The sequence below is a fragment of the Ochotona princeps genome, chromosome 1 (genome assembly GCF_030435755.1).
Source record: "Ochotona princeps isolate mOchPri1 chromosome 1, mOchPri1.hap1, whole genome shotgun sequence".
NCBI lineage: Eukaryota > Metazoa > Chordata > Mammalia > Lagomorpha > Ochotonidae > Ochotona > Ochotona princeps.
The window spans coordinates 110,226,905-110,345,140 of NC_080832.1; the positions used below are offsets into that span (position 1 = coordinate 110,226,905).

Sequence of the window (118,236 nt, forward strand, 5' to 3'; positions counted from 1 at the left end):
TAGATTTAAGCAAAAAATGTAAAATCATAAAACTGTTTGAAGAAAACAAGAGAAATATTCTTGACTTTGGGTCAGGTAAACTTCGTAAATATGACACCAAAATTGTGATCTATAAAAAATGGTGAACTGGACTACATAGAAACTGAAAACCATTTCTCGGTAAAAGATACCATCAAAAAATTACAGGCTACACACTGGAAGAAAATAACCAAATTGTTATTCCACAATGAACTTGAACCTAGGGTATAATAAGAACACTCACGATTCAACAGAAAGAAAACCACTGGAATTTTTTTAAGTTATTGATTTTATTTTCATTTGTTTATTTATTTATTTTAATTTTTTAAAATGCTGATGATATTTACATAGTTGAGTAGAGCACAAAAGGTCAAGGGCTAGAGGAAAGTAAGTAAGACCATTGTTTCCAAATTCTCCTTTTTCCTTCCTGTATCTGGGAGAAGGGGAGAGACAAAGAGAGAAGCAACACCCATACTCCCAACCAAGCCATGTTCCCCAATGTGTGACATGCTCCCAGGGCACTGCTCAAGTGGTTTTGAGAGTTCAACAGTTATGAATTGCTGCCCATTTCACCACTCCAAGTATGATGAAATCGCTCCAGAATCCACTGGCTGACATAGTCCACCTTAGAGTCTCCGTTTGCCCAGATTTTCACTGCCAACACTTGGCTGGGCTACTTGATCAATTTGTTCTGTCCTCTGTTGTGGTACCAGGTGTCCTTTGCAGGTTCCAATGTACTACCATATCCTCCATATGCACCTGGATATGCTGTCCACTGCGCCATCTGAATTACTGAGGGGGCTCAGCTTTGACACATGCACTCCACGATCAGACCATGAAACCTTCACTTTTCTTCATGGTTGGGCTTCTGAGAGCAGCAGTTAGTTGGAGAGATCCCCAAAGAAACTTTGTCTGAAGTGATCCCAGACTAGATTCTTGTGTGTGCATGCCTGTACAGGGTCCAGCACAGTCTCCCGCCCCAATCTGCTTATGCACATGCTGTTGGTTGCAATTGCTGGGTCAGTTCTACCTGCAGCCCCATCTTCTACCCATCTTCTATGGGTGTTGAAGTCCATCCCAATCCTGCCCACCACACACCTGGTCATGTAACCAGTGGGAGCTGCAGCCTAGTTGGGGTGACTCCCCATAATCTTTACCAGGCCAGCCCCCTGCCAGGATGTACAGCAGAATGGTCCAGTCTGTCCCACAGCCCATTCAACTCTGATACATGTCAATGGGCACTGAAGCCTGGTTCAATCCATCCAGCCCCACCATCCAGCCCACACACATGCTGCTGGGTGCCTGTCTAGCCATACCTCCCCCAGTCCTGGATTTCAGGCTTTGCAGTGGGAGTGGTAACCAAAGAGGGAGGTGTCCACTATTTCCCTCCTGGGCCCAATCTCATTCCTGGATCCTGCACTCTCCAGGTGGTTCTGCAGTTTAACTTGACAGAATTAGCCCCCAGTGCCAGCATCTGCTAGTTGATGCTGTGGCAAAGCCCAACCAACCCTCACCCACTGTTGAATTATGCTTGCAGCAGTAGGAATAGTCAGCCCAGCCTGGCTTTTCCCTGATCTAGTTCATATGAGGTCCACAGGTGTTGTAGCCATGCCTGGTCTGGTCTGCCCCAGTACCAACTCAAGCTCTCCAGTGGGAGTGGCTGTACAGCAGGGGAGCCCTCCACATTCCCCCTACCAGCTTTGCCCCCTCCTCCCCTGGTTCTCTTGTGTGCTGTTCCCCAGGTTCCTGCATCAGAACCTCTCTCAATGTCAGATCTTGTGCACTGGTGGGTCCATTGGCCAGCCCTACTTAGTTCACCTCCGGTTCTGGCAGGAATAGTGGCCTTTCCTGACTGGCCTTCAACCCATTCTGGTTCTTACTGTTGCATGTTTCAGCCCAGCCAAGGTTGGTCCACACCCAGAAACAGCTCACACATGGCTCAGTAGGGGCAGAGACCTAGCCCAGCTCGTCCTACACCTACCCTGGTCCTCACGAGCACCAGTGGGTGATGAAGTCTATCCCAGTCCGGTGCATTCAGCCCCAGTCCACACTTGTGCTGAGGGACTCTGCAGCCATATCCAGACCAGAACGCAGCTCCCACTCCAGCACCCGCACGCACCAGTGGGAATCCCAACTCAGCTAGGGTATCCCTTTAGTTCTCCAATCAGGCCTACTCCTAGCCATAGATTGTGCACGTGCCAGTGGTTGCTCTGACCTAGCTTGGCATAGACCCTCACCTGTCTTGGCCTTTACCTTAGATGCTGTAACCTGACCTGACCCAGCCTACCCCCATCCTGATTCTCCCTGATGGGTGATGGAACCTGGCCCTGCTCAGTCTATTCCCATCCCTGGCTCATGCAAACCAGTAGGTCTAAGAACCTAGCTCAGCATGACCTGTGCTCCAGCCTGATTTCTGTTCTTGCTGATGAGCTAAGGTTTGCTTGGCCCTGCCTGGTCCGCCCCCTTACATAACCAATCCACACGTTAGCCAACAGTTGGAGCTACTTTGCCCAGCTTGCCCAACCCCCAGGCCTGGACCATGTGATCCTCAGTGAGATTTATGACCCATTAGGGGAGTTTCCCAAGTTCCCCTACTTGACCCACTTCCAGACCCAGATCTCATAGATGCCAGCAGATGTTAGGCTAGTGCCCAGCATAGCCTGCCACTTCATCTTGGCCTTGTATGAGCTGGTGAACATTGCAGCCCTGGTTCTAATCCCGGCAACTCTGCTTCCCATCCTGCTCCCTGCTTGGGAAAGCAGTCAAGGATGGCCCACAGCCTTGGGACTCTGCACCCATGTGGGAGACCCAGAAGAGGCTTCTGGCTCCTGGCTTCGGATCAGCTCAGCTTCAACCATTGCAGCCACTTGGGGAATGAATCAGTGGACAGAGGATCTTCCACTCTGTCTCTCCTCATCTCTCTGTATATCTGCCTTTCCAATGAAAATTTAAAAATAAATCTTTTTAAGAAATAGTGTGTATCTCAAGAAAATGTCTTATTTTGGGAAGGGATCTTACTCTTTGTCTGGCAGAGCCTCTGAAAGTCACACTCTGTTTGACACAGGCCTTGCAGAGGATGAGAGAGATTACAGAGACACAGTAACATAATGAACAGTTTTATTGTTTCTCCTAGTAGTGCCTGGCAGTTGGGTTGCAAGTAGTCGACCTTCCCATTATCATGAGTAGCATGCAGCTACAAAGTTTCCCGTGACAGCCCAAGCTAAAAGGCAGGTTTTCTGGCATGTATCACCTCCTTTATCACTCAGTGTCCAATTCAGAGCTTGGGTGTTCCCAAGATGGAAGATCCCAAGATGCTATGAGGACACAAACTACTTTTGGAAAACTTCTTGAAGTGTTGCAGAAATTTACAGATTTCTCTTTTCAAAGACTCTTAGAGCAACCCTGGAAGGAAAGAGTATCCAGTCTTGAGAAGACGAGAATTCCCGACAGTTTTCCTTTTGTTACACCATGCCAATGTTAGCCTAGTTGATTGGATAGTCTTTTGTACCCACGCCAATGTTAACCTTGTTGATTGGGTAATTTTTCACAGCAATGTGAGCTTAAAACCCCCCAACTGTGGCCATTGGGATAGCTCCCCTCCTCCACTTGCAGTTGTATGAGAATCCACTGGCCAGGGGTGGGTGAACAAAGACTCCTGAGCTTCTAAGAGTCTGCCTCCAAGTCATTTTTGGGATAGAATTGATTATCTCACAGTAAGATCAAGAATTCATCTTCAGCTAAGTCAACATCTTAACATCTTTGATTCTGTGTTAATAAGAAAGAAATAGAGTTCTAGGTTCCTGCCTTCAACTCAGTCCAGCCTCAGCTATTGCAGACATCTGTGGAATGAACCAGTGGAGGGAACATGTCTGTCTTTCTGTCTTTCCCTCTTTCTCTGGAACTCTGCCTTTCAAATACATTAATAAATAAGAGACCATCTGTTTTTATAGAGCCGAAAAAAGAGAAAGAAATAGATTACAAAACCATGGTTCAACTTAGAAGCTATGAAGACAGAAACAGCTTTTGGAAGACTCCTTGAAGTGTTGCAGAAATTTACAGATTTCTCTTTCCAAAGAAAATAACAGAATTGTGTATTATAGTTCCATCTATAAAAAAATGCATCCTCCAGCTTCTTCCCTATTGACACCTTAGGTAAGAATAGTATTGACTCTTTCAATAGCACCCATAATATTGACTTCATAACATTGCACTGAAAGGTTAAAACCACTCACATGGCTTTGAGTATCTGCCATGCGAGCTGACACATCAATGAAATTCCTGTTCTTGTAGCATCTCAAGGGTGGATTTCCTTCCATTCTTGTTTAATTTCAGTTAAAGAAAAACTTCTGTCGTTAGTTTGAAGGGTGCTTCAAGACACATCCACAATGAACGTGGGTATCACAGAGCCGCAATTCATGTTGTTTTCCTATCGTGTTGAAAAAAAAAGTTAAGTGCATTTAACTCACAGGCCTGTCTCTGATTAAGTTGATGACATCTGTGGCTTTTCAAAAAATTTCTTTTCTGGAATTGTTAGGCAAAATCTTTAATGTCCACACATGCCTGCGGAAAAACAAAAAATAATGATGATGCCAATATGAAGTGTTTGCCTTCTCATTAAAGCAGTATCTCTGGATGTATTACCCAGTATTGCAGAAGCCCCATCTGTGCAGGGGATGAAGGTTTTCTCTCCGAAGTTCGTTTGGCAAACAAAACAAAACAAAACAAAAAACCCTTTTCCAGTCTCCAAAATGTCTGCAGCCTTTATAGTTTAAAAAGGGACCCACAAAATAAGAATTCTTCGATGGCAGCAGTACACACGCTAGAAACAAAGAGGGAGCTGGCTGTCTTGAGAGATGTCCCTCAACAAACACAGCTAACTTAGGCACCCTTTCAGGCTGGGCAGCTGGGGTACACTTTAAGTTTTCTTAATATAAGACTGAAATTCACATTCACGTTACAAACATGCACGCACACACGCACACACACCATGCTGGGTTTTACATCCCACAGTATTCAGTAATGTGAAATTATATAATACTTGATTTCTACCATCTGTCCTTATCTTTGACATTTCCTTTTAAACTGGCTTTGCAGAAATTCAACCTTCTTTTTAAAAAAGATTTGTTTATTTGAAATGAAAAATTGCAGGCAGAGAAGGAGAGGCAAAAAGACAGACAGACAGAGAAAGAGAGAGAGAGAGAGAGAGAGAGAGAGAGATATTTTTCCAACCACTGGTTCACTCCTCAGATTGTCAAACCAGCCAAAACTGGCAATGGTGCAAAGCCAGGATCCAGGAGCTTCTTCTGTGTCTTCCATATGGGTACAGGAGCCCAAGCACATGGGCCATCTTCTTTCTTTTTCTTCTTTTTTTTTTTAAAGCTTTTTTCCCTTGGAAAGGCAGATCAGATTTATGCAGAGAAGGAAAGAAAGATCTTTCATCTACTGGTTCACTCCCAAGTGGCCACAATGGCCAGAGCTGAGTTAATGCAAAGCGAGGAGCCAGGAGTCTCTTTTGGGTCTCCCACACGGGTGCTGGGTCCCAAAGTTTTGTGCCATTCCCTACTGCTTTCCCAGACCACAAACAGGAAACTGGATTGGGAAGCAGAGCAGTTGGGACATAAATCGATGCCCATATGGAATGCCAGCGCTTGCAAGATAAGGATTTAGCCATTGAAGCATTATGCCAGAGCCTTGAGCCATCTTCTGTTACATTCCCAAGTACATTAGGAAGAAGCTTGACTGGAGACAGAACAGCCAGGACTCAAATGGTACCCATATGGGATGTTGGCACTGCAGGTGGAGTCTTAGCTTGCTACCCCATGGAATAGGTCCCCAATGTCACCAGTGAAGCTTGGTGAGCTCTTTCCTTAACTCAGTATAGAAATAAAAAGCCAGGATAAGTGCAAGTGTAACAGATTCTTTATTTAAAGCAAAGCAGTAGGAAAGCACTGCCTCATGAAGGAATAGGGAAGTGGAGTGGCCGACTGGACATTGGCTTTATGGGGAATGGCTTGGGCTTTTTAAAGTTTTTTTCCTTTTTTTAAAGATTTATTATTATTTTATTTTTATTGCAAAGTCAGATTTACAGAGAGTAGGAGAGACAAACAGGAAGATCTCCCATCCGTTGATTCACTCCCCAAGCGGCCACAACAGATGGAGCTGAGCCAATCTGAAGCCAGGAGCCAGGAGCCTCATCCAGGTCTCCCACGTGGGTGCAGGGTCCCAAGACTTTGGGCCATCCTCGACTGCTTTCCCAGGCCACAAGCAGGGAGCAGGATGGGAAGCGGGGCTTCCAGGATTAGAACTGGCACCCATATGGGATCCTGGCACTTGTAAGGCGAGGACTTTAGCTGAGCTCCAGGCCCTTTTTCCTTTCTTTGAACATAGGGAGGGGCATCATAGGACCCAAGTGTCTGGGCTGATAAAGAGTATTCAAGTGACTATCTAATCCTATTCTGGGAGCATGGCCTAAATCCTCCTCCCACCTAGAGCTGGGCAGAGAAGCAGAAGGCAAACCCCCTTAGCCTTGGTTGTCATGGCAACTCCAAGGTATCGCTTTGCTCAGCCAGCCCTCCTAGTACATGCAAACAGTGAACTGTGAGATAGGGTCCAAGAACTGGGCACCCCCTCTGCTCCTTCAAGGCCCTTGACCTGGTCTCAACCAACTTATTTGTATGCACGTATTTAAAATTTTTATTTGAGAGGCATAAAGACAGAATGAAGAATATTCCCAATAGCTGTTTCACCCTCCAAATGCCTACAGGCTGGGCTGAAGCTGGAGCCCAGAGCCAGGCACTCAGTCTAGGTCTGCCATGTGCAGAGCAGGAACCCAACCAGCTCAGCAATCACCACTGCCTCCCCAGGTCGGCGTTAACAGGACGTGGGAAGTTGGCAGCCAAAGCCAAGAATAGACCACAGTTAGCTCAATGTGGGACGTAGGTGTTCTAACCAATGTCTCTACCAATAATCTCCTGCCAAGACATAAAACTGTAATAATAATATAAGGAATTCCCATATACTCACACAGTTAATCTCGCAATTGCTAATAGTTTGCCATAATTACTTTGTATTATTGTCTCTCTGTATGCGAAAATCTCTTTATATATCTGTGCCGTTGTTTCTATTGTCATTTCACATGCAGACACACATTCATCTGTCTATATGAATACACAGTGTGTTTCTGAGCAATTTGAAAGTAAATTACAGGTATGATATTTCTTTGTTCTTAAATATAGAGGGGGCTTCAAAATATTAGTGGAAAGTAGAATTAAAAGATAATATATTTTTAAAGATTTTATTTATTTTTATTGCAAAGCCAGATTTACAGAGAGGAGGAGAGACAGAGAGGAAGGTTTTCTGTCTGGTGGTTCACTCCTCAAGTGACCGCAATGGCCGGTGCGCGCCGATCCAAAGCCGGGAGCCAGGAGCTCTTCTGGGTCTTCCGCATGGGTGCAGGGTCCCAAGGCTTTGGGCCATCTTCGAATGCTTTCCCAGGCCACAAGCAGGGAGCTGGATTGGAAGTAGGACTGCTGGGATTAGAACCAGCGCATATATGGGATCCCGGTGCGTTCAAGGCGAGGACTTTAGCTGCTATGCCACCATGCCGGGTCCAAAAGATATTTTTTTAAAAAGATTTATTTATTTGTATTGGAAAGGCAGATTTACAGAAAGAAGGAGATACAGAAAGATCTTCCATCTACTGGTTCACTCCCCAATTAGCTGCAACAGATGGAGCTGAGCCAATCCAAAGCCAGGAGCTTCTTCTGGGTCTCCCATGTGGGTGCAGGGTCCCAAAACTTTGGGCCATCCTCGACTGCTTTCCCAGGCCACAAGCAGAGAGCTGGATGGGAAGTGGAGCAGCTGGAATTAGAACCGGCATCCATATGAGATCCCAGCGTGTTCAAGGTGAGGACTTTAGCCGTTATGCTATTGCACCAGGCCCAAAGATAAATTTGTTTATTTATTTTTCCCTTTATTTTTTACAATCTTTACATAGTTAATAGGGAACAAAGGGTCAAGGGCTACAGGAAAGTGTGTAAGACTATTGTTTCCACATCATTGCTTTTTTTTTTTTTCTGTATCTGAGGTAAAGGGGGAGATAAAGGAAGAAGTTCCACCCAGCCTCCCACCCATTCCTGGTCTCCAGTGTGGGGCATGCTCCGAGGATCCTGCTCAAGTGGTTTGGATAATTCAACAGTTAAGAATCACTGCCAATCTTGCCATTCCAAGCATAATGAAATCGCTGCAGAATCCATTGGCTGACGTAGCCCACCTTAGAGTCTCCGTTTGCCCAGATTTTCACTGCCAACACACGGCTGGGGTAGTTGATTGATTTGTTCTGTCCTCCGTCCTCTGTTGTGGTACCAGGTGTCCTCTGCAGGTTCTGATGGACTGCCATCTCCTCCATGTGCACCTGGGTATGCTGTCCACTGCTCCGTCTGAGCCTCTGAGAAGACTCAGCTTTGACACTTGCATTCCATGGCAGATCATGGAACCCTTCTCTTCATGATTAGGGTTTTGAGTCCGGCAGTTCAGTTGGGGAGATCCCCAAAGAAACTTTGTCTGAGGTGATCCCAGACCAGATTCTTGCGTGTACTTGCCAGTACAGGGTCCGGTACAGTCTGCCACCCCAGTCAGCTGGCGCTTGCAATTGCTGGGCTGGTTCTGTTTCCGGTCCTGTCTTCCACACGAACCAATGGGTGTTGCAGTCCAGCCCAGTCCTGCCCACCACACACTCTCATAAACCAGTGGGAGCTGCAGCCTAGTTGGAGCGACCCACAATAACCCCCACCAGGCCCGCCCCTGCCCTGGTTCCTATGCTTGCCAGTATGTACAGCAGACTAGTCCAGTCTGTCCCCAATCCCACTCGGCTCTTCTACATGTCAATGGGTGTTGAAGCCTAGTTCAACCCAACCGGGTCCACTATCCAGCCCATGTACATGCTGGTGAGTGCCCAAAGATAAATTTATTTTGGCACACACAAAAAATGTGAAATCCATGCATATAAGAAGCATTCAAAGGGTTTATGGTTGGCCCAATGCAATGGCTCAGAGGCTAAATTCTCACCTTGCAGGTGCCAGGATTCCATGTAAGCACCAGTTCATGTCCTGGCTGCTCCTTTCCCCATCCAGAACCCTGCTAATGGTCTGGGAAAGCAGTAGAGAAAAGATGGCCCAAGGTCTTGGGACCCTGTACCCGCATTGGAGACCCAAAAGAGACTCCTGGTTCCTGGCCTCAGATCAGCTCAGTTCTGGCAGTTGTGACCTCCTTAGGGAATGAATCAGTGAACAGAAGATCTTTTTCTCTGTCTCTGCTTCACTCTGTCAATCTGTCTTTCAGATAAAAATAAGTAAAATCTTTTTTTAAAAAGGTTTATGGAAAGGGCCCAGCGTGGTGGCATAGCGGCTAAAGTCCTCGCCTTGAACATGCCCGGGATCACATATAGGCGCTGGTTCTAATCCCAGCTACTACACTTCCCATCCAGCTCCCTGCTTGTGGCCTGGGAAAACAGTCGAGGATGGCCCAAAGCCTTCGGACCCTGCATCCACGTGGGAGATCCAGAAGAAGCTCCTGGCTCCTAGCTTTGGATCAGCGCAGCACTGGCTGTTGCGGTCACTTGGGCAGTGAATCATCGGATGGAAGATCTTCCTCTCTGTTTCTCCTCCTCTCTGTAAATCTGGCTTTGCAATAAAAATCTTTTCAAAAAAGGTTTATGGAAAACACATATTATGAATAACCACACATGATTTCAAAATTATTTTGTAGCAACATAAATGTATCTTTCAATTCCATCTTCCATGAAGTTTTTTTAAAAAATTTATTTATTTTTATTCGTAAAGTCAGATTTAGAGAGAGAAGATACAGAGAGGAAGATCTTCCATCTTATGATTCACTCCCTAAATGGCCGCAATGGCCCAAGCTGAGCTGATCTGAAACCAGGAGCCGGGAGCTCTTCCAGGTCTCCCATGTGGGTGCAGGGTCCCAAAACTTTGGGCTGTCCGCGACTGCTTTCCCAGGCCACAAGCAGGGAGCTGGATGGGAAGCAGGGCTGCCAGGATTAGAACTCGTGCCCATATGGGATCCTGGCGCAAGGCGAGGGCTTCATTCACTAGGCTACCGCACTGGGCCCCATGTCCCATGAATTTTAGAAATACCCTTGTATTTGAGTGTTTGTATCTTAAAAACAAGGATAATCACTTAACCTGAGTATAAGTACCAAAATCAGGATGTTTGCACCTATAGGTTCTTCCCTAGAGATCTTATTTATAGCTCACTAGTTGTCCCATAAGAGTCTTCTTAATAAATAATAACTTTGGTGCAGGAACCAAGCCAAGGTCATATTTCAAATTATGTATAACATTCCTTTAGTTCCCCCATCTGGAGCAGTTTCTGGGTCTTCATCTCTTTTAGCCTTGATATCATTTAAAGAGTTAGTTGTGGACAACAATCTGTTACATTTATCTAATGTTTTCCCACAGTTAAGCCAGAGTGCCCCACTTTGGGCAACAATACCACAGAAAGGACACGGGGACCCTCCTATCAGGAGGACCATGACTTCAGCTTGCACCATTATGAGGGTATGAACTTGGAGCATCCATCAAGTTTCTGCACTGTGAAGTTACATTTTGCCCTTTGCAAGGCAGGGTTTTGAAACTATGTGGATGTTCTGTTCTCATTAAGCTGCTGCCAGCTAGCCCCAGCCTTCACCCTTGGCTCTTGCCTCAACCACACTTCACTGTGGTGTGGGCTAAAAACAGCTTTCCCACACACCATCCCTTCTTCCAATGTAGGTTAGAGGGGGTTCTTTTTTTTTGTAAGACTTATTAATTATCTATTTAAAAACCACAGCAACGGGGCAGGTGGGTGAACAGAGAGATCTTCCATCTGCTGGTTCACTTCCCCAGATGGCTACAACAGCCAGGCTGAGAACAGGAGCCAGGCACTCCATCTGGATCTCCCACATGGGCAGCAGGAGTCCATCCACTGCCTTCCCAGGTACACTAGCATGGAATTGGCTCCTAAGAACAGTAGCAGGGACTCCAACCGGTACTCTGATATGTGATCCCAGCATTGCAGGTGGCATCTTAGTGTGCTGTTCCACAACATTGGTCCCAGGCTGGCATTTGATTGTAGGGAAGAATGTGGGCTTCTCACTTATATCTGCCTGTTTGCACATATGAGCATGTATTTATAGTATTCTTAGGTTGTTACCTATTACTATCATGACTGGCGATTATTTGAGTATTTCACATGACATTTTGGAATTCTGCTTTTGCAAGGTTTTTACACAATGGCTTTCAGGAATGTAGTTTGTACATTAATTAAAATATTTGAGGAACACGTAAAACCATTTTAAAACAAAGAAAGTTTTACACTTGGTCAGAAGCTTTGTCCCCTTTCATGAGTTTCAACGGACACTCATGTGGCTATAATGATGGCATGGCAGCAGGAGTTCAAGGTTTGCAGCCTTCCAGGAATTGGCCGCTTGTGCCTAGGATGAGCTGCTTCTGGGCCATCCTAGAAACAGTGCTTTTTGCATTGTCTTCTGCCACTGACGGTCCTTTCAGGCAGGTAGGTCAGACGGTCCTTGGGGGATAGGTACGTGGTGCAGCGGTTACACCACTGTTCAGGACGCCTGTGTACATATCTGAATGCCTGGATTCAAGGGCCAGCTCTGCTTCTGATTCAGGCTCCTGTAAATGCGCCCCCAGGAGATAGTAGATGATGCTGGATTGAACTTTTAGCTTCTAGCTTCAGCCTGGCACAGCCTTGGCTGTGGTGGATATTAGGATATTAGGTGGAACTAATGAGTAGGAGATCTCTATTGACCTATGTGCTCAATTTATCTGTCTTTGCCTTTTAAATAAATTATTAAAAATGTTTAGGAGCTGGTGCTGTGGCCTAGCAAGCTAAACCTCTCCCTGCAGTGCCAGTACCCCAGTTTGGCCAGTACTCTATATTGGTTTGAGTCCTATCTGCTCTGCTTCTGGTCCAGCTTCTTGCTTTCAGCCTGGGAAAGCAGTGAAGGAAGGCCAAAGTCCTTGGGCTAGGCCCGGGTATCCATGTGGGAAACCTTAGAAGCTCCTGGTTTCTGGCTTTGGATCAGCTGCAGCCTTTTCAGCCATTTGGGAAATGAAATAGCATATGGGGGATCTCTTTGTCTCTCCCTCTCTCTGTAAAACTGTCTTTCAAATAAAAATAAATCTTAAAAATGTTTAAAGTTTATGGAAAATGTACATTATTTTAGATTCCACTTGCCATGAGCTTTTGGAAATACCCTTGTCTTACATCATGTAATAATAGAGTGGTATAATGACAGATTATATATTCTTAGTGTTTTAAGTAGTTAAGAAATAAGAAAATGCAGTATTAATTCACAGATTTGTTTGTTTTCCTTATTTCTTCCTGTTGATTTCTTCCTGTGATTCTTGCTATCATTTTCCTTCAGTATAAATTATCTCTTTGGGTATATTGTAAGGCAGCTCTAACAATTTTCTTGGTCTTATCTAAGAATTTTTTTAATCTAAGAAATTTTTAGTCTATCTTCATTTTTTAAGCTTTACAAAGTGGGGTGGGTGGGAGACTGGCTGGGGCTTCTCCCTTAATATCCGCCTTTACCCCAATACATGAAGGAAACAATGTAGAAATAATAGTCTTATCCACTTTCCTGTAGCCCTTGAACCTTTTTAACTATGTAATGATTATCAAAACTATAATAAAAATGGGGAAAAAAAGATTTATAAAGTGGGGCCTGTGTTGTGGAATAGCAGGTAAAGCTGCCCCCAAGACACCAGCATCCATAGAGGCACTGGTTCGAGTCCCAGCTGTTCCACTTCCAATTCAGCTCCCTGCCTAGCAAAAGCAGGAGCAGATGACCCAAGTGTTTGGGCCTCTGCTGCCCATGTAGGAGACTTGGATGAAATTCCTGGCTTCAGGCTTTACTCTGGCCCAGCTCTGACTCTTGTGGCCACTCTGGGGAATGAGCTAACAGATGGAAGACCTCTCTGTCTTTCCCTCTCTCTGCGACCCATTCAAATAAATGAATTTAAAAAGATTTATGAAGTAAATGATTTTTTTTTCATTTATTTGAAAAGGCAGAGAGCCAGGGGGTGCAGTAAGGGATTTAGGTGGGCAGAGGCCTTTGATAAGCTGGCTCATTCTCCAGATGCCAACAGCCAGGACTAGGTCAGGCTGAAGCCGGGAGCTCAGGACTCACCCAGGTCTCTCACCCTGTGGCAGGGATCCAGCTACCTGAGCCATCACTGCTGTGTTTTGGATTAGACCTTAACGGGAAGCTGGAATGGAGAAAGCAGCAGGCTCTGGTGTCCTGGCACTCTAATATAGGATGTGACATCCCAAGTGACCCTGTAACAGCTGTGCCAAGCACTTACACCTTACCTTCCTTTCTGAGTGCTGCTTTGACTGCCTATAGAACTTTCCTTCAGGGCCGGGCACGATAGCGTAGCAGTTAAAGTCCTCACCTTGGGTGTACCGGGATCCCATATGGGTGCCGGTTCTGGTCCCGGCGGCCCCACTTCCCATCCAGCTCCCTGCTTGTGGCCTTTGGGACCCTAAACCCGCATGGGAGATCTGGAATAAACTTCGATTGGCTCAGCTCCAGCTGTTGTGGATGTTTGGGGAGTGAACCATCAGATGGATCTTCCTCTCTGTCTCTCCTCCTCTCTGTATATCTGCCTTTCCAATAAAAATAAACTTTAAAAAAAAAACTTTCACGTTCAAGCCTCCACTATCTTTGATAAGATATCAGCCCTCAATCCTATTTGCTCTTGCTGCTTTAAGACTATCTCTTGGACCAGATGTGGTAGGTTAGTGGCTAAAGTCTTCGCATTGCATGCACCAGGATCCCATATGGGTGCCAGTTTGTGTCCCAGATGGTCCATTTCCCATCCAGCTCGCTGCTTGTGGCCTGGGAAAGTAGTGGAGGATGGTCCAAAGCCTTGGACCCTGCATCCATGTAGAGGAAGCTCCTGGCTCCTGGTTTTGGATTGGCTCGTCTCTGACCATTGTGGCCATTTAGAGAGTGAACCAGAAGATGAAAGATCTTTCTCTCTCTCTTTCTCTCTGTAAATCTGCCTTTCCAGGGAAAATAAATCTTTAACAACAGAAACAAAAATATTGTCTCTCTATCTTTCAACAATGAGACTAGGATGTGTCTACTTGAAGTTTTTCAAATTTTTTGATATATAAATTCATCTTTTAATCATATTTGGAGGGATTTGAATCATTATTTCCTTTAAAAATGTCTGCCTCTGAAACCAGTGCCTTGGCACATCAGATAAAGCTGTGGCCTGCCATGCTGGCATCCCGTATGAGTACCAGTTGTAGGCCTGGCTGTAAGGATGGCACAAATGTTTGGGACCCTGTACCTGTGTGGGAGACCTAGAAGAAGCTTCTGGCTTCTGGCTTTGGATAGCCCAACTGCAGCCATTGTAGCCATTTGGTGACTTCTTCCAGGTCTCCCATGTGTGTACAGGGGCTCAAGGACCTGGGTCATCCTCCACTTTTTCCCAGACCAGAAGCAGGGAGATGGACGGAAAGGGGAGCATCCAGGACATGAGTCAGTACCTATATGGGATGCCAGCACCTGTGGGTAGCCTACTGAGCCACAGAGCTGGCACCCAACTTTGGAGTTTGTAGAAGTTTTGTATTTATTATTTATTTTCGTTTTATTGATTATGGAGAGAGTTCTAGTTAACTCCCCAAAACTTCCACAACAGCCAGGGCTGGGTCCATTAGAAACCTAGATCTCCATCCAGGTCTCCCACACGAGTGGCAGAGACCCGAGTACCGGGGTGAGCTGCCATCTGCTGCCTCCCTGCATGTGTATCATCAGCAAGGAAGATTGGAATGAGAACAGCCGGGACTGGAACGAAACGCTCTGACCTGGGACGTGGGTGTTTCAAGTAATCACGCAAGGTGCTGCGGCCAATGCCAACCCCAACTGTGGAGTTTAAAGTCTGCATGAATTTAAGGAGATAAGTCTTGTTCAGTCAACTTTTTTTTTTTTTTTGGTGGCAAATCACATGTAACATAAGCTACAACATTTTCATCATTTTTAAATGTAACAGTTCAGTGACCTTAAGTACATTTGCATTTTGTGCACCTGTGGCCACCCTCCATCTTCAACTTTTCAATCTGCTCAAATGGAAGATGTGCTTATTAAACAGTAATTATTAAACTGCAGCTTCTCATCCTACTCATCTCGAAGCCACCCCCCCCCCTTTTCTGTCTCTATGTATTTGCCCATTCTAGATACTTTATGTAAGCAGAATGATAGAATATTTGCCTTTTAGTGACTGGCTCTTTTTATTTAGCATAATGTTAACTTGTAGCATACTGGAATTTCCTTCCTTTTCAAAGTTATCTATTTGCTAGATAGGGATGGAGAGAGGGAGAGAACGAGTGAGCAAGTGAGTGAGCGAGAAAGCCATTTCCCATTCACTGGTTCCTTTTCCAAATGCTTTCAGCCAGGTCTAAGCTGGACTGAAGCCAGGACCAAGGACCTCAGTTTAGGGCTCCCCTGCAGGTGGCAGAGTTCCAGCGACTTGAGGAACCACCATACTGCCTTCCACAGCAACTATATCATTTTCCATTATTATTATTATTAGTTTTTACTTAAGGTTAGGCACATTCAGGGTGGTATATCCATAGACTAATTTTTTACTTAAAAGACAAATTTACAGAGAAAAGGGGAGAGAAAAGAAAGAGAGAGAGAGAGAGAATCTTTTATCCTCTGGTTCATTCTCCAAACGATCACAATGGCCAGAGCTGAGCTGATCCCAACCCACCAGCCAGCAGCCAGGAGCTTCTTCTCCAAGACTTGAACCGGCTCAATGACTTGAGCCATCCTCTGCTGCCTTCCCAGATCATAAACAGGGAACTGGATGGGAAGTGGGGAGGTCTAGGGCCCGGCATGCTAGCCTAGTGGCTAAAGTCCTCACCTTGCACATGCCAGGATCCCATATGGGTGCTAGTTCATACCCCGATAGCTCCACTTGCCTTCCAGCTCCCTGCATGTGGCCTGGATGGATGTGGAGAAGAGCCCAAAGCCTTGGGACCCTGCACTTGCATGGCAAACCAGGAAAAAAAGGCTTCTGGCTCCTGGTTTCAAATTGGCTCAGCTCTGGCTGTTGTAACCATTCGGGGAGTGAACCAGCAGATGGAAGATCTTTCTCTCTCTGTTTCTCCTTCTCTCTGTATATCTGCCTTTCCAAGAAAAATAAATAAATAAATAAATAAATAAATAAATAAATAAATAAATAAATAAATGGAGAAGTCTAGACTAGAACTATCACCCATATAGAAAGATCACGTTAAAGGCAGAGGATCAGCCTACAGAGTTACTGTGCCACCCCAATCCCACTTTCCATTTTAATCAGCTACTTACAAGTTTCCAGTTTCTCCAATATTCGCCATTTTCTGTTGTTTTATTATCATCACTTTAGTTGAAAGGCAGGGAGGGGCAGAGTCACACAGAGAAACATCTTTCATCCACTGATTGCATCCCTAAGGACCCTCAACAGACAGGGCTAGGCTAGGCTGAAGTCAGGAGCCTGGAATTTAAGCTGGGTGTTCACATGGGTAAGGAACCCCAGAATTAGATCCATAATCTGTTGCTCTCAGCAGGAAGCTTGATTGGAAGTGGATACAGGAGTCAAACCAGGCACTCCAGCTTGGAATGTGGGCATCCCAGGTAGCATCTTAATAACTTGCACCCACTGGTTCACTCGCTAAATGGCCACAACAGCTGTAGCTGAACCAATCCAAAGCCAGGAGCCTGGAGTTTCTTCCAGATCTCTCACACAGGTACAGCATCCCAGGGTTTTGGGCTGTCCTCAACTGCTTTCCCAGACCACAAACAGGGAGCTGGATAGGAAGTGGAGCAGCCAGGATATGAACTTAAATGGGATGCCAGCTCTTGAAGGCAGAAGATTAGTCAACTGAGCCATTGTGTAGGGCCCAATAATAGCAATCTTGGAGACTGTGAAGGAGTAACTCACCGCTGTTTTAAATTTGCATTTCTCTAAAAATTAGTGACATTGAGAAACTTTTTCAAATGTGTAGTAACAATCTGCGTATCTTATTTGGAGAAATGTCTGTGAAAGCCCTCTACTCATTTTAAATATTAGATTGTTTGCTTCATTCTTGTTGAGCTGCAAGCATTCTCTACATATTCTGGATATTAGTCTTTACCAGATATGACTTGAAAATGCTTTATTTCTCTTCCATGGGTTACCTTGTTACACTCTTATTTTTTGTTTTTAAGATTTGTTCTTTTTATTGGAAAGTCATACTTACAGAAAGAAGGAGAAACAGAAAGATTTTCTACCTGCTGGTTTACTCCCCAAGTGGCCACAATGGCCGAAGCTGAGCTGATCCAAAGCCAGGAGCTTCTTCTGGGTCTCCCATGTGAGTGCAGGGTCCCAAGGTTTAGGACCGTCCTCGAACTGGCACCCATATGGGATCCCAGTGTGTGTAAGATGAGGACTTTAGCCATTAGGCTACCATGCTGGGCCCTGTTAACACTCTTTAAAAAAAAAAAAAAAAAAGACTTACCATCTGAAAGGCAGAATTACAGAGAGAACAGAGAGAGGGAGAGAAAGAAAGAACTTCCGTCTGCTGGTTTGATCTCCAAATGGTCCCAATAGCCGTGGCTGGGGCAGGCTGAAGCCAAGAGCCAAGAGCTTCAGCCTAGTCTCCCACATGTGTGGAAGAGATCCAAGCACTTGGGGCCATCTTCTGCTGCCTTCCCAGATACACTGGTAGATTGCCAGACCAAAAGTGGAGCAGCCAGGACCCAAACTGGAATTCTGATATGGGATGCCAGAGTTGCCTGTGGCAGCTTCGGATGCTGCACCCAAAGCTGGTCCCTGTGATTGCCACCTTTATTGGTGTCTGTGCTGGATCTGAGTACTGTCCATTGTTCCAAGGCTGTGTCCCATTGGCCGAAGCAGAGAGGTTGCTGGTCCTCATAGGCTGAAGGGGAAGCAGCAACCACGACTGAAACGTTACAAATGCCTTCTCTTCTTACTGCAGGTCAGCAGTTCTTTCAGCCTAAGCGCTTCTCAGATCGTCTTACCGCTCTGGGTGGTTTCCAGCACTTTGAAATGGCTGTTATTGTTGATTTTTGCTTTGATAACTATTGCTTTGGTCAATAGTTTTCTTTGGGAGGGGATGGGAAGGCTATGCTGATCCTAGTAGATCATCCTCAAAAGTTTTGCCTCTGGGATATTTTTGAATGTGAAGTGCTTTTTCAAGGAAAAATAATTCACAAATACTAGCTGTGCAACATACCATGATGTGTTTACTTCTTTACTTCAAATCACACATCAAGTGCAAAAGGAGAGTTGAAAGGGAAACATTTAAGAAAGAATGTCTGCTTTTGGCAGAACTTGTAAGTCTACACATGACCTGCATCCTGTGCTAGCAATGAGAAGTGATTTTAGCTAGCACCCTACAGCAGTGACTTCAACCACAAGAGATGTCTGAACTTTCCTAGTCCACACTTCAAGAATATATGGCTAGCCAGTTTCAAAAGGACAAGCCGTCTTACGGACAGTTCTCATTTAAACTGTCTTTTCACAAGGCTCCAGCAATGGAAACAGCTCACCTCCTTTCTTTGTCTGATCCACAATCAATTTTTAATAGAAATTCCTGGGGAACCAGTGTCCTGGCTCAAAAGGCTATTCCTCTATCCTGTGGTGCCAGGATTCCATATAGGCACAAGTTTGTGTCTCAGCTCTCTATGGCCTAGAAAAGCAGTGGAGGGACCCTGCACTCACATGGGAGACCCAAAAGAGGCCCCTGGTTCCCAGCTTCAGATTGGCTCAGTTCTGGCTGTTGTGGCCATTTAGGAAATGAACCAGCAGATGGAAGATCTCTGTCTCTACCTCTCTCTCTGTAAATCTTTACCTTTTCAATAAAAATAAATAAACATTTTTTAAAAATCTGGAAAGCAGCAAAAACATATGGATTACAAGGTAGAAAACACATTTTCACTGCTCAATGATTCCAAGTGGCCTGAGGGTTATGCCCTATCCATATAAGCAGATGGAAGATGGGACTCCTGCATGACCCAGCAGCAGTTCTAATCTTACTGAAAGTCCACAGCTAGACAAGCAGAAATAATGCTTTCAAATATTCACAACACTTTAATAAGCTAAGCCTCCAAAAGGTTATGAGAATACATACATTACGCAGAAACTGTACATAGGCTTTCAAATTTTTTTGTGCCAAAATGAACTTATCTTTTTGAAAGTGGAACTAGTAATTCTTCATAAGATGTGTATTTTTTTTTTTTATTTGAAAGGCAGAGAGACAGATGGAGAGAGATCTACTGGTTCACTCTCCAAATGCCCAGAAAAGTCATAATTAGACCAGACCAAAGCTAAGAGCTCTGAATGCCATCTGAGTTTCCTGTGTGAATGGCAGGGTTCCATGTACTTGGGCCACTGTTTGATGCCTCCAAGGGTGTACATTAGGATGAAGTTGGATAAGAAGTAGAATACACAGGACTTGAAGCCAGCCACTAAGCAACAAGTTAATCACAGTGTCACACACCAGCCCCAAACATACTATGAATTCCATTTTTCATGTAATAGAAGCACCCTTGTATAATACAAAAATAGCTTCTTATTTCTATTGGTAATGAAATTGCTAATATTATGGGAGTTTATTGCCTCCTGTGTTAGTTACCTTCTGATAGAGCACCAATTGGCCAAAACTTAGTAGCTTAAAACAACACTGATTACCTCATAGGTTACTGAGAGTCAGAACTATGGAGCAGCCTAGCTGAGTGCTGCTGGATCAGGGGCTGTCACGAAGTTGAGATTGAATTGGCGACCAGAACTATTGCCATCTAAGGAACAGCTGGGCTTCTGCCCATCGGGGGGACGGCCTGGTGCATGTGTCTGCATCTTAACACACTGGAGCCACCGTGGACAAGGACATGTGAGGTCACTTCAAAGAAATTAAACCTGTGGGCCAGCCCTTTAACACAATGGGCTAAGCATCCTGTATGGCCACCGGTTCAAGCCCTGGCTGAGCCATTTCTTATCCAGCTTTCTGCTAATGTGTCTGGGAAAGCAGCGACGGTGGCACGAGTGGGAGGCCCTTGCACCCTCGTGGGAGGCCTGGATAGAGCTGCTGGCTTCTGCCTGATTCAGCCGCTTTCCAGAAAAATTTCCCCCAAGTTTTGGGGTGCTCTTTCCATCACTGCCTGCCTCTCTGTAACCTCTGCATTGTCCACCAGTTTGTGAAGGGAAGAGCTGCTAAACCCTTTAGTGGTAGAACATCATAGAAGAGAACACCAGTAGAAGCAGAGAGAGATAAAGGATGGTACCTCCAATCAGCAGCTCAACCTGGTGCTCACTACTCAACACAAATCCTTCAGGTGTCGCCCAAATGCTAACACCCCATTGGTTCAGACTGGAAGGAATACAGCTATAAGTGCAGTATATGGCTGTGCTTACCTGCATTCACAGATAAGAATGTGTCAACACACACACACACACACACACACACACGAATTCTTTGACCCTGCAAGTGCCTCCTCCCAGTCCTGGGTTATTACCTACCCCTTGCCTTCATTTTCTACCTTAACCATCCTTAAATCCAAGCTGCATCATTTCTATCCCTCCACATGCCCAGGGCCTTCTCTTATCAGTGTCTCAGCTCGGGCTCCATCCAGTTCCTGTAGGCCCCGGTCTCCCAAGGGTTAACTCCACTGCTTAGCTTGTTTCTAAGAGGTAACACAGTGGGAAATCTTGGCCTAATGCATTTAGCCCCTGGCTTGACTGCAAGTTCGCTCTTCCTTACTTGCCTTTTGTTAAGATGCCCTCAGGGGGGCTAAGGAGTTGCTTGAACATTGGGATAATACTGGGAGGGGCTCAGCAGACTATAAGATGCAGGTGGACCCCAAATAAAGTTGGCATTCTGTGTACAAGAGTGACCCACTGCATGTTGTCTTGTGTTGTCTTATGTGTTGTCTGTCTGTAACCCTAGCCCCTCTGCTCGGCTCGGGGTACGCGGCGACGCGGGCGTTGCCAACAAGTTCCATTTTCTCCAGACACGGGATCTGAACCCTACCAGGGAAAACCACACAGCGGTGCCTCCTGTTACCATAAGACATCCATGGTGTGCCCCTGCATGGCCCCCAGGCCTTTCAGCTCCCTAGTGTGCTCTCCCATAGCCGTTTCAGACTGTCCCTCCTTCTTCCAACCTCCGACCCAACACCTTTCTCTCTTTACACTCACTGGATCACTTTCCAGTTTCACAGAATCAATAGAAACCACCAACAGAGAAAGGTCTCCTGGTTGCTAAGGCCATGGATAACTTCAGAGTAGCTTTGGTTACAACCAACCTCTCTACTTGTTGAGACACTGCCTTGCTGTGTTAGCCGAAGTTCTCTAGGAAAAGACACACAACAGGATGTATTTATGTAGGTGGGTGTTTATGACATGGGACTAACTCAAAACTATAGAAGCTGAGAAATCCCAGCACCTGCACTCAGCCATCTGAGTGCCAGGGTGTAGCTGGCACTACACCCTGGGGGGCAAAGGGTGTAGCTTTCTTCCAAAGGCCTAAGGTTGGAACCTCAGCAAGAGTTGGTGCTTCTGTCTACGTCTGCAGGACAAAACCCGAATGTACCAGCTCAAGGCAGCCAGGCAGGAGGGACTCGCTTCGTTTTTTGCTTCCATTCAGGCCTGCACAACTAGAGGGGGTACACTCACATGAGGGATTGCAGTCTTGTTTTATTCTGCTTGTTCCTTCAAATATTACTCTTTTTTTAAAAGATTTATTTTTATTACAAAGTCAGATATACAGAGAGGAGGAGAGAGACAGAGGAAGATCTTCCGTCCGATGATTCACTCCCCAAGTGAGCGCAACAGCTGGTGCTGTGCCGATCTGGAGCCAGGAGCCAGGAACTTTCTCTAGGTCTCCCACACGGGTGCAGGGTCCCAAGGCTTTGGACTATCCTCAACTGCTTTCCCAGGCCACAAGCAGGGAGCTAGATGGGAAGTGGAGCTGCCGCGATTAGAACCAGGGCGACCATATTGGATTCTGGTGCCTTCAAGGTGAGGACTTTTAGCCGCTAGGCCACGGCACTGGGCCCCAAATGTTACTCTTAACACAAAACACCCTCAAGGACCTAGAATAACGTTTAACCAAATGTCTGGGCACTAGGTGACCAAGTTGTCATCTAAAAATGAACCGCTGCACTCACCCTGGCAGACACATTGCTGTGTGTATATATATATATAATTTATAATTTTTTTTTCTTTTTGTTCAAAAGTCATATATGTAGAGAGGAGGAGAGACAGAGAGGAAGATCTTCCATTCAATGATTCACTCCCCAAACAGCCGCAATGGTCGGAGCTGCACCAATCCGAAGCCAGCAGCCCAGAGCTTCTTTTGGGACTCCTACACGGGTGCAGGGTCCCAAGCCTTGGACTGTCCTTGACTGTTCTCCCAGGCCACAAGCAGGGAGCTGGATGGAAAGTGGAGCTGCCAGGATTAGAACTGGTACCCATATGGGATCCTGGTGTGTATAAGGTGGAGACTTTAGCTGCAAGGCTACCACGCTGGGTCCAGCTGTTTGTATTTTTTACCCCTTGCCTTGTAGGCTACTCCACTTGGAGCTGGTTGTACTGAAAGATTTAGTCTTGTTCCTTTTTCCCACCCTCCCTGAGAAATTTGACCCTCTCTCATGGTTCTCTCTCTCCATCCACAGGACCCATGTTTTTATCACCAGCCCAGCTCTTGACTCTGAATCTTCAACTGTCTGTTGAGAAGGCATACAATCGATATGATTGACAGTCCACTCTTCAACATAGAGCAGTAGGAGCTTTGTGTCCTGATGTAGACAGCAGTTTCACAGGATCACATCATGGGGTCACTTACAAATGCCAGCCAAACAACAGGCTGGGCCAGGCTACAGTATCCACTGGCAAATGCCGAGATGAGGTGGGCCATGCCAGACTGGGCCTCAGTGCTCAATCAGTACATGTGAGACCTGGGGGTGGGTAGGGCGCAAACACAGTAGGGGTGCTGCATGGGGCTCCCCTGCTGGACCACTACTCCCACTGGTGAGTGTGAGAGCTGGAATTAGGGGCAGACCAGGCTGGGCAGGGCTACAACACCTGCTGGCCTGCATGTGAGCTGTATTTGGGGAAAAGCCAAGCTGGGTTGACTGTTTCTACTGGAGCATGCATAAGACAGAGTAGGTGTGGTTTGGTTGGCCTTTGCCGTGGCATCATCTGGCAGATGCTGGCACAAGGGGCTAATTCTGTTCAGCTAAACTGCAGAACTACCTGGAGAGTACAAGATCCGGGCATGGAAGTGGGCCCATCAGGGAAACAGTGGGCACCTGCCTTTTTGGTTGCCACTCTAACTGGTGAGCACAAGAACCAGGACTAGGGGTTGGCATGGCTAGATAGAGTGGCACCTGCCGGCACCAGTGTGGACTGGATAGTGGGGCTGGTTGGGTTGAACCAGGCTTCAATGCCCATTGACATGTATGAGAGCTGAATGGGATGTGGGAAAGACTGGACCAGTCAGTCTGCTCTACATATTGGCAACCATGGGTACTAGGCCAGCAGGGGGCTGGCCTGGTGGGGATTATTGTGGGCCGCCCCAACTAGGCTGTAGCTCCCATTGGTTGATGTAGCCAAGTGTGTGGTGGGCAGGATCGGGCTGGGCTGCAGCACTGAATGGTGTGTGTTGAAGACAAGGATGGAGGCAGAACTGACCCAGCAACTACAACCACCAGTGTGTGTGCAGGCTGACTGGGATGACGGGCTCTGCCTGATCCTGTATTGGCAAGCACACACAAGAATCAGGTCTGGGATCACCTCAGATGAGGTTTCTTTGGGGATCTCCCAACTGAACCACTGGACTCAGAGCTCCAACCATGGAGCGAACAGTAGGTTCCATGGCTTGACTGTGCAGTGCATGAATCAGAGCTGGGCCTCCTCAGTGGCTTAGATGGAACAGTGACAGCAAAGCAAGTTGCACATGGAGGATACAACAGTACATTAAAGCCTGCAGAAGTTCACAACAGAGGAAGCAGGACAGAACAAATTGATCAACTACCCTAGCAAAGTGTTGGCAGTGAAAATTTGGGCAAATGGAATCTTTAAGGTGGACTATTTCAGCCAGTGGATTCTGGAGAGATTTCATTGTGCTTGGAGTGGCGAGATCAGCAGCAATTCTTAACTGATGAACTCTCAAAATCACTTGAGTAGTGCCCTTGGAGCATGCCCCAACTTTGGGGACCCTGAGATAGCTGGGAGGCTAGGTGGGGCTTCTCCCTTTTCCCCCAGATACAGGAAGGAAAAAAAGAGAATGTGGAAACAATGATTTCATCCACTTTCCTTTAGCCTTTGACCCTTTGCACCCTAACCAACTATGTAAACATCATCAAAAGATAAAACTTAAATAAAAATTTTAAAAATTTCCAAAAATATAACAAAACCAAACCAAATGCCAGCCATAATGTATACCTCAGTACACCTCACACGTGGACAGCTCTCCTCTCCCCACAGGGATGTTCTCCAGTGAGTGAACATTTTATCTCAATGGCCAGTTCGGCAGAAGCTGGGATGGATGTGGGTATACCAAATGGCACCCAAAACGTGGCAGTTCACCACTGGGCAATGTGAATGAGGAAATTTTCAAATTCATCTGAAGTGGCTCCCTTGAATGATGTCTGGGCTCTGCTGTGGAAGATGCTTGTGCCAAAGATGACCAGACAAAGAACCTGTGTGGCCATCAGAAGGGAGTACACAAATTCTTGGCTACCCCATGCTGCTTTCTCTGTGGGCATCTCAGCAGTCCTGACTTGCCCAGCATCTGTACCCCAGGTGGCTTTGTCTCTCAGGTATTTCAATGAGCACCATCACCAAGATAACCATACAAAACAGAACCCATGGTAACCCTTAAATTTCACCCACCTCCAGTCAGAAACCTTGTTCAGTACCCCTGTTCAACATGGTGAAATCCTCCATTGCCACTGCTCATGCTTTAATTCCAGGTATCAAACCTCTTGCCTGCATTACTGAAAATACCTATGAGGTCTTCCTGGATCCTTTTCTCCTCCCTGCCCTCCAATCAAAGGAACCTTCCCCCAAAACAATGGAAAATGACACACACCCCCAGTGACTTCCAGCTGTTCTCAGGATAAGGTCCTAACTCCCTTGGAGGCCTTCTTCAGCTTCATTTTCTCCACTTCTGCCAATGTGTACGGTTGTGCATAAGTTACCTTGTTGCTTTGATTTGCTTAACTACAAGATGGAGGTAATAACAGAGTTGTTAGGAGAGTGCTGTCCTCCTCCAGGGTTTTAGAACATGCCAGGACAATGTTTACCAAATTTGATTGTGCTATTAGTAGCTGACCTTCTTACTTCTCCAGAACTCACAAGCCAGCCACATAGCAAGCCTTTCACTCCATCAGAGAAGCTAGGCTCTGGCTCACTTCCATGCTTTTCCACTTCTCCCCACCTCCAGACTCTTTCCCCTCCCCAGGCTACCCTTTTCCTACTCTTATTCCGCTGACCCTGAGCATGCTTCAGTCTGGTTGAGATGTCATGGACTCCAGGAAATCTTCTGTGTCCCTTAGTCTAGCCTAGGTGCCTTCACATGAGGCTGTGGCTCCCAGTATCTCTGCTACTTACGCACTGATTAATTAGGGTGCTTTGCCTATCCTTTCCAGTGTTGTAATCCTGGCTCCACGCACAGTCCCTGGCCCACAGGAGGTGTTCAGTGCATACAGATGGAACACATGGATGAACCTTGAGAACTACTCTTCTAGGAGTTCAGAATCAGCCAACAGTGTGGCATAGTGGGTAAAGCTGCTGCCTTTAGGACTGATATCCTATACGGATACAGATTCAAGTTCTGGATGCTTCACTTCCGATCCAGCTCCCTGCTAATGCATCTGAGAAAGGAGCAGAGGATGGCTCAAGAGTTTGGGCCCCTTTCTCCCACATGGGAGACACAAATGAAGCTCCTGCTCCTGGGTGTTGCAGCCTTTTTCATGAATGAACCCTCTTCTCTGTCACTTGGCTTTCAAATAAATAAATCTTAAAAAAAAAAAAAAAGCCAAGTTCTCCTGAGAATAGGTTGGATAACTCCAGCAAGGGAGAGAAGGTGAGCCTTCTGCCCCCTCACACTCGGTATCTGCAGGGGAGGGAAGGGAGACTCCACTTTCCAATCTCTGCATTTCAGGATTTGCAGCATTTTGCAGTGGAGGAGAGCCACCAAGGACAGCTGATGAGAGTTGCAAGCTTGGAGACAAATGGCATGACCAAACACATTCTTACTTCACAAGATTAGCCCTCAGGCTCTACTGCTTTTCATTTACATTTTATTTATTTATTAAAGGTTTATTTATTTTCATGCAAAAGGCAGAGATTTTAAAGATACAAACACTCAAATACAAGGGTATTTCTAAAATTCATGGGACATGGGCCTCAGTGCGGTAGCCTAGTGAATGAAGCCCTCGCTTTGCGCCAGGATCCCATATGGGCGTCGGTTCTAATCCCGGCAGCTCCACTTCCCATCCAGCTCCCTGCTTGTGGCCTGGGAAAGCAGTCGAGGATGGTCCAAGGCCTTCGGACCTTGCACCTGCGTGGAATACGGGAAAGGAGCTCCTGGTTTCAGATAGGCTCAACTGTAACTACTTTCTCTCTGTCTCTCCTTATTTCTGTAAATCTGACCTACCTTTCCAATAAAAATGTTTTAGAAAGCAAATTAAAGAAAATGTGGACATTCAATAAGTATTGTATTTTTTGGAAACATGGAGGGCTGCTGTGTGACACAGAAGTTACACCCGGTTGAAGTATTCCCAGAACTTGAATGAAGTAGAGCAGGGATGGTGCATCTGGAAACTGGATATGAGGTTGGGACCGGTTAGAACTTTTGTACAGTGACAACAGAGGCGCTTCTTGGGGATGAGATGAGCTCCGGAGCCTTTGTGGCACCTTGCATTAAATGTTCTAGAAGCAATGGTAGCAACCAAGTGCTTCTTAGGCACCTAATGTGGGCCCAGCCCTTTCCTAGAGTTCATATGGCTTTCAAGATGTATTGACTTGAAGGTCAGAGTTACCGATGAGAGAGTGATTTGTTTGTGTGCGCATGTACGTGAGACACAGACAGGTCTTCCATTAGCTGGTTGACTACCTAAATGAACACAATGGCCAGAAAAGGGCCAGGCTGAAGCCAGGAGCCAGGAGCATCATCTGGGTCTCCCATATAAGGGCGAGGCTCAAGTACTTGGGCAATTCTCTGTTTCTTTCCCAGACACATTAGCAGGATTAGAATTGGAAGCGGAGCATCCAGGACTCAATCAGCATTCATAGGTGATGCTGGCATTGCAAGTGGCAGCTTTACTCACAATGCCACAGTGTCAGTTCCTTACGGTTTTCTGAAGAACCACCTGAACAAGATAAGTCATTATTTTTCATCCACACAAGGCCCTGTTTTCTTTCTAGGAACACTTACACTCACTGCACTCCTTCTACCTGAGTTCCATTTACAGAAAAAGCAGAAAATTTGACCATGCAGGAACTTTCTTTCTGTTGTTTTTTTTTTTTTAAAGATTAATTTTTTTTATTGTAAAGGCAGATTTACAAGGAGAAGGAGAGATAGAAAGATCTTCCATCTTCTGGTTCACTCCCTAAATGGCCACAATGGTCAGAGCTGAGCCGATCCAAAACTAGGAGCCAGGAGCTTCTTCCATGTGGATGCAGGGTCCCAAGGCTTTGGACCATCCTCTACTACTTTCCGAGGCCACAAGCAGGGAGCTGGATGGGAAGCAGAGCTGCTGGGATACATATTTGCATCCATATGGGATCTCGGTGTGTGATGGGGAGAATTAACCAACTGAGCCACTGTGCTGGGCCCAGGAATTTTCTTTCATGGAATGAAGCTAACTAGTGTTGAAAGAAACAAACTCTGGACCTGCTCCACCCAAATGACATCCTTCTGTCCAAATCCTGCCAGTGCTAACAAGACTGCATCTCTAGATTCTCCTGATCTTGGGCTTTTGTTCGATCAGAACCACACTGTAAGTTAGCCATTTGTTCCCTCAATGTCTATGTCCAACAGAGCTAACTGCAGCCATTATCAGAGGCCTGGGGGATGAGTGTCAAACATACCTGAGTTATCCTTAGCTACAGCTGTGGAAATAAGGTATAAAAAGCACATGGGCTGTGGGGAAAGCCACCCATCCTAGGCCTTCCTGCAGCTGTGCAGCCTGCCTGGATCGGCATTCACAGAGGATGTAGTGACAGCAGGGGTGAGAAAGCAGTAGCTTCCAGGGTGGGCACTGCGGTTCAACAGGTTCAGCTGCTGCTGCTGGGGATACCTGCAACCCTTGCCGGAGTGCTGAGGTTGTAGTCCTGCCTGTTTTCAGGTCAGCCTCCTGCTAATGTGCATCCTGAGAGCCACACCATGTGGGAGATTCTGATGTAATCCTGACTCCGGGCTTTGGACTGGCCCAGATCCAGCTGTTGCAAGCATTTGGGAAGAGAACTAGCAAACAGATCTCTGTCACTCTTTCAGATAAATGTGAATAACGACATTAAACACAAAAGAAAATGGCTTTCCATCAGAAAAACAGACAACAAGCATGCAGCTATTCAGCTCCTACAGGACAGTGTCCTGGCCTTGCACAGTGACTGCCAGGAGACTTCTGGTAGCATGCCTGAGGGTGGAGAGTCCATGCTAGGTTCATAGAACCAGATGGTTATGGGGCACCTGACATTCACTGCAAAGCACTTTACATAGTTGGCTGTACTTATCAGCTCCATAAAACCAGGATGTGAACCCAAGCCTCCTTTCCCATCTCAAGGTCTTGTTGCAGCAAGATGCCTTTTTAATTAGAGCCAGCCTGCACAGCAGTGGGCCTCCGCTTTACTGCAGTTTGGTGCTGCAAGGCAGAAAAGTTACCATGTATTTTTCTAAGCAAGCAAAATGTAGATATTTAATATCAGGTATTTCTCCAGGGAAAGAACTTTGTCTAGCTCAGAGGAATAACACAAGCCTGGGTTAATTTTTTTGGTTTGAATTCTTCAAAAACAGAACATCCAGGCTTTTCTAAGTATTGTCACAATAACTATGAAATATGAAATTAGTTAGGTCTTACTTGGCAATAATTTTGGGATGAAGAAGCCAAGATTCAGAGGTTGAATAACTTGTTTAAGGTGACACAAATGACAGAGCTAAAATTCAAACCCAAAATAGTCTTTTTTTTTTCCCTTTAAAGCTATTTATTTACTTGAAAGGCAGGATTACAAAGGAGAGGTCTTCCATCTGCTGGTTCACTCCCCAGATGGCCACAATGGCTGAAGCTGTACTGATCCAGAGTCAGGAGCTTGTTCCTGGTCTCCTGCAAGGGTGCAGAGGCCCAAGGCCTTAGATTTGGGTCATTAAGCCTTCCCAGGCCTTAGCAGGGAACTGGACCATAAGTGGAGCAGCTAGACTCAACTAGCACCCACATGGGATGTTGGCACCTCAGGAAGAGGAGTAACTTGCTATAACCCCGTGCAGCAGAAGTCACGTTCTTAAAGGAGGGATTCTGAGTCCCTGTGTGTCCAGGGGCTGTGGCCGGAAAAGCGTGTGGTCTGTGAGGCCAGCCTGTGATGGTCTGCGGAGGGTTCTTCCGTCAGGAGGTTTCTTCCCGAAGGCTCCTTCTTCTGTGGTGGGTGTTTGGCCTAGTGGTTAAGTTACCAACCACATTGGAGTCTTTAGCTCAATTCTCAGCTCCAGCTTCTGACCTGAGCTTTCCACCAGTGCAAGTTGTGGGAGGCAGTGGTGACGGCTCAAGCAGCTGGGTTCCTGTTATCTCCATGGGAGACCTGGATGGAGTTCTCAGCTCTCAGGTTCAATAGCCCTGTGCTACGGGCATCTGGAGAGCGAACCAGCAGATGGAAGCTCTCTAGTTTCTTTCTCTTTGCCTCTTCTATACACACACACACACAAACACACACACACACACACACACAAAATTCAAAAAAGAATTATGATATGTAAACTTAAAAAGACAGGATTTATAGAAATTAATATATGTTCATACATTTATATAAACAAAACACATGTAGGAAACATGAAATTATTTCATCAAGACTCTTATACAGTGATTTCCTTCTGTTATTTTTTCCCATAGTTTTATGACAGTTATAATACACGCTCTTTAAAAAGATTTTTTTTTTTTTTAATTGAAAAGGCACTTACAGAGAGAAAGAGAGACAGAGAGAAAGATCTTCCACCTTCTGGTTCACCCCTCAAATGGCTGTAATTGTCACACCTTAGCGGATCCAAAGCCAGAAACCAGGATCTCCTTCCGGGCTCCTATGTGGGTGCAGGGTCCCAAGGCTTTGGGCCGTCCTCAACTGTTTTCCCAGGCCACAAGCAGGGAGCTGGATGGGACGTGGAGAAGCCAGGACACAAACTGGTGCCCATATGGGATCCTGATGCTCAATGCGGGAGGATTAGCTGACTGAGCAATCATGCTGGGCCCAAGAAATATTTTAAAAATATTATTTATGGGATTAACTTTACTTCTCCATTTTTTAAAAAAGATTTATTTATTTTATTACAAAGTCAGATATACAGAGAGGAGGAGAGACAGAGAGAAAGATCTTCCGTCCGATGATTCACTCCCCAAGTGAGCCGCAACAGGCTGGTGCTGTGCCGATCTGATGCTGGGAACCAGGAACTTCTTCTGGGTCTCCCACGTGGGTGCAGGGTCCCAGTGCATTGGGCCGTCCTCGACTGCTTTCCCAGGCCACAAGCAGGGAGCTGGATGGGAAGCGGGGCTGCCGGGATTAGAACTGGTGCCCATATGGGATCCCGGGGCATTCAGGCGAGGATTTTTGCTGCTAGGCCACGCCGCCGGGCCCACTTCTCCATTTTTTTAAAAAAAGGTTTATTTACTTATTTTTTATTTGAAACAGTTACAGAGAAAGGAGAGACAGTGAGAGAGAGATCTCTCCACCAGCTGGTTCACTCCTCAAATGGTCGTAACATCTGGAGTTGGGCCAATCTGAAGCCAGGAGTGAGAAGCTTCTTCTGGGTCTCACATGTGGGTACAGGGGCCCAAACAGTTGAGCCATCCTCCATTGTTTTCCCAGGCCATAATCAGGGAGCTGGATGGGAAGTGGAGCAACCAGGACACAAACTGGTACCCATATGGGATGACAGCACTGCAGATGGAGGCTTAGCCTACTATGTCATGGCCCAGATCCTTTACTGCCTCCTTGATTCTACCAGTGTTGGAGTTAGGAAGTTACAGAGAGAAAGAAGGAAACAAATACCACAGACTTCAGTGGCAAATCATTCACTGATTTTTAACCAGGAAGACAGTCTTACCATCTCTCAAAAGCTGGCAAGTGTAAAGTTTCCAATGGTATTTGCAAACATATAGGGGAGGGGTGGATGTGTGATACACTGCTGAATTCACCACTTGGGATGCCTGCATCCCATATCAGAGTATGTGGGTTCAAGTCTCCACTCGTTCTGATCCAACTTTCTGCGAGGCAGTAGGTGATGGCTTAAGTACCTGGGTCCTTGCCATGCACATGGGAGTTCTGGGTTCCTGGCTCAGTGCTGGCCAACGGAGGCAATCTGGGAAGATGGATGATCTGTCCTGGTTTGTGTGTTCATGTGTCTCTCTCTGCTATGTTTTCAAGTAAATGTAAATAAATACAACTTTAAGAACAAAATACACAAGGCAGAAAACTACAAAAATACATGGCTCTCTAGATAGGCAAGAAATACAAAAGAATGCACTCTAGATAGTCAAAAAGAAGAGGGGAAAATCACTGAATGCATAGTCTCCTAACATTACCCTATTAGAGGGCTTCTGTTTTTGGACGACCCTCATTTCCCATCATTCTATCACAGGTATTCAAGCATACCACAGGCTGTCCTAAACTTCAATCTCCACAATAGCAGAACTAGTTTTCTGTTCAAATCAGAGATGGATGAAACAGAGGAAACTTTTACTTGAAATATACACCTATAAACATACACATAAATAATCAATCCTCATAAAATCATTGCCTATGTGTTCATGACATGGGAAAACATATCTGGAAATGTTTTTAAGAGTGCCAACTGAGGGGAACACCAAAATACCAAATAAGGGAAGCAGTGACCCACCTTTGGAATAAAGAGGAACCCCAACAGTCAGGGTTTAACAGTGCCTTTCTGCTGTGGCTGTGGTCTCGGGCCTGGCTTCTTGGGCTGACATTCACTTGAAGTCTATCATCTGATACAGTCACTTTCTGGGTTGTTAATCTACGAGCTGCCAGTGTTTACTTGTGAGACTGTCTGGGAGCTGGAAGGGAAGGAAGGCAAATACACAAGAGCCCAACTGAGCAACTGCCAAGTTTTACATTTTATTTCCAGGAAATGACATCTTGCTTTTACAAACAGGTGAGCTAGCCTTTCAAAATACAGGCCCTCTTTAGAGGTGGCCACGAGTACACTTAACCTGTCTAACACAATTATCAACAGAAATGCTTCAGAGATACCAAAACAGTGAGAACAAAAACAACAAATTAAAAAACAATAATAACAAAACTCCAGTAATCCATTCAACATGTGTGAAGCCAAATCAATTAAATACCCTAGAACAGAGTTGCCCCGAGTCCCACTGGTGCTGGCCAGCATGGCAAGAGTGACTGATGGTGCCCGTGCCAGTCTGTGTCCCAGGTGACTTCTCAGATGATCTCTCGTGCAGCCTGAGTCATGTCCAGAGGAAACCCGCTGGACCACACCGAGCTCCCACCGCTTGGCAGTCTTCCGCACACCTTTACAGCAAGCTCCTCAGCACAGCCGCTTTGCTTTGGAGGGAGAGAGAAAAGAGAAATAACGCAGGAGGCCTGTACTTTTCACCCGTGGGCTCCCTGTTGCCATCCTTGGCGCAGCAGCCAGAGTGAACTGGAACGCCAAGCTAGAGCCTGTCACTCTCTGCTCAGGCCCACACACCATTCTGTCAGAGCTGAAGTCAGAGCCCCACACCACCGCCCTGTCGTGGCTGTTCACTCCCATATTGCCACTGGGGCCTCTCTGTGTTCCCTGCCCTGCTCTCTCTCCAAAAGGCAGCACGACTGTTCCCTGCAGAGCTTTTCTCCAGCAGTGCCTTCTCAGAGATGTCTCCCTGGACTGCTCCATCAAGAATTGCCTAGGCTTTCCCACCACTCCTTCCACTTTTTCTTGCTTTACTTTTCCCCATAGCACAAATCACATTTAACTTATTAGATCTTCACTTCTCTGAATTTCCAGCATCTAGAATGTGCCTGGTAAGAAGCCGGCCCCCAGTAACTCACTGCTGAAGGGCCCAGGAACACTCATGGGCCGGAGTGGGGGTGGGGCTGGGCGGTGGGGTTCTTTCTCTGCCCAGAGGAGGTGAGGATAAGAGGCATTAGGACTTCTGATGTATCTTCTGCTGCCTTGGCCTTGGAAAAGCAAGGACCCTGGCCTACAAGGGGATGTGGTATGGCCATAATCAAGCCACCAAATCTGAGAATGACATCTGGAGTGCTCTAGAGAGGAACTCAGGGGATTATAGAGGCTATCTGTCCCCAACTCCTGGGTAGCCTTTGAGGTCAGACCTTGGGGTTGGACGTACCATCAGCTTTAAGAGACAGGATGAAGCAGGGTTCCTTCCTCTTTGGTAATAGCCTTATCTAACTGCTTAGCTGAAATGCAGAAGCCACAGAACTTTTGATTCCCCTAAGGCAAGCTTTCTCGTCCACCTGCTCACATCATCTTTGCTTTTTAATTACTATTCTAGTCCAGCTTGGTTCTCCCTCCCCCTCCCGGAACACCAGGCCTGATTCGCTATCCCTGCTTTCCCCTGCTCTGCTTCTTGCAGTCAACACCTGAAGATGCTCAAGGCTCTCAGGCTTTTTTTTTATATTCATTTATTCATTAATTACATTGTATTACATGACACAATTTCATAGGTACTGCGATTCCCCCCACCCCCTTCACCCCAAACCCTTCCCCCATGGTGAATTCCTTCACCTTGATGCATAACCACAGCTCAAGTTCTGTTGAGATTCCCTAATTAAAAGTTCACACCATATAGAGTCCAGCATCCCACTTGTCCAGTTCAAGTTCAATGGCCTCTTAGGGAGGCCCTCTCAGGTTTGAAGGCAGAGCCAGCAGAGCATCACCTTGATCAATTAGAAGCTCCAACATATCATCAGCAACAGTCCAGGTATGATGAGACTGGTGCAGAGTCCACTGATTGACATAGTCCATCTTAGAGTTTCCCCTTGTCCAGTTTTCCACTGGAAGCATATTAGCTGAGGTGGTTGATTGATCTACTCCATTTCCATCTTTTCTTGGTTAATGCTTTGATTCCTCCATTTTGTTCAGGGGAATCCCCTAAAAAAACTTTTGAGGTGTTCCCAGTCCAGGCTCCTACATGTACTGCTAGTAAGCCCAGTGCCCGCCACCGTCCATCACTCCTATCAGGTGGTGGTTTTACCCCCTGGGTTGGTTCTATTCTGAGCCCCGACCTCCATTGGAACCAATGAGTATCGCATCTCTCCCCGGCTCTGCCCAACACACTCTCATCCTTCGCCTAAACCAGTGGGAGGTGTGCTGGTCGGGTGTTGCATTCCCCACTGGCACAGGCCATTTCACCTTGGCATTTTGTGTTTTGTACTGTTTTTTTTTTTTTTTTTTTTTTATCGCGACCAAACCCGGCCAGGCCCCCACACAGTTTCAGCGCTTGGGCCTGCCAGTGGATGACGTGAACCGACTCAGACTGCTCTGCCCCAACCCGAGCCAAGTGTATGCCAGTGGGTCACATTCCAAAGCCTCTTCTGGGTTGTTTACCTCCATGCTTCCTGCGTTTATTTGTAGGGTCAGTGTCCTGTCAGAGGAACTGTTCAGATTCCTCCCTCCGACTCCTTCCTGGTGTCGGGCTTCACGCATACCAGCAGGTCCTTCGGCCAGCTCCGCTCTTCAATCCATTCTGGTTCCTGCTGTTGAGAGTTTCAGCCCAGCCACGGCTCATCCATACCCACGTATATCTCATACAAGGCTCAGTTGGGGTTGAGGCCTAGCCGAGCCGTCCCACATCTATCCTGGTCCTCCGGAGCACCAAACTGTGCTGCGGTCTAATCAGGCATGGTGCATCAAGTCCGAATCGATATTTGTGCCAAGGGATTACAACTGTGACCCGACCAGAACTCAGCCCCCTTTCAGTTCCTGCGCCCCTTAGTGGTAGGCTCCACGCAGCCAAGGCCTCCCCCACGCTCCCCAACCAGGCCTGTTGCCAGCCAGTGTTAAGTATGCCAGAGGTTGCTCTGGGTCAGCCCAGCGCGCCCCATAGACTGTCATGCCTCCTGCATAGACTCCACCAGCCCTTCTAAACCGTCCAATGGGGTCAGAGTTTCCAGGGGACATGCAGGCCTCACACATTCTAGCCCCGAGTATGGTTCTTGAATGCCAGTCAATGTCATAGTCCTGCCTTCTGTGACCCCTCTGCTGATCCCTCATCCTATCAGGTAATGGGGTATCCTGCTAGACAAGCCCAGAATTTTGCCTTTTGAGTGAACTGATGTTGGCAATCGGCACTATAAAGAGACTACAGGTTCTTCAGAGGAAGATTAAATGCCATTGAAAATCTTAAGGACTAATACACATTCTCAGAGTACTGTGGGTTCAGCATGGAGCGTCTCATGCAGCATATCAAAGAAACCAAATTCCAGAACTTCCTGGCCCGGGCTCTCAGGCTTTTAAAAAGCAAGCGGCTAAAGTCCTTGCCTTGAATACACCGGGATCCCATAGGGGCGCCGGTTCTAATCCCAGCAGCTCTACTTCCCATCCAGCTCCCTGACTGTGGCCTGGGAAAGCAGTCAAGGATGGCCCAAAGCTCCCGGGACCCTGCACCCGTGTGGCTCCTGGCTTCGGATCAGCGCAGCACCAGTCGTTGAGGTCACTTGGGGAGTGAATCATCGGACAGAAGATCTTCCTCTCTGTCTCTCCTCCTCTCTGTATATCTGACTTTGCAATAAAAATAAACAAATCTTTAAGAAAAAAAAAAGCAACACACAAAGCTCGTTTAACCCAGCTCTCTCACATAACTGCAGCCTTCTTTTTTTTTTTTTTTTTTTAAAGATTTATTCATTTTATTACAGCCAGATATACACAGAGGAGAGACAGAGAGGAAGATCCTCCGTCCGATGATTCACCCCCCAAGTGAACCGCAACGGGCCGATGCGCGCCGATCCGATGCCGGGAACCAGGAACCTCTTCCGGGTCTCCCACGTGGGTGCAGTGTCCCAATGCATTGGGCCGTCCTCCACTGCTTTCCCAGGCCACAAGCAGGGAGCTGGATGGGAAGTGGAGCTGCCAGGATCAGAACCGGCGCCCATATGGGATCCCGGGGCTTTCAAGGCGAGGACTTTAGCCGCTAGACCACGCTGCCGGGCCCAACTGCAGCCTTCTTTATGGTGCTGTAAGAATACCATACTTATAGCCACATTTCTTGAAGTTGTTATTTGTTCTTTCTCCCTCACCTCATGCTCATTCCCCAATGCACTATACACTGACTGCTGGGGACCCCATCAGTCCCCAGAACTTGTACTAGATAGTTGCCAATGTCCTTCCCATCCACCTGCCCCATACCAGAGCAATTCTTCATCTTTAACTAACTTCTCAGTAGCATTTCAACTGCTGACTTCCCACTCCATAACTGTCACAAACATGCATTTACTGAAGACCCAGCATGTGCCAAACACTCCTCTGGAACCCTGAGAAGGTTCCATGAAGGAAGCTATAGTCCCTGCATTGTGCCTCTAACACCCCCCCCAAACCCCCTGGTGTCTCAGGGCAGTCTCCCCAGGGCCTCTGTCTAGCAGCTTTTCTTTGCTGCACCTCATTGTAAGGCCTGCACACGCTGCATCTCCACAGAAAGTTTCATGAGGACAGGACTGCTCAGGCCTGATTGCTATTATTCCAGAATCTGGTGCTCAGTGGGTGCAAGAAACAACCAGAAGACAACAGGCACAGGAGAGATTTTTTTTTTTTTAAGTGTGTACGGCTGGTTCTGGTTGAAATCTGAAGTGACAAGGGTGGAACAGGTACCAATTTTCCAGGGTATGGAAAAAACAAACAAACAAAAAACCAGAAAAGCCCCGGGTTGAAAGCAGCTACTTTTAAAGGACTGCCAAGACTATGCTAGGATGTTGGCTTTCTCTCTCTTCTGAGCTCAACCCAAAGAAACAGCTAAGGAAAGCACAAAGAGGGAGTGTTAACACTCTTGCCACTCTTCTACCTCCTGATACCTAATGAGAAGAGAAATGAGGCAGAGGAACAGCTGAGAGAAGACTGCCCCCTCTTCTACCGGCTCCCCTTCTGGGGATTCCAAACAATCTTGTTCCTTCAGAAATACCTCATGTCCAAAGTCCACAGAGCCATAGCCACTTGTGTGACAGGACTTCCAACACATGTGCTCCCCATCTGACAGCTCAGGACTCCAACATCCTGACCCCCTTCTCCTCTCCTCTGCCTCTCAGACTTCACAAGAGATCAGCGGCTGATCTGTCAGGCACTGTTCCTCCCACTGGGACAGTGTTTTCCTGACCAGCAGCAGGAGGGCCTGGGAGTGTGGTTGCTCCTGGTGAAATCAGGGTGCAGCCCCAGCTGTGGGAGGAGCCACCCACTGCCACAGGCAGGCGGCCTCCCTCTGAATGCATGCTAACAGCAAGCTCTGTCAGCCCTGCCACAGCATCAGGACTCTGTTAGAGGCTTGCCAGTCACAGTTCCCAGACCCTAAATGTGGTTCCTTTAAAATAATTCCCATGCACTGGGGGATTAAATTAGCTTTCAATGATGTCCTGAAACAGGCCAGGCAGGTTGGTGTTGGAGCTAAGACTGGTCCCCAACCGCCACATTGCAGCACAGTGGAGCTGCCGACAGCTCTGGCACATCCTTCCCTAAATCAGGCCTCAGAACCTCTGTCTGTCTCTGGAGTAAACCTCACAGCTGTTTGGGCTGAGATAACTGCAGAAACCAACATGGGGTGCCAGAACTGCTCTCAGTCAATGTGTGCCACAGCAAGGCAGATTCAGTTTACCATACGGCTCCCTCGTGCTGCCAGAAAACCGGAGAGGCACCATCTGCTGCCTCAGGAGAGGAAGGGGCGTGGGGGTGCTTCTGGTATTATTTACTCTGCAGCATACACTCTGTGGAAGAGGAGTCAGGGGTGACCTTAGGACACGGGACCCGTCTTTCCCTTCACAGGCTCCACTGAATCACCCATCATACCTGGGAGCCAGTGGAGGCAGGGACATGCCCCTCCCCACATAGACCCAGTGCCACATACTTCACAGGCAGTAACCTGATCTTGTTCAACCCTGGATTCCCAAATCACCGCTCCTACAGACAGGCAAGAGGAAAGGACAGAGTTTGCCAGGCCCCAGGAGGTACCTTTCTAACTAAGCCTTGCCAGTCCTCCTGATGTGAGTCTGCAGCAGGGGCACATGCTTTGGATGGGCCAAAAGGGGGCAGGGGCAGGGCACAGTTGCTCACATCTGTCCTTTGCCTGAGCCGTTTCTTGTGCTAGAGAACTTCTCAGGCACAGTTCAAACATCATATCGTCTGTGAAGCTCTCTCTTCTACCTCCTGCCCCGGGTAAACAGAGCGACCCCTCCTCTGAAGCTTCATAGTATCCCGTTGTGGAACTACTACACTGCTTTCCTTTCTGTCTCCTGCACTAGACGGTGCACGCTGTGAGGGCTAAGAAGACATCTTATTTATCTTGTTAGCCCAGTGTCTGTTGAATCTTCCCTACAACCGTTTATGGAGAGATAGGAGGGAAAAAGAAAAGACAATGTGGTGCTGCCAGAATCGAGCAGCTCTGGGAGGTAGAAATCTGTACGAGCTCAAAACTGAACATGAAATTTTACAGCACACGTTGGTCAGAAAAACTAGAAACACTCCAGTTCCAAAGAACCCACTGAAGATCTCCCATCTTCCCCACAACCCTGGGGCAGAATGTTGTTCTTGGCATAACAGGCATGGGCACACTTCCTCTCCAGCACTGACAGTACCCGGCTCTGTGACAAGCCTGCTGCTTCCATTCTGCCTGACTGACCAAGGCCAGTTTTATACCACAGCTGCCTACAAATCAGCATCAGATTCCTGGCTCTACTCAAAGTGGCTGACATCTGTTCAAGGGCTGGGGTGGGGAGAAGAAGGCAGACATAAGATGCTGTTCTGAGCAGCGTGTGGTCTTTAGGCCTCCTGGCATCTCTGGATTTAAAGGTGTAAGCAAAGACATGTGAACATGGGTTCCCACAGGCCAGGCGGTGGGAAGCATCTGTAAGGGCACGGGTTCCTGGTTCTTCTCTGATGGGCCCATTATGGGTAGCCAGCGGACACTACAGCACTTTGGCTCTGAAGCTGTCCCACAGGGCAGTGCTTCACCAGATTGTTAAAGGGACTGAACGTGACAATCACAACCACTCCACTTCTGAACACTCCTATCCCTGGCTGATAATCAGTTTTTTTTAACTCATCAGCTTCCTGGTGCACACTTTTTTTTTTAATTTTATGGTAAAATTCTGTAGAGTTTGGGATTCCCCTCCCCCGCCGACTGATTTTCCCCATATTGCCAGGACACATTCTTTTGCCACAAGATATCGAGTCTTAAGCAGAGAAGTTCTCCACAGCCTTTAGGTCAGCAGGCTCCATATATGGTGAGATCATTTAAGTGAACAGATACCACAAAAACACTAGTCATTAGTGAAATTGACCCATCCTCTCCCCATCTCTTTATCCAAACCCTGGCTGGCTGACTTTAGCAAATACATCAGGACCCTCAAGGACAACACAGAAAGGTAATGTTTATATCTCTTTAGCTTAACATTGTGCCCCATTTATCTAATTGAGTTGTGACTCTTATAGATAAAACCTGCATATCTGTTTCCTTTGGGCATTCTTCAGGCTGTGCATCAATGATTTGTGTACATGCTATTTATAATTCATTGTCTACCCAATTCAAGGACAGCAAATAAACTGTCTAGAACAACAGCACCCTCTGCTGATCAGTAAGCGATCTGACTGTGGGCTTTCTAATCACATCATTTTTTTTTAATTGCCACAACCCAGGCAAACACATGCAAGCTCCCTTTCTACCTGTTCAAATTGTAGCTAATTCCATCCCAATTCTTTCTTACACATCAATGACTTTCCATTCCTTTAGCCTTTCATTTCTTCCACCACTTTCTTTAAATCATCTGACTCCCTCTCTTCCCCAACCAAAACAAACAAACAAACAAAAAAAAAAACCCCAAACTTTTAAAGTACTGAAGTATAGAAATTCTCACGCCGACTTACCTTTTCGTTCCCTAATGAGGGCAATTCGTCGTTCTTTCACTTCTGAGCTCAGATTATCCACCATCTTACTAATGCAGTTGTCCAGAACCAGGGAGTGGGTTTTGGACTCAATGTCCTTCCGGCAAATGGGACATTCTATTTTCCGCTTCATCCATTCCTTGATACAATAGGAGCAGAAGCTGTGCGCACAATTCAAGGTGACGGCCTATGGTGGGAATGGGAACAAACGTTAGAACTTTCATGCTTCCTTTCTTAGCAATTACTTTCTCAAAGCTAGGACAGGAGCTATTTCCCAAGACCAACTGGAAAAATAACCGCAATACCATTTGGAGGGCTCAGAAAGAGTATCAGAATCATGCTTGCGTTAGGATATTAGATGACGCACTTTGTCCTTTCTCAAAGTTAAGGATACAGACTCAGGCCCCAGGTGGGCTGATTTGGCCCACTTCATTTCTCCTTGTCGACCACACCAGCAATGTGGGTTAACCATCCTGACACTGACAAAAGTCCCTGGGTCCATGCAGAATGAGTATATGTGTGAATGTGCAAATATGTCACTAATTTTCTTATAAAAACTAACCTAGCTACTGCTTACTAATCAGCTAGAATCCCAATTTTTAATATACCAAAGACTCAGCTTATCAGATGGTAGGAGGCATCATCTTTCAAAGGAATAAAATTTTCTGAGGCTTAAAAGTCCTCCTTTCTGCTCTTAAGACAGCAGTGAAAAACAACATCTAAGTTACACATTTTTCAAAAGCCAAGCTGAGGTCACAAAACTGGAAAAGTAGGAGATACTGTTTACCATACGGATTAAATTCATAAAACAGGACTAAAAACTGATGTTAAAAAACTGACGTTAAGCAGGAGCCAACTAACCATCAAAAGACAGAGGACAGAACAAGTCAATCAACCACCTCAGCTATATATTGGCAATGAAAATACTGGGCAGAGACTCTATGATGGACTATGTCAATCAGTGGATTCTCCAGCAACCTCATTGTGCTTGGAGTGGTGAGAGTGGCAGCAGTTCAGAACTGTTGAACTATCAAAACCACTGGAGCAGGACCCTCGGAGCATGCCCCGCATCGGGCACCTGGGGTGGGTGGGAGACTGGGTGGGGCTTCTCCCTTAAAATCCCCTTTTACATCAGAAATATTAAGGAAGCAATGCGGAACTAATTGTTTTGCCCATCTTCCTGTAGTGCTTGAACTTTTTTACCCTAATTATGTCAAGATTGTAAAAAAAATTAATTAATTAATTAAAAAAAAAGAGGGAGCCAATGGAATAGGTCAGGCAGTGCTCTGTGAGCAAAACACAGGTCAAGGTGTTTGTCTCTCTGCTGTCCATACAGATGTTCTGAGGTGATTAACTTGTCACTCACTCCAACATCCCTTGCCTTGTCGTTCTCTACCAGAGACCACAAGTCCCGTCAAGATAACACTGAGTTTCTCTAAAGTAGCAAATCATCTGACTAGAAACTGTGGGAGAAATTACAACCTGAAGCTAAAGTGAACCCTGAGAAAATAAACAGGTTTGCCCAGAGAAGATTTTTTTCAGGAAGCCAACGGACTGAGCCTAACACTGCCTGAGAAGAGCAGTGTGTGCACATCTGCCCTTGTAAAGGAGTCAGAAAAGCACTGTCACGGGACAACCTGAGTTTAACGCTTGCGGTCTAATATGAACTGGTCATTAATGGTAGGAACCATGAAAAATAAAGGAGCTGGTGCAAAAGCAAGACAGGACAATAGGTGAGATCCTGTAAGAGAGATGTTTCATTTGAGACCTTTGATTTTTGAATTCCTAAAGTGACCACACATCCATGACATTTATCATTCTGCTTAAATGCTGCCTGACAGGAACAACTGTTTCATTGAGCATTGAGGCCTCCACCGTCCTACATCTAAGTTCAATACCTAATTCTGGCTCCTGACTTCAGCTTCCTGCTAACCCAGACCCTAGCAGGCAGTGATGATGACTCAAGTGACTGAGTTCCTGCAGGAGTGGGGAGATATGGATTACGTTCTGAGGCCCCAGCTGCAGCCTCGGCCACTGTGGGCATTTGGAGAGAGAGCCAGTGTGTGGGAGCTCTCCCTCTCTCTGTTTACCAGTTAAATCGAATTTAGAACTGTCTGCTTTCTCTCAATTTTACATCCATGCAGAGTCAATAGAAGTATTTCTGGGCTGTTTTAGTTTGATACTTAGGCTATGTGATCTGGTTCCCCACATTCCAGCAAAAGAAATAAAGGCTTTTTTGCAGCTAAAAATGTTAACCGTGCCAAACAAATATTTAGGAACAAATGAAATGAGGAAAAGAACAGTGACGAGGAAGAAGGCCACAAAAGCCACTGAGGAGTGCGTACTCCAGAGGTCACTTTGAAACCAAACAGCTGTAAGTTCTTAGAAGAAAAGAAGCTTCTTCATTGGGTCTCTGTACAGCAGAAGCAGTGTGCATGGTGCTCTTCTGTGCTGGGGGGAGACAAGAGATGCACCACTGGTCATGATTACCTCAATGAAGTATTCTGAGCAAATAATACATTGGAGTTCATTTTCCAGCACATCATTCATCTGATTAAGAACTTCCTCCTTCTGTGCTCGCACCTTCTCCTTCTCTTCCTGTAAAAACACACAGAACCCCATCTGTCATCTGAGAGGACCAAGAGGAGTACAAAACAAGACAGGGACCTGGGTTCATTGTCTGCAACAGGATCCAGAAGGAACCTAAATTAAAAATTCATTCTGGCACAGCAATTCAAGAGTAAAACACTTTTCCTAAGAGTTATCATTTATTAAGAACTGTTTTCTAATATAAAGCAATAACTTTTCTTCCTTCTTTTATTTTAAAATTTATTTTTTATTTGAAAAGCAGAGTTACAGCAAGGAGACAGGGAGAGACATTTTACGCTTTCTGATTCACTCCCCAAAAGGCTACAACGGCCGGAGCTGGGCTGGTCCAGAGCCAGAAGCCTCCTCCAAGTATCCCACATGGGCGCAGAGGTTCAAGGCTTTTTGCCATCCTCCATTGTCTTTCCAAGCCATAAGCAGGGAGCTGGAAGGGAAGTGGAGCAGCTGGGACACAGACCTGTGGCCAAATGGAACGCTGATACCTATGTGGAAGCCCAGCCTGCTATGCCACAGCACCAAACCCAAATTCCTTTCTTCTTTTCTCCCACTTGCTATGGTCTGAATCTTGTGTGATACCTTGCCCTCCATCACTCATCTGCTGAAAACGAATTCCCACGTGATGGCAGTAAGAGGTGGGTCCTTTGAGAAGTGACTAGGTGATGAGGGTTCAGCCCTCATGAGTGGGATCAGAACCCTATTCAAGAGGTCCAAGGGAACATGTGTACCTCCTCTACCATGTGAGGACATAGCAAGAAGGTGTAGTCTCTGAGTCAGAAAGCAGGCCCTCTCCAGACACTGAACCTACCACAACTTGATTGTGGACTTCCCTGCCTGCAAAACTGAAAAAACAGGACAGTGAAGAGGGTTGGGATTCATTTTTACTTAAAGCCAATGTTCCTAAAAACTCATCCATCAAGGGGTTAAAAAAGTTTTGGTAATTTCTCTGGGGCTGGGGAAGATCCTAAGTGAATTAATCAGAGGACAAGGATAGCAGATAAAAAGTCCCCTACTCCTCTGTGTACTCAGCTCTACCTGAACAGGAAGTGGAGTGGGACTCAGGCAGTAATTTTAGGTCAGGGGCTGCAACTGATAGCTTGCAGACTGAGTTTCATGTAGTAAAAGCTACAGTGCAAAAACAAATTAATTAATTAAAAAAACAAAACAAAACAAAAAAACGAACTTGTGGCTAATGCTTGAAAATTGAGGTCTTCAAATAAACATTTTGGTTTCTTTCTGCTGGGGAAAAATCAGAGGATTGGACAGCCCAAGGCTTGCATTTCTGGATACAATGGTTGGCTGAAAAGAGAAGTGTTGCTTCCTGAGGTCGGGTGGGGCAAGCACTCCCAAGCCCCCGGTCCTGGGTCCACTAGTCCCCACCACTCCCCTCTGTGCCTTCACACTTGTGCTACTTCATGCTGTTACCCATCAGGCCTGGGCAGAAGTCAAGAATTCTCCTGATTTGACATGGGAAGATACAACACCAATGCATCAAGATGAACTCTTCTGCTGCACTCTCATATACCACTCCTTAGTATGTTATCAGTGACTCGCTCTGAAACAGCACCTACCATGGAGAAAGGTCTGGAATGCAAGAGGCTCATCCTTTAGTCTGGCAGTTTCTTTCAGAACAAGGGAAGGCAACAGACATGGTCTTAAAAGGGCAGAACCTTCTCCAGGCTTGAATAATTTTACAGATTATTTCCTCCAGGGGCAATGGGGCACCCATAATCTCTTTCTTCATTCACCACAGCAACCCTTGCACTACTGACAATGCCGAGTTGCATGTACTAACCAAATTCTAAACCTCCATCTTCTTTCCAGTACCTTGGTCTGCTCCAGTTCTCGGTTCTTGGCTTGAATGATCGCTTCGAAGTCCTTCTTGCTGCGGTTGAGCTCCTCCGTCAGAGCCCGGTGCTGCAGAAACATGGCAGATTCACACTCGGGACGAACCACACTGCACCTTCCCTTTCAACCGGTGCCCCCATCCCCAACACTCTAGTCATTTTTGTTGGTTCAAGAATCAAAGCTTTTGGCATTCAACAAAAAACTTGTGGGGGGGGAAGCACCGAATTAATGAAATAGAAATTTCAAAATAAGAGCCTTCATTATTCACTCAGGATATCCCGTCTATACCTGTTGCTGTTTTCCCAGAAAGGAGTGTAAGGAGGTAGGTCATCAAACCCGTCAGTTTCTCTAGAAGTTACCCAACCTCAGTGGTCAATCAAGAGCAGCTGAAGGAATTTGGAAACAATCTGACTTTGGAAGGTTAGAACTGTGGCCCAGGAATGTACATTCTTTTAAAGATTTATCCTACGTGATTCTGAAAACTTGTTGCTCAAGAATTAGTAAGCAATTACGAGGCAACCCTGTACTGGAAGTGGCTTTCAAGGAACAACCATGGGGAAATGGGATTCAGGCAGCTTAGACAATCATTTCCATCACATTTTTTTAAAAGCTGTTTGACCTATTTCTTCTGCAAAGCACATTCTATATGCTCATAAGGTGATGCTGCCCAAACCCTGCCAGTATCTTAGGATCCCAGCAGATCCAGGAGCTAATAGCTCATTCACTGTGACCAAAAGCCTACCGTGAATGTCAAGAAATTCCATGTCGACAAAACATACTTTATGACCTATGGGTCTCACTTCATTTAAAATTTACTTTAAAGGCACATGCTAAAAAGGTAAGTATTTTTATTATCAGGAAACAAATTTTAACATTTGTGACATCCTGAAGAAAGCAGTAATGTCAGAAGGCCTGGGTCTTCATCATGACTGCTAATTAGTTACCTGTGGCTTAACTCTTTCATTTATAAAACGCGAAAACAGATATCCCCCTACCTTGACATTGATCACATAATAGCAGCGATGAGAAGCATTCAGAAAAGTTCTTAAAGCTCTCTGAATATTCAAGTTTTTATAACAGCCTGGTAAACAGAATAACTTCAAGGGACCAGCAAGTGAGTGACTACAAGGCCAAGTACGCTGTATGCTCCTACAGCGAGGTGCTGTAGCTGCAGGATGCCCAATAACTCATTAGGGATCAGCAAAGAGCAGCGCCTTACTCTTTTCCAGTCATTTTCGAAACAGTACCTGAATACTAATTTAGTAAGGCTCATGAGGAAACATATCTACTTCCCACTGCAGAAAATAATCTCAAAAAATGAAATCCTAAAAAGACTGAATTAATTTTCACTTAATTTTTCCCAGAGCTATTTGTGCACCCCTTAAGGAAATTAAGGCAAGCACCTTGTCATGCACACAAAACTGTGGCTATGAGTCCGTATGGCTGTGAGATGGGTGCGCAATGGAGGAATATAAGAAGTTCCCTGAACACATTCTAACGTGACTTGCTTCCTTTCCAGAGGAAAATGTGAACCATCCACTAACCTGACTAGACTTGCATCAGGTCACTCCCTGTGATACATGAAAGACAGAAAACAACAGGCTCTGAAGATGCAAGAAAACACGTAGAAAACAATCACATGAAAGCAGGAGTCAAGTTAAATGAAACAAATTACAGGCAATTTTGCAGGAAAATTTTATTCTTGTGAGCTCTGCTTCTGTGTTAAATCAATGTTTTACTATTAAACAGCACACTGTCAACCTGACCTAAATGCTGAATGGAAATATTTCTGAATGGTTTCTGGATGCCTACAGCTCAGAGCTAATGGAGGCGGTTCCTGGCACCAGCAGCTGCCTCCAAGTTTGCATTCCCCTCACCTTTCTAGAAGTAGAGCCACTTCTCCCGAGAACCTCCTAATTGCTGTGGGCTCTGTTCCATCTTCAACCAGAGCAACTTCCGCTCAGATGAAGACGTTAAGTTTTCATGCTGAGGGCTGGCATGTCTGTGAAGCTCAAAATCTCCAGCCTGATGGTGTGAGCAGCTGCCACCTGCTCTGTTTGCAGACTGGAGATGCCACAGAGGTGTGGGCTGAGCAGCGGTGGCCACGTGATGCCTGGCTGCTCCCCACTCGCAGCCCACTACGATCTCAGGACAGTGGCAAGAATTAAGTTACCTCCTGCAGAGCCTGGACCAGCTGTTGCTTCAGGTCCTCTTCTCCTTGTTCCTTCTCCAAACCCTGCAAAGCCAAAACAAAATATAAGGTTGCTCTGCAGGGAGGAGAAAAGGGGAACAAAGTCCATAACAGGCAGAGCAGACTAGCTTGTGTGAGCGTCTAGAAACGACAGGCAGTAGAGCGTAGGTGGAAAGCTCCTGTTTCACTTCAAGCTGTTGGCAGCAAAGGATCTGAGTAGAGTTATCTGCCCAAATACTGCACCCCTCCAGACTGTCAGCTTCAATCTACCATTTGGGTGGTTCTGGAAAAATCAGGAGCTAACAGTCTGGACCTCCCTTACTGGCTGTAGCCGGCTGAGATCCCTAAAGCATGAACACTGAGAGGAAGCCACCATGTTGTTACTCATGAAATCCACATTTCTGCTGCTAATCCTGGCCACCCTATCACCACTTCCTTCTCAGTTTCTACCTGCCTGTGGCCTCTGAATGGCTTCTCTTTCTCCTTGCCTGAGCTTTCACAGCAATTTCCTCCACTGGCCCAATTCAATATATTGACTAAAAACTGTTCTACAATTATATTACGCATATGATACATCTCATCTCCTCAACAAGATTAATTGCTTAATGGCAAAAACCACTTATGAAGCATTTTTATACCCACCAGAACTCACAAGGTTAGTGCCAAACATCTCCTCGTGTTCAAAATCAAAATCTGCATGACGCAGCAAGCTTAAATCAGTTTCTGAACATAGGATAGGGGTAGAACAAATCCCTAGGGCTCAGTGGGCTCAGGAAAATGCGGTTGATACTGCTCATCATGAGTGACTTACACAGGACCTTATCCCTACAGCAATCCTCTAAATCAGGGCCCGGTACAGTAGCCTAGCAGCTAAAGTCCTCGCCTTGAACACACTGGCCTAGCAGCTAAAGTCCTTGCCTTGAACACACTGGAATCCCAAATGGACGCCAGTTCTAATCCCAGCAGCCCAATTTCTCTTCTACCTCCCTGCTTGCGACCTGGGAAAGCAGTCAAGAACGGCCCAAAAGCCTTGAAATCCTGCACCTGCGTGAGAGACCCAGAAGAGCTCCTGGCTCCTGGCTTCAGATCGGCACAGCTCTGGCTGTTGCGGACACTTGGGGAGTGAACCATCGGATGGGAAATCTTGGTGTCTCTGGTCTCTCCTCCTCTCTGTATAACTGACTTTGCAACTTAAATATTTACACATATCCCCTAAAAAAAAAGCCTCTAAATCAATCTTTTTTCCCTTTCTTAAGCATTTTGGTACAGAGAAAAAATTTTCAGTTGCTCCTAGGAACATGCCCAGAGCAGTCACAATCATTAACAAACTCTTATGCTTCAACATATAATTCTTCAAATAAAGTTCTGCCCTGGCATAGTATGAAATACTACACATGCAGGAATAAACTGCCCTCTATTAATTGCAACAACTAGTCTAGGTTGGATAAATGAAGCAAAGAGACACACATAAACAACCATTGTAAACATTAAAAGACCCATTTAATCCATGGCCTTTGCCATGTTCAAGTGGCTAGCAGAAATTACAGCAAAAATCTGTCAACTGTTCAGAAATAAGCCAACACTACTCCTGGTCATTTCTTGCCCTGAGCAAATCACATAGAAAATAAAGGCTTATTCACTTCAGTTGTGACTGGTCCTTCTTAGTCCTAAGTCAACAACGGGGAATTCTTGACATTTAGTATTACCTGAACAACTGCTGGGAATAAAACGTGTAGTTCCTGCCAGATGGGAACTGACATTTGGAGCAGTGGCGGGATCAGTTCTTTCTTAAAGCTTTGTATAAGAGCTTCTCATCCAAGCAAACGACCCAAGGATGGGAGCACGTTTGGTGTCCCCTTGACACAGCTAAGACGGTCATGATTTTGTCTTCCTACTAAAGGCATGATGGAAGGTGGCTTATCACTCAAACCAACAACAGAATCATGGCGTATCCAACCTTTCTCTTACCAGTTGCTTCAGATACAAACAAAAAAACATTTTCTGCCCTTCCAGCCTCTCATCTCCTAGGTTAGTTACAAAGCTAACTAATGCTCATAGCTAACAAACTGCCAGGCACAAGGGCAGAATAACCAGATGACCTGCACCAGCCTTGAGGTTAAGTGACATGGCCACAGAGAAGGAATAAGTAACTCATGTGCAGATGCTGGTCTAATTGGAGGACCCTTGTTTTGTGATCCTGACCTTTTCTCTCACTTCTCTCCGAATCTAACTTGGTCCTGAAATGTCTCAGCTCTGTATCCTGAGATCCATTTTGGATTAGAAGGCTCTGTAAGTCACAGGCTCACCTTCCCTGTCCTGACGCCCCAATCCTGGCTGATGAGAAATCAGGCATGTTTAAATCTTATACTCAATCCTAGTCTAAACAGCTTTCTGTTCTCATTCCATTTCCTGCCCTAGGTTCTCAGCATTTCGTCCTTGACCCAAGAACAGAGAGGTCTGGGCAGAGGCTCATAAAGCCTGCCATAAAGTCCCTGCCCTCCAAGGAACACACTGGTCCTTCCCACCCATTTGAGTACCTGGAGATGCTGTTCCTCTTCTTGGAATGTCTTCTCCAGTTCTTCCAGTCTCGCCTGCTGCTGAGTTTGTTCTTCATACAGCTGGGAATGTAAAGTCTGCAGTTCCTCCTCCATTTTTGCAATTTTGTTCAAGTTCCCCTTTGGGGTCTGTCTCTTCACTTTCAGAACAGCCATCTGCTTTTCCTGCAACACGTCTTTCAGCTTCAGAATCCTGGACATGGTCACCTTGAACAGCTCTAAACTGCACTGCGATGTTGAAGGCGTTGAGCCTGGCAGCTTCTTAGGAGGAAGCGCTACGGACTTAGGGGGGTTGGAGCAGACGGCAGCCCCCAAGATTTCCTCCCGGGCCTCCAGAGAGGTCAGCTTGGGATCCAAACACTCAGAGGGCTGACAGGGCACTTCACCGTTCTCTTGTGACTTCACAGGGTGGCCAGGTTCATAAGACAACATACCTACTTTAGATGTCCAGTTTGAGGGACCTTCGGCTTCAGAAACCTCTAATTCACCCAAACTCAACTTCCGTTTAGTTCTCAAGTTATTTTTTTCCATCTGCTTACTCTTCAGAAGACAAGGAGCTATCCGCTCCCAATCTTCTTCTGTAACTTCATACTCATATTCCGCATTCACCTTATTTTCCAGAGGTACCCCAAGTTGAATATGGTCTCCTGGACAGATGGAATAAAACTTTAAGGGCTCCAGACGCATTTTGTTCAGCCAAACACCATTCAGGCTCTGGGAAAAGAGAAAGGGACGAGGTAAGCTACATGGGTTTCCTTCTCTTAATAGAATTTCTCTTGTGCCGTTGCAAAACCTGTTTTTTTCAGAAGGAAAATCCTTGAGAACAAATAGAAAACAAAGGTTCATAAACTACTGTCTTTAGAAATAGAATTCTTCAAAGAGCTCTTTGCCTTTTTACCTACATTTCATATTCAGGCCTCCATAGAGAACTAGCCAACAGGCGGGAATCACCTTACCACCGGGACGTGAATTACTCAACCTGATGCAATCACATCAAAGGCAACAAACTCTTGACAAGCACCGGAGGCAATGGCCCAAGATTGGAGAAAACGGTTTTTGAGGGAAGTTCTATCTAATGGTGAGGTCCATGAGGCTTGGGTAGGAAAGTCACTCAGGCACTACTTGTAGATGCGGTCTTTGGATATACTTCCCACAGTGCTTAATCCCAAGAAAAGGAGTGCCAACGTCAAACTGCAGGTAGGATCTGACCCAACTAATATCAGTAGAGGGCCAAGAGCATTGAAGCACTGCAGTTAAGATTTGGAGCTCTTGGGACCAGCACAGTGCCATGACTTGCTGATCCTCTGACTGTGGTGCCAGTACTCCATTTGGGCATTGGTTCTAGTCCTGGAAGCTCCACTTCCTATCCAGCTCCTGCTAATGACCTGGGAAAGCAGCAGAGGATGATCCAGAGGCCTTGGGACCTGGTATCCACAGGGGAGACCCAGAAGAAGCTCCTGGCTCCTGACTTTGGATTGGCTCAGCTCCAGTCATTGCTGCCATTTGGGAAGTGAACTAGCGAATGGCAGATCTCTCGCTCTCTCTGTTTCTCCCTCTCTTATGCTTTCGACTAAAAATAAAAATCAGTAAGAAATCTTAAAAAAAAAAAAAAAGGATCTGGAGCTCTGGATTCAGATAGATTTTCAGATAGACCTGAGTTCACAGTCTAACTGCACCATCTTTGCAAGGTCTTCAGTACTTTATTTAAGCCTTCTGTTAAACAGGTATAGTGTAGGAACTACCTCATACTGTTCCTATTAAGAGTGAATAAGGTAACACATGTAAAACAGACTCATAGACAACAAATGCTTAATAAACATTTTCTTTTGTGGAAGTCATAGTGCATGGGTAAAGAAAAAGGACCCTAGAATCAGACTGTAACCTGGCCCTACTATTTAACAGTTGTATGATTTGGGGCAAACTTCCTTCTTTAATTAAAAAATTAATTCCATATTTTTATTGCTTTGAAAATCAGAGAGACACAGAAACTTCCATTCACTGGTTTATTCCCCAAATGCCAGCAACAGTGCTGGGCCAGGACAAAGCCAGGGGCCTAGAACTCGGTCCAGGTCTCCCATGTCAGGGGGTGGGGAACAGGTTCCAATAAATGAGCCATCATCTGCTGCCTCCCAGATTCCCCTTAGCAGGAAGATACAATTAAAAGCAGAGCTGGAGCTCAAGCCCAGGCACTCCGATATGGAATACAGGTATCCTAAGTGACATCTTAATCCATTGTGCCAAATTTCATCTCCCAGGCAATTTTTTGATCTCTCCAGTGATTTTTTTAAAAAGATTTATTTATTTATATTGGAAAGGCAGATATACAGAGGAAGAGAGACAAAGAGTAAGATCTTCTGTACGATGGCTCACTCCCCAAGCAGCTGCAACGGCTGGAGCTGAGCCAGTCTGAAGCCAGGAGCCAGGAGCTCTTTCGTGGGCTCAGGGTCCCAAGGCTTTGGGACGTCCTCGACTGCTTTCCCAGGCCACTACCAGGGAGCTGGATGGGAAGCAGGGCCGCTAGGATAAGAACCAGCGACACGGCGCATGAGAGGCAAGGACCTTAACCACTACGCTATCGCACCAGACCCTCCACTGATTTTTAAAGAGTCTTTCCCTCACGACATTTGTATGAATTTAGTAACACACAGAACACGTTCACAAAAGTACATGGCACATGGCATCACATAAATGTTCACTATTATGTTTTGGCTCTACTGAATGACCATCAGCACTTCAATCTCATGCTTAGCAGCTTACGAGGTAAGCCGACTGAGTGCAGCAGTAGACGACAGGCGCACAACATTTAGCAGCTGAATGTGGGAGAGGACAACACAAGGACATGGATAAGTAAATGTGCGATTGCATGGCACAGCCTATAAATGCAAAGGAGCATCATGTGGAGCTGGGGCAGCTCAGGAGCTAAGTGGAAACGACAGGTCCGAAAACAGACTTGAAACAAGTGCACACTTGAGAGTTAAAGATACCAGTAAGCATTTTAACTCAAATTAAGGATTTGTCTTTAGGAGACAGGCCTGAGATAAAGCTCATTCTAAACCAGTATGAATATGTGGGTTTACATTACTTACTTTCATCCAGAAAATAAAATAAATAAATAAATAAAAATAAATCTTTGTTAACCCAATATGAGGCACAGAGGACAAAGCAGAGAGGAACCAACAGCAGTGATCACGTTAGTTGATTCCTGAAACAACACATGGGGAATAAAGAGGGATGAAGCCAGAATAATCTGCTTGAGAACAATTTTAGAGAATAGTCAATTTTAAATTATAGATAAGAAAAAATTCTCTGGAGAGGACAGCATTGTAGTACAGCATGTTAAGCTGTCACTGTAATGACATATGGGTGTTACTGGTTCCAAGTCCTGGCTGCTCCACTTCCAAGCCGGCTCCCTGCTAATAGCCTGGGAAAGCATCAGAAGACACCCCAAGTACTTAGGCTCCCGAACCCATGTGGGGGACCTGGATAAAGCTCCTGGTCCCTGACTTAGCCCCAGCCATTGTGGCCATTTGAGGAGTAGACCAGTGGATGGAACCTCGCTCTCTCTCTCCTCTGTAACTCTTTCAAAGAAACAAATCTTCAAAAAAAAATTATCAGGGAAAGAGGTCATGTCACGTAATGCCCAGTTATAGAATTTAAAGAAAAGTCTTAAAGGCAAAGACAAAGTAAAGTAAGGTTATGGAAGAAGCACTGGACTGTAGAAAACAAGCATTTTGTAGAAACTGGGCAGCAAGGCTTCAATCCCAACAACTAGACCCTTGGCAATAACCCATCTCCCACAAAGTTCTTTCGCTGTAGAAAATAAGCTTCCAGAATTTCCCCATCACATTTTACCCTTGGATCCCTCCAAGTTTACTGACTCATCACTTCTCAGTGACACCTAGTGGTATAACTTGGACTATATAGCCCTCAGTCAGGTGTGTTCACAAGGTTACTTACTATAGCAAAGAATGAAAATCCTACAGCTGCCCAAGAACAATAGTGCAGGATACACTCTGAAATACAACTGTTTAAGCAAATGGTACCCTGCTCAAGGCATTCCTGAGAATAGTGGTGTTTTCAAAGTCTTGTGACTGAACAATGTCAGTAGCAGCAAAATGATACCCAAAGAAAACTGCTGGGTGTCTCCTGGATAGCAATGAGAAAAAAGCCAGAAATTACTTCACTTGATGCAAAATTTATTTATTTATTTGAAAGTCAGAGTTAGAGAAAAGGAGAGACATAAAGAGAGATCTATTTTCTGAATCACTCCCTAAACAGCTACAATAGCCAGGCACGTGCCAGGCCAAAGCCAGAAACCTGGGTCGTCTACCAAGTTTCTCATGTAGGTGCAGGGGCCCAAGTGCTTTGGCCATCTTCCACTGACTTCCCAGGCGTGTTGACAGGAAGCTAAATCAGAAATGGAGCAGCATGGTCGCAAGCTACAGCCCAACGGGTATGCCAACATTACAGGTAGGGACTTAACCTGATATATCACAACAATGACCACTGTCCAGCTGTTTTTAAACAGCTGTAGAGAATGGGCGCCCAAAGCCAAAAGCAATGTTTTCTTGGCATTTTCTAGATGACTTATGTAGCTCAGTGATCCTCAGTTCTGACAGTACAGAAAAATAGCCTGGGATGGTTTAAAGCAAATGGCAGTGCTGAGGTCTCAATCTAGACTAAGGTAGCTGGTCTCAAATTGAGACAAGGTATCAACATTTTCATTTTTAAATTTTTGACAGTTTTTTTTTCCATTTTTTATTTTATTTTGACAATCTTCACATAGTTAATTTGGGTAAAAAGGTTCAAGGGCTATAGGAAAGTGGGTAAGACTATTATTTCCATACTGTTTCCTTCATGTATCTGAAATAAATGGGGATATTGAGAGAGAAGCCCCACCCAGTTTCCCACCCACCCCAGGTCCCGGATGTGGGGCATGCTCTGAGATTGTAGCTCAAGTGGTTTTGATAGTTGACCAGTTATGAATTGCTGCCAGTCTCACCACTGCAAACACAATGAGGTCGTTGAAGAATCCACTGATTGACATAGTCCATCATAGAGTCTCCATCTGCCCAGTATTTCGCTGCCAACATATAGCTGAGGTGGTTGATTGACTTGTTCTGTCCTCTGTCTTTTCTTGGTTAGGGTTCTGAGTCCGGCAGTTCGATTGGGGAGATCCCCAAGAAACTTTGTCTGAGGTGTTGCCTGACCAGATTCTTGTATGTACCCGGCACAGTCCATCACCACGATCAGCTGATGGTTGCAATTGCTGGGTTGGTTCTGTTTTCAGTCCCGACTTCTGCTGGAACCAATGGGTGTTGCAGTCCAGCCTGGTTCTGCCCAGCACATGCTCGGCCCTCACATAAACCAGTGGGAGCTGCAGCCTAGTTGGAGTGACCCACAATAACCCCCACCAGGCATGCCCCCTATCCTGGTTTGCCAGTATGTGTAGCAGACTAGTCCCGTCTGTAATTTTTGACAGGTTTTTAAAAAATGTCTAATGGGCGAGTGTTGTGGTGTAGTGCTTTAAGCCACCATCTGGAATGCCAGCAAACCACATCAGAGCCTCTCTGCTTCCAATCCAACTCTTTGCCCATGCACCTGGGAAAGTAACAGAAGCTGACTCAACAGCTTGGGTTTCTGCACTTATGCAGGAGGCCAGGTTCAGCCCTGGTCATTTGATCATTTAGGGAATTAAACAGTAGACAGATTTCTTCTCTGTCTCTTCTGGTCATTCTGCTTCTGAAAAAAATCAAATAAATCTGTTGAAAACATATTATTTTAACCAATGTCAAAGACAGTGAGAGAGAGAGAAGCTTCCAAGCTTCCTTGCACTAGTTCACTCTCCAGATGCCTGCAACAGCCAGGGCTGGGCCAGGCCAAAGCCACAAAGCAGGAACTCCATTTACATAGCCCACATGGGTGATAGGGGTCCAAGCACCAGAGCTATCATCTGCCATCTCACTGGCTCCCAGGATGCGTAAGTAGGAAGTTGGATGGGAAGGGGAGAAATAAAGACCTTGAACTGGTACTCCAATGGCAGTTTAGGACTGGGGCTTAACTCACTCGGCCACAGCACCTATCAAGTATCAGCATTTTAAAAGTCCCATTTATCTGGCCCAGCGCGATAGCATAATGGCTAAGATCCTTGCCTTGAACGCCCCGGGATCCCATATGGGTGCCGGTTTTGGTCCCAGCAGCTCCGCTTCCCATCCAGCTTCTTGCTTGTTGCCTGGGAAGGCAGTCAAGGACAGCCCAAAGCCTTCAGACCCTGCACCCGTGTGGGATACCCGGAAAGAAGTTGCTTGCTCCTGGCTTCGGATCGGCCGTTGCAGCCACTTGGGAAGTGAAATCATCGGACGAAAGGTCTTCCTCTCTGTCTCTCCTCTTTTTTGTACATCTGCCTTTCCAATAAAAATAAATAAATCTTTTAAAAAGTCCCATTTATCTACAAACACATACAGCTATGATTATAACATAAATAGAATCATATCGCATGAATACCCACTAGGGTCTGGCTTCACTGACTTAGTGTAAGGCCTCTATGTAGTTGCATTCTCCATAGCTTGATTTTTTCAATGCTGAGTAGTATTGGCATTATGAATGGAACAGTTTACTCCATAGTGGTGCTTTTCTTTTCTAGTTAATGGAGACTATAAATGAAACCACTATAAACACTCAAGCACAAGTTTTTGTTAGAACCTAAATTATTATTAACCTAAAGTAATATACAAATAGAATCATTCAGTAAGTGTATGTTCAAGAAACCAAACTATTTTTCAAAACACAGGTCCATTCTGAATTCCTATATAAATGTTTAGGGGTCTGTGTCAGAGGCTAGCATTGTGGCGTATGAAGTAAAGCCACCCACTGCCAATCCAGCTCCCTGCTAATGTGCCCGGGATAGCAGCAGAAGTGGCCAAGTCCTTGGACTCCTATGCCCATGTGGGAGACCTAGGAGTAGCTCCTGGCTCCTGACTGCAGATCAGCCCAGCTTCAGCCTTGTAGCCATTTACAGAGTGAACCAGAAGACAGAAGACCTCTCTCTGCGTTTTTGCCAACGCTCCCCCTCTCCCCAATTCTACCATTAAAGTAAAAAACAAATCTTATTTCTGAGAGATAAACAGACCAGTACAGTGGTATATCAGGCTAATCCTCCACCTGAGACACCAGTATAGGTCCCAGCTGCTACACTTGCTATCCAGCTCCCTGCTTGTGGCCTAGGGAATCAGTTGAGGATAACCCAAAGCCTTAGAATCCGGTATGCACATGGGAAACCCAGAAGAAGCTCCAGGCTCCTGGCTTCGGATTGGCTCAGCTCTGGCCGTTGTGGCCACTTGGGAAGTGAACCATCAGAGGGAGGATCTTTCTCTCTCTTTTTCTCTCTATAAATATGACTTTCCAATAAAAATGATAAATAAATCTTTAAAAAAAGAGAGAGAGCAAGATGGGCCCAGTGTGGTAAGCCTAGTGGCTAAAAGTCCTTGCTTTGAATGCACCAGGATCCCATATGGGCACCAGTTCTAATCCCGGATGTCCAGTTTCCCATTCAGTTCCCTGATTGTGGCCTGGGAAAGTAGTCAAGGATGGCCCAAAGCCTTGGGATCCTGCATCCTGGAAGAGGTTCCTGGCTCCTGGCTTTGGACAGGCTCAGCTCTGGTCGTTGTGGTCACTTGTGGAGTGAATTATCCTCACTGTATACATGGCTTTCCAATAAAAATAAATAAATCTAACAACAAAAAGAACAAAAAAAAAAAAGAGAGAGAGAGAGGGAAACAGAAATAATTTAAAAAGGGGAGGGGCATGTTGTCAACATTTCAGCAATCCATGCCTCCTTCTAGTCAATAACGGAGCTGGATGAGAGGCGGAGCAGCCAAGACACAAAGTGATGGCCATACAGAATGGTGGTGCTTGCAGGTAGAGGACCAGCCTGTTGAGCCATCATGCCAGGCCCCCTGCCATTGACTCTCAATGGTGACCTATGATGGATAAAAGTTCTTAACTTCATTGTATCATCACCAGTATACCAGGTAAGGACAAAAAGGGAAACAGTATTGAGAACCATAATTCTAACTGCTGGAAGGGCAGAAGCTAGCTAAACTGTTCCACAGAGAAGGTTTGTTCACATGTCACACACACACACTTCAAACGCCAAAGCCTGAAAGATCAAGGTAGGAATCCCCGAGTAGCAGGTGATCAGCAATTGCAGCAGGAGTGGGGAGAACGGGAAAGGCTCACGCACACAGGACATGTCTAAGGCACCACGGATCACAATGACAGCTGTCCTGATAGAGCGGGATGCTGATACACAGCCGGGACCACCTGAGGAACTGCAACCCACACAGACAACCAGCCTCAGGTGCTTCTATCTCCCTCCCAGGCTTTACGTTTTTAAATCTAATTTCAAACCCAAACTGCACTTGTTACCATTTATTATTATTAATATTATTATTATTATCTATACTTCAGTTCTCAGTTTCTGGCAATTCCTGTGTATGACAGATTTTTATCTCTTACTACAAAAGAATGTAGCTCTGAGATTCAAACTGTTAGAAATATCTACTTCTTGAAAGAGACTTGGCAAAAGACTTCAAATATTTGCACTTAAGCTACTTCCTAATTGCTGGCTTCTACATACTACTTTACCCCCCTTTATATGTTCACCATTGGACCAGTGGTTTCCACACTAAAGAAAGTTAGTTTGTATTTTTTTAATTTAAAAGGCAAAATTATATACAGAGAAGGAGAAACAGAAATCTTCATCTGCTAGGCCACTCCCCAAATGGCTGCAACAGCTGGAGCTGAACTGATCCAAAGCCAGAAGGCAACAGCCAGGAGCTTCTTCCAGTTCTCCCACGTGGATTCAGGGCCCAAGGACTTGGGTCATCCTCTGCTACTTTCCCAGGAATAAGCAGTAAGTTGGATCAGAAGTGGAGCAGCCGGGACATGAACTGGCACCCATATGGGATGCCAGCAACACAGTCAGGTAGAAGCCCAGTCCACTACGCTATGGTGCCAGCCTGTTTCCACATTTTTAAAGCACAAAAAAACTCTTTATTCAAATGAAATATCCCTTAGAATAAACAATATGAAAAGTGCAGCCCAGGGCCCCAGCGCCATGGCCTAGCGGCTAAAGTCCTTCCCTTGAATGCACTAGGATCCCATATGGGTGCCAGTTCTAAACCCAGCGGCCCCGTTTCCCATTCAGCTCTCTGCTTGTGGTCTGGGAAAGCAGCTGAGGACAGCCCAAAGCCTTGGAACCCTGCACCTGCGTGGGAGACCTGGAGGAAGTTCCTGGCTCCTGGCTTCTGATTGACGCAGCACCGGTCGCTGTGCTCACTTGGGGAGTGATCTTCCTCTTTGTCTCTCCTCCTCTCTGTATATCTAACTTTGCAAAAAAAAAAATAAATCTTTTTTAAATAATCTTGCATAGTTGATTAGAGTACAAAGGGCTACAGGAAAGTGGGTAAGACCATTGTTTCCACACTATTATCATCATTTTTTCCCCTGTCTGGGGAAAAACAAAGGAAGAAGCCCCACCCAGCCTCCCACCCACCCCAGGTCCCCGATGTGAGGTATGCTCCGAGGGTCCTGCTCAAGCAGTTTTGATAGTTCAACTGTTCTGAATTGCTTCCAATCTCGCTGTTCCAAGCACGATGAACTCTATTCAGAATCCACTGGCTGACATAGTCTCCTCATGGTTGGGGTTCTGAGATCAGCAGTTCAGTTGGAGAGATCTCCAAAGAAAATTCATCTGAGGTGATCCCAGACCTGATTCTTGTGTGCATGCCAGTATGGTGTCCAGAACAGTCCACCACCCCAATCAGCTTATGCACATGCTGGTCATTGCAACTGCTGGGTCAGTTCTATTTCCAGCTCTGTCTTCCACGAGAACCAATGGTTGTTGCAGTCCAGCCTGATCCTGTCCACTTCATATTCAGCCATCATGCAAACCAGTGGGAGCTGCAGCCTAGTCAGGGTGACTCCCCATAACCCCCATCAGACCTGCCCCCTACCCTGGTTCCCATGCTGCTTGCCACTATGTACTGCAGATTTGTTCAGTCTGTCCTACATCCCATTTAGCTCTCATACATGTCAATGGGCATTGAAGCCTAGTTCAACCCATCCAGCCCGACTATCCAGCTCACACATGCTGTTGGTTGCCTTTCTGACTAGTCACCCCTGCCCCAGTCCTGGTTTTCATACTCTCCAGTGGGAGTGGTAACCCAAGAGGGAGGTGTCCACTATTTCCCTACTAGGCCACTCCCACTCCCAGATTATGCCCTCTCTAGGTGGTTCTGGAGTTTAACTTGACAGATCTAGCCCCCAGTGCCAGCCTCTGCCAGCTCATGCTGTGGCAAAGCCCAACCCAACCTTCATCCACTCTAATTTTTGCTTGTACCAGTTGGAACAGTCAGCCCAGCCTGGCTTTTCCCTGATCTAGCTCACATGAGGCTCACAGGTGTTGTATCCCTGCCTGGTCTGGTCTGTCCCCATCCCAGCTCAAGCTCTCCAGTGGGAGTGGTTGTCCAGCAGGGAAAAAAAATAAATAAACCTTAAAAAAAAAAGAAAAGAGCAGCCCAGCTGTTGGATGTATTGCACGGAGGCAAGTGTTACACTAGGAGAAAAGTAGTTAACAGCTGGCAGGCATTCTGGGTTTGGTTAATGCCAAATCTGTGTTAACTACACCAGTGTGTCAGCATAGTTGCCCACTGCTATTTATCTATTTATGTTTTAAAGACATGTGGGAGGCAGAGGACAGCACATTGGCAGATGGGAACCCATGCCCCAGTGTGCACGGGGCCTGGGGAAGGCGGGCAAGGCCCCAGGGTGGCATGACACATCTTCAGAGGACCAGGCATGGGATGTGCACACTCACAGGTATTGGGGGCTGTGGATTGCTCAGAGAAGGGGATGTGGGGATGTGTGGGAGAGAGGACTATTGAAGGAGAATGTGACAGGTGAGGAGTGACTTCTGGGGGACTCTTACCAACCTGGCTACTGTACTTGCAGGTAAATGAGGGATCTGGGATTGGGTGGTTTAGAGGAGGGAAACCAGAGGGGCCAAACCAATTCCCCGACCCACATGGAGATCTGAGCTGGGCTTGTTGCTATCAATCACTGGCTACCAGCACACATGAAATCCATGGCTGGGAGGCCTGCCTGGCAGGGCTTGACCATAGTACCTGCCAGTGAATAGGCAAGGGGTGGGCCACATCATGCTGGGCCATGACACTAACCAGCATGTGAGAGAATCGGGTCTGGGAGCAGATTCTGTGGGGGATTTGTGGGTTCACTCATGTGGGACTGCCATACCAGCTGGTTTGCTCAAGGGCTGGGATGTTGGTGGGTCAGGCTAGGTATGGAACTCGCCAACACTCATGGGTGCTGGTGTTGGGAACAGACCAGGTTCACAGACTTGGCGCCACAACATCCACCAGCACACACAAATGCTGACACTGGAACAGACTGTGCCAGGTAAGGTTCTAACACCCGCTGGCACACATGTTATCTGGGTCTGGGCCTGGGCCTGGTGGGGGAACCTGGAAATTCCCCTGGTGGGCCACAGCTCCTGCTGAGCATGTAAATTGACTTGGTGTTGGTCAGACCAGGCAGGGTTGTTTCACTTGTTGGCAGGTGCGTGGGTTGGCTCTGGGGGGTAAAGGGGGCAAACCAGGCAGAGCCAGGCCAAACTACAGCATGCGCAGGAGTCAGGTGAGTTGTGGGCCATGTTGGGCTAGCCTAGGCTATTACACCTACTGGTCTGCACGAAAGCTGGGCATAGGGGCAGGCTGGGCAGGGCTAGACTGCAACACCTACCAGCAACAGTTGGGACTCGGGGTAGGCCAGGCTGGGCCGGGTCAGGCCAAGCCAGGCTGCAGCATCCAATGGCAAAGGCCAAGCTGGGTGATGGGTTATGCTGGGCTGGGCTGGAGCAACCACAGGCATACACAGGATCTGTGGCTGGGAGCAGGCCTAGTTGGGGAGCTAAGTGGACACCCCAGCTGGGCTGTGGTTCCCAGTAGTGAGCTTGAAAGCCAAATGGGGGTGGCGATCTTGGCTGGGATATGACTGCAGTGTCCCTTGGCACAGGTGTGGACTGGGTCTGGGTATGCCAGATTGGGCTAGACTCCAGCATCCCTTGGTACTTGCAAGAGCCACAGTGGGTACAGGACAGGCTGGGTTCGCTGAACCACATGACAGCTCAGTCTGGGGGTGGGCCAGACAGGACTGGGCTGTAGCACATAACAGTAAGAGCCAGAGGGATGTGGGCTGGCTAGGCAAGGACAGAAGGTTGATCAAGTCAACTGGGCCAAGAAAACACTGGTGTGTGTGAGATCTACCACTGGGAGATGATATCGTAGAGCTTGGGGACTCCTCTGTCAGAACACATAGACCCTGCAGGTGAGCGCAAGAAGACTTGGAGCAGCCCAGATCAGGCCAGGTTACAGTACCTGATGAATACATGTGGGTCAGGTATGTGAGTAAGCCAGGTCATAACATTCACTGGCAGATGTGAGAACCAGGATAGAGTGCAGGATAAACCAAGAGTCACAAAACCAGCTGAATTCATATTAGGGCAGGAACTGGGAGGCAGTCCAGGCTGGGGTAGGCTGTAGCATCTGCCCAGGAATGCTGAGGTGAGGCCAGACATGCTAGACTGGGCCACAGCATCTACTAGCACCTGAAGACACAGCAGGGTGGTGGGGTGAGCCTAGAAGGAGAGCTGTGAGGACTCCCCTGCTGGGGGAAATCAACAGCATCTCAGAACTATCAAAACCACTTGAACAGTACCGTCAGAGCATGCTCCACATCAGGAACCCTGGGTTGACACTGGGTAGCCACATCCCATCTCCAGGCACTCCAGGCCCTCTCCCCTGCTCTCCCCTCTTTCCCCAGGTACAGCAAGAAAAAAAGAGATTTGGAAACACATGTCTAAACAACTCTGCCCTGTTCCTCAACCCTCCCCACCCTAACTGGTAGTCCAAATGGGCATGCATTCTTCTTAACTGTGTGAACATCATCAAAACTCAAATAAATTTATTATTTAAAAAGAGAGCAGGCACGGTGTACATGTAGGTCAAGCAGGTTACGTAGCCCCTTATGATAGCCATATGCTATACTGGAGCAACAGCTGGACCACGAGTTACTCACCTGCTCTCCAACTTACTGCTTACCCATCATGAGAGGCAGAGATGACAGATCAACTGTCTTGACCCCTGTCACCCATGTGGAAGCCCCAGACAGAGTCCAGAACTACTGGCTTCAGCCTGGCCCACCCCTAGTTACTATAGCCATTTGGGGAGTGAACCAGCAGATGGATAATAACTCACACACTCACTCTCTCTGTTTTTCTGCCTTCCAAATAGATGCAGATAACCATAAGCCTCTGCCTGCAAAATCGGCATCCCATATGGGGCTCAAGTTTAAGTCCAGGCTGCTTTACTTCCAATCCAAGCAGCAGAGGATGGCCAAGGATTGGGTCTCCGCACCCACATGGGGGAGCTGGAAGAAGCTCCTGGCTCCTGGCTTCAAATGGGCCCAGCTCCAGCTGTTGTGGCCACTTGGGAAATGAACCAGCGATGGAAGATCTCTCTGTCTCTCCTTTTTCCCACAGTAGCTTGGTCTACTTTCTGGAAAAGGACCTACTGTCCCAATTCCCATGTTCCCTTCAAAGCAGCAATCTGTAATTCAAATTTCAGCACCACAGAGCACTAGTTGCCCCTGGGAAAGAGAATAGGATAGGAGAGCAGAAGATAAACCTTTGCGTTTTCTTTCCTTTTTTTTTTCTCTTTAAATAATTATTTATTTTTATTGGAAAGGCAGATTTATAGAGGAGAGACAGAGAGAGGATCTTCTATCTGTTGGTTCACTACCCAAACGACCACAGCAGTGGGAGCTAAGCCGATCTGAAGCCAGAAGCCAGGAGCTTCTTCCAGATCTCCCACATGGATACAGGGGACCAAGGCTTTGGGCTACCCTCTGCTGCTTTCCCAGGCCAGAAGCAAGGAGCTGAATCAGCCAGGATACAAACTGACACCCACAGGAGATTAGCCTGTTGAGCCTCTGCACAAGTCCCCAAACTTTGAATTTTCTATCATGAGTTATGAATTATCTACATAAGAAAAGTAATTTGAAAAAAAGATAAATCTCAAAAAAGTCATTTTTCTGTGAATTCCTATACCTTATTGTCCATAATTGTCCACTGGCCCTCAGAATTCTGCTTCAAAACACAATGGTTACGAGAAATCATCAGAGGGCAGGTTTTTGACACCAGCTGGTACGTGACACCCAATCCTCGTCCTATAGTCACCTGGAAAGACAACAATGAAAAGACACAATCACATTAAGCTGCAAAGTTAAGTCCTCCACAAGCTATCAATCAGTAGAGTACATGGGTCCTGACTTAGGAAACTGGATTCCTAAGGAACCTAAAGGGTTCATCAGCCACAGAACCACCTCACACAGAAAGGAGAGAAGTTACAAGAAGAAACTGAAACCACAGGATCCCAGGGCCGGCATGACCTGGTAAGGGCATCTGGTTCAATCACAGATTAAATAGAGGGATTATTTCCATACAACCCAATCAACTAACTGAAAATACAGCCAAGAACCACAGCATTCAGATGAGTTCCCTGATTTTCCAATGGCTCTTTCTCCCCTACAAATCCCATTCATTAGCCCTGGCTCTGCCGGAGACTATCACAAAATTCCAAACTCCCTTCTACATCACAGTTATGAAATTATCTACTAAGTCTTCTCTCTTGCTGCTTCAGGTTCCGAGTAACTTTAACCTATCTCCCAGTGCATATGTGTGAGTCTCTCTGTCATTCTAATTTTCTGTGAAAGGACTCCTATTTATATATATATATATTTTTTTTTTTCCTGGATTCCACATTAAGAAAAAGAAGCTTAATTTGTATTACTTAGTCAAGAGCTAGCATCACTTTCCCAGTTCTTGACATTATCGCTGTAGCATATAAATGGCATTAGCTTTCAAAGCACATCCAGTGCACTGGCAGGGGAGCCTCCAACTCAGAATGATTAGATGTCTCCCTTCCCCAAGAACTGTTACACTAAGTCATGTCTCGCCCAGTCTGTACTTGAGTGGTTGGAAAAATTTGGATTCAAGTGCAGGACTTTATATTGATTCCTATTAAATATCATCTTGTTAGTTCAGCCTATCACACCAGCTTGTCAAGACTTTCCTGATTTTTAATCTGCCATCAGATCAGACATACTCAACATTCCTTGCAGCTTTAAGCTATTCACAAAATTGATATGCTTTCTGTACCTTCATTGAAGACAGACAAATACGTTGATATGGGATGCAGCCAGACAAAGCTCTCAGGAAAGCTTCTACTACACAGTATGGGTATAGCTTCAAGCAGCCATAATTCAATCCCAGCTTTTGCACTAAGTCCACGGTCTCTGTCTCACTCAAAGGGACAAGGCTGAAAAGAATCCTGGTTCCCCCAGTTTGGGTTGAAGGCCAGTCACGAAAAGCCACTGTTCACAGGAGGTGAACTGAGTAGGGTTGGCTCATGGACCCCCGGTATGCTCAATCTGGCATTGGGAGAGGTTCTGATGGAGGAGCCTGGGCAACTCCTCTGGCAGGACACAGACCCTGCAGGTAAGCACAAGAAGCATGATAGGAAACAGCCCAAAACAGGCCATGGTAAGTTTCCCACTGGCATACATTTGGCACTGGTTGGGGGCAGACCAGGCTGAATCAGTTCACTGATTCAAATCTGGCAAATCTGAGCACTAGAACAGAGTGTGGGTCGGGCCAGGTTTGGTCGCAACAAAAACCAGTGCACAATATGGAATGCCAAGGTGAGGTTGCCTGTACTGGATGTGACCGCAGCACCCAACCAGCACGCGTGAGAACCAGGAAGGGAGGGGGCAGAGCCGGCAGGGGGAATATGTCCCTTGCTGGACAGCTACTCCCACTGGAGAGCATGAGCTGGGATGGGGGCAGACCAGACTAAGCAGAGCTACAACACCTGTGAGCCTCATGTGGACTAGATCAGGGAAAAGCCAGGCTGGGCGAATTATTCCTACTAGAGCAAACAAAATTACAGTGGGTGAGGGTTGTTTGGGTTTAGCCGCAGCATCAGCTGGCAGAGGCTGGCACTGGAGGACTAATTCTGTCAAGTCAAACCACAGAACCACCTGGAGATTGCATAATCCGGGAGTGGGAGAGGCCTGGGAGGGAAATAGTGGGCTCCTCTGTGGGTTACCACTCCCATGGGAGGGCATGAAAACTAGGACAGGAGCTGGGGTGGCTAGACAAGAGACACCCAACAGCATGTGTGGGCTGCATAGTGGGTCTGGTAAGATGGAACTAAGCTTTAATACCCATTGACATGTATGAGAGCCAAATAGGATGTAGGACAGATTGGACTAGTCTGCTACACACACTGGCAAACCAGGATAGGGGACAGGCCTGGTGGGGGTTATTATGGATTGCTCTGACTAGGCTGCAGCTCCCACTGGTTTATGTGAGGGCCGAGCATGTGCTGGGCAGAACCAGGCTGGACTGCAACACCCACTGGTTCCAGCAGAAGTCGGGACTGAAAACAGAACCAACCCAGCAATTGCAACCATCAGCTGATCGTGGTGATGGACTGTGCCGGGCCCTGTACTTGCCAGTACATACAAGAATCTGGTCAGGCAACACCTCAGACAAAGTTTCTTGGGAGATATCCCCAGTTGAACTGCCGGACTCAGAACCCTAACCAAGAAAAGACAGAGGACAGAACAAGTCAATCAACCACCTCAGCTATATGTTGGCAGCGAAATACTGGGCAGATGGAGACTCTGTGATGGACTATGTCAATCAGTGGATTCTTCAACGACCTCATTGTGTTTGCAGTGGTGAGACTGGCAGCAATTCATAACTGGTCAACTATCAAAACCACTTGAGCTACAATCTCAGAGCATGCCCCACATCCGGGACCTGGGGTGGGTGGGAAACTGGGTGGGGCTTCTCTCTCAATATCCCCCTTTACCTCAGATACATGTAGGAAAAAATATGGAAATAAGTCTTACCCACTTTCCTATAGCCCTTGAATCTTTTTACCCTAATTATGTAAAGATTGTCAAAAATGTAATTAAAAAAATGGAAAAAAAAAAAAGAATCCTGCTTTCCAAATGTCATACTTTCTTGATGGACCCGTCTGGTTTACTGAGCTTCTTCTGCCATTGGAGCTTAGAATCCCATGCTTATCATTCTCAGGACACAAGCCACCTCTTCAATGATCTAACCTAAGCGGGGAACGTTAACCCAAGATCTGGGTGGCACGAGAGCCTAGTGGCTAAATGCTTGCCTTGCACATGCCAGGATCCCATATGGGAACTGGTTTGTGTCTCAGCTGCTCCACTTCCCATCCAGCTCCCTGCCTGTGACCTGGGAAAATAGTGAAGGATGGCCCACAGCCTTGGAACCCTGCACCCTTGTGGGAGACCCAAAAGAATCTCCTGGTTTCAGATCAGCTTAGCTCTAGGGGCTGCAGCCACTTGGGGAGTGAACAGAAGTTCACAATGGACAGAAGTTCTCAATGTCTCTCCTCTCTATAAGTCTTCCTTTTCAATAAAAATAAATTTATTTTATTTATTAAAAACACACACACACACACACACATAAAACTGTGGCTTTCTAAAAACTTCTCTCTTCACCTATTTTGAAAATCTTCAGATTCATTCTGTCTTCCACTGTCCCTCAAACACTACTACAACTCTTGCACTTCATGTATTCATTCTCCACAAACTCTCATCTCGATATCTCAGTGTATAGACGTTGTTGTCTATATAAGAGCTCAACCCCAAGCATAGAAGCCTTTTTTTCTTTATTTTTGACAATCTTTACATAGTTAATAGGGAACAAAGGGTCAAGAGCTACAGGAAAATGGGTAAGACTATTGTTTCCACATTATTACTTTTTTTTCTCCTGTATCTGGAGTAAAGGGGGAGATAAAGGGAGAAGCCCCACCCAGCCTCCCACCCATTCCAGGTCCCCAGTGTGGGGCATGCTCCGAGGGTCCTGCTCAAGTGGTTTGGATAATTCAACAGTTCTGAATTGCTGCTAAATCTCGCCATTCCAAGCATGATTAAATCACTGCAGAATCCACTGGTTGACATACCCCACCTTAGAGCCTCTGTTTGCCCAGGTTTTCACTGCCAACACATGGCTGGGGTAGTTGATTGATTCGTTCTGTCCTCTAACCTCTGTTGTGGTACCAGGTGTCCTCTGCAGGTTCTGACGGACTGTCATCTCCTCCATGTGCACCTGGGTATGCTGTCCATTGCTCCATCTGAGCCTCTGAGGAGGCTCAGCTTTGACACTCGCATTCCATGGCAGATCATGGAACCCTTCTCTTCATGGCTGGGGTTCTGAGTCCGGCAGTTCAATTGGGGAGATCCCCAAAGAAACTTTGTCTGAGGTGATCCCAGACCTGATTCTTGCGTGTACTTGCCAGTACAGGGCCCGGCATAGTCTGCCACCCCAGTCAGCTGGCGCTTGCAATTGCTGGGCTGGTTCTGTTTCCATCCCTATCTTTCACTGGAACCAATGGGTATTGCAGTCCAGCCTGATTCTGCCCAGCACACACTTGAGAAGCTATCTTTGATGGACCAGTCCCTTATCCCTGGTTGTTAAAGGTGGTGATTCAAAGTGTCCTTAATATATTCATTTCCATCTCTATGACCCCTATTGAGTCTTTCCGTTACCAGCTGAAGTGGTAATAGAAAAACCATTCCAATCATTTCCTTTTTTCCGATAAGCCTTCCAATCTACCAAACTTGTTTCCAGGGCATTTAAGGCAACAAGTGGCCTGACTCCTCCATTCCTTTCATATTATCTCATACATGGAACCAGCACTAGCTGTTTCAGTCACTTAAGCCTTCTCTTTAGTTTTTCACTGAACTGGGACCCTTCTTACTTGCCTGCTCTGCTCAGCACACACAGTTCTCAGATCTCTGCATGGGCACCTTCTCATCTTTCCAGCGTGAGCTTCTCAGAAGTCTTCACTGATTACCCTATTTTTTTTCTTTTAAGATTTATTTATTTTTATTGGAAAAGAAGATATACAGAGAGGAGGAAAGAGAGGAAGATCTTCTGTCTGCTGATTCACTCCTCAAGTGACCACAATGGCCAGAGCTGAGCTGATCAGAAGCCAGGAGCCAGGAGCTTCTTCAGGGTCTTCCATGCAGGTGCAGGGTCCCAAAGCTTTGGGCCTTCCTTGACTGAATTTCCCAGGCCACAAGCAGGGAGCTGGATGGGAAGTGGGGCAGCTGGGACTGGAACCAGTTCCCATAAGGGACCCCGGCAATTCAAGGCGAGGACTTTAACCGCCAAGGCTTTGGGCCATCCTCGACTGCTTTCCCAGGCCACAAGCAGGCAGTGGATAGGAAGTTGGGCAGGACACCACCAGTGCCCATATGGGATCCCGGACCATGCCAAGATGAGGGCTTTAGTCGCTAGGCTACTGCACCAGGCCCTGATTATCCTATTGTAACACTGCTATTTCCTTCCCCCATCTCATTTCCTCATGTTACTGGAATGTAAGACTCAAAGTTTCCTTACCTTATTTTTATTCACCTTCCCCTTTACTAGAAAGAAATAAATGCTTTGTTTTATTTATCAAGTATCTTTGTACCTAAAATGGCGCTCCACAAATATCTGTGAATAAACAGAAGACACCTTACCTATGGATTCTCCTGAACTCTAGGATGAGAGTTTTTGTTTTAAGATTTATTTTTATGAGCTCGGCACGTTAGCCTAATGGCTAAAGTCTTCACCTTGCACACGATGAGATTCCATATGGGTACCAGTTCTAATTCTAGCACCCTGCTTCCCATCCAGTTCCTTGCTTGTGGCCTGGAAAAGCAGTCAAGGATGGCCTAAAGCCTTGGGACCCTGCACACACGTGGGAGACCAGGAAGCAGCTCCTGGCTCCTGGCTTTGGTTTGGCTCAGCTCCAGCCATTGCAGCCACTTGAGGAATGAATCAGCAAACGGAAGATTTTCCTCTATCTCCTTCTCTCTGTATATCTGATGTTCTAATAAACAAATCTGTAAAGAAAAGATTTATTTTTATTTGAGAGACAGATATTACAGATTGAAAAAAGGAGATATAAATAGAGAGGTCTTCCAGTCACTGGTTCACATGGACATGGTCACAACGGCTCAAGTTAGGCCAGTCCTAAGTCAGGAGCCAGAAGCTTCTTTCCAGGTCTCCCAAGTGGATGCAGGGGCCCAAGGAGTTGGGTCGTCCTCAACTGCTTATCTAGGTCATAAGCAAGGTGTTGGATTGAAAGTAGAGCTAGCAGCATACACCAATGTAGGCAAGCTGGGCAGGCGTTAGGCTGGGGTAGACTACAGCTGATCTCGAGTAGCCTGCAGCAACCATTAGCAAATGTGAGAGCCAGGTTGGGGACAGGCCTGGAAGAGTCTCCTCGGCTAGGCCACAGCATCTGTCAGTACAAAAAAGTGCTGCCCCTGGGCACAGGTCTAGTTGGGATCCTTGGGAGTCACCTCAACCAGACTGCAGCACCCATGAAACTGGGTCTGGGGGTGGGCCAGGACTGAGCTGGGGTGCAGTGCCACCTGGTGCATACAAGATCAGGATCAGGGGACTAACTCAGTAAGGGTTCTCAGGAGTTGGCCCAGTGGGTCCACTCCACCTGATCCCCAACCTGAGGACATCTGATCTGGTCCCAGAGCATGTGTTGTGGGAGTGGGCCACCTCCATTGCTGATTCTGTCAGGAAAGACAACGCACTATGACAAATGAAAGACAGGAATTTGAGTGCCTCACCAAAAAATGGGAAGAAGGGCAGGCTGAATAAAGCTACAGGTCAAATTCTCCACCAAGCATCTAATGCTATGCACACAGCAAAACAGAGTCAGAAAGCATGGCAAGTGGCAACAAAGCTAACATCATCTCAGAGCAACCAAGACTACTCAAGTAACTTCCTCAGGAAATTCTTCCCTCCACCAGGGTCCATGGGACAAAAGCAGGAGACCACCTCTGTCCCCTGGTGCTCATGTGATCTTGCAGCAAAGAGAGGCAAACATCTCCCTCTCCTCTCTACCCACCATGGCCACAGGAGGGAGGGTGGGGTTTTTTCCCTCATTCAGCTTCCCCCTCATCCCTTCCACACCATCCAGAGACCTGCAGGTGTCTGCAATCCCCTCACATATGTAACAGACATTTAAACATAAATTTAAATTTTTTTTAAAAAAGGGCCCAGTGTGATGGCTGATGACTCAATGGTTAAATTTTTACGTTGTAAGTGCCGGGATCCCACATGGGCACCAGTTCATGTCCCGGCTGCTCCATTTCCCATCCAGCTCCCTTCCTGTAACCTAGGAAAGCAGTAGAAGATGGTCCAAAGCCTTGGGACCCTGAATCCACATGGAAGATCCAGAAGAAGCTCCTGACTCCTGGCTTCAGATTGGCTCAGCTCCAGCCATTGTGGTCATTTGGGGAGTGAACCAGTGGATCGAAGGTCTTTTTGTGTCTCCTCTCTGTATAGCTCATCTTCCTTTCCAATATAAAATGAAAGAATTAAAAATAAAAATTTTAAATTAAAAAAAGAAAGAAAAAATACCCCAGCAACAAAATGAAGCAGCCAGGAAATGAACTGGTGCCTTCATAAAATGTCAGCACTGCAGGTTAAGAATTATCCTGCAATACCACTGCACAGACCCAGGAATGAGGATTTTATATGTCAAAAATTGCAAACTAGATTATTACAGAGATATAGCTAGGAACTCTTACAATCTGATTTCTTTCCCTATAAAATATTGAAGGAATGCTCCAAAATTCTGAATCTTAAAATTTTCAGTTAATGGCTTTTGCTAGAATTCCACTGTTGAAGTTCCCCTAAATTAATATATATGAAATGTTAGGTCTGGTGAGATAGCCTAGTGGCTAAAGTCCACGCCTTGCATATGCTGGGATCCCATATGGGCACCGTTTCTAGTCCTGGTGGCCCCCTCTTCTATCCAGCTCCCTGCTTGTGGCCTAAGAAAGCAGTCAAGGACGGCCCAAAGCCTCGGGACCCTGCTCCCACATGGGAGACCCAGAAGAAGCTCTTGGTTCCTGGCTTCAAATTGGCTCAGCTCCAGCTGTTGCGGTCACTTGGGGAGTAAACCATCGGACGGAAGATCTTCCTCTCTGTCTCTCCTCCTCTCTGTATATCTACCTTTCCACAAAAATTAAACAAATCTTAAACAAACTAACAAATAAGCTTCATCTGTTGGCTTTGATTCAGACCTCTTCATACACATTACAGGCTATACTTCAGCTGTTGCCTTTGGTCTTGTAGACAGCCAGCCTGAGGCCCAGCAGGTCTCTTCTCCATGCAGGTCTTAAGCTAAGTCTTCCCCAGGATGTCCTTACCATTCATTCCCTACTCAATAGTTCAGAATATCCTTTCATCTCTTCTCTCCATCCCACTTCCCCCAAACACCAGCACTGCCAAACTGTTCAGAAGAAATAAACTCATCCATAGCAACTTAAACTAAATGAATGAGCTAACACTTGAATACTCTACAGTTGTATGTGAGTGCAATGAATGTACAAGGACTTGATGAAGTAATTTTATATGCGACAGCTTTTTGGCATAGGATTAAGACACTGCTTGGGATGCCGACATCCCATAATAGAGTGCCTGGACTCCTGTCCTAGCTCCACTTCTGATTCCAGCTTCCTCCCAGTGAACACCCTGGAAGGCTGCAAGTGAAGCCTCAGGTACTTGCATCCCTACCACCCAACTGGAAGACCTGGACTAAGCTCCACCTTCCAGCTTTGTGCTGGCCCAGCTGTGGCTGTTGCCAACGTTTGGGAAACAAATCAGCAAATGGAATATCTTTCTGTGTCTAAAAAAAAAAAAAAAGAGTGAATAACCCTGGGTTTTGTGGTCATTTGGGACCACAAAATTCAAAATTAATAAAGCTGAAAAAAATCAGTAAGTAATGTATATGAAATAAATTGTACTTGTATACAAAATAAGTCATTGCAGAAGTTATTTCTGTGTATAATTAGATGATTCAGGTGTTAGCATCTTACTTTGGGAAGTTTTTCAAAGGTACATGCCTTTGAAAAGGGCCATGCAGGGGACCAGCAGTGCTCAAATTTGAAGATCTAGACTTTGTTGCAAATGTAGACTTTGATGCAAAAAACACCTGATACAGAAGGTACTTCAAGGCACAGATGTCCTTCTGATGTTAACCACATCACAGCATACAAAGTATCCCTCGGTTACTCCTTAATCTGGCAATATTTAAGGCTGGACTAAACCTTGTCTGCTTGTCTTAAGGAATCACCTCTCTAGGAGAGCCCACTCTTTGCACTTGGTCACACAGCTCCCACAGATGCTGTTCTCTGTTGGGGTCCGTGCAGTGGATGTGGGGGACACGAGGGTGTGAAGACATTGTTCCATTGCTGGCAGGGCCGCAAGGAACCTCCCGCTGAGGCAGGGCCGGGCGGATATCTACAGCCACCTGGATGCAGCTCCACCTTCCTTTGCATGGATACCAGACCACCCTGCGGAAGAATTCTAATCTATCCAGGCATTTTTGCTACTGTGAGACTGGCTTTTTACACAATGTGAGCTTGGAGGTTAATGTCAATAATAATGTCTTACAAAAGGGCCTTCTATTATTCCTACTGTCTTGGCTGTCCCCATTCACCTTATGCTAATCAAGGGACCTGTATTTAGGGTTTCATTCTTTCCTTAATCTTTAGGTTCTCCTTTTCTTTGTGATACAACATTAAGTTGTAGAATAAGAATTATAGCAGGAACTTCTATTGTTTTTGGGTAAAGCAGGTGGCAGGGTTGTCCTTAGAAATACCCACTTGACCATGACGTGGAAAGCCTGAGCCAGAGTTTGACTGATTCTGCTAAAATAAAGCAGACGGCATTATTGCATAGTCCACTATAATCATGGAATCCTAGTGGTCCGTCTCTTTCTTTCTCTCTTTGCGCCTCATCCACGCACACTTCACGAGTTTTGAACCCCGGCCCGGGCCTGGACTCCGGCAAGTGGCGCCCAACGTGAGTGCTCGATGAAGGTAGGTCTTTTCTTTTGTTTGCGGCGTGGATAGGACTTCACCCAGGGTGCTGCAGGCCCCCTGACAGAAGGTCAGATTAGGAGGGGTGAATAGTCAGAACAGTTTTTGAGAAGTCTTGTGCCCTCTGTGCTGTAAAAATGGGCCAGAGTGATTCTAGTGAAAGAAGTTTATATGCTGATATTATTAAACATTCCTTACATAGGAAGAGCATTAAAGTTAGCAGAAAGCAACTATTAGAATTTTTACAATTTGTACAAAAAGTTAGCCCGTGGTTTACTGAGCAGGGCACTTTAGACTTACACACATGGGATCAGGTAGGGAATGATATGAAAAGGTGGTATCGGAGTAATGGAAGAGTGGGCATGCCATCCTCTGCATATGCCATTTGGAATGCTTTAAGGCAGGCACTAGATGTGGGACCTGAGCCTTATCCCGCACCTTCAGCTCAGCGGAGAGAACATATTCCCTTTCTTAATCCTGAGAAGGGAGGCTTAGGCCTTAGTTACGGCTCAATAGAAAGTGTCTGTCCTGAATATAATGTAAAATATTGTAAAACTAACCAGGAAGGTTTAACAGATGAGGAAGATTTTTTTTTTTTAAAGATTTGTTTTTTTATTTTTATTACAAAGTCAGATATACTGAGAGGAGGAGAGATAAAGAGGAAGTGGAGCTGCCGGGATTAGAACCAGCAGCCATATGGGATCCCGGCGCATTCAAGGCGAGGACCTTAGCCACCAGGCCACGCCGCTGGCCCGAGGAAGATTTTTTTAAACCAGAAATATTTGAACCAGGACTTAGAGATTGTGAAAAGGGGCAAATGGCTGAATTACATGATAAAAGGTCTCCTGCTGTTAATGATAAGCCTTCAAGGTATTCAGCTAAGCATTCTGAGCTGTTTCCAGATAGACCAGATCTAACAAAGATTGGTTTTAAAGGAGCAATGCAGCAGGCACATAAGGAAGGCGATTTTTTCTGTTTTCCTATTTACGAGCGGGATGAACTTGAATGGGAACCATTGCCTTATAAACTTATTAAAGAACTAAAGCACGCTGTCTCTGACTATGGGCCAAACTCCCCGTACACTATGGCAATGGTGGAGAGCCTTGGAGCAAAGTGGATGACTCCTTACGATTGGTTTCAGACTGCCAAGGCTTGCCTCACAGGAGGAAACTTCCTTTTGTGGAAAGTGGAATATGAGGAATTAGCTAAGGCAAAAGTAAAGTCTCAGGGATCTGTGAGGCGGGGCAAACCTTCTCTTACCTTAGACATGCTTTTAGGACAGGGCACTCATCCTGGCGTTTCAGAACAACTTAATCTGCCTAAGGAGACATTGCAGCTTATCTCCTCCATGGCAATAGGAGCATGGAAACGCCTGCTGTCTCCAGATCAAAAGTCTTTAGGTTTTGTAAATGTTAAACAGAAAGCTGAGGAGCCTTTTGAAGATTTTGTAGCTCGACTCACAGAAGCAGTGAGCAGGACAGTAATGAACAGTACAGCTACAGATCTTATAGTTAAACAGTTAGCTTTTGAAAATGTTACTTCAACTTGCCAAACCTTAATTCAGCCAGTGAGAAGGACAGGAAATTTGTCAGATTATGTTAGAGCTTGTGCCGAGGTAACTCCATCTTACATTGAAGGGTTAACTATTGCTGCAGCTCTTCAAAGTCAAACTGTGATTCAGACTTTAAAGAACATAAGAGGCAATCAAAGACGTAAAAAAAGAAACAATTGCTATTCTCGTGACGGAGTAGGGCATTTTAGTCACAGTTGTCCTGCCAGAAACTCATCTCAAAATTTCAAACAGGAAGAAACTTATAAGGACACTGCTAGATCAAATTTAAATATTCCTCGCACTGTCTGTCCACGGTGTGAGAAAGGATTTCATTGGCAGAAGGCTTGTCAGTCTAAATTCCACAAGAATGGTGTGAGAGGAGTTAGACTGGGTGGTAGGCAGTTAGGGTATTCTGGGTCCCCAAGTCATTTTTCTTCCCAAATATAAAAGGGAACTTCCCCACCATATTTTAGATTCACCAGAGCAGTCTCTTTCAAGGGACAAGGGTGCTATTAGCATACCAATTCCCCACCTGAAGCACCAGCCATTACCTCTGGCCAAGGTGTAGGAAGGTCTCAGGCCTATCTCTTTATCATTGAAAGGAGGGCAGGAAGTAATATGCAGATGCCTAAGGCCTGGAATGTCCTGTCTAGCACCTCTCTGGTCTTTTTTTGTCCCAAAGGCAGATACCTGGAGACCAGGAAATTCCTTTGCCCTTGGAAAAACCCCCTCTTTGAACTAAAGCTTTAAAAGGTCACAACACCCCCCATGCACGGGTCTTTTTTTAATCTCAGAACCCCCTCTCGTCACTAGGATGGGAGTCTTTCTTAGCTTTTCTAATAAATCTTACTTTAAAACTAAACTGTGTCCGCATGAAAATTCTTCTTTCCTGCGAGACAAGAATTTGAGGTTGCTGCAGTATTCGGGGTTCAAAAACCCTACAACAGTTTTGGCGCCTTGTGACTTGGATCCTACCAGCGAAATTCCTCCAGCCAGCCTGCAAACATCCATCTCGTCGGACGGTGAGCAAAGCGGACTTTCTATCCTGTGTTTCGGAGACACTAGTTCTCCACAATTAGTAACTCTTGGAAAAAGAAACACCGGGTCCCTGTCGGCCAGATAAATGCGTCTAGCGCGGCCACCGGTCTTAAGACTCAGGGGCGAGGCTTGCTGAGTTCGGCTAAATTGATCCCCTGGAGCTGGGACACTTTTCTGATCTTTTCTCGCTGCCCGCTTCCCGTGGATCTGCGCCACAGGAAGGACAGGGAAAACCTGGACAAGTAGGGGTCCTGGCCAGGGCACTCCCTGGTGTTCCCCGAAAGCTAATTGACTAACCCTGGTCCCCACAAATGCCCGGTGGGCTAGGCGCTGGGAAACGGCTCCTCTCGCTTCCGTGGATCAGCGCCGCATGGAGGGTAGGCCTGGATGACTAGTGGGTCTGGCCAGGGCACTCCCTGGCGTCCCCTAAAAGCCCATCGGCTGACCTCAGTCCCCAAGAAGCCCAGTGGGCACGGCGCCATGAAATGCCACCCTGGCAGGTTGGCCCTTGGTGATGTGGGAGAAGGCTTGGACGAATAGGAGATCTGGCCAGGGCACTCCCTGGCGTTCCCCTAAAGTCCGTCTGCCTGACCCTAGACCTCTAGCGAGCAGAGGACCGTGAAGCGCTTCCCGATGGGAAAGGTACCTGGGTGCTCAGTCTAAGGAAGCTGGGATTCTACCTTTCTCTTCTCTCTCCTCAGCTCCAGGAATGTCGGTTTTGTTCAAACTCAGTTTCCTTTCCGCGGACTAAGCCCGTCGCGTGAGACTGTGGGGAAGTCTTAGGGTGCCTCAGAAATTCTGGCCAGGGCCACTCCCTGATGTTTTTCGAAAGGCCTCTGGACTGTACCCCGGACTCCGACAGCCCGTCAAGGTGTCGGGCTGAAATCTGCACTCTTTTTTTTTAATTATTTATTATTTAACTTCATTAATTACATTGTATTATGTGACACAGTTACATAGATACTTGGGTTCTCCCACCCCTCCCCAAACCCTCCCACCATGGTGGATTCCTCCACCTTGTTGCATAACCACAGCTCAAGTTCAGTTGAGATTCCCCCATTGCAAGCGTATACCAAACACAGAGTCCAGCATCTTATTGTCCAGTCAAGTTCAACGGCTTCTTAGGTATACCCTCTCTGGTCTGAAGACAGAGCCAGCAGAGTATCATCCCAGTCAATTGAAAGCTCCAACATACCATCAGCAAAAATTTACATCATTATGGAATTAATTGACATAGTAATGAGGAACCAATATGTTAAAAGTAAATGCGAGTTCCCAGCCACCTTCTGTGACCACCTCACCTACACTTCAATTTTAGTTTATACACAACATATAACATTCAAAACATAACATGTTATACATAACATCATATCATCTTAAATTAAGGCAAACATGTGGTATTTAACCTTTTGGGATTGGCTCATTTCCCTTAGCATTATGGTTTCCAGTTTGGCCCATTTGGCCACAAAGAACTGCATTTTGTTTTTTTTAATAGCTGAGTAGTATTCCATGGAGTAGATGAACCATAGCTTTCTTATCCAATCCTCTGTTGATGGGCATTTTGGTTGCTTCCATGTTTTTGCAATTACTGACTGTGCTGCTATGAGCATAGGAGTGCATGTTGGTTTCTCATAAAACAAGTGTTCTGGATATATTCCTAGGAGTGCTATTGCTGGATCATACGGTATGTTGAATTTGAGTTGTTTGAATCTGCACTCTTTCCTTCCTTCCGCGGGGACTCCGTTGTCGGTAAGAATGGGCGCAACCCACAGCGAGGCCACGAGCCCTGCGCTTCGTGCCTCAATTCCCAAACTGCCCCAGGCACTGACAAGTCCGCCGCTTTCTTTTCTGTTAGGATCTCCTCAAAAACTTTTCCTCACTAAGTTTCCTCACTTCTTATGGATTCATGCTTTGGGTTTTGCTTTACTGGTCAGTATGTGCTAAAGATCAATTGGGCTGTGATAGGGAAAAAGGGAAAAGCCATGCAGGGCTTCTTTCAAGGCCCCTCTATCAGTAAGATGAGCAATGGAGATAGACTTGAGGGAGGAATGCGTCACACCTTTAATCCCTTCGCGAGGCAGGCAGCAGAGACAGTTCCTCCAGGATCGTTCTTAACAATTGTAGTCGCTAATGTGAGCAGAAAGCTAGAGTCAACACATTCTTCTCTAGCCTTAGTTAAGGACACAGGCTTATAGAATCAGGCCAAAGTTTGAGGTCAGGCTTGTCAACTTGAGGTTAGAACAAATTTCAAAGGGAGAGCATATTTATCCGGCAGAAGTCCCAGATGCAGCATGGCGCAGGGGTTGGCACATGCTGTTTCTGACTTGTATGTTCTCCAGGACATCAGAATGCACCAGGCAGAGGCCTAGGTCTAGCATGGCGCAGGAAACAGGAGCGGATTGTTCACTCCTGGCACATGCTGTTCTAACTGAGACACATCCCATAAGGCGTGGGAGGCCAAGCGACGTGGGTCAAGTGTACTGACCTCACTCCCCTCTCCCTCCCTACTTCTGTGGTCTCCAGAGTACACCTGGACGCCATGGGCTAGCAATAGGAGTCTTAAGAGCCGTCTTAAACTCAGGAGAGATAGAAACTGAGGGACGCTTCTGTTTTCTTATCCTCTCTTTTCAGATGGGAAACAAGCCATCCACCACAAAAACCCCCTTGGGGTTGATCCTCAAACATTGGGATTCCTTTGATCCCCAGAATTTAAAGAAAAAGCGCCTGATCTTTTTCTGCACCACAGCCTGGCCAGGCTACAAGTTAGAGGATGGAGAGGGCTGGCCTCAAGAGGGAAGTATAAACCTCAATACCATCTTACAGCTAGATAACTTCTGTCGGAAAGCAGGGAAATGGGCAGAGATGCCCTATATTCAGACTTTTTATGCATTGAGGGAAAGAAAAGAATTTCAGGAGGTTTGTAAGGTTGAGCCTACTACAGCGGCACCCGCGCCAGGACCACAGCAGTCCTTCCGGGATCTGCCTGCTCTTCCAACCTGTCCTCCCTACTCTCAGAGTATGCCTCCCACAGGGCCCCCTGCTAAGATGCTGCCCCTTCAGCAGATGCCAGGAATACAAGGGCCAGTTCAGGTCCAAGTGCCTTTTCCCTTGCAAGATCTTAGACAAATTAAAGCAGAGCTAGGGAGCTTTACAGATGACCCAGACAACTATGTAGATGTTTTTCAGAGTTTAGCACAGGTGTATGAATTAACCTGGAAGGATGTGATGATGCTCTTTGACCAGACTTTGACGAGACAACAAAGGGTCATAGCTATTCAAGCGGCTGAGGAATATGGAGATGATATATTTATCGCCCAGGGAAGGGATGCTAGGGTTATTGTCCATGATAGTTCCATACATTACCCGTCAGGCAAACAGGCAGTTCCCCAAGAGGAGCCTAATTGGGATCCTAATGATCCCTTGGACGAATGGCGAAGGAAGCACTTTGTCACCTGTGCTATTGAGGGCTTAAAAAAAGACAGGTTCCAAACCCCTTAATTACTTTAAGTTATCTCTAATTGATCAAGAACCACAGGAGAACCCCTCAGCTTTTCTAGAGCGTTTAAGAGAGACCTTAAAGAAGTACACTCCCCTTGATCCTGACTCTGTAGAAGGGCAGACCATCTTGAGGGACAGATTTCTAATCCAGTCTGCTCCAGATATTAGGAAGAAACTTCAGAAGGCTGTAGTTGGGCCTGACAACTCCCTAGATGACCTCTTGAAAGTAGCCACTGCGGTCTTTTATAACAGAGAGCAGGAGGAGACCCAAGGGCTAGAGAAAAGGAATAGGAGGAAAGGCACGCTCCTGGTAATGTCTGAATCCCAGCCAGACCCCCAGAGAGCTCCTTTGTGCTTTCGCTGTAAAACCCGAGGCCATCTGGCCAGGGATGGCCGGAGGAAGCATCCAAGTCCATGTCCTATTTGCAAAGGAGACCACTGGAAGTTTGACTGCCCTCAGAAGGTCTAAGACTCCGGGGCCAGTCAACTCTAGAGAGTCTCCCATACAGGACTGAAGGGGCCCGGGGCTTTCCTTACAGGCTCCGGTGATGCATTCCATCAGCAACCAGGAGCCCCGGGTGGTTCTCACGGTGGAGGGAAATCTTGTAGATTTCCTCTTGGATACCGGAGCGACGTTCTCCGTCCTTCGATCTGGCCTGGGGGGCTCCCTCTCCTCTCAAACTGTGACCGTAAGGGGTGTGTCAGGAATTCCCCAAGTTAGACGCTTTACTAAGCCTTTGAGCTGTGTCTGGAATGACCTAATGTTCACTCATTCCTTCCTGATTATACCAGAGAGTCCTGCACCCTTACTAGGCAGGGATCTCCTGGCTCAATGAAGACTACAGTACTTATAGGACCAGGAGAGATGCTATGCCTTCCTCTAATGGAGACAGAAATTAACCCAGAAGTTTGGAGTGTACAAGGGAGAATTGGTCGAGCTTTAACTGTACAGCCAGTTCAGATTCACCTTAAAGATCCATCTTCCTTCCCAAATCAGCGGCAGTATCCCTTAAAACCTGAGACACGGAAAGGATTGATAGCCATAGTGAACAATCTCCGGGAACAGGGACTTCTGAAACCCTGCAATAGTCCCTGCAACACTCCTATCTTGGTTCAGAAGGCAAGTGGGGAATGGAGACTAGTACAGGACCTCCGTCTCATTAATGAAGCTGTAGTGCCCTTACATCCAGTGGTTCCTAATCCTTATACTTTACTCTCACAGATCCCAGAGAGGGCAGCTTGGTTCACAGTGCTAGAACTAAAGGATGCTTTCTTTTGTATTCCTCTTCACCCTGAGTCTCAGTTTCTGTTTGCCTTCTAGGACCCTCACACCCAGTCCTCACAATTAACATGGAATGTGCTCCCACAAGGTTTCCGGGACAGCCCTTATCTTTTTGGACAAGCACTGTCCAGAGACCTACTAGAATTTTCTTACCCCCAGGTAGTTGTCCTACAATATGTGGATGACCTCCTCCTTTGCGCTCAGACAGAGGAAGACTCCCAGAATGGGACTGTAGCTCTCCTTAATTTCTTAGCTGAGCGAGGCTATAAAGTCTCAAAGTCTAAGGCCCAGCTGTGCCAACCTTCTGTGAAGTATTTGGGTCTGACTATATCTGAGGGAAAGTGAGAGCTAGAGGAGGACAGAATCAAACCTATAGTAAACTTTCCTCTCCCCACGACCCTCAGGCAACTGAGGGGCTTTCTAGGAGTGACTGGATTTTGCCGGCTTTGGATACCTGGGTATGGAGAACTAGCTCGTCCTTTATACCAATTAATAAAGGACACACAGGCAACTGGAACTCATATTCTAATATGGACTCCAGATTCTCAGAGGGTCGTTACACAGTTAAAAGAGTCCCTTCTTAAGGCCCCTGCTCTGAGTCTCCCCACGGGCAGAACTTTTAACTTGTATGTAACTGAAAGAAAAGGAATGGCATTAGGTGTTTTAACCCAGCTAAAAGGACCTGCTCAACAGCCTATAGGATATCTCAGTAAGGAATTGGACTTAGTGGCAAAAGGGTGGCCAGCCTGTCTCCGGACTGTTGCTGCAATTGCCCTCTTGATACCTGAAGCTACTAAACTTACCATGGGACAGGATCTGGTAGTATATTCACCCCATAATGTGACAGGATTACTGGCTTCAAAAGGGAATCTATGGCTAACAGATAATCGTCTTTTAAAATATCAGACTTTACTCTTAGAGGGCCCAGCAGTTCAGATTAAAACCTGCTCGTCCCTCAACCCTGCCACCTTCCTCCCAGAAGAGACAGGAACTCCTGAGCATGACTGTGAACAGATAGTCCTACAGACATATGCAGCCAGAGAGGACCTTAAGGAAACACCCCTGGAGAATCCAGACTGGATTCTCTTCACAGACAGCAGTTCCTATGTGGAACATGGAGTTCGCAGGGCTGGGTATGCAGTTGTTACCTTAACAGAAACTGTTGAGAGCAGCCCTCTGCCCCCAGGTACTAGTGCACAACTAGCTGAGTTAATAGCCTTGACTCGGGCTTTGGAACTTAGTAAAAACAAGAGAGTCAATATATTTACTGATTCTAAATATGGGTATTTAGTCTTACATGCGCACGCGGCTATTTGGAAGGAGAGGCATTTTCTCGCAGCCAATGGGACTCAAATCAAGTACCATAAGGAAATAAATCGTTTATTGACCTCAGTGTTCCTTCCCTGTGAGGTAGCAGTTGTACATTGCAAAGGACACCAGAAAGGAACAGATGATATAGCAGAGGGAAACAGACTGGCAGATTTGGCTGCTCGGGAAGCAGCGAAAGGAACCCCTTCTCTTGAGGCCACAGAGGCTCAGTTAATCTGGGAGGGGATGCCACCTGAAATCCAGCCTCAGTATACACCTGAAGAAACTCAGTGGGCACTTGATCGAGGATATAGCCTTCAGCCTAACGGATGGCTCCAATCAGAGGAGGGAAAAATTCATCTCCCTGCCTCAAGCCAGTGGAAGGTTCTTAAGACCCTTCGTCAGGTTTTTCATTTAGGGCGAGATAAGACTTTACAGATGGCCCAACAGCTTTTTACTGGAAGGAACTTCCATCAGACAGTCAAACAGGTTTTAGGAGCCTGTGAATTATGCCTCAGGAATAATCCTAAAAACCTTAGGCTCCCACTCCCTGGAATACAGAGAAAGGGAAGCTATCCAGGGGAAGACTGGCAATTAGACTTTACTCATATGCCCAAGGCCAGGAATGTACAATATCTACTAGTCTGCGTAGACACCTTTACTGACTGGGTAGAAGCATTTCCCTGCAGGACTGAGAGAGCCACTGAAGTAGTCAAGATTCTTCTCTCAGAGATTATTCCAAGATTTGGACTCCCAAAGAGTATATAGGGTGATAATGGACCTTCATTTAAGGCAGCCGTTATGCAGGGAGTGTCCAAGGCTCTGGGCATACAATACAATCTCCATTGTGCCTGGCGTCCTCAATCTTCAGGCAAAGTAGAAAAGACTAATGATATCCTTAAGCGCCACTTGAAGAAGTTATCTCAGGAAACTCATCTCCCGTGGGTAAATCTATTACCTGTGGCTTTAATACGCATCAGAAACACACCCACGAAGCTAGGCCTAAGCCCCTTTGAGAAGTTATATGGGAGACCTTTCCTCACTAATGATCTAGTGGCAGACCAGGAGACAATGGATCTTACTAAATCAGTAGTTCAATTAGCTAAATTTCAGCAAACTCTTCAGCAATTGCCTGAGAAATTACCTAGAACCATAGGAATTCCTAAATTTTACCCGGGTGACCTAGTATTAATAAAGACCTTCCCTACTAACTCTCCTTCTCTCTCTGAGTCCTGGGAAGGCCCCTTTACTATAATTTTGTCCACCCCTTCCGCTGTAAAGGTCTCAGGCCACGAGGCCTGGATTCATCGCACCAGAGTCAAGGCCTGGAACTCTGAACCTCCAGCAGACCCGCCAGCGGAGGAAGCTCCTGAATTTGCCACCGATAAGAGCTACACCTATAAACCTACCCAGGGACTCAGGCTACTGTTTAAAAGGACTCCACCTACAGATAAGTAATCTATAACGATTCAGCTCTCATCAATGCAGGGCAGCCCAGTGGTACTACTTTTAAAGGTTTTATTACTATTGCCTTTTGTCCCAAGTGACACTAAAGTGGTCCCCGAGGTCACAGTTACAAGTCCACGCCTAGGTCTAACTGCTAGGAGTGCAGACAGGGAGAATACCCAAAGCCATGCAGCAGTTAATTCGCTTGCAGCCACTGAAAATCTATGGACTCACCTAGCCTTTAATGTGCTTAATCGGACTTCCTTTTGTGTACGTGAAGGGACATCTCCGTCAGATATCTTACAACAGAATTTAGTAGGCCTTGGTACTTCTTTTAAGAGCTTTACAGAAGTAACTAACCAGAACATATCCTCTTTACCCATAGCTAAGAGGCCTTTACCTCGTCCTATGCCATTACTGTTTACTATATATGGTGACTGTATATGCATCTCCTGTAATGGAACAGAGAAACATAATTGTTCCTCCATAACTTCTGTGGATTATGCAACTGATGTGAGCATGCCACAGGGCTGGAGTCTCCTCTGTGGCAACATGTTTTTTTCCATGATCCCTAAGTCATATACAGGCCTTTGCTCTGTAGGTCGGGTAGTGTCACTCCTAATCTCCCCAGTGACCGCATCTACACATTCCATATGCTCCAGGCGGTCATTATCCCCAGACTGTGACGATTCCTTAACTTTGTACACCATAACTAGTATAGTATTTAAGGCCTTGTTTTTGCCAAACGCTGTGGTATCCGCTCAGGAACAGAGAGAAATAAGTGAATTGGCTTGTATATTAGAAAAAACTGCCAATGCCACTGCTAAGGCCTTGTCCTATCTTAATGACGAAATAAATGAGGTTCGTACTGGAGTCCTACAAAACCGGGCTGCCATTGATTACTTATTACTAAAGAACCGAATAGGATGTGAGAAACTACCGGGTATGTGTTGCTTCAATCTAACCAACAATTCTAACCTAGTTGAAAAGGAGATTGACAAGTTACACGAGGACATAAGCAAAGTACACCTGTCGTCAGACATCTTCCTTGGAAACTGGGAAAAATTCTCTGCACATTGGGGGTGGTATTCTTGGGTATCGCCTTTCTTAAGCATAATAGGAATAATTATTCTTTTACTCCTGTTTGGACCATGTATACTAAAATGTTTTGTTCGTTTTGTGTTATCTAGAATCCAACGAGGGGCAGAAGCATTCCAGGCGCCACTGGTGACATCTACGACTTATTATCGGGGACCCTTAGACCGGCCCCCAGAGGAGTACCTAACTGCTGCCCTTGAACTACGTCCTTGTCAGCGGGAAGCAGTTAAGAACGAACGACGTCCCTGTTCCCCCTTAACAGCAGTTAAGGTCACTTCTTCTGGGGGGCGGAATGTGATAGGAGTTAGACTGGGTGGTAGGCAGTTAGGGTATTCTGGGTCCCCAAGTCATTTTTCTTCCCAAATATAAAAGGGAACTTCCCCACCATATTTTAGATTCACCAGAGCAGTCTCTTTCAAGGGACAAGGGTGCTATTAGCATACCAATTCCCCACCTGAAGCACCAGCCATTACCTCTGGCCAAGGTGTAGGAAGGTCTCAGGCCTATCTCTTTATCATTGAAAGGAGGGCAGGAAGTAATATGCAGATGCCTAAGGCCTGGAATGTCCTGTCTAGCACCTCTCTGGTCTTTTTTTGTCCCAAAGGCAGATACCTGGAGACCAGGAAATTCCTTTGCCCTTGGAAAAACCCCCTCTTTGAACTAAAGCTTTAAAAGGTCACAACACCCCCCATGCACGGGTCTTTTTCTATCTCAGAACCCCCTCTCGTCACTAGGACGGGAGTCTCCTTTCTCAGCTTTTCTAATAAATCTTACTTTAAAACTAAACTGTGTCCGCATGAAAATTCTTCTTTCCTGCGAGACAAGAATTTGAGGTTGCTGCAGTATTCAGGGTTCAAAAACCCTACAACAATGGAACAGTTCTATTGCCTCGCAGTCGATCTAAATTGAGTAATCAGTCTGTACAGGATCAGAAGCAGGGAAACGGGAGGGCCCCGTCCTGGGCTCCCCAAGTAATAGGGTTATGTATGGATATTGTCTCTGAAAGGTACAAAACTAGAATGTTGAGTGCTACCTTAAGCAATGGGTTAAAGCAAAATAGATTTAAATGTCATAATTATGGCAAATTGGGACATACGTGGAAGGATTGTAGCAAATCAAACGCCCAGAAGTCTGGTGAACAAGTTGTGGGTTATCTAAAGGCCTGTGGTAGCAGGGGGCGTTTCAGGCATCCTGCTCACCTTGCAGGGTTTCAAGCCACTGCTACTCAGAAGCAAATGTATGCTAAAACTTTTAATGTGGGAAACCCAGCCACCTTCCAAAAGAATGCCAAGCAGCATCTCTTTTAGCTCAAAAATGTGGCACCAATACTGCTAAGGATCAATGCCCCAAGATAAGACCTAAGCGTCATAGGGGTGTTCACTGGGCAAAAGTATGTAATTGTAAGTCTAAAATTGATCCTGATGGCCAGCGCCTGTGGTCAGGAAACTCCTGGCGGGGCCAGTCTTGGGCCTTGAACAATCAGAGGTTTAAAAGACAGCATTATCTTACCCAAGCTGTGCCTGTAGAAGAGTAACAGACTTAAAACCTGATATTGACTGTGGATATGCTAATTAAAAATTGGTATCTTCCTTGGCAATTATTTACTACCTACTGTTCATATCCCAACTGGATGCTTGTGGCAACAAGGGTCTTTAGAGTGGCTACATCTCTCTTTTCCATGTATAAAAAAGTTATTACTCCTTATTGTGCTTTGAGCTCCACCTTAATTACAAAGAGATGTCATAAGAATAAGGAGCTTTTTTGGCAAAGATGTAAACAATTATTCCTTATAGCTCTAAACAGCTTGCCTTTTTAATATTCAAGGATGAGATAAGACAAATAGCACTCTTAATCCTCGTAGATGCAATTTCAAGCCAGTTAGCAAAAAATTCCATTTTACGTTTTGTTAAAAGTCATTTGGTTATATTTCAAAAGATTTGTTTCTTAACTCCTTTGTTTTTAACCCTTTTTGCTTCCTTAACCTGTTTCTTTAGTCTTTACAGATGGTCATCTAACAAAACAGCTTCTTTAATCATAGATTTGAAAACATCCTTACAGGCCAATGGGAAGGACACGGCGTAACTTTTGGAGGAGGGAATGCTTTCATTTTTCCGCAGAGCTTGGACTTGCTGACTTGGGCTCCAGATCTTACCCAATTTACATTTCCACCCCCCTGCCGTTTCGCAGCAGCAGCATCCTCTACAGAAGTTCTTCCTCCTGCCCAGCAACTTCAGGGTTAAATTCTCTTCTCTTCAGCAGGTATTTTGCTTTAATTCCTTTGTCAAGCATTCCTCCAACCTTTTTTAGCCAAGAGCAGAGTGATGGGAGATAAACTAAACTGGGCCCACAGAAGAATATGCAGCCTCTTGTACTTTATAAACAATGTTTTTTCATAATTCACATCTCCTTTTTAACTCTATTAAATTTTTATACTGAATTTTTGAATTTTATGAATGTAACTCTTAAGGTATTAAGGCATTGCTTTGAAAGTGTAACATTTACACCAAATATAAACTGTAACTGAATATAAAAGTAACATTTAATTCACTGTTAAATTTTTTCCAGGTATGGGATGTACCCATGCCTTTATCTGCTAGTCTTTATATTTATAGATATAGTCTTTAACATACTGTTTGCAGCGTTTTCTAATATATTCATTTTTTTTTAAAGATTTATTTATTTTATTACAGCCAGATATACACAGAGGAGGAGAGACAGAGAGGAAGATTCACTCCCCAAGTGAGCTGCAACGGCCGGTGCGCCCCGATCCCAAGCCAGGAACCAGGAACCTCTTCCAGGTCTCCCACGCGGGTGCAGAGTCCCAAATCTTTGGGCCGTCCTCGACTGCCTTCCCAGGCCACAAGCAGGGAGCTGGATGGGAAGTGGAGCTGCCGGGATTAGAACCGGCGCCCACATGGGATCCCGGGATTTCAAGGCGAGGACTTTAGCCACTAGGCCATGCCGCCGGGCCCTAATATATTCATTATTGATTCATGGAATTAAAATCTGATCCTCTGTTATAACAACAAAGTTTTAAAACCAAATATTATAATATCTCCTTAACTGTTTTTATCTAATTAATGATTAAATTTTTCTAGTTAGCTCCAGTGAACTCCAGACCTGACCTTGCTGAAGTGTCTCAGAATATGATAAGATTCTATACTGAAGTGATCTTTGTGTTTCCTGCCTTTCAGTATGTTCACATTGCTTAAGGTTGATAAAAGTTATGTACTTATTTTATAGGTATTTAAAGTGATCACTTAATGCCAATAATTACATCTAACCTATATCGTGTTACATAAAGAGATTCTATTTCAACTAGATATTATAGATCTTGACATCCTTGATATGCATTTTAAAATTCAAAAGTTTTATTTTATAGATGCAACTGAGTAAGCATTTGGATTGTATTAAAGATACTGCCAGATACCAAGTGGGGCAAAATTTTGTCATATCAATATACTACTATAAAACAATTTTTTTTTTACAGAAGTTAATTCAAATTTCTGTATTTCCAAGAGTTCCAGGACAGGTAATGCTTAACAACAAAAAAGCCAGAAAAGGATAAAACGTCTCTTTCTTTCTGTTTACGGTTTTATAGATATGTCTAGGCTGTTGAGTGCTTATCTCTTAGGCTAATTTATATTGCTCAGATAACTAAAATCAGGGTCTTCAGTAATGACCAATTTTTTCCTCTCAGGGTTTCAGTTCAGACTGAATTATCATTATTGACTTATCACTTAGTAATTTTCTAATGGATACTGCTATCACCAAGCTTGGTTTATAAAGGCGCCTTAATAATCCTAAATTTATCTGACATGATCTCTTGTGCACTTTGTAACATCTTGGAGGCCTCAGTCAGAGGGTAGTAGCCATCCTGAGTTAGTAGTCTGGGGAGGCCACCGTGATGATTAACACGGCCCCACTGCCAGTCCTGGCTCCTGGCTCGCAGGATTTGCACTGACCTCTGCCTATATACAGGTACCTCATCATCCAAATTTGCTTGTTTTGAGTACTCATCTGGAACTTGAGAGGACTGGATGCAACACAACTTCTTGAGTCAGGATATGAGAAGTCATGGCTCATTAGCTATTTAAAATTGAATGAGTGTGGTGGCCACGTATGTCTGTCTTGCTGTACGTCTTTTTGTTAAAATTGTTTGAAATTTTACTCTTCTAATCTTCTATAGTTAAAAAAAAAAGAGGGAGAATGTATATGTGTGTGTGTGTTTGTTTTATTGTTTGTCTTCACTGTTCCTTGAGATCAGATGAGAAATGGGTACATGATAGATCTTAGTTTTATGCCATTTTTTCCCAGCTAGTTATTACAGAACAATTTTTAATTGCTATTATACATTACTGCATTTGCTAGTTGGGAAATACTATACTTTTAACTAACTCTTAAAGGTTTTGTAACAAAAATTATTTAAAGAACAGATATACTTGTCTGATATATGTTTCCTAAGCCATCTTGGTAAACTCTTTACTATAATCCATTTTCCATTCTATATTTGTAAACCATCTGAATAACCATGCAAACTTACTTTACTACAAACCACTTTATAATTTTAAATGTCTAAAGCTCTTAAATCATTACCGAAGCTACTTTATTGTGCTGTCCTAAGCTAATATTGTTTTTTGGCTCACTTAATCTAAATCTCAGACTATCACTGAAAATGTTTTTTAGTCACCCATATGCTTTTGCTTAAGTTCACTTATAACCAGGTTTCTCATGTTATATTCTCATTGCCCTTTTCAATGTATTACTTAAGTATGTACCTTTATTCTAAATTTATAGCAAACATTAGACCTTTGGGCAAATATATTCTAAAGCTGTCATTTGATAGTTTTCACCTGATATTGTTACTGAGAGTGATCTATATAATTATTTTTAACTTTTCCTTCACTTCTCTTATACTTCCTCTTTAAAAACTCCAAAGGCCTCTCAGAATATTCAGTTAGAATTCCAGGATTTATATAGGTATGACTAACTTATAAACCTGACATCCCAAAGACTGCCTCTACAACCCACTTTCCCAGAGGCCCAGAGGAAGAGTAGTGAGCTGGGTACCAGGGTGCTATCTCTCCTCCTTGCCTCCCTCTGGCCATAACAACAGAAAGAGTTTCTCTAGCCTCCGTGCTACGCTTGCTGAGATCAACAGATACTTCCACCCAGAACTGTTTTAAAGGCTGAGTCCGAAGATCAACACCTGCCATGAGGACACGTCATGTGTACATCTGCTGACTACCCACTACCACTGAAGACATCTCTGCACAGTACCGAAGCTACTTTCAAAAGGACTGTTGATAAGTAACATTCCTCCCTTACAAGATGGAGCCTTAAGCTCCTTCCAGCTTCCCTGAGATGGCTCTGTATACACTGTAATTTGTACTAAGTGCATTGTTACCAACTGTCTTAATTGTTACTTGATGCCTGATACTTTTGGTGTCTTGAGAAGGTCCTCATATGTTATGTTACCTGTGAATTTGCCTGAACCATGGTATGATGCTGCTACTGTTTATGCTTTGGAATTGTTTTCAACAACTTTGTCCATGCTTTGTGGGTTATCATTGGGTCTCACTGCATTTGTTACCCTTATTGGACCTCTTACAGCTGGTGCAATAAGTTCATAGGAAAGTATTGAGAGATTTAGAGGCTAAGATTAATGCATTAGAAGAGGCAGTGATTTATATTGGCAATGAAACTTAGCATTTAAAAACCAGATTTGGTACCACTTGCCATAGTATTTATAAGTGGATCTGTGTCACTCCTCTTCCTTATAATGACTCATATATCTCTTGGAGACATGTCTCTTTCTTTCTTTCTGCGCCTCATCCATGCACCCTTCCCGAGTTCCGAAACACAGGCTGGAGCTGGACTCCGGCAGTTCTCAAGCTGCTTTACTATGCCAATCCCATTTCCTCACAGGCTGTAATTATTTTTTTTTTAAGATTTACTTTATTTGAAAGGCTGAGTTAGACAAAGAGCTTCCCAAATGGCTGAAATGGCTGGGGCTGGATCAGCCAGAAGGCAGGAGTTGGGACACTATCCAGGTCTCTCAGTTGGGTGGCAGAGGCCCAAGGACTCCGGCCATCTTCCTGGCCCATTGGCAGGGACCTGGATGGGAAATGAGGCAATGGGTCTGGGTTATAACCCACTGCTCCACAACACACACCCGGAGCCATAATTCTATTCATTCCCTCTCGTGGTACACCAAGCAACTTCAGGATTCAATAAGTAATAAGACTCAATCAGGTCTTCCTAGCTCATTTCAAAAATCTAAACAGACCTAGCAATGAAAGATGTCTTTAGTTTACACCATAATAACCAACCATCCATTATTACTGCGAAGTGAGCCTTCTATACACATTATTCTCAAAACCCAGATGGTCTGCAGTCACAATCAGCTTGTCCTGACTCAAAAAGGACTGTAACCTGACTCACAACGCATCCTTCCCCCGACCCCCAGCCTGGCCTCACCCCTAGAAGCACCCCTGGAAGCATCACTCCAGTCCTAGACCCTCCGAAGGGAATCCTTCCTCGCCTTTCCTTTTTGTTTTAGAGTTTGAGTGCATTAACAAACACAGGTCACCTCCAGAGAGAATTCTGAATCCGTGCCCGACCTCAGCGGGTACCACAGGGCAGTACCCAGACTTACAGGACAGATACATCCACCATCAAACTCACCTCCGCCCACCACCCAGAAAAAGATGAAAAGAAGGAAGACATTTATGCATTAAGTTTCAGGTATCAAGAGATACAACCCCAAACCCGGAAGCGTTTTTCAAAAGCAACTGGAGACAAGCTGGCGCCCTCCCAGTCCCCTGCCCTTCAGGGTTGGTTGGGGCCTCTGTCCCAGGCTGGGCAGACCTCCTGCCCCCTTGCTTCTCCTCAGCCTCCACACGTCGCCCTGTCGCCAGCTGCTCCCCACCCCAGGCCTGTGCCGAAGCAGCACCTGCCTGCTCCACTCCCCTCAGGCCAGGAGGGTGCCTACTCACTTCCCCATAACTCTCCGGGTCATCTGACCGCTCCTTCCTTCCTTTCCCCAAACCCCCTCACTCCCACTTCCGACGCGTCAACTGCTGGCGCCACAACCCCCATCCTCTCGGAGGACCCAGCCGTCTCACTACGCCCTCCGGTCCGCGCACCCGGCCTGGACCGGCGCCGCTGCCGGCGCCCCTCACCTCCACGGAGCGCCCCCTTCTCACCTCGCGCCCGTCCTCCAGCAGCAGCCAGTCGGCGTTCGTCCCCACTCGCCGCAAGCACCAGCTCTGGCCTCCGGCGCCGACTGCCGGCCCCCAGGAGCCGGGCTTCTCCATGAGCCCAGTAGGCCCTGCTTGGCGCTCAGCGCGGAGCGAGACCCCGACCCGCGTTCCAGCAGCTTGTGTGCCGCCTCGCGCGCGCCATACCTACACAACAGGCAGGAGCAATCGCCTGGCGAGCTCGATCCAACCGAGCGGCGCTCGGGCTGCGGGCCCCACCGGAGCGCCCTGCGCGCCTGCGCACGGGGGCGGTCCCGAGGGGACGGTGACGTAGGTGGGATGGGTGCTAGCCCCGCTCGCATCAATGGAACTTCTTCCGACCCACTCCTCCTGGTTCTGCGGTTCCCAGGCTGGACCCTTCCTTCACTCCTGAACAACAACAACAAAAAAGTGTTTTTCTTACCCCCCTCCCCGCACTATGGCCGCATCGTAGCGATGATAGACATGCTGTTTAAAACCATAGCCCACTTTTAACCTGGTGATAGTTTTTAAAACCTGCTTCGCCTGTACCTAAATAACGTCTGCCTTGCAAGATATCCTTTTTCTATCGCATTTTAGTGACATGTGTTTAGATGGCAGAAAGGACATATACAAAGCTATGGGACACTGATTCACCTCCCCCAAGATGCTGGCAACAGTCCTGGCTGGATCTGAATTACTGGAACCGTCGCCAGCCACTCCCCAAGGTGCACCTTAGCAGACATCAGAGTGGGAGAGCCCAGCCAGGACAACCACACCATCTGCCCATCTCCTATTCCTAAATAATAATAATAAAAAGAATGGTACTCTGGGCAAATCTTGGGGATGGTGTGACAGCAACCAGGCTTGAAGGAATTTGGGAGTGTGAGCAAATGTTTCCAACGTGGGTTGTGGTGATGGCTGCGCGATGGTGCACGCTTGCTAAAATGTAACTGAAATAAATGAACTCTGCCCATGGGTAAATGTTATGGAATGCAAATTATCCTCAATCAAGCTTGTTCATTTAAATTTTTTTCTTCAACAAACACTCAGGCTTCCCTTTGGTTCTCCAGTATAGTGTGTTAGCCACTATCTGTAATGACAAGCCAGCGGTGGCTGGATATCCTTTTTTATCCTTTCGGCTTCCCAATGCCTGGCTCACAGTTTTCTTATGTTAGATTATGTCAAGAGAAAAAACATACAGAGAGATAAATATACATATATTGAATGAATCATACACAGTACGACAGTTAAAAAAAAACAACTGGTGTTTGCTAAAAGCTAAGTGCCAGAAACTGGGCGAAGCACCCTACATACATTATTTTTTTTTCTAAATAAGTAATTTATTGGTCCGACCCTGTGACACAGAAGGTTGAGTCACTGTGTTCAGTGCGTGCATCCCATATAGATACCAGTTCGAGTCCCAGCAGCTCCGCTTCTGATCCAGTTCCCTGTTAATGTTTCTGGGAAAACAGAAGATGGAAAAAGTGCTTGAACCCCTGTACCATTAAGGGGGAGGGGCCCAGAAGAAGCTCTTGTCCCCTGTCTTTGGCTGGCTCAGCCCTGGTCATCACAGCCATTTGAGGAGTGAACCAATGAATGAAAAACGTTTCTCTATGTCACTCCTCTCTGTAATTCAAATAAATGAACAAATCTTTTTTCTTAATGTTTATCTATAATATTTGAAAGACTGAATGACAGAAAGATCACTCCTCAAATGTCTGCAACAACCAGCGCTGTACCAATGTGAATCCAGGAGTCTGAAACTTCATCAGATTCTCCCACATGAGTGGCAAGGACCCAAGTACTAGAACCATCTTCCACTGCAACTTAGCAGGAAACTGAATCAGAAGTGTCGTGGCCAGGACTTGAGCTCAGCAGGCTATATGGGATGCAGGCATGCCAAATGGGGGCTTAACCTGCTGTGCCATGATGGTGGTTACAATCAAATTTTCTACTTAAGAATGATAAGAAAAGAGACCTAGAAAGATTTAGTAACCTTCATATACCAAGAAATAAACTTAGGTCTCTTTTCAATGCCTGGTTTCCTAACTCTGGCCTCAACCCCAGCCTGCAGCATTTTTATCTGTGTGGCACTGTGAAATCAAGAACTGCAGCCTGGGCCTGGCATGATAGCTCAACTAATCCTCCAACTCCAAGCACTGGGATCTTATATGGGTGCCGGTTCATGGCCCAGCTCCTTCCAGCTCCCTGTTTGTGGCCTGGGAAAGCAGTCAGGGATGGACCAAAGCCTTAGGACCCTGCACCTGTGTGGAAGACCTGGAGGAAGTTCCTGGCTTCAGATCGGCGCAGCACTGGCCATTGAGGTCACTTGGGGAATGAATCATCAGACGGAAGATCATTTTCTCTGCTCCTCTGTGTTTATCTGCCTTTTCAATAAAAATAAATAAATCCGAAGAAGAAGAAAAAGAAAAAGAAAAACAGAAAGAAAAGAACAGCAGTTTGGGACCTCACAGGAGATCAGGAAAATGGGTGTGAGCCACAGTTGCACTCACAGCATGCTTCCCCAGCTGTGCATGGGTGTCTGTTAGGACCCCAACAACAAGAACAGCAGGTGTCCCAGAGGCCATCCCTGGTTTGCTCAGCCTGTCTCCTTGGGCTGCTCTAGGCTCTGACGGATTTCCAAGCTTTCCCTGGTTTGGATGGGCTTGACCACCAGTGGAGTACTGGTCAGGAGTTTTGTAGCGTGCCCATCCATTGGGATTCATCTTCTGTTTTGCTCATGATTAAACTGGGGTCATAGGCTTTGGGGAGGAAGACTGCAGCAGTTAACACCCTTTTCGTCACGTGGATCCATGGTGCATGCTTAATCACCTGCCTGGAGAGGTGTTATTCAGTTAGCCCTCCTTCCATACTGTGCTTGTGGAAGAAAGCTGCTAGTCAGTGGGGAGGAATGGGAAATGATGCTCTGCTTCCTTAATGCAGGGTTTCTACATAAACCATTTGGATTTCTTTCTTTCTTTCTTTCTTTCTTTTTTTTTTAAGAATTTATTTTACTGAAAAGAATTACAGAGAGAGAAAAGCCTAACTCCTCAAATGACTGCTTTGGCCTGAGCTGGGCCTATCAGATGCAAGGATCCAGGAGCTTCTGCAGGTTTCCCATGTGAGTGCAGCACAGTGGCCCAAGGTTTTGGGTCATTTTCCACTGCTTTCTCAGGACATTAACAGGAAACTGGATCAGAAGTGGAGCTGCTGGGACAACCAAGATCAATGAGCCTCCTCAAGCTCTCCTTGTGGGCACAAGCGGCCCAAGGACCTAAGCTATCCTCCACTGTTTTCCCAAGCCACAAGCAGGGAGCTGGACTGAAGGTGGAGCAGAGCTGGGACATGAACTGGCACCCATATAGGCGATTGTTGCTGTCAGCTGAGGCTTAGCTCACCAGGCCATGGTGCTGGCCCCATTTGGATTTCTTTTAGGAAGAGCTTTGTCTCTTCTCCTGGGTATATATTTATATTAGGATGGGTCAGCGAACATCCAGTTTATATTTTAGGTTATAAACCAATACTGCCTTATTGTTTATTAGTCAAATCATTCCTGCTTTAGCCATTGCTAGCTATTCTAATTGGCTGCAGTAACCCTTTTGACCCATTTTGTTACTGTGTTTCATTGAAAAGCTCCTCCCTTACTCGTAGGGTATACCTTATACCTAGGATCGGCCATTTCTGCATGGAACCCTGGTGCCTTTCATTGGAAATTGGCATTAAAAAATACAAGAGTCTGTGGCTAAATACTTACCTTGTAACCAACTGGCTCCTATATGGGTGCCAGTTCATTTCGTGGTAGTTCCACTTCCCATCCAGCTCCCTGCTTGTGGCCTAGAAAAGCAGTCAAGGGCGGCTCAAAGCCTTGGGACTCTGTACCTGCGTGGGAGACCTGGAAGAAGCTCCTGGCTCCTGGCTTTGGGTTGACTCAGCTCCAGCCATTACAGGCTTTTGGGGAGAATACCAGTGGATGGAAGATTTTTCTGTCTCTTCTTTTCTCTGTAAATCTGCCTTTAAATTAAAAAAACAAATAATAGGGCCCAGCGCGATGGTGTACTGGTTAAAGTCCTCACCTTGAACATGCCCCGGGATCCCATATGGGTACCGGTTCTAATCCCTGCGGCCCCACTTCCCATCCAGCTCCCTGCTTGTGGCCTGGGAAGGCAGTCAAGGATGACCCAAAGCCTTGGAACCCTGCATGGACGATCCGGAAGAGCTCCTGGCTCCTGGTTTTGGATTGGCTCAGCTCCAGCCATTGTGCTCACTTGGGAAGTGAATCATTGGACAGAAGATCTTTCTCTCTGTCTCTCCTCCTCTTTGTATATCTGGATTTCCAATTAAAATAAATAAATCTTTGTTTAAAAAAATAAATAACAGATAAATCTTAAAATAAACAAATAAGATCCAGAAGGCAGGTGTAGTAGCACAAAGCTCTAAGGTGTTACTTCCCATGATAGAGTGACAGGGATCTGTTCCACCTCTGCTTATGATCCAGCTTCCTGCTAATGCACCTGAGAGACAGCGGACAGTGACTCAACTACTTGTGTCCCTAGGAGGCTGACGTGAAGCTTCTGGCTCCTGGCTGTTGTGGGTATTTGGGGGGTGAGCCAGCAGATAAAATCTCTCTTTTTCTGCCCCACAAATCCCTTCAGTCTGCCCTTCAAATAAATAAGAAGCACATTTTTAAAAAAAAGTTAGAAACCAAGATTTGGGCGCCAGCTCTGCTTGTTGCTAGCGGGATGTCTCTGCATCTAGCTCCTCTCACCTGACAGAAGGCCTGTGATGAACACTGGCTATTCATATATCAATACACATGCATATTTATACATACATCTACAAGTGTATGTGTGTACACTTTTCCTTTGGTATCCATGGAACTGGCTCCAGGACCTGCCACAAATGGATGCTCAATTTCCTTGTATAAAAGCACAACATTGGCATATAACTCCACACACATCCTCCCTCATGCTCTTAATGATGCCTGGATTACCTGTACTAGTTAACAAGCAGCATAAAAGTCATGTAAATGGTTGTTTTGCTGTATTGTTTATGGAATAACAACAACAAAAAGAAATATGTATGTGTTCAGTGTATATGCAATTTTTTCCCAAATATTTTCCATTTGAGATTAGTTGAATCCATGAATTCAGAGCTGGCAGGTGAGGTGGCCAACATGTGAAACGTGAGTTCATACTGATTCTTACAGCTCTTGGCTATAACTGCCTGGACCTTTCCAGCTCTCCACGTGGCTTATTTGTGATCTTCCCCTGGGAAAGTGAGATGCCTGCTTTCTGTTGTCTTTCAGGCCTTTGCTGAATGTTTAATTCTCAGCATACATCTAAAGTGGTTTCAGGATCATGGGCCTATATGTCTGTGGAAACAAATTCACCAACTACAGTGCAAGGCTTGTTTGCATGTCCTTTGCTATGAGGCTTACAAACCATGTATTTCTTTTTTTTTTTTTAAAGATTTATTCATTTTATTACAGCCAGATATACACAGAGGAGGAGAGACAGAGAGGAAGAGCTTCCATCCGATGATTCACTCCCCAAGTGAGCCGCAATGGGCCGGTGCGCGCCGATCTGAAGCCGGGAACCAGGAACCTCTTCCGGGTCTCCCACGCGGGTGCAGTGTCCCAATGCATTGGGCCGTCCTCAACTGCTTTCCCAGGCCACAAGCAGGGAGCTGGATGGGAAGTGGAGCTTCCGGGATTAGAACCGGCGCCCATATGGGATCCCGGGGCTGTCAAGGCGAGAACTTTAGCTGCCAGGCCACGCCGCCGGGCCTCAAACCATGTATTTCTAAAGTTACTTAGATCAGCACCCCTTTTTCCTAACTCCTTTAAAAAGATTGCTTCATATATTTGGGTGGGGTTTTTTTAAAAAATTATTTTTTAATAATCTTATTTAGTTGATTAGGGAACAAAGGGTCAAGGGCTACAGGGTGAAAGTGGGTAATACCATTGTTTCCACATCAATATCATTTTACCCTGTATCTGGGGTCAGGGAAAAAAAAACAAAGAGAAAAGCCCCACCCAATCTCCCACCCATCCCAGATCCCCAATGGGAGGCGCGCTCTGAGGGTCCTGCTCATTCAGTTTTGATAGTTCATTAGTTCTGGATTGCTGCCAGTCTCTCAGTTCCAATCGCAATGAACCCTATTCAGAATCCACTGGCTGACAGTCTCTTCATGGTTGGGGTTCTAAGATCAGCAGTTCAGTTGGAGGGATCTCCAAAGAAACTTCGTCTGAAATGATCCCAGGCCTGATTGTTGTGCGAGTTTGCTAGTACAGAGCCCGACACCGTCTGTCACATCAATCAGCTTATGCACATGCTGGTCGTTGGGATTGCTGGGTTCATTCTATTTCCAGCCCTGTCTTCCTCATGAACCAACGGGTGTTGTAGTCCAGTTCGATCCTGCCCACTTCATACTCGGTCCTCACACAAACTGGTTGGAGCTGCAGCCTAGTTGGGGCGACTCCCCATAACCCCCACCAGTTCTGCCCCCTACCCTGGTTCCCATGCTTGCCAGTATGCACCGAAGGCTTGTCAAGTCTGTCCCACATCCCGTTTAGCTCTCGCACATGTCGATGGGCATTGAAGCCCAGCTCAACCCAACCAACCTACTATCCAGCCCACACACCTACTGGCAGGTGCCCTTCTGTACAGCCATCCCTGCCCCTGTCCTGGTGTTCGTGCTGTCCAATGAAAGTGGTAGCCCCGAGGGAGGTGCCCACTATTTCCCTTCTAGGCCACACTCACTCCCAGATTATGCACTCTCCAGGTAGTTCTGGCATTTGACTTGACAGAATTAGCTCCAAGGCCAGCCTCTGCCAGCTAGTACTGCGGCTAGCCCAACCAACCCTCACCCACTCTAGTTTTTGCTTGCACCAGTTGGAACAGTCAGCCCACCGTGGCCCTTCCCTTATCTAATCCATATGAGGCCCACAGGTGTTACAGCCCTGCCTATTGTGATCTGCCCCCATCCCGACTCAAGCTTTCCAATGGAAGTAGTTGTCCAGCAGGGGAGCCCACGTTTCCCTGTCAGCTTTGCTTCCTCCCCCTGATTATCACATGTGCTATTTGGGCACTACAACCACATCTGGTATGGCTCATCTCACCTTGGCATTCTTTATTGTGTACTAGTATGTGTCGCAACTGAACCTGGGTCGACCCACACTCTGTTCTGGCGCTCGGACTCACCAGCGGGTGATGTGAACAGGTTCAGCCTGGTCTGCCCCCAATCCATGCCATGTGTATACCAGTGGGATAATTTCCATAGCCTGTTCTGAGCTGTTTCCTATTGTGCTTCTTGCGCTTACCTGCAGGGACTGCGTCCTGCCAGAGGAGTTGCCCAGGCTCCTCCATCAGAAACTCTCCCAGTGCCAGGTTTCGTGCACACTAGTGGGTCCATGAGCCAGCCCTGTTCAGTTCACCTCCTGTCCTAGTAGGAACAGTGGTGTTCCCTGACTGTTCTTCAACCCAATCTGGTTCTTATTCTTGGATGTTTCAACCCAGCCATGGCTCTTCCATACCCCCATACAGCTTACACATGGTTCAGTAAGGGCTGAGACCTAGCCTAGTCTGTTATACATTTCCCCTGGTCCTGCAGAGCACCAGATGGTGTCGGAGTCTGGCCCGGCTTGGTGCTTCCATTCCCAGTCCACACTTGTGCCAAGTGGGATTACACTCATATCCTGATCGGAACGCAGCCCCATTTACAGCCCATGCGCTCATTGGTGGGAATCTCAACCCAGCTAGAGTATCCCCTTAGCTGCCCAACTGGGCCTATTCCCAGCCTTAGATCTCGTGAAGGCCAGTGGTTGCTCTGATTCAACTTGGTAGAGCCCCTCACTTGTCCTGTCCCCTTAGATGCTGTGGCTTAGCATCCCTGTCTTACGCAGATCAGTAGGTGCAAGGACCTACTTGGCATGACCTGTGCTCCAACCTGATTTCTGTTGTTTCTTGTGAGTTAAGGTTAGCTCAGTTCTGCCCATTCTGTCCCCTTCCAGTGGCAGCACGGCCCACCCCACATCTTGTTAAAGGATGCACTTTCAGGTGCTGCTGCCTTGACCTGCCCTGACTGTTTTGGGTTCCTGCACCCGTGTGTGATGGCAGGTGGCATGGTCACATCTAGCTTAGTCCATCCCAACCCCAGCTTGCGAGCTAACCAGGGGAACTTGTATTTCCACAGGGTTGGGCCCACACAACCCCATAGAGTCTACCCCCAGACCAAGTTCTCTCGTGTGCTGGATAGAGTCTTGACCCTGCCAAAATGACCACTCCACCACTCCACCAAACAGTTGGGTAATGGTACCCATCACTGCCAAAGAGGCCCCCATCCATAGCATTGGTGTGGGCTGGTGTGTGACAATCAGTGATGTTCTAGGAAAACAGGCCATTTCTGTATTCCTCATTGGGCCAGTGTATCTGTCTAACCGAAATTGTCTCCTGGGTACTTCCCTCCAAACCACCAGGTCTCAGTCCCCACGCATGCCTAAAACTTCCATGACCCTGTCACTGGGAATCACCCAAGATTCACTACTCACCTACACTAAAATTGGACTTAGTCATGGGTATCCCCAGGCAGCAAACATATCTTTTTTTTTTTTTAAGATTTATTCATTTTTTATTACAGCCAGATATACACAGAGGAGGAGAGACAGAGAGGAAGAGCTTCCATCCGATGATTCACTCCCCAAGTGAGCCGCAATGGGCTGGTGCGCGCCGATCCAAAGCTGGGAACCTGGAACCTCTTCCAGGTCTCCCACGCGGGTGCAGTGTCCCAATGCATTGGGCCGTCCTCAACTGCTTTCCCAGGCCACAAGCAGGGAGCTGGATGGGAAGTGGAGCTTCCGGGATTAGAACCGGTGCCCATATGGGATCCCGGGGCTTTCAAGGCGAGGACTTTAGCTGTTAGGCCATGGTGCCGGGCCCAAGCAGCAAACATATCTTAAAAAGACCCCAGAGTTTGCCGCCGTGCAGCCAGCAGGCAAAGCCTGGCACCAATGGTGCACTGGCTGCCCTTGGGGAAGCTGAGGACTCGTTCACTGCCTTCCAGCAGTGTCTTTGGCTTGAGCCCCCAGCATTGGGTCTGACTCGGCAGGGGCACCCCCCACAGCCGCCACACTGTGGGGAGCGGAACTTGCCCCCAAACCCAAGGCCCGAACCCCTCCCAAACTCACCCAGCCACAAGATATTAGCAGCTGGGCGGAGCTAGGAATTTTAACCCAGTTCTCAAGTTCCCCCATGGCGCACTTACCCTGAGGAAAGAGCTCTCTTGGGTCCCGGGAGAGGCTGAGGACTTGTTTGTTCACTGCCTTCCAGCAGTGTCTTTGGCGTGAGCCCCCAGCATTGGGTCGGACTCGGCAGGGGCACCCCCCACAGCCGCCACACTGTGGGGAGCGGCACTTGCCCCCAAACCCAAGGCCCGAACCCTTTTTTCTTTTTTTTTAAGTTTGTTATTTTATTGGAAAGTCAGATCTATAGAGAGAAAGACAAAGAGAAATATCTTCCATCTGCTGGCTGGGAATTGGATTAGCCAGGACATAAACCGGTGCCCATATGGGATTGCAGTAGTTGCAAGGCGAGGATTTCAGCTACTAGACCATTGTGCTGGGCCCACTTCATATATTTGTAATGCTACGGTCCTTCTTAAAAGTTGCATTATTTTTTTCCTTTCCTTTTTTAGATTCCCCTCCCCTCCAGGAGATCTGGGGTCTTTCCTTCCTTGCAGCCCCCTCTTGCTGCTAGGGCAGGCACCAGTCTCCCTCTTCTCCTTACATAAACATTGCTTTACAAACTAGAAAAAAGAAGTTGCATTATTTATTTATTATTTATTTGAGAGGCTGAGTGACACACATATAGATCTATCTATCTATCTATCTATCTATCTCTGGAGAGAGAGATTGTCTACCTGCTGGTTCATGCCCCAAACGTCTGCAACAGCTGGGTCGAGGTCAGGTTGGAATCGAGAACAAGGAACTCCATCTGAGTCAGTCACAAGGGTGGCAATGGCCCAAGAACCTGAGCCATAATTTGCTTCCTCCTATGTGCATTAGCAGGGAGCTGTATCAGAAGTAGAGGCAGGATATAATATCAGGAACATTTGGGATGCGGTAGTCCCAAGTGGTAGCTTGACTTGCTGTGTCATAGTACCTACTACCATAAATAGATTTTTTTTTTGTCACAGCCTACATTTTATCCAGGATTCCTGACTTACTAAACGATCCTTTAAAATGTGTACAAGTTGGCACTCACCATTATTGGTTAATGCATACATACATTGGTTAAGGTCTATATATAATTCAGGTTCAGTCACTACAGAATTCTGTGGGTTTCTATTAAATGAAAAGTATCATGCACCCACTGTTCTGGATCACAAAGAGTAGTTTGACTACTCTAGGAAAATCTCTCATATCTCACCTACTCAGTCCTGCCCCTGCCCACTGCACCTTGCTTGGGTATTTTTTTTTTCATTTTTCTTTCTTTCCTTCTCTCCTTCCTTCCATTTTTTCTTATTTTCTTCTTTTAATATTTGTTTTTGATGTATTTGAAAGGCAGAGTGACTGAGAGAGGAGAGATAGAGACAGAGATAGAGAGAGAGTGATCTTCCATCTACTGGCTGTTGTCAGTGCTGATCCAGATTCAGCGAGGAGCCTGGGACTCTGTTTGTCCCATGTGTGGTGTGGGCCCAGTTCTTGTGCCATCTTCCACTGCTTTGCCACATGCATTAGCAGGGAGCTAGACTTGGAATGGAACAGCCAGGACTTGGACTATCACTCCAATACAGGCTGTCATGGCGGGTAATGCAACACTGGTCCCATTTAATGATGTATCCTGGAGATTACTCCGCAGCCAAATATAACATAAAGTATTATTTTATTGTGTAAATGTATTATTGTTTATTCAACCAGTCCCCCACTGATATACAGTAGTGCTATTCCCAGTCTTTTTGCGGAGAGTTCAGTAACGAATTAGTAGGCACCACTTTCAGCTACCTGGTATATGTTTTTTCTGCATGATCTCACTTAATACTCACTGCTATCTTCAAACCTCCCCTTTTTAGCTGTGAGGAACCTAAGACTAATGCATTGCTTAAGATCTTACTCACAAGTGTTTCCTAAGGGTTGTATCTTGTTTTCCATCCTATTCCTCACTTAAAAACAAACAAAAAGAGGGCCCAGCGTGATAGCGTAGTGGTTAAAGTCCTTGCCTTGCATGCGCCGGGATCCCATATGGTCGCTTGTTCTAGTCCCAGCAGCTCCACTTCCCATACAGCTCCCTGCTTGTGGCCTGGGAAAGCAGTCAAGGACGGCCCAAAGCCTTGGGACCCTGTATCCGTGTGGGAGACCCGGAAGAGCTCCTGGCTCCTGGCTTTGGATTGGCTCAGCTCCAGCCGTTGCGGTCACTTGGGAAGTGAACCATTGGACCGAAGATCTTCCTCTCTGTCTCTCCTCCTCTCCGTATATCTGCCTTTCCAATAAAAATAAATCTTAAAAAAGAAAAAAAAAAAAAAAAAAAAAAAAAGACCTGCTGGGCTTGGCGCAATGGCTCAGTGACTAAATCCATGCCTTACATGCACCAGGATCCCATATGAATGCCAATTCATGACCCAGTTACTTCATCCAGCTCCCTGCTTGTGGCCTGGGGAAGCAGTAGGGGATGACCCAAAGCCTTGTGACCTTGCACTCATATGGGAGACCCAAAGAAGCTCCTGACTCCTGGCTTCAGATGAGCTCACCTCCAGCCATTGTAGCCACTTGGGAAGCAAATCAATGGATAGAAGATCTTTCTCTCCAACCCTCCTGCTCCCTGTAAATCTGTCTTTCCAATAGAAATTAATACATCTTTTTTTTTTTTAAAAAAAAAAGAGACTATTTTTATTGGAAAGACAGATTTACAGAAGGAGAGACAGAGAGAGATATCTCCCATCTGCTGGTTCACCTCCCAAAATGCCCACAATTACCGGAGCTGGGCCAGTCTAAAGCCAGGAGGCAGGAGCTTCTTCCACATCCCCTACATGGGTACAGGAACCCAGGCACTTGAACCATCCTCTACTGCTGGTTTCCCAGATCATAAGCAGGGGACTGGGTCAGAAGTGGAGTGGCTGGAACTTGATCTGGTGCCCATCAGGGATGCTTGTTCTGCACGTAAAGACTTAATCTACTATAGCGTGGCACCAGGCCCTAGTCCTTACATTTTATTAGCTAAATAAATGTAACTCAGCTAGTCAATGGCACTGCAGGGCACTGAAACCTGGTTGTGAACCTGGATCTGACTAGCCTTAAATTAGGCTGTGTTCCTTCCACTGCAGTGTTAGGAATGACCATTCTCAAGGCATGTACAAAAGGACTCATTTGTGGCAAGAACACATCAGGATGTCTCATTAGATTTTTATCCCTTCCTTTTCGAAGCATCTATTTTGTAATTATTTTGTAATTAGACAAAAGGGCAACATGCAGGGCAAATACATGAATCAATAAAGTGCATACATTGAGGCTGTATGTTCACTGTTTTGTCACAGCAGAGGGCAATCAGCTTGAAGGCCACTGCACTCTAGGATTTGGGGACATTCATTAGCTCCACCTTCTGTAGATATCACTCCATGACAGAGGCTTCCACTAGGGTTTGATTTTGCCCCCTACTGAAGTCCAAAGTCTGAAGACCCTTTTGATTGTCATGGTGGGAGCAGAGGAGCCTCTGGCATTTAAGGAGCAGAGACCACATATGCTGCTCAACAGCCTCCCACTCACAAGTTCTCCAGCCCAATATGTCAGTAATGTCAAGGGTGAAGAGCCTTATTTTATGACCACCTCAGGAGGGGAAAAGGAACGGGAGAGAGCAGATGGGGAGAACAAGGATGTCACATTGTGGATCTGATGCCTGTCACATGCTATGCTCAATTAATGTCAACTGAACAGAGCTGAGGGATGCTGGAGAGAACTGACTGTGGGTGGCTTGGGGATCGGAGATGGAAAATGACAAGCAGAGCAGAGAGCACAGGGCAGGAAGAAAGGGAAAGAGAGGAGAGAGACGTGGAAGGAGGTGTGGGAGTTTACACTTCCATACAATAATTACAAGCCTTCCCATCCCACACACTCGCGCACTGTGATGCTGTGTCACTGCTCACTGCAAGAAGGAACCTGTATTTCCTTCCCTTGGGTCTAGGTGGCCGCGTGATCCTGGCAGAAGTGTCTCTATGTGACAGAGATGTCATGCATTTGGTCCTTTGGGGGTGAGTAAGTGAAGGTGGGGGTGATTTACTCACATGTGTCCCAGCCAACAGCCAAAGCATCACCCGATAGACATGGAACGATGATACCCCCAGGTGATGCCAGTCCCAGACAATGAGTCAGTCATCCTTAGTCTTTTGAGTCTCTGCAGCTGAGGCCCCAAACATCACAGAGTCAATCCAATTTGTTCTGCCTCCATCCTCTGCTATGGTATTAGATGTCATCTGCAGGCCTCAATAAATTGCCATTTCCCCCATGTGCATCTGGGCATGCTGTCCACTACACCATCTTCAGCAACTGAGGAGGCCCAGTTCCGACACATGTACTCCACAGTCAGACCACAGGTCCTGTGATTTTTCCCATAGTTGGAATTTTCAGTCCAGCAGTCCAGGTCAGAGAAGTCCCCAAAGAAACCTCACCAGAGATGATCCCAGACCTAACTGCTGTGTGTGCCAGCCAGTGCTCAGTCCATTACCCACATCAGCCTACACACACACACACACACACTGGTGGTTGCAACCGCCCTGTCAGTTCTGTCCCCAGCCCCATTCCATGGTATAATAAAAGGATGCTATGGCTCAGCCCAACTCTACCCACCACACATTTGGCCCTTACACACACTAGTGGGAACCACAGCCTAGTCAGAGTGACCCCCAATAACCCTCACCAGGCCCACCCCAAGCCCCAGTTCCTGCAGTATGTGCAGCAGACAAGTCTGGTCTGTCCTGCATCTCATTAGGCTGTTGTACACATCAATAGGTGCTGTGTCCCAGCACAGCCTGACTGAACCCACGATCCAGGTACCCCACTTATGCTGGTGAGTGACACTGCCTGTCCAGTTAGGCCTACCCCCAGTCCTGGTTCTCATGTTCACCAGTGGGAGCAGTGAATCAGAGGGATGCCCACAATTTCGCTACTGGGTCCACTCCCAGCCCCAGATCTTGCATTTTCCAAGTAGTTCTGTTTTCTAGTTTGACAAGACTTGCCTCCATTCCCAGCACTTGCTAGCTGATGCCGCAAAGCCTGACTAACTTGTACTTTGGTTCATGTGTGCACCAGAGGATACGGTGGCTTAGCCTACCCTGGCTGTCCCTAACCCAGCTCCATGCAGGCCGACAGGTGTTCAGCCCTGCACAGCCTGGTCTCACTTTGGCATTTGCCAGTGGGTGATGAAGCCTGGCCTGACCCTACCTGCACACAGTTCTAGCTCATGCTGGTGGGTGCTGCAGCCCAACTCTGCCTGGTGTGGGCATTTACGAAGTGAAACAGCTAATGGAAGGTTCTCCCTGCCCAACCCCTGTTGCTCTTTTAAATAAATAATAAAAAAGAAAGAACTGAAACAGGAAGGATGTGGGAATATATTGATGTATTGGTGGCTCTTGGGCAGTTGTTGATTGTGTGCTTTATATATTCATTAGGGTAGTACTAACTCCAGGAATTTACAAACCTTAAGTTTCAGTGGTTTGCTATCATAGAAGTTAATTATTTCTTACTCAGATACAGTCATCCCTTGCTATTCTTGGGAGATTGGCTCCACAACCCTCATATATTTGCATATAACCTATTGACATTCTCTCATATACTTTATTTCTGAGAGAGAGAGTGAGAGAGAGAGAATAGAGCACTAGAGCTCTCTCTCATCTTGTTTCATTTCCCAAATGCCCACAATGGTCAAGATTGAACCCTTTGAAGACAGGAGCTGAAAACTCAACCCAGATCCCCCAAATAGATAGCAGGGACCCAAGGATTAAGCCATCCCTGCTGCCTCCTAGGATCTGCCCAGTGTTGGGTATACCACTCCAGGGAACAGTGGTGTGGGGTGTGGGATGCTGGCATCCTAACCTGTGGTTTAATCCTTATGTTAAACATTCATCTTTTCAGATAGCGTGGTTAGTTGACTTCACAGCTGGGAAACAGGGCACTGTGCTTGCTCAGGGCTGTGTTCCTGGTGGGTGGTCCACCTTTCCCTGAAACCACCTGGCAGACTGGACTACCAGCCTATGGCCTCTTTTCATCCCTGGGTTCTGGGTCCATTGCATTCAGAGTGAAACAGGAAAAGGAAATGAGGAAGTCACATCAGCACCATGTCCTAGAAGCGACACACACTCCTGGTGCACACACTCAGAATTGACCCCACGAGGATGGTTGGGAAGTGAAATTCCACCTCTTCTCCCTGTCCCCCAAATCCAGCCACTCCCCAGAAATAGCTCTGACCTGGGGAGAAGGATGATTCCAGACTTTAGAACTCAGCTTGATGAATTACATGAGAACACACATTCATTCGCTCTCTCTCCCCCTCCCTGCCCATTATTCCCTTTCTTTTTGCCTCCCTGGACTAGAACTGAATGAGAGGATGGGGATATGGAGTGACATGGCTGGCTCACTGCATTGACAGGTGAACTTGAGGCTGTTGCAGTGTGCTGGTCAGGGGTGTGGACTCTAAGCCAGGCCACCTGAGTTCACATCCAAGCTCTGCCATTTTCCAGGGCAGAGATCTTGAGTCAGTTCCTTAATTTCCCCACTTGGGATTTGACAGCGATACTAGCAACAGCGCCTGACTTGCAAGTCTTCTCTGAGGGCCAGTTCTTGTTATATATGTGTACCTTGTTAGATACACTGCAAGCACTCAGCAATGCTTAGGGGTTGTCACACAGAATGTAGGGTCTGCCCCAGCAGCTGTCTCCTGCAGGTACCAACACTAGCTCCCTGTGGTTTGCGGTGCTCCAAGAAACCTAAAACAGGATGTTTTCCCTTCCTTAAATGGGTGAAGCTATAAAGCATAAATCCTTTCCATCAATTTTAGACTTTTTTTTTATCACTCACGTCCAAGCAAGATGAGTTTTTAAAGCGTGAACACCAAAACTGCTGTCTCTGTGAGCAAGGGCTGAGCCCCTCGGGGATGCAGCTCTGCCAGTTGATTTAAAGTGTGGGTCTCCTGGGTGAGGTTCAGTCAGGGTGAGATGGAACTTTTTCATTATGTCTTTGAGAGTCTGAGCCAGGGTCTTGATGAGACACCAGAAGCAAAGCACTCAGTGGTCCCCCCTCCCCACAGTGCTGACTTTTCCTGAGACCCCAGTCATAGCCCTGGCTTTTCCACAGCTTGCCTCGCTTAGCTGTCCCTGAGAGTGGAGTCGGCAGTGAGTGTGCAGACTTGGAGGAATTTGGAGGATCGTTCCATTGAAATGATCCAGTCAGTGTGTGTGTGTGTGTGTACAGGGGGCAGGGCTGGAATGGAGCTGGAAGAGGGGCCACATCCAGGCTGACCTTTCCTTTTCTCCATTTTTCCACTGCCATCACTGCCCCAGCCACCCCCAACATGCCAGCCTCCAAGCTGAAGGGGTCAGGGAAAGATGGCTTTTATTTTATTTTTTTATTTTAAAGATTTATTTATTTATATTGGAAAGGCAGAATTGCAGAGAGCAGGAGAGGTCTTCCATCCACTGGTTCACCCTACAAACGGCCACAGCAGCCAGAATTGAGCTGATCCAAAGCCAGGAGTTTCTAGGTCTCCCATGTAGGTGCAGGGACCCAAGGCTTTGAGCCATCCTCAACTGCTTTCCCAGGCCAAAAGCATGGAGCTGGATGGGAAGTGGAACTGCCGGGACATGAACCTGCGAGGACTTTAGCCACTAGGCTACTGTACCAGGCCCAGAAAGACAGCTCTATTTTAAAAAGGAAAATGTTTTTAGGAAACCAGAAGCAGATGAGGAGAGGAAAGAGGACCATCTTATGGACAGTTTGGCCAAAGAGGGTCTCAAGTACAGGACTGTAAGATATTTCTGATGATGCATATCAAGTTTATTAGACTTTGGAACCACTTACTTTAAAAAATAATGATTTATTTGGAAGGCAAAGAGACACAGAGGGAAAGAGGAAGAGAGAGAGATTCCACCTACTGGTTCACTTTGGTCACTAATGGTCACAATGGTCCCAGCCAGGCCAGGCCAAAGTCAGGAGCCAAGAGCTCCATCTGGGTCTCCACATGTTTGGTGGAAGCCCAAGTCCTTGGGACACCTTCCATTGCTTTCCTGAGTTCATTAGCAAGGAGCTGGATCTGAAGTTAAGTTGCCAAGACTCATCCCCGCACTCTGATGCAGGGCACCGGCACTTTAAGCAGTGAGTTTAATGTGCTGCACACGGCACCAGCTGCTGGCAGTGCTTACAATGAATCACTCCATTGACTATATGCTGGAGAGAGCTGTAGTTGCCTTTAAGGTGAAGATTCTGGAGCTACACCAAGCCAGTATCGTAGGCAGTCACCTCCTTTCTTTTTAGTCTGCCTCTGGTGAGTCAACTTGCAAAGGATCAGTATCCACTTCAAATATTTATTACCCATCTGATTTTATGAAGGAGCTGGTGGGGGTTGGAAGGGAAGGCGGGAGGGAAGAAGGGCAGGCAGAGGAGCTGGGCATCCATTCCTGCAACCTTCTCTTCCCCTGCAGAGCTAGCTGCACGGTGATCCAGCACCCGATAAAAAATGTAGGCTTGATTCCAAATGTAGGCTTTGAATGGTCTGTGTTGGGGGTTAGAGATGATTAGGTCAGCTCATTTCTGTCTGGAGTTGGGGCAGGGGAGGTGGGAGCATGGGAGCGCTTCCTACAGGGAAAACCTGGAGTTGGGCAACCCAAGGTCAAGATACAACTCTTACTACATTTTTCTCAACTCACATATTTGTTGTACTCTCAGATCCGGTATAGGATACCCAGGGGTTGGTGAAAGGGGCAGAAGTTTATTTCAGCTAGAAACAGTTGAAGCTCTCATTTTGGTGATAGCCCATACAGCCATGCTTCCCAACACGTTTCACGCTGAGCAATGAGTGTTAACCACAATTCTAAAAAGAAGCGCGATGAAACAAGTCAGAGGTCATCACACAGGTAAGAATGAATACACACTGTGAAACACCGGTCATGCTGTGTGTGTGTGTATATGGGATTTCAGTTGTAAAACGTATTTTTTTAAACTTGTAGGTGGTGATTTACGGAAAAAGAAAAAAAAAAGGACTTTCTGATGCTACACAGGATGGAGGAAGCCCAAGCCCATTGTTGCTATTTTCTGCCACTGATAATAGCTAACAGTTGGAGATAAAACACCAGCTACTTTTTTTTTTAAGATTTATTTTTATTACAAAGTCAGATATACAGAGAGAGGAGGAGAGACAGAGAGGAAGATCTTCCGTCCGATGATTCACTCCCCAAGTGAGCCGCAACTGGCCAGTGTGCGCCGATCCGAAGCCGGGAACCTGGAACCTCTTCCGGGTCTCCCACGCGGGTGCAGTGTCCCAATGCATTGGGCCGTCCTCGACTGCTTTTCCCAGGCCACAAGCAGGGAGCTGGATGGGAAGTGGAGCTGCCAGGATTAGAACCGGCGCCCATATGGGATCCCAGGGCGTTCGAGGCGGGGACTTTAGCCACTAGGCTACGCCGCCGGGCCCAAAACACCAGCTACTTGAGGACTCTGAAAAATAAACAAGCAGAGCTGGCACTCCAGCATAGTGGGTAGAACCAATGCTTGTGATGCCAGCATCCCATATCAGCACTGGTTTGTATCCTGGCTGCTCCACTTCCCAACCGGCTCCCTGCTAATGGCTGCTGGGAAAGCAGCAGAGGATGGCTGCCCCTTGCCACCCAAATGGGAGCCCCAGATGAAGCTCCTGGCTCCTGGCTTTGGCCAGCCTAGTTCACCGGCATTGTGTGTATCTGAGGAATGACCCAGCAGGTGGAAGATATCTCTTCCCCTGCCCACTGCCCCTCGCCCCTCTCTGTAACTGACATCAAATAAATAATGAAATCTTAATAAATAAATAAATAAATAAATAAATAAATAAATAAATAAATAAATAAATAATAAACAAGCAGATAAATCAGGAAAGGAAATCAAAGCTTGAAGAAACTGTCAGTTCTCCTAAAGTGTTTTCCTCTTTTGTCTCCAGGGAAACCCTGCAATGCTAGCAGACCCACTGGGGAGCAGAGCGCTGTGATCTGAAAGAACAAGGAGCTGGGGGATGCGGTTAGAGTAGGATTTGTCTGAGTGAGCTTTGCATGATCAGAACAAGCCCATTGGAGCAGAGTGACACCTTTGAAAAGCGGAAATGACCTGGGAACCACCACTCACAGCTGGGGAGGCTGAATGTGCAATTGGAACCTAACTGGGCTGGTTGCTTGCTTAAGCAGAACAAAAAGCAGCCAGCATTTGCTAGGGCTGAGTGCTCAGCAACTTTTCCCACAAAGGGTCAGATGGTAAGTCTCCCTCTCTCAGATTTATTTTAGTTACTTGCGATTTTCTTTTTCTATTATTATTTAAAATGTTTAAATGTTCATTACAAAGGTGAGGGGCTCGGGGAGAGGGTCAGGTAAGTGGGGAGGGTGAGTAAGGGAAATGTTCCCACCTTCTCTCCTATGGGGTGGAAAAGAGGGTGCATGATAACTTGTTGGCAGACCGCAGCGGTGGCAGGGGACGGAGATGGTCTCTTGATTCTTCCTTGGGACCTTGGTCGGGGAAGAATGTCCTGGGGGGTGTTACTTAAGTGGTAGATGAGTAAGATTGGCATAGAGTGGGAGAGGTGTGACTTCCAGCTTGTGGCTCTAAGCTTGCTGCTGCATAGTAGTCCCAATTCTGACCCCTCATGTTGTGGATCCTTATCGCTGGCTGCTGTCTTTACTCATCCTGCCTTATATGGATTCTTTCCCTTAGTTTTCTGTGATTCCCTCCCTGCCTGCTAAGCTGTTGCTGTCTCTGTAGGAATGACCAAAGGGCTCTAATTCTGGGTTGGTCACGGGTTAGGGTACTACCTGTGACACCCGAATGGGTGTCGGCTCCTTCACTTCTGATCCGCCTCCTTGCTTTTATGTGCTTGGGAAAGTAGCAGTAGATGGCCCAAGTGCTTGGATCCCTTCACTCACAAGAGAGACCTAGATTGAGCTCTGGGTTCCTGGACTAGGCCTGGTCCAGCCCCGAATGTTGTGGGCACTCTGGTAGTGAACCAAATGACCTCTGTCTCTCCTTCTCTAACTCTGCCATTTAAAAAAAAATAGTGCGTGGGGGAAGGATTGTAGACCATTCCAGACCTCCTTCTTTATTACCTCTTTATAGTCCTTCTCTACCATGTCAGGGAGTACCCCAGGGAAAACTCCTCACCTCTTACCACCTCTTGCAGCTGTGCGGGCACCACCACCCCTTGCAAGGCCTGCTCACTCTTTTCCCTTTGCAGAAGTTCTTCAAAGGGAGTGGGAAACTGCAGATACATAAACAACAGTCCCTGGGGGCAGGTCACGCTTCTCAGGACAGGGACTGCTTTCCTCCAGGTCACATCCCTGGTCAGCCCTTAGGGCTCAACGACTGTGGCAGCCATGGGGAATCACCTCTCTGGCTTGTGCTCTGTTCAGGGCTCCTTCCTGCACTTGTCTCTGCTAACACTGCCCTCTGAGCCCCTGCCTCTTCAGACACGCATTCTGGGTCGTGCAGCCCCTTTGTCTTGCACCTGTGGAGGTATCACAAGAAGGTGGCACTCTCTTCCTGGTATTCTTTGCAACAACTGGCAGAACTTCATTGTTTTAGATCCTTTAGGACAGGACAGGAGGTGGGGGAGGGAATGGTTAGTGAGGGCTGGGACAGGGGATTGAAAACAAAAGCCATGACCTCAGCAAATGGAGAATCCCAGGATTAAGTAAGAGACCTAGCCAAAAAAATGGGGAGCTCTGTTCCTGTGGATTCCCCAGCAGGATGTATCTTGGCTGCCTGGGACAAATTCCAGTTCAAAAGTTGAATGAAAGAAGTGGCTCATCTGGGGCTAACATGGTGCTTGTAGCAGGCTAAGCCTTTACCCGCTAGCACCAGCATCCCATGTGGGTGTTGTTCTAGTTCCGGCAGCTCCAATTTCTAATCCAGCTCTCTGCTTATAGCCTGAGAGAACAACAGAGGAGGAAGATCTTCTGTCCGATGATTCACTCCCCAAGTGAGCACAACAGCCGGTGCTGTGCTGATCTGGAGCCAGGAGCCAGGAACTTCCTCCAGGTCTCCCACGCGAGTGCAGGGTCCCAAGGCTTTGTGCTATCCTCGACACTTTCCCAAGCCACAGGCAGGGAGCTGGATGGGAAGCGGTGCTGCAGGGATTAGAACCGGCGCCCATATGGGATCCCGGCGTGTTCAAGGCGAGGACTTTAGCTGCTAGGCCACCATGCCAGGCCCTGTTTTTATTTTATTTTATTTTATTTTATTTTATTTTATTTTATTTTATTTGTTTTGTTTTGTTTTGTTTTGTTTTGATAATCTTTACATAGTTGATTAGGGCACAAAGGGTCAAGGGCTACAGGAAAGTGGGTAAGACTATTGTTTCCACATCATTGCTTTTTTTTTTTTTTCCTAGATCTGGGGTAAGGGTGGAATAAAAAGAGAATCCCCACCCAGCCTCCCACCCATCCCAGGTGCCCGATGTGGGGCATGCTCCAAGAGTCCTGCTCAAGTGGTTTGGATAGTCCAACAGTTCTGAATTGCTGCCAGTCTCACCATTCCAAGCATGGTCAAATCGCTGCAGAATCCACTGGTTGATGTAGCCCACCTTAGAGTCTCCGTTTGCCCAGATTTTAACTGCCATTACATGGCTGGGGTAGTTGATTGATTTGTTCTGTTCTCTAATCTGTTGTGGTACCAGGTGTCCTCTGCAGGTTCCAAAAGACTGCCATATCCTCCATGTGCACTTGGATTTACTCTCTACTCTTCCATCTGAGCCTCTGAGGAGGCTTGGCTTTGACACTTGCACTCCTTGGTCAGACATGGAACCTGCACTGCTCTTCACAGCAGTTCAGTTGGAGGGATCTCCAAAGAAACTTCATCTGAGGTGATCCCAGACCTGATTCTTATTTGCATGCCAGTATGGTGTCCAGAACAGCTCGTCGCCCCAATCAGCTTATGCACATGCTGGTGGTTGCAACTGCTGGGTCAGTTCTATTTCCAGCCCTCTCTTCCACAAGAACCAATGAGTGTTGCAGTCCAACCTGATTCTGCCCAGCACACACTCAGCCCTCATACAAACCAGTGTGAGCTGCAGCCTAGTCAGGATGATTCTCCATAACCCCCACCAGGCCTGTCCCCACCCTGGTTCCCATGCTTGCCACTATGTACGGCAGACTTGTTCAGTCTGTCCCACAGCTTCTTTAGCTCCTATACATGTCAATGGGCATTGAAGCCTAGTTCAACCCATCCAGCCCCACCATCCAGTCCACACACATGCTGGTGGGTGCCCTTCAGTCTAGCTATGTCTGTCACCAGTCCTGGTTTCATGCTCTCCTGTGGGAGTGGCAACTCAAGAAGGTGGTGCCCACTATTTCCCTCTTGGGCCCACTCCCAGATAATGCACTATCCAGGTGGTTCTGCAGTTTAGCTTGACAGAATTAGCCCCCAGTGCCAGCATCTGCTAGCTGATGCTGCAGCAGAGTCCAATCAACTCACATCCACTGTTGAATTATGCTTGCACCAGTAGGAACAGTCAGCCCAGCCTGGCTTTTCCCTGATCTAGTTCACATGAGTTCCACAGGTTTTATAGCCATGCCTGGTCTGGTCTGCCCCCATTCCAGCTCACGGTCTCCAGTGGGGGTGGTGGTCCAGCAGGGAAGCCCTCCACATTCCCTCTACCAGCTTTGCCCCTTTCCGCCCTGGTTCTCATGTGTGCTGGTTGCGTGCTGCGGCCTGGTCTGGCATGGCCTGCCTCACTCAGCTTTTGCCAGTGGGTGCTCTAGCCTGGCCTGGCCCAGCCCACCCCCAGTTCCAGCTCAGGTTGGTTAGTGCTAAACCCTAGGCCAGCCCAGCCAGTACCCAGTCCAAGCCCTCATGTGTACTGGTATGTATTGCGACCGTATCCAGCCCAAACCACACTCCATTCTGGTGCTCAAATTTGCCAGTGGGTGATGTGAACTGGCCCTGCCTAGTTTGCCAAATGTATGTTGCTGGGTACCATTCCCTGAACTGGTCTGGGCTGTTCCCTATCATGGTTCTTGCACTCACCTGCATGCAATGTGTCCCGGCAGAGGAGTTTCCTGGGCTGCTCCATCGGAACCATTCTCAATGCCAAACCTTGCGCACACGGGTGGGTCCATGTGCCAGCCCTACTCAGTTTACCTTCTGATCTAGAAGGAACAATGGCCTTTCCTGACCAGCCTTCAACCCATTCTGGTTATTACTGTTGGGTATTGCAGCCTAGTCTACCTGCTCCACACGCAGACACAGCTCATACATGGCTCATCAGGGGCAAAAACCTAGCCTAGCCCACCCTACAATTACCCTGGTCCTCATGAGAACCAGTGCGTGCTGAGGTCTAGCCCAGTCTGGCACACCCAGCCCCAGCCCACACTTGTGCCAAGCCTTATCTAGATCAGAACACGGCTCCCAATACAGCCCCGTGCTCCCCAACTAGGTGTTTTCCCAGCTATAGATCTTGCACATGGCTGTGGTTGCTCTGAACCAGCTTGGCCTAATCCCTCACCTGTCGTAACCTTTGTTTTTGGATGCTGTAGCCTGTCCTGACCCAGCCTAAACCAAGTCCCACCACTTGCTGGTGGATGCTCGAGCCTGGCCCTGCTCCTTCTGCTCAACTACCAGTCTCAGGCAATCTGGTATGTGTGACAGCCTAGCTGAACTTGACCTATGCTCTAGCCTGGTTGCTGCCCTTGCCAGTGAGGTAAGGTTGGCTCGGCCCTGCCTGGTTGCTCCCCTCCATAGCCAACCCACACATTAGCCAACAGTTGGAGTTACCCTGCTCAGGCTGCCCAACACTCAGTCCTGAAAACACGTCTCACCAGCAGGAGCTGTGACCCCCAAAAGGTTCTCCAGGTTCCCTGACTCAGTCCACTACCCGACACAGAGCTCACATGCTAAACCAGGTGCTAGGTCCTTGCCCCGCATAGCCTGCCACTCCATCTTAGCCTTTGTATGAGCTGGAGGATATTGCAGCCCAGTCCGCCTCACACCCTGTGGTAGGATGTACGTGCAGGTCCTGCAGCCTGGATCTGCCCATGCTGTCTCCAGCCCCAATACCCATGAGTATTGGTGGGTTTCAAAGTTGTTCCTAGCTCAGCCCACCTCCACTCCAACTCTTAAGCTAACCAGTGGGGCTTGTATTTCCACAGGGTTGGGTCCAAACATCCCCCACAGAATATACCCCCAGACCTGGTTCTGTTGCGTGCTGGTTGGTGTCATGATCCTTCCTAATGTGACCCATCCCCTGTTTTGACACTGAGTCAGGTATTGGGATCTAGTCCTTCCAGACGGGCCCTGAGCCATAGCTTTCATGTAGACTGGTGTGTGGCAGTCCGCAATGCTCTATGCTAATAGCCCATCTCAGGACTCCCATGTGGGCTGATGAATCAGTCTGACCCAAACCGATCATACCGATTCTCCCTTCTGAACAGCCAGGTCTCAGCCCCTACGCTTGCCAGCAAGTTTGGCTGATTCCCTCATGGTGTACTCACCATTGGGGGCAAAATCTCTCTCTGACCTTGTAACAGCCAGGACTTGCTCACTGCGTGGCGATGGTGTCCATGGGTCAAGTCCCAGGCATTGGGTTTGACTCGGCTCGGGTACTCTCCACAAGCAAACCACCATACTGCGGAGGGCTGTAGTCACCTGAGCCACCACAGTCGAACTCACTGGGTTTTCTTCTAAGGAGGTCTGCTGCCCCTCCCATTTCTCCATCCTCTCTGACTTCTGAGTAGGGGATACAACCAGGCTTTCTGCTCCCCAGTTCCAGTCCAGCCAACTGGGTGCTCCTCTGCCACACCCCACTGAGTTCCTGCCATCCCCTCCTCCTTTGCTGGGCCTTTAACCTAACTTCCCAGAGGACAGGAGCCCCAAGTTGAACAGCTACTCACAGTGGGGGCTCAACAGCAAATGCTTGAAGGTAATTTCCTTTCAGGAAAGGTTCCCATTGGGGATGGGGACCCAACTGGGGTACATGTCTGATCTATCCCTGTGCACGCACAATACTGGAGAATTTTATGAAAATTCACCAAAGAATTCATGAAAGTTGCCTATGACTTTGGCTTGACTTGGTAAGACCTGTGCACTTGCTGCACAGTGCAGGGGAACGCGGGGACTGCCTGAGCCTCGGCTGAGGAAATGGCAGGATAGTACCCAAGTCTGTTTTGGGTGGCACTCATGGCCACAACCACAGTCCATCCTGATTAGAGCCATTAGAGTAGAATTAATAGTAAGAACAGTAACTCTGATCATGAACTCAGGACCCAGATGAAGAAGCAGCCCTCTCTTCCAGGGATGTTTGGTTGAAGCCTGTAGAAAATATGTATACAGAGACCCTGATTCCAGGCTGAGCAAGCACCCATCTCATGAACCAGTTTGCACCTGACTTGGAAGGAACCACCAAAGCTGCCTGTAGGGCCTTGGATTCCTTTAGATCTGACTACAGATGCAGCCCATGGAGCCTTGAACAGCAGAAGCGGGACTAAGGGAAGAAAATAGTGCTTGGAGGAGAGACGCAAGGCCAGACTTCTTGCAGTTCATTGCCCAGGTCTCTAACATAGTTCACTATGCTAAGAAACCCAGAAAGACAAAGAATATCAAGTCTGTCCAAATAAGACTCAAAGACCCCCTGCTACCCTTGTAAAAGACAAGATTCCATTTGACCCAAGGCCAAAGGGAACTTACAAACCAGAATCTCAATGTTCCTCAAGTGAGTGCTCTTACTCACTTACAGACTGTTCATGGACCCCTGGCAGGTGTGGTTCTTGACAATGGGCTTGTCCTTGAATGCTAGTTAAACAAGAAGAGTACGCACTGTCATTAGCAAAATCTGCTGTCCCTATATTAACCACTCAGGCACAGTGAAATTAGATATTAAGAAAAT

The 118,236-nt window shown here is 46.6% G+C and overlaps 1 protein-coding gene across 4 annotated transcripts; it reads right to left on the minus strand.

The window, feature by feature from the left end:
- Positions 1-32,428: 32,428 nt before the first annotated feature.
- Positions 32,429-92,414, minus strand: RNF8 (ring finger protein 8). Of its 4 annotated transcripts, XM_012928424.3 has the most exons (8): positions 92,138-92,412; positions 63,809-63,937; positions 49,606-50,337; positions 47,051-47,113; positions 44,857-44,946; positions 42,916-43,023; positions 40,408-40,612; positions 32,429-32,888 (listed from the first exon to the last, which is right to left on the minus strand). In XM_012928424.3, exons 1-8 carry the CDS (start codon positions 92,246-92,248, stop codon positions 32,872-32,874), a joined length of 1,455 nt encoding a protein of 484 aa, XP_012783878.2. In that variant the 5' UTR covers positions 92,249-92,412; the 3' UTR covers positions 32,429-32,871. The 4 variants fall into 4 exon arrangements, 3 of the variants coding, with proteins under 3 accessions (XP_012783878.2, XP_058519730.1, XP_058519735.1); XM_058663747.1 differs by lacking the exon at positions 47,051-47,113 and having other exon boundaries at positions 92,138-92,414; XM_058663752.1 differs by lacking the exon at positions 42,916-43,023 and having other exon boundaries at positions 92,138-92,413.
- Between the last annotated feature and the right edge of the window lie 25,822 nt (positions 92,415-118,236).

Excerpts from the sequence above, each read along its gene's own strand:
- RNF8 (XM_012928424.3), bottom strand. The coding sequence starts at position 92,248 with ATGGAGAAGCCCGGCTCCTGGGGGCCGGCAGTCGGCGCCGGAGGCCAG. Across the intron at positions 63,938-92,137 it reads TGCTGGAGGACGGGCGCGAG|GTGACTATAGGACGAGGATT; the intron begins GTGAGAAGGGGG and ends TTGTCTTTCCAG. Across the intron at positions 47,114-49,605 it reads AAGAGGAACAGCATCTCCAG|GGTTTGGAGAAGGAACAAGG; the intron begins GTACTCAAATGG and ends TTGGCTTTGCAG.